At 35.2% G+C, this 144,179-nt stretch overlaps 1 protein-coding gene across 2 annotated transcripts; it reads right to left on the bottom strand.

The window, feature by feature from the left end:
* Window positions 1–21,724: 21,724 nt before the first annotated feature.
* Window positions 21,725–93,462, bottom strand: LOC149530502 (putative membrane protein At4g09580). Of its 2 annotated transcripts, none has more exons than XM_089811903.1 (5): window positions 93,252–93,462; window positions 91,620–92,326; window positions 23,802–24,072; window positions 23,260–23,430; window positions 21,725–22,125 (listed from the first exon to the last, which is right to left on the bottom strand). In XM_089811903.1, exons 2-5 carry the CDS (start codon window positions 91,880–91,882, stop codon window positions 21,994–21,996), a joined length of 837 nt encoding a protein of 278 aa, XP_089668029.1. In that variant the 5' UTR covers window positions 91,883–92,326; window positions 93,252–93,462; the 3' UTR covers window positions 21,725–21,993. The 2 variants fall into 2 exon arrangements, with proteins under 2 accessions (XP_089668029.1, XP_089668030.1); XM_089811904.1 differs by lacking the exon at window positions 93,252–93,462 and adding an exon at window positions 92,601–92,721.
* Between the last annotated feature and the right edge of the window lie 50,717 nt (window positions 93,463–144,179).

The raw sequence follows: 144,179 nt of genomic DNA on the forward strand, positions 1-144,179 counted from the left end.
TGTTAGGCTCATGATTAGGGTTTAGATTCAATAGTAGAGTTAGGGTTAAAATTTATGATTGGGAAAAGTCTTACATCTAGTAGTTGGGTTATGTATTGGTTTAGCATTAAACTTATGATTAAAAGTAGGGCTAGAATTAGGGTTATGGTCAAACTTAGGATAAGTAAAGGTTTAAGCATAGGATTATGGTTAGGACCATGATTAGTCATAAGAATTGGGATTAGATTCATAGTTACTATTAGGTGCACACTTATGATACGGTAAGTGATAGGATTATAATTAGGTTTTTAGTTAGGAGTAGAGTTAGGGTTAGGGTTTTAGAGTAGATTTATAGCTATAGTTGGGTGCCTTATAAGAGTTTGATATGTTTTGACGATTATGGATAAGGTTAGGGATAGGAGTACGACTATGGTTAGAGCTAGAGGTAAGGTTACAAAAAGGCTTTTAGATAGGGTTAGGGTTAGGTTTAGAGTTACAAACCTCTTGCAAGGTTCAAACCTCTCTCTCTCTCTCTCTCTCTCTCTCTCTCTCTCTCTCTCTCTCTCTCTCTCTCTCTCTCTCTCTCTCTGTTGTGTGTGTGTGTGTGTGTTGAGATAGGGTTCAAAGTGGTTTTGTGTTACAGTTCATATTTGATTTGATTAAGGGTGGTGTTTGAGACTAGGGCTAGTGATTAGAGTTAGGATTTATAGTGGGTTTAATAATTTTTGTTATTTTTTGTTGTGGTTAAGGTTAAAAAAATAATTAGGAATATTATTAGCATTAGGGTTTATATCTTGGTTAGCATTATTTTTGGTGTTAGGGTTTTGATTAAGGATTTATGATATATTATTATCACTATCTTTACAATTTACATTATCATTAGTATAATGACTCAAGTAATATGGCATTAGATTTAAGGTTTGAGGTTAGGCTAAGGATTAAGTTTTAATAGTATGATTATATTAAAGCTTATGTTTAAGTCTAGAGTCTACATCACAAATAGTATTATTCTTAAAATTATAATTTAGGGTTAAGATCAACATAGGGGGTTTACAATTAGACCATGGCTATTATTATGGTTAGATTTGATGTTAACATTGTGGTTATAGTTTTAGTTATAATTTGAGTTTAGGGAGAAATTTATATTATAATAACATGCATAACTATGTTTTCTTTCATAGTTTCTCTCTCTCTCTCTACATATTAGAAACAAACCATGAGAATATATCTCTATCTTTCTCTTGCTCCCCCTCCCTACCCCACCTCCCTCTCTCTTTTGTTATCCCTTCTTTCTCTCTAATTATGCCTCCTAATAACCCTCCCTCACTTTTCCCCCTTACTTTTCTATTATCTCTCTCTCTAGATATGCTACCTATATCTCCCTCTAATCACCCCCTCACTCTCCCTTTCCTAATCTAACCATTATATCCCTCTCTCTATCCTAGTCTCTAAGATCTCTCTAATGAAAGCATCTTTAGATATTAAAAATTTAACATTTCCGTTTTTCTTCCCTCCATTAAAAACATTATTTAATTTTATTTACAATTAGACCGTGGCTACTATTATGGTTAGATTAGATTTTAACATCTTGGTTAAAATTGTAGTTACAATTTGAGTTTAGGTGGAGACATTTCTATCATAATAAGATGCATAACTATGTTTCCTTTCATACATATTTTATTATCATTTTTTCTTATATTAAATTTCAAATAATTTTTAAATAAAATAAAGATATTTTAGTGCATTTTATTATTATAGTATACAATCATATACATTGAAAGAGAATTCAAAAAAAAAAAAGATGTATAATAGCTTTTATTTTAGTGGTAGATCATATCTATCAAATCATATACATTAGGCATAATAATAATAGCCATAGTCTAATTGTAAAAAGACTCGTATAATGTTTTTGATGGAGGGAAGATAGAGGGGCACCTAGTTAAACGGAGGGAGGGGGGAGAGAGGGGCCAATATCTTTTTTTTTTAAATAAAATGAAGACATTTTATTATTATATTATACAATTATATATAATGAAAGAGATTTCAAAACAAAACAATTGTATAATAGTTTTTATTTTAGTGGTAATTAAGAAATGAAAATAACAACCTACACAAATATTAATCATTTAAAAGTTAAAAATTGAAGACATAAATGACTATATTTGATCTTATTATATCTTTGATTTAGTTATATCTTATGAAAGAAATTAGAAACTTCATTTAAAAATCTTATTTTATTTAAATAAATCATATATTGATTTAGAAACCTTTTTTTTTTGTAAGTTTTCTTTATTTTGTTGAAAAATGAATAGATAACATAATTAAAATAGATGTGAACTTATGTATATATTAATAAGTTTCTAAATTAAATTTGATTTGCTTAAACTTAAAAATTACTAAATTGTATTAAGGATGAAAAAATATAGGGTAATGAATTTTTGAATAAATTAATACGATAATGAAAAAGATTTTGATTTTAAATTTTGATATTTTATATTATATTTTTGAAATTTTATTTCTTTTCTTTCTAATCATAATTAACAATTTAATGAACCTCCACAAAATCAAATGCATCCCTATGTAGTTGGAATTACAAATAAAATTGATTCTAAGATGATTTGTTTCTAAACACATGCATGATTTAATGCAACTTTCCCAAATTAAAATAAAATAGAACCACATTCAAGATCCAATTTTGAGTTGATTACTCAAACAAGTTCATTAAAAAGCCATACCCATGTATTGCATGGAAGCTTTCTGCGAGTAATTTCAATAACCTCTCACCATTATCAAACAATGGATACTTACGCAACCTAATAACTATCTCCTGATCATGAGCAACATCCTCCAATTGTTGGAGACGAGAAAGAGTGATCTGATTTTCCAGCTTCACAATATCACATTTGATGCTCGCCTTTCCAGGAATCTCAATGTTTTTTTGAAGGCCCTGTTGTTGCCCTGATCCACACTGGAATCATCAAAAGCCAGCTGATTTAAGAAAGTAGGAGAGAAAGAGGGCATCGACCATCATCATCCACACAAAGTTTTGAATATCATTCTGCTCTATACGCCAGTTGTAAAACTGCTCGAATTCGGCGATCGCATCGGACTGCCTCGCTCTTTCGAACATTCTTTTGATGAGCTCTGGATCTGAGCTTGTAAACTTCCATCTGAGAGAGATGAGTGAGGCATTTATGGAATGGCGCCACGGATTCGTCTTTGAGAGAGGAGTGCTGATAAGGACTGAGGGACACCATATGAGGAACGTAGACCTATTTGAATCGATAACTGAACTAAATCACCCTCAAAAAAGCATACATTTAAATCAGTTACATTATTAATTATTGTTATTAAATGATGAGGCGCTGGTTAGTATCCTTGTACATAAGAGCCGGGCATTTATATTTCAAAGGCTTCTTGATATCCATCTGTTATTCTCGACTTTCTATTTGTAACTATAGGAATTTGAATCAATTCTTCCAAGCTACTAATGAATTTTAAATTGTCAATAATTTTATATTATATTTAAGCCGATACGCTTATTGCCACTGGAATGTTATGACTTTCCGATAGCGTCCGACGCCGTAAAATTAAACTTCCTTCGCATTGTCTTACGTCGAAAAGCTACAGACATTCATGTTTGATATATTCTGGTAATAGCAGATGTAATGTGGCTATGACCTACTACAGATCAATGCAAACAGTTGATGGAATTAATTCGAACATTAGAAAGTTGACCAGACTTTTTCTTTCACCATTGTCGATGATCATTGCTTTGGAGAATTTGGAACCTTAGTCTGTGAGATTCCAACTCTTGTTGGTTTAACAAAATCTCTTCTACTGAGGTATATTGTTTGACGCTTAACTATAAATATGATTATGGGTATGGCGGAATCTTAAATATCTATTATGATAAAAGGTGTTTCAAGTTTTTATTTTTAATATTTGTCTTAAATAATTTTGCATATCTTCATTATTATTTTTCTTATATTTTAACTCAATGTTGGGCTACACTATAAAGATGCTCCAATTTCTGGTCTTTGGGTAAGTTTCTCTAGGTATCATCAATTGTCATTTGAAAGCAGCTGGGATAGTGAAGTCCGTTCAAGACAACAAAAGTGCTTGAGAGAAGTCTGGAAAAAATATATGGTAGCTCTGTTGGCTAGAATTACTGGTAGCTCTGCAAACTAGATTTCTAGATTTCCTGATTCTATTGATGTTCATATATTATGAAGCATTAACAAATTTTTAAACATACTTCAAAATAAGAGATGAAGAACATAAAACCACTCTCCCTAGGCAAGAAAGGTAACTGATAAAAATCACTTGATAAACTTTAAAGATAAAATGATTCTCATCTGTTATTCTTTCTATAGATATATTTGGCCGTATGTGGTATACTTTACTTGTAGAATTTTTAATTCATTACTTCAAATGAAATTAGTGGTACATATTGGTATACAAATGGAATTATGGTTTTTGGAACTCTAATTGATTACATTTTTATTTCAAGTTCTAAATATTTAATAAAAAATTAATAGAATATTATAAACATGTCTTCATAAGTATAATCATTTATATATATTGATAAAATATTAGCTATTGTATTTGAATAAGTTGATGTCATTTAAAAAGGTTGATACAACATTATGTGATAAATATTGACACAAGTTCTTATAAGAATTTAGAGGTAAGTTTCTTATCATAATTTCAAGTGAGCTTTATTTTTTATTTATTTAGACAAAAAAATCATTTTTATATTGTATTTATTTTTCTATCCAACATCAACCTTTATAAATATTTTCATATCCTGTAACACATAGTCTATGCTGTTGAAATTTTATTGTCAATCATTTTTTTTATTGAGTGTTTGTAAGGCACATAATCTACATTAACAAAATATAATACAAAAACAATATTGTATAATGCATAATACTAAGTAAGTTTGTCTTCAAGGTTGCATATATAACTCTTATTAGCAAATAGCTCAAAAAAAACTTTGGTATATTAGGTACAGTTCCTTAAATTATATAATGTTTTCCAAAGTATAGATTGTCCATTTCATATAAGAAACAATAGTTAGAGATGTAGGGATAAAGGGAGAGAGGTAAGGGGAAGCGAGTAAAATGAATAATAAGTAGAAAAAAGAAAAGATAGATAAGTGGAAAAATTGATAGTAATAAAAAATAGGGAGTGAGTGTATATGAGGGAGATAAATGTGAAGGGAAAAGAAAATAAGAAAGAAGCAGGAGGGAGAGATATAGGAAGAGAAGAGAGGAGAGCCGGGAGATGAAGAGATAGAATGATTTAAACATATTTTAGGTGATGAATAATATATAGATAGATACATATATAGAGTATATCAAAGATAAATTTTAAAAAAAATAAAATATAGATGGTGAGATGTGAATAGTAAAGAAATCAGTAAGATAAGATAGAGATAGGGAGGGAGAAAGGAGTATATATGTATGTAAGAAAGATATATAGGAGAGAGGGAGGGAGGGAGGGAGAGAGAGGGGGGGGGGGGGTGGATTGAATTATTGATTTGAAATAGCTAGGTTATCCATTTCATATAGGAAATAATGATAAGTGGGATAGATAATTATAATAAAAGATAGTGGAAAGGAGAGAAATGGGAAGATGAGAAGAGGGACATAAACAAGGAGAATGATAAGGACGTATGAGGTGATAGGTGGATAGTGGATAAATAAATAGATAGATAGAGTAGATCAAAGAGAAATAGAGAAATCATAATATATCTATATAGAGGAGAAAAAGTTAATGAGGAGTAAGATAGGATAAAGACAAGGAGGAAGAAAGGAGTGTTTATGTGCATGAATACGAAAAATATAAAGATAGAGTAAGGAAGTAGATAGAGAGATTTTATGAAGATATGTTCAAGAGCACCACCAAAAATATACAAATACTATCGGCTTAATTCTTGCACCCTTCAAAGGTGCAAGTGCTAGTTTTAATCAATTGTAACTGTTAGCATATGAAGAGTTCTTTTTGTTTATATGACATATTCTTACTGGAATTTGTTGCTACCATTGCATATATCTCTCGACATAATAAAGAACTTGTAATTTTTGATAGGGAAACAAGTCTTTTGCATAAGATTATGGAAATTAATGATTTATGCATAAACCATGAAGTCATCAATTTTTACATTTATGACTATTAATGTTCTGCAGATTCAATGCAAAATGTTGTCCACAGGGGGGTTATTACAAAGGCCAAACAATTATGTTTATAATTTCAAAGGGGCACCTTAGATGATGCGGTCTACCAACAAATCCTTCACAATCACATCATAGAAAATCCCAAAGTTTGTTATGTGTAGGGAAATTTACTATACCAAACATCTAAAAAAGTTAACTATCTCTAAGGCAATGGCATGTAGAATTGTAAAAAGAAAATACTTAATAAATCATGGGAAGACAAATTCAATCATCATAAATATTTTTGTTAAAAAAACATAATCAAGAAGTAAATATAGTTAATCATCAAAGCCTAGAAAACGTAGAGACAAAAAAAGAAAGAATCTTGCTTTGTGCTTTGTTGTCAAATTATCTTTCCTTTAAAAGGGCCAAAATAGCCTGCTTTACTTTGTAAACAATAAACAACAACACGTCAGAAAGTGTAGATGAAATTGTTTCTAGGTTAATGTTTTGCTTTTTGTGGTGCCAGATTATTTTCCCATATGAGACATCAATAATAGCCTATCCAGTAAATATGGAGAAATAATGATTTGGGGAAGTTTAAATAGATTTCGATATATAATACATCAAAACAAATACATGATTGTCTTAGAAATTTCAAGATTGTATCATGCCATGTTTTAACAAATACACTCAAGGATAAAAGAGTGAAGGGCCTTAATATTAAATGTTAAAATAAGTAGTAGAAATGAACAAACAAAGGACAATCAATAAGTTTCAAAATAATGATTTGCAATACCCAAACAATGACTATTGTGAAGAAGATTCTTAAGTGAGAATACCTAAGATAATAGGAGCATTGTTAATGTGTCGAAATAGATAATAACTTCAAGCAAAGATGTAAACAATAAATAATTGAGGACAAGAAGTAAATTGGTAATAATGCAAATAAGGGAAGTGATGTCAACAAGGGACCAAAGGTAAGTGACAAAATATCATGATTTCAATTGTATAGTATTTCATAGCTTTAAAATAGGAAGTGTAAAGGTAAACAATAGTTGGACATAAAATTAAGACCCCACATGGGTTAAGCATTTATCAAGTGGAGTCTTGAGACTCTAATCAAAGTCTTCACTTGAATTTGACTCCTTTAGTGGGAGGTTTTCGCTTTTGTACAACAAAAAGAAGAGTTTGTGCATCTTGGAGGAGGAATCAAATTTGAAGGTCCGTATAATGAATATTTTAAGGAAATACATTTAATTAGATCCCACTCCTTTTGTTCTTGTCTTGGTCTTCTAAAGACCTATTTCTATAAGGCTTTTGTTATCTCTCTTTTTCCTTAATTATTTTTTCTAATTTTAAATCAGCAAGAGCAAATTGTATTGAACTCAATTTCAAATATAATCAAATTGTAATGTTTCTTCTTTTAGGGTCAATAAAAGGAGAAATATTTCCCTCTCATATCTATCTATTGTTCAATATTTCTTTTAAGATTGATATTTTTTATAGATTTTTCCTTTTGATAAATCTTGAATATGTTACTTTATGGATTAGTAACACTAAGAATTTTGTATGGATATTGTGACAAGTTGTGTTATTTTGATGAAAGTAGCTTAAATTTTTGAAATTTAGGTTTCCTTCTTAAAAATATTAAATGAAAAAATCTTCTTGTGCAACATTTTTGTATTTCACAATGGTTAAAGTTATGAATCTTCAAGCTTCTCTCGTTGAGTCTAGTTGTAAAGTTTAGGATAGAAAGCAATAGCTTCAAATTTGGTGCATCACTTGTTAGGCAAATTGAGATTCATTTAAGAGCACATCCTTCTAGCCCTTTTCTCATAAAAGAAATTAGTTTTAGGTGATTAGAAGGGAAACAAACCTATAATTTGGATATTGGTCTTCAAAATAGGCAGCCCATAGGCCTGAAGATCATTCCATGTTTCACAAGATTGTTGTACTCCTAGCGTAGCATCTAATGCAATCCTTCATGAAAAATAGTTTTTGGCACACTTAACGAAACTTTGAACTAATTCTTAACATAGAAAGCTTCATTTGTATTTGTATTTTATTAAGGACAATGTTTCCATCCTTTAGGGGTAGAACAACTTGTGTGGTGAATCTATATCTTCGGTTTCAAAATCTAGTGACAATAGCATATAAGAAAAAATCAATCTAGACAAAGTAAAGAGAAATTTGAGTATTATGAGCTTTAATCACCAAAAAGAGGAGGTAGGGAAGAAAGAAGACCTTCTAATATACCAAACATTTTAGGGAGGCGATATTATCTAATCTTAGCTCTTCAACTATAGCTCTTAGGAATCCATTAGTAGCAACAAATCCAATAGTCCAATATTGCAAATCCAATGGTATTGCTTATAAATCAAGTTGTTGTTCCTTTTAATTAGGGAATACAATTGAATTTGAATCGGTTGGATAATGCATTGGTTACCTAGAAAAGCATTCATTTTTTAAATGAGACATTCATACTACACCCATTGAACATATCATAAATCCAGCTTCATTGTAGGGACTGCATCACATCACTGGATAAAAAAATTCAGTCATATTACTTGCAACATCATCAAGGATTTGTCTAGTTCAGAGGTTGGCATGTGAATTCCATAACAACTTGGGATCATTTGGGTGTTTTTTGTGTTCGCATTGTGAAGACAAGTCAAATCATTTATCTTTCATTGAACATTTGACCTCCATAAAAGGAGCTCCTTTAAGTAGATGGGATTTCAACTACTATATTTAAAAGACATGGGATAGAATTCCACCTATGGTAAGGCCATATGCTGGAAGGCCATAGGCATTTGACAGTGATATATAAGTCATGACAATGCTTCTAGGTGGGTAAACTTTGCTAGTAGCCTATGAGATTTCTATAAGGGTAGAAAAATATCTAATTCAAGAAGGTAAGATATTTTTGAGTCCTCGAATGCCATTTTTATCCCTAAGGTACAATCAATTGTCTCCATAATACCATCTGATATAGTTGTTGCCCCTTATTTTCCAATATTAGATCGCCAAGCTTTATCCCAAAAAGTGTTGTCCCAAACCAATTCCAAGAGTATTATTGAGAAAAATGAAAGCATAGAAAAGACTTTTGCAAACTTTTGGCAATGAAAACATAAAAAAGTCATATTAATAAGTTAAGATGTTAAAATAGATGCAAAATAAGAGACATAATATAAACATTTTTATTTTTTATTTCATAAATTAAAGTGTTAAAATAAATACAAAATAAAATTATTAAATAGCTAAATATACACTAATAAAAAAGACAACTAGAGAAAGACATTCATTTCAGAAAGAAGTCACAAAACAAAAAATAATCATAACCATCAAAACTTGCCTAATGAAAAACATAAGAGTTTTTCCAAGTTCAAATGCCACGCAAGGGTATAATAAATGACTAAGATGAGCAAAAACTCAAACATAAGTTTTATGATTTTATTCTAAGTAGATCTACACCCCCAAAAAAAACATATAAATAGGTTTCCGTTGGTGTCTAATCAATATGGCATTCAAGTTCAAAATAAAAATTGGACTTTTGATCTCATTGGTGTAGTTGAGTGACTCGGACTCATGGTCACCTATTGTTGCCACTCTCTTTTTGTTTTTGTTTTTTTTATCGGTAAAAGGCCAAAGCCCTAATAATTTAATAAATAACAAGATTTACAACATGTCCTTAATAAGGTATCATCTTCATTTTTTGAAGGATTCATTTCCTTCTAAGAAATTGCAATAAATGTTGCATGATGAGAACCTTCCTAGTTAATTGATTTCCAACTTCTATTCTTACTATGAATTCTGTGCTTTCGAGTTGTCGTTCTTTTTATATTGATTCGTCCGCTATGTCCTGCAAAAAAATCAGATGCTTGGCCAAGATCATTGTTAAATTATACAAATATCGGCATGTTTCAGTGAATAAAACTTTAAGACAAATACAAACTTTCTTGGATCATAAAGCCCTTAGAATTTCATTTGAATTATCATCTTCTGGCATGCTTTCAGATTCCTCTAATTGAGTCATGTTTGTATCCCACTCCCATACTTCTATTTGGTCTTCTGTAATGAATACTTCAATCCAGTTTGGACATGGAGGGAGTCAAACATGGAGAAAATGAAACAAGAAAGCCAAATTTCTTCGAATAGTGGGCATCCATTCAATAAAACTATCAATATCTTTGATTGGCAATATGGGATATAAAGTAGCATTCATGTTACCTATCATCCTTTGAAGATAAAATCCAGGTTTGGGAATGGTCAAATATTCCATGATCTTTGAAATGACTAAAGAAAGATTTTGAATGTAAAATGTTTTAAAAACTCTTCTACATAATAGACCTAATGTTGCTACTCTTGTTGCTTAATGGCTTTTATGTTTGTTTTTTATTTTCAAGCTGATCTCATATAACTCTCAAGGTGTTATCTCATAATCTACCTATCTTTTCTTAATGAGTAATATTTTTTTTTTTAAATAACTTTGGAGTATTTGATTAGCCAGAGAGTTTGTCTTATGCATGCACCCAATCTTGAAGATACAACACCTCAACATTAATGATAACCATTTTTTTAAAAGTAACCAATTTCAATAGATTTAAAAGTTGGGAGTAATTACAAGTAAAATTGTTCTTAATCATGTAAATAGATAAGAGGCAAGAGCCTACAACAGAATGGTAACTTGTGAGCCTCTCATGTGGAAGGTCTTGGGTTTGAACTTGCTTAACAAATAAAAATAATTAATTACAATAAATAACAATAATTAATCTAGGCTTCAGTTGTTTACCGATCCAAAAAAAATCTTGTAAATAGATAAGATGGTCATTAGTATTAAGACTTTAAAATTAGGAGAGATTTAGATATAAAATAATATTATTTGGTAATTAAAATTAGTGATAAGAAGTGTAGTTTTATTAAGATCTATAATTTCATGGATTGAGATGATAATATATTCTTTAATTATCATTTAATTCAACTTTTCTTTGAGTTCAATAAATGAGATTAAGATAGTGTCTGTCATGGGTGTCGTGGGTCCATTTCTATCATTTTTGCACATTTCGCTGGGGTTGTGGGTCCTCCTTCGTGATAGTCTGCTCGTTGGAGTTGGTCTCTATCATTTTCGCACATTCCACTAGTGCCATGGGTTCTCGTTCATCTTGGGTGTTGTGTCATGGGTCCTCCTAGTGTCGTCATTGTCGTGACCTCTCTACCGGTTCCATGAAACCTCTATGCTGGTGTTGTGATTCCTCTCTACTGATATTGTGTCGTGGATTAAGTGGAGCAACTTCATTAGTTTCTTCCCTCCTAGTGAAGTGGACCCTTCTTTGTGGTGTGTCATGTCTGCTTGTGCCATGGGTTCTCTATAAAATACCTGACTTGCACTAAAGTTAGGAATTCGACAACATCCAACTATTTAAAAGAATACCTCTAAGGCGAGCCTTTGTAACAAGGGTCAGTTGTCAGCAAACTGTTTGATAGAATACTTGAACTGTATTAACATTGGGAGTCTCTAGTAGCTAACTTCTTCTAGTTAGTAGTGCACCTCCTTGTGTGTCATGGACCCCCAAGCTAACCCTATCACTCTCCAACATCTCATTGACTGCTTGACAAAAGTGGAGTCTAAGAATATAGTCCTAAAAGATGCAGTTCTATTGTCATCCTCACTCTCTAAGAAAATGCTTCATCAGCTGTCTATATTGGAAGCTGAGAATCATACTCTCCGAGACAATCCCTAGTCACTAAAAATGTAGGCCTTAGATCAGATCTAGACTCTGTTATTGAGAAGCTCTAGGAATTGAACACTATCAAACAAATACAATATGAGGTTGTAGAGAGGCATTCCTCTCTATTGATGGAAACTGAAGCCAAGGTAAATAATTGGGCCTCTTTGTGCAACTCTGTTGTTGAACCACTTTCAAATGTCAAGAAGTTGGTTCAAGGGAAGATGGATGATGAGCGTGTGAGGTGGACTCATGAATTAAACCTACGAGTTCGTGGTCTCCCCTCCAGTGTAGACCCCTTAGCAGTTGGGTACTCCTTCCTCATGGACTAGCTTGGCATCTCAGACATCACACTTAACAGGTGTTGGTTAGGCCTAGATGGCACTCTATTTATCTGGTTTCTCTCCCTCCTCGACAAGTTGTGTGCACTTAGGGCAAAGAGGAAGTTATTCCCTCTTTCCACTAAGATTTACTTAGACGAGGATCACAAAATCCCAGATGGTAGAGCTAAAGCATTCTAGGAGCCTTGTGGCTAAGACGAGGCACTATGGTGAGTGGATACAACCTCAAGGCAATTATTTAGGATTCTCCTCCTAGCGATTGGGAATCGAGACAGGCTCCCAAGGCCGTATGATGCTTTCAAAAGCAATTGGTCAAGGATGGACATCCTCTGACTCTCTTCTTATCAACTACTGGAACGGTAATGGCTCTTTGTGGTCCCTACTGGGTATCCTCCATGATGTTGGTTTCGTAGATATCTTGGTAGTCACCAAGACACATGACAGTCTTGTACATCCTCCTCCAAGTTACGTTGGTTATCAGTGCCTTTCAGTTTGTAGAGAGGAGGTTCGTTCTTTTGGGGGTGTACGTGGCTCTGGTGGCATTGCATGTTTGATTAGAGATTATATGTTCAGTGCTATGTCGGTGGTTCATTCTGACAATTATGCTAGATTTATGTGGATCTGCATTGGTCACACCAGCTATTGTCAACAAGATATCTTCATTGTTGCTTGTTACTTTCCGTTGGTGTCCTCACCTTACGCATTATACAATATTGAGGATGGGGACCCTTTTACTAATTTATATGACTACATCTCCAAGTTTGGGGCTATAGATGATGTCATCATCTTAGGGGACTTCAACGCGGGGACTAGAGATATTCAGACTCCTCAGCACACTTGTGGTTCTGACTTGACTTGTACTTCATAGAGTGATCTTACCAGTATGGGGCTCTAGTGCTTATCTGAGGATCACAGTGGGCCTCCTTTCGACTACGGTCACCACCTTCTCCATCTTTGTGAGTCCTCTAACCTGGTGATCCTAAACGGCCTCTCTTGTCTCTCGGGCTCTTAGACTTTTACCTATTGGCCTCATAGTGGGGGTGCAAGCGTGGTTGACTACATCCTTAGTTTTGCTTCCTTCATCCCCCTCATCCATAGCCTTACCATTTCCCGCCTCCCCTTGATCGATCATGCTCTCCTCAGCTTTACGGTGCATGTATCTTCTTCTTCCTGTTGGAAATATAGGAGTAACTGAGAGGGGGGATAAATCAGTTACCACTAAAATAAATCTCAGATCCCTTAGATGTCAACAATAAAATTTAGACTGAGAAAACTAATTGTTGATGATGCTGGGTAAACAAACAAAAATTGTTGTAACTCGATAAATGCAAAGTGAATGACTTTTAGCAGATCTTAAAAACATTACCAGTAATTAACTTGCAAGCATAAGAGAAATAACATGAACACATGAGACACCAGGATTTAACATGGAAATCCAATTTGGGAAAAACCACCAATGTAACTAATTACTATTTTTCACTCTTTTGAAGTGAGCCTTGTTAGGAGCCAACCCTGATAAAAGTTACAAAACACACTGTTAGGTGTGACCCTATTAGAGGATTTAATCACCCTGCTAGGAGTGGCCTTGCAAGAGGTCTTAAAACAATTCAATGGAATTGCCACCTTGTTAGAGGATTTACAACTGGCTGTTAAACCAACTCTATTAAGAGATTTTAGATAATTGTTACAATGGTTAGAGAGAAACAATGAAATGACCTGATTGTGATGCAACTAAATTATTGAATCCAAATCTCTTTCTGCTTAAACTTGATCCTTCTTGATCGAATATTACTTTTCTGCTCCAGAAGGATACATGCTTATCTTTCAAGTTCACTCCCTCTCTTTTCTTTTCAATTCAATTAACACACTTGCACACACTAGAAATCTCAACTTGACCTTTTATTTATACCTTCCAGATTGTCATGTCGGCCCAAATTCAAATTACAATAACCAATATTCATCATCATAGTCGGCTAGAATCAATACATAAAGTAATTAAGCTTCATATGCCAAAATAAGAAAAATCCTTTGTAAGCCAACCCTGTTCGATAGAAACCAACTTTGGAACGATTTCCTATGTTAACCAACAAAAGCTCGATTAACACTATAAACTTGCAGAAATACTTTGGCAACCGAGTGAACTCTATGAATACTAACTTTGTCCAACTTTCCCTTCGTTAACTAAGTGAGCTCGGTTAACACTCTTTTCTGCCTAAATTCCTTCGACGCTCGAGTGAGCTTAGTAGACACTGTCCTCTGTTCAGAGTAAACTTGTGAACGCTCTGTAGACAAGGAAAACTATCTTCACTGACTAAGTGAGCTTGGTAAGCATTGTATGTCAATTGATATGACATTTGTGTAACATCAAAGACAACACACAATTAATCAAATGTATCCAACACTTCCCACCCTCTACCTCCTTTCTCTCACCCCTCTTGTGCTTTGCTCTACCCCCCTACTCATGTTTGCTTCTATGAGAGAGACCAAGACTATTTCATCCTCCATCTGAGAAGATTGTTATGCTCTAATAGCTTTACTGATCACAACCAGGTGTCCAACATGTTCCACCTGCTTGCCTCGGCAATATGGGAATCTGCTCTCCTCTCTATCCCCCACCGCCTCTCTCCCTGCACCCCCAAATCTACACAACGAAATACTTGTCCCATGAACCAATGGTATAATGACACCTGTAAAACTTTCCACCGCTCCTTGCGCTCAACCTTTGATACCCATTACCCTGCTTTCATGGACTTAGGATTCTCCTACTATCATTTTCTTCACCCTAAGAAGCGGTTATTCATTGCCTCGTAGTGTAGGTGCCTCAGCGACATGCTTACTCATTGTCCCAAGTTGTTTTGGCGCATCATGTTCCCCCGTCGCTCCCAACTCCTATCCACCCCGGACCTTCACTCCCTCGCCTCCCACGTTTCCATGCTTTATGACATCTCTGGTCAGCTTGCTCCCCATCCCATCCCACCTCCCCATTGTCACTTGTTCTCCACCTCCAACATTTATGAGGCCATCAAACTTATGAGATGCAACAGGACGGATGATGAGGAGGGTTTTCAAGCTGAGCTCTTCAAGCTAAGTACCTCGATCCTGGGTCCTTTCCTCTCTACACTTTTTAATAGAGTAGTTTGTATTGGGTTTCCAGACTCTTGGCTGATGCACACTATCCACCCGATCCATAAGTCTTGGTTGGTTTCAGACCCCGACAACTACTAGACAATCATGATCGAGCATACCTTTGCCAAACTCTATGCCACAACTTTGAATACCGTTTTATCTAGAGAACTTGACATGAGAGGGTGCAGGGCCAAGGGTCAAGCAAGTTTTCAGGCAGACTACCAGACCAAGGACCATATTTTCACACGGTAAGCTCTTATCGAGGAGGCCTACCACCACAAGATGAAAGTTTACTGTTGTTTCGTGGACTTTCGTAAGGCTTTCGACTCCATCCCCTGTGCGGCCCTTTTTCAGAGGCTTAGAGATATTGGTATTTATGAGATCTTACTGATAGCAATCATAAGGTTATACGAGAAGGTGGTTGATAGACTCAAGACCCCCGAGGGCCTCTCTGATCCTATCTAGAGCACAATTGGGGTGAAGCAGGGTTGCTCACTCTTGGCCACCTTGTTCGAGATCTACATTGACGAGCTCGTGACCTTTCTCAGTGACTCCTCTTTCTCGGGTGACAACTGTCATCTACACCAGGTACTAATCTTCGTCCTCCTTTTTGTTGATGATGTGGCTCTTTTACCTTCTTCTCCTGAGGGGCTTCAAAGGTTCCTTGATAGACTTGCATCTTTTTGTGACTTGAGACAATTGTGAACCTTGAGAAGACTTGTGTTATGGTCTTCATCGGTTTGAAGACCTCATATCTCCATTTCTACTTCTAGGGTCGAGAAGTTCAAATTGGTTCATCTTACACATAACTTGGGGTTAAGTTTTTTAGGGCCCGTTTCAGCTTGTGACCAATCATTCATCCTCGAATTTGCAAAGCATTGGGTTCCTTTGCCATGCTTGAGAGATAGTGTTTTACACATCACTTCCAGGACACCTTGACTAAGTTATCCCTCCTGGATTCCTTAGCCAAACCTACAGTACTCTATGGTTCGTTGATATGGGGGCCTTCCCTTTGAGACTTAGATTAGGCCTTGATCGAGCGTATCTAGATTTTGCTCCTCCATTGAATTATCAGATACCAGAGATTCACCCCCCCCACAGTACTATTTGGCTAATTGTGGTGCCCACCCTTTCAGACTAGCGAACATCTTTGACCTGATCTGGTTCCTCCACTGCCTTCGTGGCTTTGCAAACTTGGCTGAAGGCCGACACAGATACCCTCAATTGGCATACTACTCTTTAGTTGCTATTACAAACTCTAATCCAACCTTTAGGACCCATTGTCTGTACACTCAGGCTACTATCCTACTGAGATCGATCAGGATAGACATCAATCGTCCCCATCCCTACCAATTTTCACTAGACGCTCTGGCTCATCTCCTCCCCTCTCGACGGGAGATGAACATATATGTCAGACTAGACATCTACAAACAGTATATTATTCGAACCTGGGTTGATCCTTCGGGGGGTTTACGCTCGAGGATGGCATTCTATGTCGAACACTTCTTGGATATTCGAGACGAGATCATTTGGTGCCCGAACTACTTACATAGACAATGGACCCATGCCCTACGTATCTCCCTTGGCTCCTTCAGGGTGGGCTCTCACCGACTCTGGATTCAGATCGACCACCATATAGATAGAGAGGATTGGGTTTGTGGACATTGTACCATGGCGGAGGCAGAATTTGAGACCTATTTCCTTTTCAGATGCCCTATATACTACGAGATCAAAGGGAGATTCTATTGTTTGTTTAGAGAGTGCAGATCCCTCTCAGACTTCAAGTACACAGATCAATGTTGCCTTGCACTCTATCTTTGTGAACCCGTATAGCTTCGCGACCACATTTTGCAGCTATCTTTCCCCAAGTGTCAAACCCAAGTACAACTTATCCTGACCTTCTTCTTGTCCTTATCTCATGCCTGTGGTACCATGCAAAAACGTATAGTTTCCCTGACACCAACCACTCCAGATCAGTGAAACCTTGTAGTGTTCCTCTTCACCTGCAACACTCGGCGACAAAACAGAGCCCTGGTCACCCTCGTCCATCTCATTCATTATTGTCCTTCCCTTTGAGGATCCCTAAACCCTAATCATGTTCAAGGTGACTTGCTCTCTTCTTCATCTTCTATTTTAAGTTTGTGCTTTTTTTTTTATCACCACTTTTTGGTGTTCCGTTTGAGGCTATCTTCTTGGTTGTAAGCTCCCAATTCCATAGACCCATGTTTTGATTAAGTAAAAATAGGTTTTGAAAGGACCCAAAACCTTATAAAAAAAGGACAAAAAAGATATAACAATGAAGGATATTAAAACAATTGTGGAACACCACTTGACAAATTAGAGGGACACACCAAAGTTCCCAACAAGAGGGTAAACAGCCCAAAAAGCCACTGACCATCAAGATTTACATTTTGGTCTAGTCTTTTGAGAACATAAAGACATATCAAATGAAGGTTTGGAGGATTTGACTTTTTTTCCTTTAACAGATGTCCAACCATCCTCCACCTTCTCAACAGCCTTCTGTCAATCCCCAAGGCAAGGGGTAGCCCCACTACTAACCCCCAAAACTCTCGCAAGAGGAGATAAAACAGTTGAATCAGTACCGGCAACAATGTTTTGGACAAAGTCAACAGCAAAAGAAGGGACAACAGCAACATTCTGAATTAAAGCCACCAAAGGGACAACATTCAAATCATCAAATTCAACAGCAACATTCTGAGTCAAAAACGCCATAGGGACAGCATTTGAATCATCAGAGATAGCAACAGAATCCTCAGCCAAAGAAAGATCAATCTGAGAAGAGATATCCAACCCATCCACATCCGTGGATACTTTCTGAACTGTTTAGTGATCTTCTGAAACCCCCAACCACCAAGAAAGTTTTTTCTTCGACCAAACCTTGTCAGAGGAGCATCGTGCAACGAGATGGCTATTCTTATGACATTTCCTGCATCTAAAGGAAATATCATCATAATAAAGAAGTTGAATCCAAGAACCATTTGGAGAAGCCAATTTAATCTTTTCAAGGGGGCGGGGGGTGCCTTGGAGACATCAATCTCCACAAGAATGGAAGCATACATCGTCCTATACCAATTGGAAGAATCTAAATCAACCAACAAGAAGTCCCCATGGGCATCCCCCACAGCCTCCAAGATTGAATCCAACCAAAAGTGAAAGGGGAGATTCGACAACCTTACCCAAAAACAAATCTTATAAAAGGATTCAGTAGTCGAATCAGAATCTTGATACCAAGGTTTGGCCATCAAGGGGAACCTCTCCTCCCAAGAGAAACCACAACATAAGATGGAATTTCTATCTTTAACATTTGCAAATTTCACAATTAAAAAACCCCTTGCCACAAGGTAAATCTACACTAAATCTGAATTGATTGGTTCCCAATATTTGGAAATCCAAGCATGCAAATCCAAAAGAGAGGGCCAAAAACCCCTAAAACAGAAAATAGCAACAGTAGAAGAGTAATTCTTCGCATATGTGGAAATATCATCAACAATTTTTGCATCTAAATGAAGCACAAGCGGGTTACTTACAGAAACAGGGATAGTCGAACGAAGCCCCTTCATAATAGGACCACCAATACCTGCCTCAAAAGTTGCCACATCTGCATAAAAAATTACAAATTTCTACACAACAACTCGAGACCCAAGGTAAGCATCAAGAGAACAAAGAGCATCTGCAGTAGGAACAACTAGAGCAGGACCAACAACGATGATCCGAGCCACAACAAGAGGGTGGAAAGCTTCCACAACCGCAACCTGAAACGACATTTTGAACCCCAACGTGTGCAATGTGGGCATAAGCAAGAGCAGCGTAGGCAAGAGCAAGAGCAGGGCCTTCACGGGAGCATGTTGTAGTCTCTTGTTGCACATTAATATTATCTTATCTTATCTATGACATCAATAGAGTGGACCTCAACTTGAACTCTTGTATCTTATAGTAGATTGTAAAATTGATAAATTCAACATAAAACCCTCCTATCAGAACAACAATAATGATAGTAATTTAAAATAGAAAGCCAATAATAAAATGGAATAATTAAACAAATGGAAACCATGCATAGATCCTTCTCCCACTACCCACCTCCAAAATATCATTGGTTATTTTTATTAATCATATTTTATTTCTATTAAGTCTACAACACAATTAAGTGACACCTACAACAACCTAAATCGAATTATTCTCCTTGCACTTCTCACACTTTAGTGGAGGATTGCAAACATTAGAACTTGATGTAGAAATTTTTTTTGATTCAATAGAATAAATGTTTCATATTCATTAGTTCAAAAAAGTGTTGCAAGTCAAGAACAACTCACAGGGCGTTTACATGCTATATGAAAGATGTCATTTTCATCTTCCTCCCATTTATGGCGAGTTATTCCAAGTATTGCATTTGCTTGTTTTCTTTCATTTTATGGACAGATTAGTAATTTATTGTACTTATATCACTTGTTTTCTTATGTGTTCAAAATGTAACATTTCTTTTGCTTTAGGAATCAAAGAGACTCCTTTATGAAAAAAAGTTATTAAAAAAAACCTATTTGAGTGTCGAGTTTGCAATGCCATTGTGAAAAGCATTTCATAGACCATTATACGGACAATATAAAAGTTTCAAATTAACTAGAACATAAAAGCAGGTCCATTCTAAGTTTCAACGTCTAACATTGAAAGGGACTACACGTTTTGGGGGGTCAAAACAATAAGCACACACTACAACCCTGTGGGGGCCCTACCAAATGGATGCAACGCCCATCAACGTTAAGAGCCAAGAGTCAAATTCTCTATTGCTGTGAAAACAAAAGGTTGCTTTTATCAACATTAAATGTGACATTGCACCCTCAAAGTGAGCAACAATTCACACAAATATGACTAATTCAAAAACCGTTAAAAACACTATTGCATGAAGAATTATGTACCAACTTATCCACCTCAAACTCTTTCTTAAATTTTAAGCCCCACTTATGATCTCAAAAAGTTTTCTTTTGGACTTTAAAGGTACCTTCAATTTTATGGACGAGCTTAATCATGGGAGGTGTTATGGCAATAGCCGGTTGAGGGTGTTTTATGCTCTCTTATGCACGCTCTAGTATAGCAGTCAATAGATGCACATAGGAATCCATTTTATCTTGTGGTGAATTTGAGGTGTTTATAATCATTGGTGGCAGCTTCTTATAGGGTGGATACTCGGCACCCTCTGTGTTTTGCACTTTGATTGGGTGGTTGGCTATTTGGCACTATGAGGAGATAAAATTCTCACAAATTGAAGACCTTAAGAGCAACGGTTAAGTCACTAATTATTAGTTGCTACCTATTTTTTTATTGCAGGAACTCAATATTGTTAGGGTTTGTAAAGTTTGTTCTTTGGTGGTGAATGGTTAGGGGATGAGGTGTCTATCACACTCCAAACCCCCTATCAAAAACTTAAATCTCTAAACTAGCAATGATTGTTCCTGAGATGGGTCAAAAGATTTGACTGCTTCATCTTTTGATTGTCAAGATATTATGTTGACACAGATAATAAGGGAGAATTCTACTAAGGAAAGCTCTCAACCAAACAAAAATAGCTCCTTGTAGGTAGAGGATGTGGCAAGAATTACTAGCACTTACGACTTACTATATTGGTATCAATAAGGTATTGGCTGGTATCATGGTGACTCAAAAAGATTCATCTTAAAGTTTCCAATGACCGAAGCACCCCCGTTTTGTAAACATACATCTAAGCAAGAAGAGGCCTCTCTCTCTCTCTCTCACACACACACACATGCATGCATGGAGGACCCCATGAAAACACCTGCTACTTAAAAAGAGAATGATCCCTTATCAATCTGGAATGCTACTCACCCCACTCTCTCTCTCTCTCTCTCTCTCACACACACACACACACATGCATGGAGGACCCCATGAAAACCCCCGGAACTTAATCTTAAAAAGAAAATGATCCCTTATCAATCTGGAATGCTATTAATACACCATCACAGATTGGTTGTTGTACCTAAACTACTATTATATAAGAGATCTTTTTTTAATTTTCTGTTTCCACTCAAATTTCCGTGGGAGTTGCAAATTCTCAGCAATGTTGTCTCATACCAAAATGGAAACTTGCCTATACAGCAGCAATGTATCTACAGCGACCTAGAAAGTCACTGCCCTGAGACATGAATAAAAATTGAAATATCTTAAAGCTTAATGTAAACCATATTGGCATATGACAGTAGCTTATGTCATTAACCAGTCAAACAACCTAAAGTCTGCACTATTTTAATCTGTTGGTCTCGTGTCTCTGCATACAATCAACTTCAAAAAACAACATATGTCTGAAACAATTATTATCATCCAAGGCCAGAGAACAAATATCACAAGTAGCAATAAGAAATTGAAGGATGTGATATGAAAATTATTATACAAACAAGTTCTGATTTCGAATTGGATCATGTTAAAATCTGCTGATGAGATTCATATCAAAATAAATGAATGAATAGTTTGCAAAATCTCATGTATAATGTAACGACAAGTAAATGCTATACAAGCTACCTTAGCTCATTGATAAATTTTCCAATGACTAAGCTTATGGCAGTAAACAAAATCAGGACACCAAATTAGTGGCCACAATTCCAACCAGGAAATTTCAAAATATATTCGGTTTCATTCATGTGTCTGTTTCCTACTCACAATGGTTGGAGCAATTGATACGAGGCCTATAAGGAACAATACTGCCATTGTCTTTACATCATACAAGTCTCTTACAGATCTCAACTCCCCAAGTGTGAGACCAGCCTGCATAAAATATCAGTTGACGTTATTCTTCCAACCAGCTTGTAGATAACAAATTTCTTTCAAAATGGCATCAAATATACAAAAAAGGAAATAGAAAAAATAATACAATTATAATGCATGTCCATCCTCCCACATATATACTATTGGTGACATTAACATATCTCCTGAACTAAACAATAATGATACTACAAAATATACCCTTTTCAACCTGTGGGCTTTAATTTGAATTAGTAAGACCCGTTTATATACCAAATAGGTAAAATCAATAGGCAAACATGAAATTGACAATCTAATACAGTGCTTTTTTTCCAAGAAACTATACCATCAAACAATAACATAACATTGAGTGCACTTCCAAGGTAATATTTATGCACAAACAAGCTGCCACTCATGAGAGGAAAATGGAATGAAAAATTGTCAAAAACAATATCGTTCCATGGACTCCTTGTTGGTAAATAGAAGAATATGAATCCTGATGGACAAACTGAAAAGTTCGAATGCAAAAAGACTTTCAGAATATAATTAACTGCTCTACAAAGAAACAAAGCTACAAGATCAGGGAAAGAAAACTAAGAAGATAACTTTCTAGTAAAGCATTTTATATTAGCCATAGTATCCCAAGTTGCTACTGATTCTTTCAAATCCAAAGAATCACAGGATCATTAGTCTTCAAGCTTTGCACATTAATCAACAGAAAATAAAACAATCATCTGTCAAGAAGCATATCAACCTACTGCCAATATGATTGTCCCACATCCTTTTGGGTTGTATAGAAATTAATATACTTTCACCTTGCTTATCATACTGAGAATCGGGGTAGAATGATATGGTCACGGATTCATTAATAAAAATGTCAAAGCACGTTTAAAACATTCATGGCAAACACATTAATCAAGCATATGTCAACCACTTCCACCTTACCTATCATACTGTAAACACTGAAAATCGAGTAGAAGAATATGGCCCACAGATTCATTAAGCCTAAATTTACAGAATTCAGAATTTAGAAGGATGTGATTGACACATGTCATTGTGAACAATAAATTGAAATTTTAATATTCCAAAGGGAAAAGGATAATGTGTTTTGCCCTACCAAAACATGCAACAACAATTTATAAAGAAAAAACTACTTACTCGTACTGTAATGAAAGCTGCCGGGATAAGACCAATCAAAGTTGCAAATAAGAAAATGTGGTAAGGCACATCCACAATTGGTGATGCCAGGTTAATGAAAGTGTTTGGTAAGGTTGGTGTGATCCTTAAAAATAGCATGTAATTCAACAATCTCTCTCTGCGCTTAGCTACCTGCAATATAAAACAAAGCATGGTCAAAACTTGGGTGAAACTCAAAGATTCAAGTTCTATAGCTAGATAATTACCACTATTTATAGAAAAAAATGTATGTTATATATTAAATTTGAAAATAAGTGTGTGAGAGCGCATGCAAAACAAGTGTAAAATAGTCAGAGAGCTTGAGTATTAACAAAATCTACTCATTGGGGGGGAAGATTTGTAGAGAATGCCAATTTAGTTTTAATTATTTTAAGCTTTCTCCTAGAAATATAAATATCCTAATAAGATTTGAAAAAGCTACTCCAGTGCCAGCAATGTTATGCTATAAAGAAAATCCATATCAGTATAATATAGATATGTCTGCAAATGAGAGAAAAGGTTACCTGTGCCCGAAAAAATCTCAATCTCTCAGGCCACAACCAAAAAGCAATAGGCCTCCCAATCAACTTTGACAAAAAATAGCAGGATGAAGCACCAGCAGTTGCAGTCAGGACAACTAATAAAAGGCCTTTGATAACTCCAAAGAGTGCCCCTGCTAGCAAGGACATGAATATGGTCCCAGGAATCATGAAAGTCTGCATGAAAATATATGTGGCACAATACCCCAGAATAAACTGAGCTGTATAATTTTCTGAATAGTTTGCAATATTGTCTCTGCAAATACAAAAATTGACAGCTTAACTGAGTAAGTTTAACAATAAAGATTCTCTCCTTCTAAATTACAAGCAAATGAACTAAGCAAATTGAGACATTATTGCACTACAAGGAATGCAAAGACATACAGAACACTACAGAACATTTATTCAATTTCAATCTTGATGGGTTTTAATTTCTCTTATCGAGCATTATATTTTATATTCCAACATTTTCTCATTTTGAGCACATTCTGATTGAACTAATGCATTTTATGGAGCATTGAAGATATGATTGAAGATTTTAATCTTTGAAAAAAAATTCCCTGGTCTCATATATGTGTTATAGTATAAAGTGCCCTTGCCCGCAATAAATTTTAGCCTATGACCACATTTGATCGCATACAATCTAACAATCTAATGCTCTTTACCCAAACAATATAATGCCATGGAACGTTTAAGGTATGATTGAAGATTTTAATCTTTGAAAAGAAATTTCCTGGTCTCATATGTGTCGGAACATTATAAAGTACATGTGGAGCAACATTAAGGATTTTTAAACTTTACATATACTCTTTACCCAAACAATCTAATGCTATCGAGCTTTAAGGTATGATTGAAGATTTTAATCTTTGCAAAGAAGTTCTCTGGTCTCATATATGTGCCATAGCGTTATAAAGCACATGTGAAGCAACATGAAGGATTTTTAAACTTTATAAAGTGCACTTACCCACAATAAATTTTAGCCTATGAGTGCATTTGATCACATACAAAGGATTTTATTATAGTCAAAATTTCCCCCACACTTGTGTTTTTGTGCTCATGACACATTACCAAAGTAGGTTCCTTCCTTTGATAAAAATTTCTTGACCTTTACCAATTCCCACTGAGTGCATTTGGAGTCATTGGACGAATTTTTCAACTTCTTAATGTTTCCTTGAGCACACAATATTCACGCCCAAAGAGCATCTTGGGGTTCTCTACAGACTTTTCACCTTCTTATTGCATTCCACAACCAAGTGGTTTTCGTGCTCTAAGTGCATGTGGGGCATATTGTGGATTCTTTGTTTTGAGAGTCATTCCATGTGTGTAGAAGAATAGCGCATTGGAGTACAAGAAGGATTAATCCATGTGGAGTGAGCAATATGTAGTGATTCATCTATAAGCAGCTGTTTTAAATGCAGTTGGGATGGACGACAAAGAATAAATAAATTCAAAGGTAACGATTCCTTGTGTATATCGGCAATAATCAAAGGAGAGATTCATGTTAAATTAATGTCAGCAATATTAATGGTAGACAATGATTATAAAATAAGAGGTGGTAATTATTAAAACAATAAGTTAGGATTTTAATACACATTTTAAAGGTAGTGCTTATGATTAAAAGGGAGCTAATTGGATTTTATGTTTATTAAAAGCGGGCCTCCTTTGGATAAGGATATTTCCTTTGGCAGGAGTTTGCACCTTTCATGGAGGGGTATATGGAGGGTATAAAAAGAGGTGAACAGGAAACAAAAAATAGAAGAAAGGGAATGAATGTATTGGGCAGAGATACAAACAAATATCAATCAACTCTGTTTTGGGATTGAATAAGAAGTCTGATTCTGAGTTTAATTCAGAAACATGCGGCAATCTACAAAATATTATTTATTTGTTTATTTATAAGTTTGTTTAGAAGTTTAATTAATTTATTGCATTAATTAGTCAATCCTTAAAGAATTACTATTAAACATTAATTGATTTCAGCATACCAGGATCTGTGTATTCTGCGTGATAGGATGACGCAGCAGTACCAGCTCTCCCAATTAAGTAGACCACCCAGCTTGCTTGTGGGCTATAGGATCAAATTGACTTGGAAGGTTGTTCCATGCTCTTGGGCTTAATTAAGGAGGATTGTCTTCCAGAATCCTATCACAGTTTCCCATCAAATCCTTAATATGGTTGGCTGTTGAAACAGATCCTGTATATTTTAAATACTTTGTTTTCAATAGGGATTGTTTATTATGACAATGCTTAATGTTAAATAATTATAATTTGCTCTAAGTTCACTTGTCGTCGTGTAATTTATTTATAGAATACTCATTTGCAAACAAGTTGTACTGTAGGGATTATTATTTATGGGCAAAAATCATGTACATACTAAATGTGGACATTACAGGATTTAGACAATCCTAAAGTGATCATCTTGTAGATGTTAATTTGCTCAATAATTGTTCTAGATAGTGAAAGAACCGGTTTACAGTATTGGCTTCTATTGATGTGAGTTTTGTCACCACCCTACCCCTAGGATAAAAACTAGGTATTCAATCCTCCCTTGAATAAGGAAATCTCAAATGCTAAAATATGTCAATGATTGTGGGATCAAGTAAAGTGACCCCAAGGTTGACAATATGTTCTAGCATCTTTATATTGGATACAACTAAGTTTTATAAAGTGATTTGCTAGTGATTGTAATGTCCCCTTTTTGGGACATTAGAAATATTAAAGGTATATTATATATAATATTAAAATTGAGTTGGAGAGAGTGAACTCAAAATATTAAATGTCAATTTAATGTTAGAAAGTGGGCAAAAAGGACAAGGAGAGATAAGATGAAAAGACAAGAGGGAAGTCGAAGAGTCACAGCTATGTGAATAAAAGGAGATGAGACTCTTTTATTTGGCATGCTTGATTTATTATTTCAGATTTCAATTTTTCTCTTGCGAGAGTATTTGGAAAGCTTCATCTTTTAGCTAGTATGAGGACATAGCCCCTTGTGCCAGCAAACAATGGACACAAACCTATTGTCCTTGGAGACGTCACATCAAGTGTCTCGCATGTGCTTACAAGTTATTTTCTTAAGTTTTCCAATCTAATTATAAAGTTGTGTTTAAGATTTGATCTTGAGTACTAGTTACTATATTGCTGTTGTATAATGCAATAACACGTTTTTGAGGAATTTTATGAGAGTTTTACTGATTTTATACTGTTGGTTGTAATGCATCTTCATATGCTTGAATCTAGAGTATTATTTTGAAAAATTGAGTTAATATCTATTGCATTTTCAACTGGTTTTTATTGTGTCTGCATATGTTTAGTTCTGAATATATTTTAAAGGAAAAAAACGAGTAAATATCCGGTTTGAGATATTTCAGCAATCAAAAAGGGATGTAAGTTATTCTACTATGGAGGATATATCAACTTTCTTTAATGCAAATGATTTGGCAGTTGGAGTGCTTCAACTACTTCTAACAATTATTGGAAAGAAAAAAGTGCAAATGGTATATAGTTTAGGAATCTAAGCTACTTCTAATCCTAGCAATGCAAGACATTATTGCTGATGTGGTAAAACTAAACCAATCCTTGCTTTGCCAACTTAAAAAACTACGCAAGAGAAGGTGTTATCTTCTAAGGGTGCATAGATAATTTTCAAATTGTTAATGCGCACCAAAACCATAAGACATACAAATCAATGCGCGTGAAACAATTGAAGTCAAGTGCTTTGCAATAAAGTTCAGTTTAACCTTGCATGGTTAGTTGCTAAGTCACAAGGTTCGAGTTCAAGTTCAACAACAATGAAGTTTAGATTAAGTTCGGCAAGGTCCAAAAAAAACTAAAATTCAAAATTAAATTTGCTTATATAATTTTCTAAAAAACATAAATATATGATCCTTGCTATAGGAAGGTTTGCCATGATTCAATGACTAGGCATAGGATTTCTCATTCTGTTCATGGTGAATATTTATGCACAGTAGTGGGTTAGTTTCCATACTTCAAATTTTGATCTTTCTGAACCATTCAATTACAACCTACATTATGCAAATGAAAATTGAAGTCATTCAACATTTGAAAATATATATATATATATATTTTTAGTTTTTTAATCTAAATGCAATATAAAAATAAATACTAAATTTTATTTAATTAAATAAAAATAAAAAATAAAATATATTAAAAGTATATTATAATCTTTGAAAATTAAACTAGTCCCAATATTAAACTATGGAACTATCAATATAAAATCATAAAATACTATAACAAAACTATATCTTTTAAAACATAAAAATAAATATATTTATTTATTTATTTATTTATTTATTTTTTGCAATACAAACTAAAATTAATTTAAAAATACTTTAATTTACTTATTTAAACATTAATCAATAAATTATATTAATAATAAATAAAATAAACTATTTACAATATAAATCTATCGTATTTAGATTAACCATATATTAAAATAATACTAAATATTCGATATTAAAATAAATAAAATGTTCATATACACTTTTAACTTCTAAAATAATAAGTAAAATTTTAAAAGTTTAATATTAATAAATTAACAAATTAAAACTATTTTAAAATTATAAACATCACTAACTCTAAAATACAAAATAAAGAAAAATAAAATAGAAAAATCTAAAATAAAATGTAAAGTTTTACATAAATGGAAAAATTCAGAAATTTAAAACACCCCAACTCTATAAAGTCGTTGGTCTTTAGCAAGCTTTGGCAAACAACAAACGAGCAACCAACGCAGCATAGGAGTTTCCTACAATTACAAGCCACGGATTTCCAGCAGCCAGAAGTGACAAATCCCAGTATTGTTTTAATGTATTTTTGAAAGGCGTCTGAGCCACTATTTTTGCTGTACAAATTTGATGCAAACTTTTTCAAATCTTATTATTTTTTTATACATTTGCCAAATTTCGAACTTCATGCCAAAAATTCGGCAAACCTTGTGACATAGGTTAGTTGCAATCAACAAGTACCAAAAAATAGGAACTTGAGGGTTCACCATGAATCAACAGCAATATTATCTACTTAAACAACTTTAACTAAGTGAGGGATGTGGAAACCATGCAAAAATCTGAAACTTCATGAAACAACAACAAATTAGGAATTATTTTGGCAATGCTTTGGCAACATTTTTTTTTTAAATCCCCACTTTAATGATGATTTGAGCAAGCCATATATAAAGGCCTCAAGTACAATGAATGGCTCAAATTGATTCAAGATCAATGGCTCAAATTATTTACAACCCTAATTAGGGTTAGTGAGAGCCAATGCTTTCAAATATTAAATGTTGATCAATGAGAAAATTGCATTGCATTGAGATTCATATCCATTTGAGGATGGACCAATGTGAAAACTCATTGTTAAAAAACATTGAACACCCTCCACATGTACACTTGGAACAACTTGATTGAATGATCTTAGACATGTCAAAGTGGAATCTTTTGACTGGTTGGAGATGAGTGGGTGTCGCCTCAGCATGGTTGTCTTGTGACCTTTCTTCATGACTTTGAACTTGTTTTGCATCTTACACTTATTCCATGAGATACATAGTTTGATCATCAGCTTGGTTGAGATTTCTGACAAATTTGGATATACAACATTGATCATCTTATTAGTGATACCATCTTTATGGGACATTGAATCATTTTGCATGGCAAGATGTAAGCAAGGCATCTCATAATCCTTTTCATTGCATTTGCGCTTTTCATTTTTCTTTCCAACTTTAAACTTCTTTGCTAGCTTGATGAATGACCTGTAAATGCCTTATTGATGCTCCCATGTCAAACCTCGATGTTCGAATCATCCTTACACATGAAGAGGCTCAACCTTGAACATCCTCTTTTGACTCAAGGAAGGTTCTGAATAGCTGGGGCCAGAGGCACACCTAACTATCCAAACACCTTGCTAAGTAAACACAATGGAAGCAAACACACAAAGATTAACACCAAGGGGGGAGAGAGAGAGAGAGAGAGAGAGAGAGAGTAAACAATTTTATTGATTCATCCAGTTATCAGCATACGTGCCTAGCTGTAAGGCTTTCTAGGTTATGGCTAGATACAAAATACAACTTCAAGATCCAAGATCCAGCTTCAAATTTGCTTTTCCAAAAACATTTGCTCTGAACTCATTGAGTCTTTTTTTAACCTAAACCTAAACATCCTTATTTATACTTGCCAAAATGGCTTACAGAAGATTCTAGATCATTACATAATAGAAAGATCGACTTTAAAACGGTTTGCACACATCCTAAGACAATAACCTATCATTAAATTCACAATCCAAATTAAATACATAAGTCAACTCAAACTAAGAACCAATCATAGAGAGACTCAATCAAAAAAGGAACCGAGCATCAGCAAATATCAAGTTCACTCAGCACATGAAGGAACAATCGGCCAATACTGGACATCTCGATATTCTATAACTATATTGTTAACGTAGATGTTAAAATTCTTCTATTTGTTTTATATTCAGAATTAGATTTACTCAATTCAAAAGCGAACAAAAAGTTATAAACAAAATTGTTTTCTTGTAAATATCTATAAAATAATATATTTGAGATTCTAATGCATTGAATATAATAAACACAAAAGAGTGTTTCATTCAAAGCAAATCCATTGGAGAAACTAAACATTGGAATTTGGTCAACACTAGAACTCGGCAGTAACTGGAAAAATGAACCAAAGGCACAGGATAGCAAGGCAACCCAAGATGCTCCTGCATCATCTTGATGTTGAAAGTCCTCTTTTGCTTGAACTTCCTCATCCATGTATCCTTGATGTTGAAATCAATCCTCCTTGTCGTCAAACTCTCCTTGCAAAACAAGAAAACACTTGTGTTAAGTTGGTTAAATGGTAAATTTAAACAAAAAAAGATATTCTTATGATATAACATCACATGATTTCAACTTGGCATTGATGTTCAATTTGTATGAAGGGATTTCTCTTGTTCACAATCTTGACCTTATCCATGCATTGACATTAAACGATTCCTAATTCTGATTTGAATTCTGATTTCCTAAGTCTTAAGTCTGCATGCATTCGCACTTACCAGCTTAAAGCTGCAAGAGCTTCTTGATATTCAGTTTCTGATCCTTCCAGCAAGATCAACTTTCTTGAATGCTAACAAATGTTTGATCTTCAATTTCCTCTCTGATTTTTGCTTGATCTTCCATCCTCTAACATCCCCAACATCATTAAATAAATTAATATAATTAAATTTTGTATATGTGGCCCCGATAATTAATTTATTTATCTCATGGGCCCATTTTTATTATATTTCTTGTAGTGTGTTAGCCAATCAGCTCCTTTTGTAATCCTTCGGGAAGCTTCCCTGAAGCCTTTATAAGGTCAGTTTTCAGGTTCTTATAACTTGTAAACATGTGATTAAGATTATTTTATTTGTATTGTGAATCCCTGTTGGAAATCTGCATATCTTGCCATTTCAGCAATGCAAGATCTTCCCTACTTTTTTCTTGCGGTTTTGGTGGGATTCAACCCTCACCCTATTTCGTTCCATTTTGTTCTTTGTAGTACTTGTTCTAGATCTGGCACATCTAGAGCATCATCTTTGTAATTTTTGGATTAAATTACAAGTACCTATGTTGGCATCAATCTGTGTGTTTGGCAAATATCTTGTTTTGATATCGAACACTCTCTAGTGGCGTTTGTTTTGGCATCATGGAAATTACATCGTGCATCATTTTGTCACCTTCTGTGTACACATACCTTCCCTAAATGTCTTAAAAATCATTCTCTCCCTACCAACTCCGCGCACATGTGCCTCCTTTCGTTTGTCAAATTACCTCCACATGTACCCCTTTGTCAAGATTGTTCTCACCGTACGCTCCATATTTTGCACATACTTTGACCACCATACGGACCCTACATTGTACGCTCCATACGAACCATATCATCCTTCGAAAATAGTTTTTTTGTCCCGCTCTACACCACAACCGTCGTGTGGGAACATTACAGTAGTATCAGAGCTGGTGATCTTACCAACCACTGGATGTTGACAAGATCTTGACTAGTAGGCAAGATGGGTGAATCAAGCACTGAGATGATGACACTTCTAAGGAAGCCAAAAAGAGGACAACAACAACTAAGTGAAACTTTGTTGAATGGACAACCACTTGGTGAGACCTCGGTGAAAGAGCAAGAACAAATTGGCAAGACCCTTCGACTTTTGGCAGAAGGAAGGACAAATGGAGGACACAATGGGCACAGTGATAATTCTATCAATAAGAGGTTTCACACAGAGTGCTCCCACACACAACCAATGATGTCGACATTTCCACAACGGTTAGAATAGAGCGGGGAACAAGAACCTACCTTCCTCAAAATTCAAGACCAGTCCCGATAAGACTAGTTCGATGTCGAATCTGGAGCAGAAATATCCTTTAAGGATTATGTAGATTTGTGGATGAGATATTCTAGGAGAAAAAGCAATTACAATGATGACATTAAAAGAGAGATTGGCAAAATAAACTTTTCATCCTTTACAGGGTCTGCACATACATCAATAAGAGCGTGGGTTCAAAAGGCTGATACCTACTTCCAGCTCAACCCAATGCCTGAAGAAGAGGCAATCAAGTTCATAGCACTTCACCTTGAAGAAATTGCTCATGAATGGCAGCACCATGGGATGGTCACCCTTGGTCACGATCAAGTTACATCATATACCGACTTCACAAAGAGACTTAGTGACGCTTTACCAAAACGGATCTGGAGGTCAACTTCAAGGAGTTGAAACAACTAAAGCAAACCGGATGTCAAATCAAAGATTCAAATTGAGGAGTTCAAGTATATGCAGTGGGATACGGTTATGTGCAATTATGCTACATAAGATGAAATACATTTAAAGTAACTATACAACAGCTAGAAAGTGAGGGAGATGTTGACCTCACATAAGAAGAACATATAAATATAAATATTAAACATTAGAATATGCAGAAAATTGTATATAGAAAAAATGGATACCAATCTTACAATACAAAGACATTCAAAATTAGTAAGTGTTCAATCAGTGATGTAGACATTGTGGTTTTAGACCAAGTATTACCAAACCACAATATGGAATACAAATGAATGAATAAGCAATTGATGTGTCATAGACTCCAGCAGCAATCAAACAGTTTGAACATGTGATATATACAGAACGGGCTGATAGGTAACAAATAAGTTTAATGACAGCAACACAAATCAACTATTTCCAAAGAAGAGATGACCAGTCAAAAAAAAAGAGCAAGAGTTTTTATTTTTCAAAGTACTTGAAGGAAGAGTCAACATCCACATCAGCAAGAAAGCATGATACTTTGCAATCTTGTTCTTTTTTTAAAAAGCAATGCATATTATCAGCAATGGCTTACCTGAATGGTTCTAATACTCCACAAACAAACAACAACACAACCATATACAAGGATAGTTACCGTCACAATAATGCTAGAGTCAGAATAAAACATATGAACAACAGTACTTTTGATACCATGTATATGTATAAGTCTGCTGCGTTGTGAATTTCTGGAAGCGATATCTTCAATGATATAGAAACATCAACAGATCTTAAATCCCCTTGCGACTTGGAAAGTAAAGAAAGACATTCAAAAGAAAAGACAGAATACTGTTTGCGAAGGATCCCAAGTCTATTCCGAATGCTCTCCAATCATTCATTATCGAGGCTCCTCTTGGTCTGCCCGATGAAACACTTCCATAGAAAGGAATTTCTCAGTTTGAAGCTATTTGAAATCACAAGAAACCTTCAGACCAATACCACTGACAAAGCAAAAAGGAGATATTCGAAGGCAAATATTAAGAAGACGAGTGATGACGTGAAGGTCAAGCACAAGGAGACTCTGTGTCAGAAGCGAATATATGCACCCAGTGATTTTTAGTTAACGGGGAGCGATACCATCCATATCATTTTAGCGATCAAGTCATAGCCCAGTGACGTCCTCTGATCACACAGCAATAATAATAAACAAATTGAAGATATGGAGGAACAGCACGCATAGGAAATTGTCTAATATACAGACAGCAACGTGTATATATATTATCAAACGGGCTATGATTAAATATCGATAATTTCCCCCAAAATTTATAATATGCTTCAGAAAACTATCAAAAGTAAGGAGTTAAACATATTTGTGAATTTGAGAAGCGCCCAACAATATTGGTAAAAGAAAAATAGAAGTGATCAAAAAAAAAATGATACATGGATTATCATTGAAAAAAATATGCAACATATATACTATATATCTCTCCACACACTGCTGGAACACCTGGAGATGATGGGATGGTATTTGCCGGCAAACACAAAAAAATTAATTGAAAATTAAAGGCTCCAGTCTTGTCTTAACTAAGGAGAACTTATTTTGAAAAGGTGTGATTTATTTTTAAGTCATTCTTTTAGGTATTAAGATATAAATAATAATTAAAGAGAAACAAGACATATTGGACATTCAAAAAGACATTTGACAAAAGAAGTATTTATAAGAAGAAAAAATATTTTATTTCCATTCATAAGGAGGAATAAGGAGCAAAAACATGGCTTTGTATATGAATACAAATATTGTATTTTAATAATAAAATAAAAGGCCTTTTGTTTATTTTTATGAAAAGCATGGAGATTTAAACTCTGGTTGATTTGTCCTTTATGATCGTCTTTAAATTTTGTAAACAGTTTAAATATAAGATAAGTGAAATATCAAATTGTTTCCATATCTGTGTCCAGTTTGTCTCCCTACCAAAGTAGTTAAAAGTTCAATTTGGACTAATCTAAGATTGCATATATATTTGATCTGTCACATCTTGATTATTAATTTGTTCACAGTATATGTGCATAGAATTTTATGTTGTTGAACGTGAAAATCTTCATTGTAGTTGACTCTGTTGCCCGAACAAGTGAAGGCATTGCTCTATTAAATCATTGAAGTATTATTGGATTTATATTTGAAGTCAAAAATTCTATATCTTCCTTCTTGCAACCATCAAACCAATTGTTAAGAACCATATACAAAACATTCAATCAATTCAAACATTCAACTTATAATCGATAGAGTTCAAGGACTTTGCCAATCAAAGAACTCACCAAAGCTTAAATTTGTTATAGAAAAGCCTTGAACCAGGTAGTCAATGTTTGAGGTGAAGATCTACCCGCCTGGGTGTAGCAGAGCCTGAAGTATATGGGAATCAAGGTTTTGGGAACCAACAGATTGGCAACTCTGTTGCAGAGAGTCGATAACAATATATATTGTGAAGTTATCCAAAATTTCGAATTTCGCAAATCAAAATCAGAAAGCAGTTGTATCAGTTTGTTTGGACGCATACTCTACTGGAAGCAAGAACTTGGAAGATCAACACAATCAATACATTCCTCAAAAGAGGTGGCAACTCTTTGCAACAAAATTTCAATTGGTAGCTTTGTTGAGGGAGAAGACTTAGAAGAAAATGATTTGATCATTCACAACACATTTGTTTACAAGGATGATAAATATTTTTGGGGAAGTATCTCAGACACCATGCCTCCATGCATGGAAATCCTAAGAAAATTTCATGAGTTGGGAATCTTGCTAGATGACTCGGATTTGAAGCTTCTCTTTCAAATATTAGAAGAAGAGGATGAAAGTTCAAGTTATATATCTCCTTTGGTTGCATTTTTGAAATTTAAAAAACAAGAGGATGTTTAATGCCTATATAGAAATACCTTCGGAATGCAAACCTCCATCCTTTGATCTTCTCAACAGAATGTGAGAACTAGGTCTCTTATATGATCATCAGTTTCTTATCTTTCTCAAACTTATGGATAATGAACTAGTTGCAGAGGAGAACGAATGCAGGACTGAAGTAACATATGAGTCAAATGATGTTTTGGACTTGAATGGAGAAGAAATTGGTTGACAGTCTGAGGAGGAATCCGATTATGATGATACTTGTATGACAGCAAATATTAGTGAATGTGAAAAAGAGGAAAAAGATTCTCTTAGCGTGGGAGAAATTTCAACCTTGTTAGATTTGGAATATCATAAACATGTTGAAAGAAATTGTACAATTCTTCATGAGGATGTTTAATGCCTATATAGAAATACCTTCGGAATGCAAACCTCCAGCCTTTGATCTTCTCAACAGAATGTGAGAACTAGGTCTCTTATATGATCATCAATTTCTTATCTTTCTCAAACTTATGGATAATGAACTGGTTGCAGAGGAGAATAAATGCAGGACTGAAGTAACATATGAGTCAAATAATATTTTAGACTTGAATGGAGAAGAAATTGGTTGACAGTCTGAGGAGGAATCCGATTATGATGATACTTGTATGACAGCAAATATCAGTGAATGTGAAAAAGAGGAAAAAGATTCTCTCAGTGTGGGAGAAATTTCAACCTTGTTAGATTTGGAATATCGTAAACATGTTGAAAGAAATTGTCCAAATTTTTTCTCAATTAACCATGGTGAGCAAGTTGATGGATCAGTGCATTCTTAAGGGGTGTTGGATGAAGGAGATGGTAATTCACAGGAATCATATAGTGAAGATAAAAATAGAAAAGCATACAACATATGAACAAGTGTAAGTTCCAGATGAAAGTTCCCGATGAAGGTATGTCTGGAGTCTCTATAATCTTGAATCCATTGTTTAACGATGAAGCGGATGAAGATATGTCTGATTTCTCTCTATTCTTGAATCCATTGTTTGAAGAAGAATGCTTATGTAATCAAGTCCATCAGCATCATAGCGGGCCTAATCTTGACGTTGATGAAACTAATAATATACATTCAAAGGACGAGGCATCTTTCAGTCCATCCTAGGAGCAGGAAGTACATCAAACATGTGAAGGTGAGGTGGAATCAGCTTGGCATGATGAGGAGAATGTGTTGAAGAATAGTTATGAAAATTTTCCAAATGTTTTATTTGATCAAATTCTTGATAAGAGGGAGGTTATATCTTATGAATGTGAGTTATCTTCAAAATCTTCTTGTAAGTGAAACATTGTCTTCAGTATGAAGATGGAGTAGATTATGTGCAGGAGGATGATCAAGCAAAGAAAACTTATTTTGATGGTTGCATAACCATTCCATTGTATAACTCTAGACATCTTCCATTCAGCAAAGACTACTTTCATGAAGCAAAAGAAATAAGTGTTGTCCATAGGAATGATGCATATAATTTAGCAAGGTTCGAAGTGTTACATGATCAGAATAAAGTGTTCGATAGAGGAAAGAATCAGTGTTCACTTTTGGGGGGCCTAAGGCCACCCAATTTTACCATGCATCATGTTAAGCATGGATGCTCGGTCTGCTCCTCCAGAGATAGCTGGAATCTCATTATGCTCACACGGGGCATATGTCCCCAACAAGAGCCAGTGATGGAGCCCAATTTTTATGGTCTCCATTTGAGAAATAATGTTGGAGATTCATGATGGAAATATAAGCATTGATGTCAAATCAAAGATTCAAGTTATGAGAGGTTCAAGTACATGCAATGGGATATGGTTATGTGCAATTATGCTACATATGATGAAATATATTTAAAGTAACTATACAACAGCTAGAAAGCGAGGGAGATGTTGACCTCACATAAGAAGAAGCAATATTAAATATAAATGATAAACATTAATATATGCAACAAATTGTATATAGAAGAAATGGATACCAATCTTACAATACAAAGACATTCAAAGTTAGAAAGTGTTCAATCAGTGATGAAGACATTGTGGTTTTAGACCAAGTATTACCAAATCACAATATGGAATACAAATGAATGAATAAGCAATTGATGTGTCATTGACTCCAGCAGCAATCAAACAGTTTGGACATTGATGTATACAGAACAGGCTGATAGGTAACAAATAAGTCTAATGACAGCAACACAAATCAACAGTTTCCAAAGAAGAGATGACCAGTCAAAAAAAAAGAGCACGAGTTTTTATTTTTCAAAGTACTTGAAGGAAGAGTCAACATCCACATCAGCATGATACTTTGCAATCTTATACAGAGGCAGTGTTCTTTCTTTTAAAAGCAATGGATATTATCAGCAATGACTTACCTGAATGGTTCTAATACTCCACAAACAAACAAGGGCACAACCATATACAAGGATAACTACCGTTGCAATAATGCTACAGTCAGAATAAAACATATGAACGACAGTACTTGTGATACCATGTATATGTGTAAGTCTGCTGCGTTGTGAATTTCTGGAAGTGATATCTTCAATGATATAGAAACATCAACACATCTTAAATCCCCTTTGGACTTGGAAAGTAAACAAAGACATTCAAAAGAAAACACAGAATACTGTTTGCGAAGGATCCCAAGTCTATTCCGAATGCTCTCCAATCATTCATTATCGAAGCTCCTCTTGGTGTGCCCGAAGAAAAAATTCCATTGAAAGGAGTTTTTCAGTTTGCAGCTTTTTGAAATCACAAGAAACCTTCAGACCAATACCATTGACGGCATCCAAACAGAACAGGGAGCAAAAAGGAGATATTCGAAGGCAAATATTAAGAAGACGAGTGATGACGTGAAGGTCAAGCACAAAGAGACTGCACGTCAGAAGCAAATATATGCACCCAGTGATTTTTAGTTAACAGGGAGTGATACCATCCATATCATTTTGGCGATGAAGTCATAGCCCAGTGATGTCCTCTGATCAGACAGCAGTAATAATAAACAAATTGAAGATATGGAGCAACAGTCTGCATAGGAAATTGTCTAATATACAGATGGCAACGTGTACATATATTATCAAATGGGCTATGATTAAATATCATAAATTTCCCCCAACATTGCATTGGCTGCCTCCCATGACTCTCAAATCTGCATGGATTCTTTGGATTGTGTAATTATTATAGAAGATTTGTGAAGGGATCTTTGGATTGTGCAATTATTATAGAAGATTTGTGAAGGGATTCTCACATCTTAGTGCACCTTTGATAGTCTTGACAAAAAAGGGATCTTTCCATTGGGATGAGAAGGTGCAACACATCTTCGACAAGTTGAAGGAAGTTATGAGCTCATGTTCGGTTCTGTCCCTACCCAACTTCAATCAACCCTTCATCTTGGAGTGTGATGCATCAAAAGAAGGCATTAGGGCAGTGTTAATGCAAGATCGCCACCCTATTGCATTTGAGAGTTAGAAGCTCTCAAGAGCAGAGCAATTGTACTCCATCTATGATAAATAGATGCTCCCCATCATGCACACACTGACAAAAATCTGAATATATCTTATCGGAGCAAAATTCATCGTGCGAACAAATCACAACAGCTTGAGATATTTCTTAGAGAACAGAGTTGATTGAACAACAACAAATGTAGGTGAACAAAATCCAAGCATTTCACTTTGACATTGAGTATGTAAGGGAAAGAATAATGTAGTGGCAGATGCTCTGTTAAGAAGGCCTGCAATATGCTCTTTGTCTCAGATTTCAGTGAATTGGAAGAAGCATTTGTTGGGTGAATACTCTAGGAAACCATTCACACATCAATTGGTTGAAGGTCAAGTGCAAGACGATAGGTTGAGTACAAGGCAGGAGAATCCCCAAAGGAGATGTCCTAGCCCCCAACAAATAACCACACAATAGAAGAATAACAATAACATAGAGATTTAGATCCAAAATAATGTCAATTCTCATAATATATTCATAAGATTTAGGTCCAACATGCCCGGCTGTAAGGCCTTCCGGGTTACGCCAAATACATAAAAAAATACAGCAACCGCTCTACAAGATCTAGCAAGATCTAAACCCTAGCTATTCCAGATCCGCAATCTGGTAGAAAACCCCAAGAAGAATCTAAACTTGTGCACGCAAGCCACCAAGCAACCTTATTTTTCCAAGCCGCAACTGCTAGCTCTGCTAACAAACTTCGCTCTTCTCGGCTACTCCTCTATAGCTGACTTCCTCCATGTTGGATCCCATTCCGAATGAATAATAACAGGAAAAGACTCTCTACTTATACCAAACCAAGCCACAAGTCGGCCTAGCAAGTTGCATTAAATAAACCCTCAAGCCACAAGTTGGCTTTAGCAGCAAGCATTAAATACATGAAATAATGCCACTGTTTCTTAACAAAATTAAATACTGTCCCATTTTATTTTGTGATGCAAGATGCTCCTACATCATAGGTATAAGGTGGTAGACAACATCATCTACTACAAAGGAAGGATTTATTTTGTCCTCGAATCCAAGATGAAGTACAAATTTTTGAAGGAGATGCACAACTCACCTTTAGCTAGACACCTAGGATATTTGAAGACCTGTAGGCAATTATAAGAACAATTTGCATGGAAGGGCCTCAAGAATGATGTCTTGTAGTATGTACGAGAATGCATAGTTGGAAAACTCATCAAAGCCAAAAACTCGCCAAGGTCTGAAAAATAAATTTGGGGAAAACTCGGACAGTTTTCAGCAAAAATTCAACAACTTAAAATTTTGCCTAAATTTAATTAAAAATGCATTTTTTTGCAAAATTCAATGAGTCAATAAATGAGAACACAAAACAAACAAGCTTAGCCTAGATATATTTAAACACAAAGTGGGTACAAAATCGCATTCTCGTGGTAATTAATTTATGTAAAACTAAAAGTAGATAAATCATTCCAATTACATCTTCCTCTTCTCGGTTCTAATAAAAACTAAGGGGGAGGTAGACCTAGAGGGTCTTATCTTAGAAGTCTGTCTAGCCATGATTGCCTTCTTGCTTGATATGTCTAAATCAATTTGTGGCTTGTCCTCAGTCCTAGATATAGCTTTGTCTCTAGCTTCTCTTGGCACTAGCAATGACTACTCATTCAACTCAATGTCATCTAGCATAAAACCAAATCCACCCCCTCCTCCATAGCCTGCCTCTTCAAATAATTGATGTCATCCTCTTCAACAAATGTGCTTCAAACCTATTGCTAATGTGCTTCAAACCCGCCTCAAGTCCACTTCAAATCGATTGAAATCAATTTGCAAGTGTTTGGAAGACTTTTCCCTTCTCAGGAAAATACAAGTGAAGAAAGGAGAAACGAAACTAATTTGGGTCATTTTTTGCCTTTAAATGTTGTTATAAAACTACGACCAAATTTTTAACAAAAACTCCAAGTACTCGACAAGTTCTTGCCAAAAAATTCTACAAGTTTTTAGCCAAGCCAAAAAACTCGGCCATTTTTTGCAACTCGGAGAGCACTCTGCCAGTAGTCAATCTATGCGAGAATGTTCTACCTTCCAACAAAATAAATCCGAGCACACTTTACCAACACGGCTTCTTCAACCATTGTCAATCCCTAACCAGAAGTGGGAAAGCATCTCGATGGATTTCATCACTAGGCTACCCAAAGTACAAGGTAAGATTGTATTTTTGTCATGGTTGATTGTTTGACCAAGTATGCCCATTTCTTTGCCATCTCCACTGGATACCATGCATGTCAAGTGGTCGAGTTAATCTTTCGTGAGGTTTTCTACTTGCATGGTCTTCTTTAGAATATACTGACAGAGATAGTTGTTTTCTTAGTACTTTTCTGGATAGAGTTAGTTTGGTTGGCAGGGACAGAGTTGTCGCCAAGTATGAGCTACCATCTACAATCAAATGGATTTATGGAGATTTGTGAACAGATGGTTGGAGGGATATCTGAGGAACTATGTTGCAGCACAATGTAAGGCGTGGGTTCGTTGGCTACATTTGGGTGAGCACTATTACAATATTATCACATGTTGATAGGCATAGCACCCTTCACAGCATTGTAGGTTACAAACCTTCGTCATTCATCAATCTAGCAATGGGCGACAGTCGTGCACCAAGGGCTAAAAGACTAGCTACACAAGAGTTTAGATATCAGGAGATCTCTCAAGGAAAATTTACAGAGGTCTCAAAACCAACAGAAGATGTAGACAACCCCCCCCCCCCCCCCCCCCAAAGTCGTGTATAAGGAGAAGTTGAGACTGCACTTCTACGAACCATACAGAGTGGTTCACAGGGTAGGTGAAGTTGCCTACCAATTGAAGACAGGAAGCTCGATTCACAATGTTTTTCAAGTGTCATGTTTGAAGAAGGTCATTGGACAACATGTCATGGTGTCGAAGGAACTGCCTCCCATTGAGGAAGAGGGAAAATTGATTCTAGAGCCAGCTAAGATCATAGATGTTTGGGAGAAGAGCTTAGGTCCCACACCATTAAGGAGTTTCTCGTGCAATGGAAGGATCTTCCAATTAAGGATGCCACCTAGGAGGGCAAGCATATTCTGGAGCATCTAAGTCAGCAATTGCTTGAAGGCAAGCAATTTTCAAGCTAGGAGTGTGATGTCCCCAACATCATTAAATAAATTATAATAATAAAAAATTGCATGTGGCCCCAACAATTTATTTATTTATCTCACGGGCTCACTTTTATTTTATTTCTTGTAGCACGTTGGCCAGTTGGCTCCTTTTGTAATCCTTCAAGAAGCTTCCTCAAAGCCCTTTATAAGGCCAGTTTGTAGGTTGTTGTAAACATACAATTTGGATTATTTTATTTGTATTGTGAATTCCTTTTGGAGTTTTGCTTATCTTGCCAATTTGGAAGCACAAGATCTTCCCTACTTGATTCTTGCAATTTCGATAGGATTCAAACCTCTACACCATTCCATTTTGCTCTCTATATTACTTGTTCCAAATCTGACACATCTGGAGCGCCACCTTTGTTTGCAATTATATACTTTTTGGATTAAATTACAAGTACCTATGTTGGCATCAATCTGTGCATTTGGTGACCATCTTGTTTTGATATCTAACACTCTCTAGTGACATTTGTTTTGACATCATGGAAATTACACCTTGCATTATTAGTTTGTCACCTTCCGCATATGCACACCTTCCCTGAACGACTTACAAATCATTCTCTCCCTACCAACTCACACCCACCCGTGTCTCCTTCTGTATGCAGAATTACCTCCACATCTATCCCTTCGGCAAAGTTGTGCTCATCATACACTCCATACTTTGCCCATACTTTGACCATCTTACAGACCCTACACAATATGCTCCATTCTTCCCTTTCATACATACCATATCATGCTTAGGCAACAATTTTGTTACCCCGCCCTGCACCAAGACCGTTGTGTGGGAACATTGAATTACCTAGTCTTATTTCACGTTGAAATCAAATTTAGACACCCATTATTGCTGGAAATCACCTTGATTTGCTTGAGTCTTTGGTTGTAATTCGCCTTTGATGTTGTTTGCAATTCTGACTTTCACTCTCCTTTAGATCTGCAGCCCTCCCAAGTGTCATGTTTATTGAGGAATTCATGAGGGCCGACCAATTCTTTGATTGTAGTTATCTTCAACATCCTCAAAGAAATTCAATTTCATATGACTAATATTACTTGGCCAACTCAGCTCAAAATTCACTTATTTTTCAATTCATCTAACTTCTTTTATGACTGTCTTCACCCCATAATTTAAATTTTATTCAAAATGCTGATTGATTTAGGCTTTGAATTTAATTCATTTACAACTTACTAGTCTCTTTTCATGGCCGACTTGGCTTTAAGCTTTGAATTTTCATCTTAAGGTCATCAAATTTCTCCCTTGCGTGACCAACTTAGTTGCAGCAGGATTCATTTTGTCAGACTCAAGAACCCAGCAAACCTAGGATAATTTAAAACAAATAAATATATTCATTAACATGGCCAATCTCAGAAAAACTAGGGAGTGCTCGTCAAACTTGGCTAAGTGAGTTACTGTTATTTACTTGGCTGTAAAATGACTTGCGAGCACTTGGCAAGCTTTGAAACCATGCAAATCTACCCATAAGAGCCATCTCTTCTTCCAGTGAGGGCATTCTATAACATTCCCAGTTTTGGCTGCAATCATCCCTTCTCTACATTATATTGCCCTCTCTCCAAGCAATACGGATAGATATTATTTATCTCCACTACTGGATTGTGGCACATGATGTTTCATATTTCTTTGGGCTTTGTGCATGCACTTTTATGAAGACCATTTCCTCTCTACCTGGTTAGCACTAATGTGCCAAGGCACTAGAGAATCTAAAAAGGGTTAGAGACATAATTGATAATGTTTCTCTCAATGACTATCCCACCCACTGCTAGCTTACAAGGAAAGTTGTATTTGTTCTTGCTAGTTCAGTCAATAAAAAATATAATTAAATGGGGTTTATATTCACAAATGTAGAAATGTGTTTGCACACATGTAAAGGAGAGTTATTATTCTACTATCTTGAAGTCATACGATCCTCCAGTGTTGAGCAAAAAAATTCAATTTAAGGCTCAGAAATGTGCGAGTTCACAGAGTCGAATCACTCCAACACTGTGTCATAAAACTTTATATGACTATTTTAACTCACAAAGGCACAACAAAACTGGCACAAATTTATGAAAACTTAGCTTGGCTTGCCCAAAATCATTACAACTTGATGAGGCTTGGCAAAATACAACTTACTAAAAATATATACAATATTTAACTACCATAAGTTTATCCAGGTTTGCCCATTGATTTCTCAAAAAAGCCAAATTGACTCTAGAACTTCAATTGCCAAGCCAACAGAGACTATAGGTGGTATCACTAAGAGGTAAAAGTTGTAAAACATGTGCATTTTGGTTCAAAAGAATTCAATTTTTTAAATGGCATCAAACTTACTAGAAAATTCCCAATAGGTTTGCAATTGTTTCCCTGCAGGACTCAGATAGTTATGTGACTTTCCTATAAGTCCTTGACAAGCATTGAGTTCTTGCTCACACTAGCTGAGAGTCAGTTTGTCATGCTTCCACCTCAACATAGGTTCCTAACAGGAACAAAAAGAATTGCAAGTAAAAGACAGTGGTTAAGAGTGAATATCTTTAAGGTGGTAATTTTGATGATTAGCTAGCAATCAACAGTGATCAAGATATTAAAAAAACAGCATTATGAGATAATCAAAACTTGTTAACAAAACATAAAAGGCGTGATCAAGAAGAAGAAACAAATAGTTAGTCAAGAGCCACATCTCTCCCAAAAGTTGCCTCTTCTCAAGGAACGACAGGATATATATAACGAGGACTGTGAAGGAAAAGATAGAAATTAAACAGAAGGAAGAAAGAATTCTGACCAATAAGTGAAGGAATATCATATCAAAACAGGAAGAGAAGAAAACATACAAGCAATTCCATATACAATTAAAGGCAGCGAGCCCATGTCAAAAGCAGCGATGGGCATTATCAGGGAGCAGCAATTATTGCTAGAGTATCAATGTTGAATGTCTATGGAACATGATTATATTTAAGGGTGATGATTACATTTAAAGATAGTGATTTAAGTTAAACAAAGCAGTCATGTTTATAAAGGCAGCTCTTAGGAGAAAGTTAACCAACAGTTATGTTTTCTTGAACAGCCATCTCTTTTCTAAGGGTTTATAAGGGATACTTCCCTCCATGAAGAAATATAGAAAGACATAAATAATATAGAGAAGAGAGAGAAAATAGAAAAAGGGTGGAACATTATTAAGTCTATATTTTATTAACCAAATCTATAACAGATCATCAGAAAGAATATACAATTCATTCAGCAGTCCATTGTGTCAATCAAAAAACAATACATCATCTCGTATCAATCTCAATGATCAGGAATCAATCCAGTATATCTTCAGCTCTTATAGTATCAGGCATGGTAGTTAGCAAACACGTCTTCACAAGATACAAGCATCAGACAGCATCTACAAAAAATGTAAGTGTTGGATCTTCAGATTAGCAACCTGTTGACATGAGTTCTATTCCACTACAATATGCAAAATCAAGTACTTGGTATTCCAAGATGAAATACCAAATCTCCAACTCTCTCTTGACTTAGGAAGCTCATATGCTAAACAATGTATCTGGATTGTGAGATCAAATGAAACAACCTCAAGGTTCCTTCTCAATCGTGGAATTTCACTCAATTTTTATGATATGATATGAGGGCTATCACAAAGGGACTTACATTATTCATTCAATGGATACCAACAACTTCAACTTCTTCCAACAACAAACTGCTAAGAGATAAAGGGTTTAGAGAATTATTCTATTCTTAGAATACAAGAAATTGTGAATGCCTTTGTGACTCTGCTTGACTTAGTTTAGCCATCGACATCAACCAAGCTAATGCAATCTCCTAAGGTAGATGTAAGACGTACAAACTATTACTATTTTGTTAACATCGTCTATTGATGCATATCAAAGTGTAAACTATAATTGAAGAAAGGCTCATTGAACTTCTAGTTGACCATGCAAGGCAAACTTATAATCACCAAATAGATAGTGGTATGAATTAGGCGAGTTCCACAAATATCGATTCACAATCACTTTCATTCAACTAAACACTACTTCTAAACAACGTGAAATGACAATCAACAATGAATTAAGAATAATTTGGGAGTATCATAGCAACAACTTCAACAAGTCCTCTTTCACAAATGAGAGGGGTGGGGTTTATATAGGAACCACAATTGCAATGAATGGCCAAGATTGATTTGAGATCAATGGCCCAAATTAATCCATTATAAACCCCAATTAGGGAAACAAAAAATAGCCAACAGAATTGCACCACAAAATTAGCCAAAAATTCAAAGGCTTGAGGACCAATAGGAAGCAAGAAAGCCATCTAGTCATCATACAACTCATCATTATGAACATGTAGGCCCCTTTTCTCTAGCAATCTTTATCTTAATTCCACTTCCTTATCCTTAGGAATTCTTCATCGTTCTTGGACTTCTTTCTCTTGGAAGCCTTGACTTTGTAATATGTAAACCCTTCGTATTTCCACCTTCATTGTTTGGGATTCTTCTTTGTCTTCTTCATCCTCGGTCTTGATCATTAGGGCAATTCCTTTAACACGTTAAAATCTCCCTTGGCATATTAATCTTCTTCAATCCATTTCCTTGTATGACTCGATCATCATCATAACTACACCCTTGATGGGAATCTTGTCCTTGAATTCTTTCTTGCTCTCAACTTCAGACGTGTCCTTAAGTCCTTGTTCCTATTCTAATTTTGGTGTTAGAATCATCCTCGAACATTCCTTGGTATACTTGTTTGATCCCCATGTAAAATTGATGTGAATAGAGACAAGTTGGTCTCATTGTAAGATAGTCTTTATTCTTCAAGCATTTAATCAAGTGAAAGTTGTCTCGCATAGCGGCAAATGAATGTCCATTTCCTCTTTGATGAGGGTTTGGTCTTTGGATAATTCCTTGAGTTAGATCCTTGAAATTTCTTTCCTTTGTTCCAGCTTTGACATGCATTATCTTAAAGTGTTGTCTTCCTTTGAACTCAATCACTTTATACTAGGCCTCTCTATTGCTATCCTTGGCCTTGAGCTTGAACTTGTCTCCCACCTTCCTTTATTCAATTCCTTGCAATTATCCTTGCCTTCGATCCGGATATGATTCCTGGTACAAAGCCTGAAGGTAGTATGGTATTTAAAGAACTTAATCATAATATTAGATTTTAAGACCTCAAATTTTAATTCCATGCCCTAACTTAATGATTTTATCCTTTGAGACTTGTAACTAAGAAGATACTTGGATCAAAATCCTAAGACAGTAGCAATTTATCAATACTTAGCCACAAATATGACAAATTGGTCTATTAAAGTCTAATTTAATTAGGACAACTTGGACAAATCTGAAAATTGACCATGGATTTAGTCCCAACATCTTATGAAACTTACCACTCACCAAGTCCATGGATCCATATGTGAATTATGAATTAACCTGATAACTTCATTTAGCATCAAGATCACATTTTCTCACCAATATCATGTCTAAAGACATACCTGCAACTGTACCGATTTGGATAAGTTGGAGTGGCAAACTTAGTGATTTATCCATCCAAGGACACTATGAAGTCTCAGCAATATCAAGTTTGCCACTTGGTGAAGTTGAGAATTTATGGGGATTTTTCAAAGAAAATAACCCTGCTACTAGATGTCTGCAGACTTAGGTCTGCAACTTAGGATTTTCAAACTTGCTATTGCTTAAGATGAGTCTCAAAACACTGCCAAGAGATCTGCAAAAAGCTTTAAAAATCAGACTTGTTATCATCAAGAAGACTCCAAATTACGTGCATGAATCAATTTTCATATGTAGTTTTCAGACTTTCGCTCATAACTCGCTTACTCCAGCCCCTGGATGCCTCAAATTGGTTGCAAAAGATGTGTTTTTGGACAGGGATCAATCTGCAAATAAGCCTTGGTGGATGTCATGTCTCCTTTTCTAGGCCAGTAAATTTCGATGTGCCGTTAGCCTGTTTTGCCTTGGTCCGATGGGCTAACCAAGAATTCTCAGGGATCAGATCAAGTCTTGTCCTATACAATTCCAGTTGTCGGCCAATTGGGGTTGTTTCAGTGGGTTTCCAGATACTTACTATTTTTTATAAGTCAACGAGCTCAGCATTCTTGACGTTTCCATGTTGGACTAGGAGTGTCTCATCGAGACCTTTCCAGCCAGCTATCACACATGCTTATCCAAGCCCCCATCTGATCGGTGTTTTTAACACAAAGATTTAAATAGTTTATAGAGTGACTTAACATAATTTCATATTATCAAATGTCACTTTATTATTATATGAACACTTTATTTTCTTTAGTGGGAAAAAGGTTATTTTAAAGGAAATAAAGAAACACAGAAAGGAATGTGAAGAGTTACCGGGTTGAGCTCAAAAGAAGAAAGGGGGCTCATTTGCAGCATAATAGGTGTTATGATTTTTTATTTCATTTTCTCTCATGAAGAATTTTGGAAAGCGTCAGCTTTCAGCGGGTGAGAGGACAGAAACCCTCAGAGTTGCAGATAGTGGATGGAAACCCATTGTCGGTCGGAGACATCGAATAGGTGTTTCACATAGTGCTTCAGTTCCATATTTTTGATATCCAATATTGCTGAAATTTTTGTAACTATAATTGGATTTTGCAATTGCTTTGCTGAAAAGATTCGATGCAACTTTATTTCTAACACCTCATTTCTGCTGTGGAATTTTGAAAACAACATTGTTTCAGAATTTTTATTTCTGCTGGGCATTTAATATTGTTCTGGTATTTTACTGATTAAAACAGAAATCTGTTGCATGCACATATTGTTTAAAATTTCTGTGTTACATTTGAGGAATTTTGGGGCAAGCATCTGGTTGGGATATTAGTAATTACAATGGCATCAGAGTTGTGTATCCTGCAGCATGAGGGGTAAAAAATGCAGAAATAATATATTTATAAGCTAAGTCACAAGGTTCGAATTCGAGTTCGAGTCCAACAACAATAAAATTCGGATAAAGTTCGACAAGGCTAAAAAGTTCGGGAAAAAATTCGACAATAAATTCGCCTTAAGTAAATATTTAAAAATAATAATATATCTAATAATTTATCAAATTAGTTTATCTATTATTTTCGAAAGAGAAAAGATGTTAAATTAATTATAATTCACAATTTTAAAAAAATTAATATGTAAATTTTTATCAAAACATTTAGACTTTTAATAAATATATTTAATTTTAAAACACATTTTAAAAATCCACTTAATTTTTTTTATAGAATTTGTTTTAAAAACAAATTAATATTTAAACTTTTTATTAACATTTTAGGAAATATCTTATTTAAAAACACATTTTAAAAACATATTTTTACTTTTTTATAGAATTAGAAATAATGTAAAGCAAGATCATTTTATGTTTTCCGTCGAATATCAAGAGTCCACTTTTATTCCGCGGCATTGTATTTCCCAGTTTGAATAGAGTTTTGACGACTTTCAGGAGTTCACATCGTTGCATGAAATCCATTAACGTGGGGCCACGTTTTTGGGTGGTGATTAAATCCCTTAGCCAAGTGATAGGTGATATATCGCAGCGTTTTTCAACAAGCCCTAGCCGGACATTGCATTTTCATTGATGACTAAATCCAATAAAAGTGCCCGTGGATTTTTTTTAGAAATATCAACACGCTTTTTGAACACGAATTTAATAGCGAATTTGATCGAACTTTTTCTAAACATTGAATATTCGACAAATTTCGAACTTCATGTTTGATGTTCGCCGAACCCTGTGACATAGTTTATAAGTATTCAATAGCTTGAATAAATCCTAGAAATTGCCATGAAGTTGCTAAAGAAATAAAGTCAGTGTTCTAAGCTTTTGCCATTTATATAATTTTTGAATGGGATTAAATTTTGGCAGTCCATTCCAATGCTACGAGTGTTAGGTTTGTCGTGAATTTCCTATTGTGAAGAGAACTTAATCAAACATTTGATTTGGGCAACTTTATACATTTAGCGCTAAGAGTAAATATTGCCACACAGATTTTGCCTGGCCATCAATATTATTTGCAATGTCGTGAATGTTTTGTGTCGAATGAATATCGCAGGAAAACAATATTTTATTTGTCATTGTCATGAATACAAAGGAATATAATCTGTGGTTATAAAGCTTTGTATAGCTAATTACCAATTCATATTTTTATAGTGTTGGATGCATATACTAAGAGTATATATGCAGAAAATATTTGGTGAAATATATTGTGCGGGTGAAAATAATATTCGACTATTGCATATTGTATTTCAAATAAATATTATAAATTTCGAAGTTATATGTGGGGCTATTAGATATGGGCATGAGGTGAATAATAATATTGAGCATCTGGTTAAAAATAGTTGTCGTGAATAATCATTTGTCAAGCTTATATTCGAAGGTTCAAATGACCGAAAGCTTTGGGATGGAATGATTTAATTCTTCATCGCCATTCACTGAGCATCGTAAAGAGGTAAATCGAATTATCTGCACAAGTCTGGAAGCGCCATTAAGACTATAATAGCCCTTTTCATCTTTCCCTTCATCGTTAGCTAGCATACAGGCGCCATTGTCAAAGACTTCTACAAGCCAGAATTTCATCAGCTCTGTTAATTTCAGGAGGTAGTACATGCATGGTTCTTCAACTAGTATTTCCCGTGAAGTGCATGTGTCGTGTGTCTCTTTCAGCATAAATTCTTATTCTACAGATTAATTATTTCCAAAGGAATTGGAAACTGTATTCTATATGAAGATTCTTAGTGTAGGGCATTGAACGAGCAATATCAGGATGGAGACATCTAAGTATTAATAGTAGCTGAGGCAACCGTATCATTCAGTGGTATCAGTTGTTATCAATTCATACCAATCTATTACATCCCAAATTTTGACCTAATTTTGAATTTGCTCATAGTCGTTACATTGAACGGATTTTTCTTTCATAATCATGTGAAGTAGGTAATTATTTATACCCGTTGTATTAAATGTTTAGTGAAGATGGTCGTTATCCATTATTTGTCATGTGATGTTTACCAATTGCTTGATTTTGGAATTATGGTTAATAATTAAATTTTTTTAAATGTTAATATGAAAATTATTATGGAACTTGTTATTATTGTGGAAATGTTGCACGGGTGATTGCAAGAGAAGATGAAGGGGGGAAGCATTGCTAAATGGGATCAACGGAAGGGAGTACTAGCTTAGTCCAATCATTAGGATGATAGGTATGACCTTAAATTGCCTTGGTAAGGACCTAGCGACTTGAACTTCAAGATACAATTGAAGGACCTGCATGAACTATTAAGCAAACATTTTAAAACATAAAATAATTTAATTAAAATATAATACGTACCTCAAAAAAATTTGATTATACTTTCCATCACATAATTATAATAAATACCTATGTACATACACATAGATATAAGAATAAAATGACACCATAATATTATTATTTCTTTTATAATAGTATGATGTCACCCCATAATTATATCTACGTGCATGTAGATAGCTATAAACTATAATTATTTTCGATTTATAACCTTCAAATCTTTTTCCATCTTTTTTATTTTATTTTCTTACTTGAAACCGATTGTAACACTTGGCATATTTATTTGGCGTTGAAGAGCCAAGACATTCCTTTTATGTTACGGCTTCTTGGAAGCCAAGGAGACACATTACCTTTTTATTTAATAAGTCGAGAGAGAGGCAGAAGACATTTTTTCAAGCACCCCACTTATATTTTTCTAGGCACTTGACTTCTATATTTTCCAAGCATCCAACTTCCATCTACCACCTGATATCTCTGCAATACCATCTGATATATCTCTACGTCTATTGCCAATCTCTTTTCTGCCTTGTAATAATCTTCCTACTGAAAACGTGACATATTTTGTATTGGTCTTTGCCTCTGAAGATCATTTCAAGGAAGAGTCGAATCACAGCAACCAATTAGACTCCTATCTTCTAGATTATATCAGGTTATGTGGTCAATCATGTTCCAAGCATTGCTAAATATTTCTTTATCAGATGTTACTGAAATCCGATTACCATAATAGTATATTGTAGTTATACTCATCACAAGTATTATAGGTTAGTTCCTCTTAGGAAAGAGTTATCTATGATGTAATGAAATCATGACTTAAATATACCATTTGGAAGTCAAAATCAATGATATTTCTGCAAGTCTTAAAGAACATATTCTATCAAGTCACAAATTGTGATAAGCTGGAAACATATAATATTCATGAATCAGTTGAGAATCAATGAATAGAGCTGATTGCTCTAAATTTCCGAGCACCTAGGACTCACCGGTTGTATAGCCATGGAAAAGGTGAAGAGGTGAGATGAAATTTGCAATGACATGGAAATCAAGTCAGACATGATACAATAATCCTAAATTAATTTTATTTAATAGTTCATGCTTGTCCATAATATTGTTTCCCTGTTGTCAAGTTGAGCGATGGTGATCGGATCATTAAACCCATCAGAAAAACCTTGGCCAAGTTCGTTTAAAGGCATGTCTGTCATCTATGATCACTTGATGTCAGTGGTGTTAGTTATTCAAACATGTCCGTCTATAACTGTGCGGACATTCTAAACACTGAAATGCTTAGCTAGCTGCACTAAAAGTATCCCAAGCCTGATCCCGAGGTAGGGAGGGCCTTTCTAATTTAATAGATTGTGTGGGATAAATATAGTCCGAGATTGAGAGGTTAAGCCTACGTCAATGCTTCTCCTCTTACCGAAAGTCAAGGCTTATACAACCAACTAAAGACTCACCGGATATTACTTGTATGTTTTTTTTTTCTTCCTTTTCATGTTAAGCATTTACTTTACTTGTATGTAGAAAAAGATAGTTAATAGATATTCCAATTATTGCAGTTGATCAGTGATATAGTTAATTCATTTAATCATTATTTTAGTTATTTCAGTTGATCCTTAATATAGTTATTTCAGTTGATCATTGATATAGTTATTTTCAGTTAATCGTTATTATAGTTATTACATGGTTATTTCAGTTAATCGTTGGTAGTTAAAAGCATTTATTGTCCCATGAAAAGGAATTCAGTTATTTGTTCAACAATTTGTTGAGAAAAACTCTCTATAGATCATCTTTGTTTTGTTATGAAAAACCGTTTGTTACACAATCACTCAACGTGGCTTCCCTGTTACAGTGGAGCTGAACTCTTTGTGTATAAGACAGTATTTGGAATGGCCTCTGTTTAGCATGAGCCAGCAACGGTAGATTGGAGTAGTCTGTGTTGAACATGTTGTGTGTTTGGGCTCTATACAGGTTGATGCCAAGTTTTATCTTGGGCAGGAAGCATTGATCAGTGATGCAGTGATACTAATAGCTATTCACTGGAACTGGATTATGTGAATTGTTTTTGTGCACAAGCTCGAGAGACTCTGGCTAGAGATATTTCTGTTTTGCCACTATCTGTAAGTCCATAATCATCTATAACTTCATGGACAGACTGCTGCAAAAACAAGGTTAGCAAATATCATTATTTGTTTCCAGTAAGTCGTTTCGTGTTTCTTATCATTCAAGGTTGCAATTAAAATATTTTCAGAACCAAACCATAATCATACTCTGGCAAACAGCATGATAACTGTTTGATATAATTACATTTGGAAAACTATTTGATTAAGTGTCAAATCAGAGTGATGGTAGTGAAATTTGGTCTAGAGTTATTACAATGTTTGTTCCTGAATATAATTGTCACTGGAACTCAGATTAGCAGAGGTTTTTAAAATATGCAAACTGAAACCCAAAAACAGAATTACTTGAAATCTGCTGAATGCATGCAAACTGTTTGACATAATGACTGCATATTCTGTGAAGAAATTCTCTGAAGACAAATAACAGAATCTGAATATTTTTTTGACTGAATCTCCATGTGATGTTTATGTGAGTGGTAAGGCTTGAAAAATTGGGACTCAAACATAAAGAATTTAGTCAAATTCAGAGCATGATGGATGGACTTATAGCTGGTGTTGTTGTCATTGTTGGACTGCCAGATAAAAAAGTAATTTTGGAAGGCATACTTTACATCTTGTGGGCATTCTCAGATGTTCAACTAATTCAGTCCAGCAACTGAATCTTACATATTCCAGTGTTCAACCATTTGTTTGCGAAAATTCTTGAAAAGAAAGGTGAGAAACAGAGCGATCTTTTGTCAGTGGTATCATGGGAAAATTGTCAAGTAGAGGAAAGATCATGAAGGTTCTTGGTCAAGTACAGCAACAGTCAACCCAAAATTTAAGCAGGATAAAAGGGAAGAAGCGCTCAGCATGCTAGATGAATATGATACTCTTCCTACATATGTTAAAAATGGTTTACCCTTCATTGATTATGTGGACATTTATCTAAGACTACAAGACAAGAATATTGTGGCAAAGGAACAATACCATAAGATAGCTCAAGAGCTACTTGCACAAGGAATTTGCAAAAAGTAGTATGAGGCGTTTTCAGCAGTCAACAATCTGCCCTCACATGGTCAATATTTCAAACAAAACATGGAAAGCAAGACTAATAAGGAGACATCAAATGAAGCAAAATCTACTACACAAGTTTCATGTTATCAATAGAAAGAAGAACCACCAACTAACAGTGATTTGTAGTCTTCAGGTGATCATGGGAAATATTCAAACATGTTAATGATTGCACAGGTTTATTAATAGGAAGCTTGGAGGTGGAGGTATCCTACGAGGCTGCCTATGCCAGTGCACTTGATGGGCATGTTGATAGGCCACATGAAGAAGTGTTCCAATCAGCCAATGATGACAACTCCACACCTTATGTGACGATTGATGCTTATTTTGATCCAAGTTTAGTGGTCTCTATTGGCTCCTAATTTGACAAGATTTCAGCTACCTTTTGAAGTTGCACAGAGTACCTAGGCAATAGCCAAAAACCATTACAAGTAATCTAAAGGCAAATCAAAAGGGCCAACTATTAAGACTATTTTAGTCTTCTTCCCTTCGAATTTTGCAGGATTCAGGCGGGTGTACCTTGGAATTCATAAGTCTTCCACATATTAACCAACTCTTGGTATGAATTCCACAATAACAAATGAATGCCTGTGATTCTTCTAATTTAAGAACTGAAAAAGGGATGCAAGATGGCAAACTTCTCAAACCCTACTCCTTAAATCAAGTGCAGGCTATACTTCCAAACTTATAAACAACGAAATTTAAAGATTTGATTGATTAATTTTGCACTATATAGTCCATCCAAATTTTACCAATTCTAAATATGATCAATGACTTATCCATTGGGCTATTACTCACAAAACTTTGACACATAAAACCAGATCTATCCTATCACTTTGTGAATAGGGGAACAATACTCAATCTAAAATCTCATTCTTATCGCGATCTTCTTATGACAACTTTCAATTCTCCCAAACTCACGTCAAGCATTTACATAATCCATTAGATTATTAGCAGAACATGAACTAAGATATAATCCAACGTGAATCATAGCTGAAATTCAATAGACATTATCATCAAGTTCCAGAAAATTAAAAGCAACGCAAGAAGAGACAAGATCTAGATTGAGTAACCAGCCATTAAATGTTTTTGTATTATCTTCCTTGGAAATATACAATTATGTGTCAATTTTAGGGAGAAAAACCAGACAGATTCAGCAGTATAACTCTGTATTTCCATTAATGACATTTCTGGAACCAATATGATTATACAGCAATGGACCGACTCCAAAACATGAAAATATACATTCTTTCACAATAAAAAATGGGACCCTCTCTAACCTTAGGAACTCACTTATATATGGTGAGTTGCAACAAGCTTCAGGCCTAGAGGAAAAGGACTTGTCCTTTAACAAAACATGGTTACACTTGGGAATAAAAAATTATTATCAACAACCCACGGGAAAGCTGATCTAAGTACATCTGGCATAATCTACATGTTTTGAAAGTAGTTTCATGATTCATTACGTAGGTATACCCACAGCGGATGAACCACAAAGATAAGGTATCCTATCAAAATAACTATTTTCTTCCTTTTTGATAACCATTTGCTACCGTGTATTAGTTGTCAATGCTCTCTGGTGGGGCAGGGGCCTTTTCAATTTTTTCTTTTTCAGGCTCAGCAACAACCTCTTGTATGTTTTCATTCTTTGTTTCTTCTATGGGTTGTGGGGCCACCTCGTCATCCTCCTTTTCTCCTTGATCTTGTCTCTCTACTTTTGCTTCTTCAGTTGTTAATTGGATGTCCTCCTCTTGCTGAACACTTTTTTCAACTGGTTGTTGTTCCTTCTCAATTGTGTCCAGGTCTTGTGGCTTATCCTCTACCGCCACCTGCAAAGAATCTATTGTTGAAGAATATTTCGTCACCCATTCACCATAAACTGAATCATCTGGCCAATCAAAATTGAGGATCTCCTTCTCTTTAATCATGATATTCTTCCCCATTTTCTTTAGCTCTTCAAACTCAAGCTCAAAAGAATCAAAAAATATTTGGACATTTACAATTTCTTCAACTATCCTTGCAAACCAAATATTATCTTCTTTATTTATAATATCATTCATTCTTAAGCTCACAATTTCTTTCAATTCATCTCCACATGCTTCCTTTGATCTAATATCAGTTGGGTTACTTAGCACATATAGGAAAAGATCAAAACTTTTATTAACATATCTAGAGAAGCATGTTTTCATCTTCCTCTGCAGTATCTCTCTCCTTCTATCAATATCCAGCAATTCAATAGTCTAATCATATGTTCTTTCAATCCACGTGCTAGTATCAGTTTTATCAATAATATTTACACATAGATTAGATACCTCTTGTTCTCTAGTGATCCACTTGTCCAAAATTTGTCTCAAAATAACTTCATTCCTTTTTAACTCATTCCACATGCTCACCAGCTTAAAATTTTCATAATAAAACAAAGGCCAATTAACACGATCAACCAAAAATAGGATTGTAACCCTAATTTTATCCTCATATCTTTGTGATGCTTCTACTTGTACAGCCCTGAGTTTGGCCTTTTCTTCTTCCAACTCCTCGTTAGTATGTATTCTCGATGATGAGGAGTTTCAACAATGGGCCCAGTAGGAGGAGGTGGAGCAAGGGATGTTGCAATCATTGCTTGAGTTGGTCCTTCTACCATTTTTCTCTTCCCTTGTTGCTTCCTAGATGTGGCAATGATCTTTTTCCATTTCACTAATTTTTCTTCCCCTCTCATCATAGGCTTCCAAAACCTTTTCAAACCTAGTATTTAAATCAATAAATTTTTGTTTATCTTTCTTGGACACATATACATTAAAATCGGCCACTTCTTTATTGAATAGGGTTAATTGCTCATTGTTAGTCTCTGACACCTTATAGATCATCAAGCTTCCTGTATGTTTTGCATCTGAAACCTCTTGAAGTCTATATTCTCCTTTTCTACAATGACCACATTACTAATGCTTGGTGGTCTCCACTGTATTTCACCCCTTTACGGGCCTCCTTGGCTTCCTCCTCTGTTCTGAACTTTGTCTCTTTTTCCTTACTGATGGCATCAAAAACTATAGCATTTGCAATGTCCCATTCAAGAAGTACCAAAACACCAGCATCTTTCGGTAATTGTCTTCCTGCTTCAAGGGTTTATTTTATCAAAATTTTGCATTAATTCTTCTTTCTCCTCCTCTTCTATCACAAGGTCCTCCTTGCCAGGTTGTTCTGCCTTCAACTTATTGCATTTTGCTTCGAAAATTGAAATATTTGTTCTCCACAAAAAATGAATGAATTCTCGTGACTTGACAAAATCATCATCTGAAATAAATTTCATGGAAGCTTGTTCAATAACAGGATCCATTTCTCTCCCCTTAAAATTCTCAACTATGAGGTCCAGAACTGGCATTGGGGGCTCTTGTAGCATTCCTTCTTCTAATTCTGATGTTGTTATCAAAACATCATTGTGGCCTCCCATCTACTTCAATTGTTCCCTCATTGTTTATTCAATATCAAAATGCATGGGAGTTTGGGAAGGTGAGCATTCCTCATTGATGAAGTCCCTGCTTCTAATTTTTGTTTCTTTGCAGATGGCTCTGAAGGAGGGCTTTCAAAGTATTGCATCTGGTACATTGGAATAGGATGTGCATCTATATTCCTAGCCATAATATATCTAGTTTTTCTTTGGAGGGTGTATTGTCTTGGATTAATGACAAATTTGCTTGCAAGCTTCTTCATTACCTCCTTTTCCTTTCTTGGATATATATTTGTCATGACTTCCTTCCTTTCATTCAAAACTTGCATGATCTTAGCAAATATGACATTAATTTACCAATTTTGTCACCCCAAAACTTTGCATCCTTTAATGGGTCATAATCTTTACCTAGCGCATGTATAAAATCCATAACCTTACTGAAAACACACTATTTTTCTTTCTTCACCTCTTGCTCCCGCAAAGAGAATTCATTCCTCATGACATCCTCAGAGTAATAGAAAATATGACTATAATTCTTGGCTCTAGTCCTTTCTCTGAACATTTTATAGAAACCCTCAAGATCTACAAACCTAGGGTGGCACTGGGCCATTTGATACTTATCCAAAAAAATTCCTAGGTGCTTCCATCACCCTTTGTTATAATGGATTGGTGGGCCACAGTGAAGCTAGGAAAGATTGTTCCTCTTTATCTCTCAACCAATTATCTTTCCTCTAGTCCTCCAACTTGCCATAAAAACTCAGCAACACCTACCTTGAGAGGAACTCGGTAGGGTAACACATGAGGTTTTCCTTGAAAACCATAAACTCTAAAAACTATATATACAGGGTAAGGGATGATGTCTCCCCAATTATGGCTCACCTTCAACCCTGTGGCATACTCCTTAGGTTTGATCAATTCCAACAGAGGCTTGGGGATTTGAGGGTTGTCCTCTACTAACAGTGACCTGATCTTTGATACAAAGTATCTGTCAAACCTAACAAAACTAGCATATGTCACTTCCCATGACATATCAGCACTCCACAACTGCACAAGCATCTTCTCGCCTTCACGTTCTTTTTCCAATTTCATTTCTTTCTCAAAAAGAGAAACTCCTTTGAAGAGACACATTACGTAAGCATGGAATAGCATCCAAAGGGTTTATCAACTTTACCTTTGCTTATTCCAATCAGTCCATTATGGGTCTCCTTAGCCAGATAGGAAGCAAAATCAAAAATTGAATACATTCCATATTTGAAGGATCTAGGCTATCATATACATCAAAGACATTGGGACATATTCTTGCTCGTCCAAACCAAAAATTTTACACAGGGAAACATACAATGCTTGAGCCCCAGGGTTAAAATATTTTTTCAACAAAGACTTTGGGGTAGATGATGTAACCAATGTTAAATTTCCCACTTTGGCGAAATGCACCTCAGGTAGACTCTCTGAGCATCATATTTCACTTGCAATATCCCAATATTAATCTCCTCATGTAGGGCAGTGTTAGGGTTCAACGTGAAAACTTCTCTAATTGTATCTACAGTAACTTTGAAGAGACCATCTCCAAAGTGGTCTCTCACCAATTGTAAAACAGGGTCATATCTCTTAGCAAGCATGGTCAACAAATCTACATCCATGAAAACTCCTAGTACAATAAGTTTAACAACATCAAATGCCCATACATTATTGTGAGGAGTGTCTTGTTTTTTTAACCATACAATTCTAAACCACCCATGGATGTTTGTGCATCTCTCAGCAAGTTTCCCTTATCATATAAGCCTTCATCAACCTTTAATCAAGGGGCTTTGGGGATCAATTCCTTACCCTTGTCCGAATCATTTGTCAAGGCATTCAATTGTTCAAGAAAGCCATCATGAACATTCCTCTGTTGATAATCTACTTTTCCAAAAAAATCTCGTCTGGGAGGCAAATTCACAAAATATGAAAAATTTTGCACAAGCAAATTTCTTTACCAAAAGAGGGGCAAGAACTTACTAAAATATTTGCATTATTTCCTTGTTGCAGCAATTCACAATCTTCTAGCACTGAAATCCTAGCTCTTCTCGTTCTACTCTGCTATTCAATCACTCTTTTACAAAATAAAATGTGATGCGTACAATATATTTTCGTATTATACTCACACGGGGATACTTAATTCACCATTAATGTGTTGCAAAGAACGGGTATGCTTCTTTTGCGAATAATTTTGAAAATAGACCATTGATTAATAACATATCTGACAGCCGCAATTTAATTCCATCGTTGAATCATCGTTATGCATGTTAATGTGGTAGTCAGACCAATCCTATCTTGCCAACTGGAATACACTTTGTTTTTATGAGTCCTCATTGTGCTTGCTTAAGAACCCAAGGACACGTGGCACGATGTCGCTTTGACGCTATGGTTAAAAACCTTGCATATTTCAATAGCAGCAAAGCGATATTCGTAGATCTGTTTTGCATCAGATAGCACAGAACAACCCTGTTTCTTTTAATGTTTTTCATCGTGGCTAGCCTAGCCACAACACGTGGCATCACGTCACATAGTCACATTGATTAAAAACCTTGTATCTTTCCTTAGTGACATAGTGACGTTCGTTGATCTCCCTCTGATCCAACGATTGGGATATTTGTTCATGCAACATACAACTAGGCCCATAAGGACACGCGTCATACTATCACATTGTCACAATGCTTAAACATCGTGCACTTTCCCTCAACGACAATGCGATGACCCTCGATTTGCTTTTGATTTAACGACTAGAAGAATTCACATTTGCTTTTCCATTTATGGCCCACCAGGACACGTGGCATCCAGTCGCATTGTCACATTGTTTAAACACCTTGCTACTTGCTTTAGCGACAATGCGACATCCATAGATCTTCATCCACATCAACGGCCTAAGGTTTATCTAGAATACTACATAGCTGGCCCACCACGACACGTGGCAAGCTATCACATTGTCGTATTGTTTAGACATTGAGCACTTTGCCATAGCGACAACACAACAGTCATTGATCTTCAACAAAATCAATAGCTTTAAACAAACCTTTAAAACAATCTTACTCCTGGCCATGATCAAATCAGATTTTGACAAGTGTCCATCATTAGTGACGTCTTCTATCTGAAATCCATCAGCATCAAGGCCCCACTACATACACGTGTCATACTGTTGCTTTGTCACATTTCTTAAAAACCTTGCATGTTTCAATGGCGACAATACGACAACCCTTGACCTGACTTTGATTCAACAGTCCATAATAATAACTTTTAACTACTACATTCCTTGGCCCCACTGGACATGTGTTAGAAGGTCGCTTTCTCGCAATGGTCAAAAACTCTTGCACATCTCAATAGCGATAAAGCGACGATTGTTGATTCAACCCAAATGTGACGGTTGCAAAACAATCCATAGCATGGGTCCACCATAGGTAAAAGTATAGCGAGAATTTATATTTCGAAGGATCTGACACAACTAATTTTTTACGACAAAGGATAAAACACGAAGTACTTTAGGATATAACATTTTAATAAACCCTTCCCTTTATCAAAATAAACCCCTGGAATAAAAGGCTTTAAAATTAAAACAAGGGCAAAATTCCTCTTTCTCGCTTGGCATTTTTAATAGCAAATTCCCACTCTAAGATTTATTTATTAATTTTTTTTGAAAATGAGAACGTTGTAAACGAATTTTTTAAAACCATACTTGAAGAAAGACCACCTCCTAAAAAGGGGCTAACAGTTCTTACATCTGGAATGGAACCTTCTTGTGATAGATTGGGTTTTGAACATGAATGTGTCCCTAATTCCTATTCACAATTGGGCACAAAAGATGACATTGATATGTGTGACAATATGTGCATCATATGCAGCCGAATACTCTTGTACACCTACTAGTTTACCTTATTTGGAGTGTTAAATGAAAGTAACTAAAGATAAAATTGGTGCAGCTCTATCGCATTTTGATAACACTTAAGAGATGGCTGAAAAGCATTTTTGGAGGGAACAATTAGAGAGGGCAAAAAGGACTCAAAGATGAGTTCTCACATTTGCACATGATTAAAAAAGGGGTGAAAATAGTGAAATCAGATTATCTACATCTTCTTTCAGATCGTGATCATCTTCTTAGTCTCGCAAAGATATATTCTGAGGCTTTATAAAGGGAGGAAGAAGTAGATACCCTTACTTGCAAACTTTCATATACTAAGGACACCCTAGAGGCACCTTTACTTGCGAACTTTCATATACTAAGGACACCATGGAGGCCACCTCAGCAACATTTCATGAAGCAAGAAATCAGATTGTCGACCTTAATCAAAAATTAAATTTGGTACGCTCTACTTTAACTTAACATTCATGTGATAGTTGAGAAGGTTGTCAGTATTCATAGCACAAGAGTTGATTAGAATGAGCATGATTCATCCACGTTCAATGGGCAGATTGTAATTAGTGATGAACCAGTGACTAAGGTTGGAGTTCTTTATAGTGACTATATAATGAGGAGTGCTCATCATTTTTATTTTGATCCACACGTGGACTTGATGAGGCGCAAGCACACACATGGATTGGCTTAGAGATTGTATCATCCATTGTGGGATGGAATTTTCCTTCTTTAGAAGATGGGACTATAGACTGCAAGTACTCGACCCAAGTGATTATAGGAGATTGCTTGCAAGGACACCAATCAATTTTTCATTATACTAATATGTATCCAAGGGAGTTAGCCACTTCTATATCACAGAAGTCTCATGTAGATACAGGGTTACATGGTGATTATGGTGTTAGTTGTTGCAAGTTGGATTACTTCCGGAGTCAACACATCTGTAGGGATCTAGCAGAGGTTGGATGTAATTTTGGGGTTGCAAATTCCTTTAGCATTTGCATCTCCTTATAGCCAATGGATGTAAGAGCAGTTTGCTTTCGGACCCGAGTATTAACACAATTAGAACTATAGTTTGGTTGGGTTCCACTGATTGGATTCACCACTTTTGGTATGGTAAAGATGAGGTTAGATTTAAGCAGTAGGAGCCTAATAATCTTCTTGGACATATTTTTATTTTGATGGATTACTCTTGTAGATGAGATGAGGATTGTTGGTATGATGTATATCCTTGCGCAATAGAGGGAAGTGAGACACGCCTTTTCGAGTGGCTCTCCTCACAATGTTCACTCCTACAACACCTAGTGTTGGGTTACTCCATCATTTCCAACATGGTGGCTTGGTCATTATCTTAGTTTGGTAGGTATAATCATCTTTGCCAATGTAGGTACTATAGGAGTGAGTTGGTAATATCAGGGACATCACATAGGTTTTCACTTGGGGTCCAAGTGGAACACTCCTATGGGTCGTTATGTATCAGGGAGCTGCATGAAGAATTTTGTTTCATACTATTCTCTTTAGAGGTTGGCATATTGTTGAACTCCCACCACAACTTCACATTAAAGGTGCTTGTGGTTACAACTAGAGTGAGGCACTCAGTTGGACAGGGAGAATTTTCTCTTGTGATAGCACATATGGCAGGTTGTCCTAACTAAGCATGCACATGAGATGATTTGGGATACTGGCATTCAGTTGATTGGTGTTTTGGTTCATGTCGATTTGCTTCACAACTCTGGGGTTGGACAAGTTTATGCTAATGTAGCTCAACAAATGCGCAAAGCATCAGTCATAAGGCAGATCTGAGATCCAATCATTTGATTTCAATAGAGAGATTCAGATTGCTTGAGGGCAAGCACTCTCTGAGAAGGGAGGATTGTCATGTCCTCGTTTCTAGGCCAGTAAATTTTGATGCATCGATAGTCCATTTTCCCTTGGTCTTGTGAGCTAACTGGGATTTCTCAACGATTAGATCAAGTTTTGGCTTAGACAGTTCCATTTGTTGGCCAAATAGGGTTGTTTGGTGGGTTTCCAAATACTTACTATTTTTAGTAAGTCATCAAGCTCAACAATCTTGGCATTTCAGTGTTGGACTAGGAGTGTCCCATCAAGACCTTTCCATTAAGCTATCACACATGCTTATCTTAGTCCATTTGACCAATGATTTTAATGCATGAGGATTAAATGATTAATTAATAAAGAGACTTAATATAGGTTCATATTTGTTAATGTTTTGTAGTTTTAGTTGGATAAATCTATGAAAAATTATATATGAGATATAATGTGATCATTATATATAAAATTATTATTATTATATGTTATTAAATTAGTTATGTAATTAATGAAGCAACATGTCCCTTCATGCCTCTTCATAGCCTTATTCCCAATATAAATGCAAGAGAGATTGTTGCATTTGAAAGATACAGAAATAACAGATAGTATGATTTCATTTGCAGCAATCCTCAGATTTTAACATGGTACCAGAGTAGTGTTGCTATCGAAATCTAGTACAAGAGCAACTGGAATAAGAAGTTGAAAGGTTGTAACACTAGTAATATTTGTTTTTTAAGAGTCAGCTTGAATGTGGAGTTCATGAAGATTCTTTTGATGGCAATCTATTGTGCAACTACATGAGAACGAATAGACATAGAAGAGATCATCTTTCCAAAATTTTCCAACAAATCTACAAAGACTGCATGGGAGTGTTTCAAGAATCTAAAGCAATCTTTCAAAAGATTTGGCTATTTGTCAATTCCAGATGGACAAAACAAGACAAAAGAATTCGATGAGATGATGGCGTCGACCGTCCAAAAAAACTTCGTCTTGAACATTATGGGAAACTTAGATCAACATACAGTGTACCAACTAACAAAACCTTGGTGCAAACATGAGGACATCATCAACGGAACATCCATCATGTAGAGAAGCAAAGGAAGAAAGAAAACAATGGATTTCATCCATGGAACAAAATATTTCATCTACTTTCAAAGAATCCGCGGTGGTTTGTCAACATACAGAATCTCACATACAGCTTCAACCTTGACCTTAATATCATTGTGAAGCTATAACATTAAGAGGTTGTGATTATCTGTCACGATACTTGTATCATGTGTTCTAGGGAAATTGCATGGTACTTCTCATGCAACAAACCATCATTTCATTCTATTGTCATTTGGTCATAAAGACTTCATCATTACAAGTCAATATTTTTGCTCAACTCCGGGTCGCAATTTATTAAATGCAAAACAGTGGCAAGACCTATTCCTATAATCTAATATCAACAAGCATCGCCTCACATCCCTATCATCATTCTACGCTTCGCTCACATAGCAGCATCATCTGTCATGGAAATATGAAACATTTAAATTGAAACTAGGAGTTACATTCTAAAACAATGACCATGGGATATTTGTAGAGATTGGTGATAACAGTGATTAAAAACCATAGAGGATAGAACCAATAATCACTAGCATTGTCTTTGCAACTAGTAATGGATGAGATTTCTGATGGACACCACAATGTGTAATGTAGAGCCTTTCGACACAGGACCTGACATAATATAGCCTTTTAAGAACAATAAGATCACACACTACAATAGACGTCGTATAATCCTTTGTTTTCTATGAAACAGCTAGCATGTGGAAAAGAAAATCTTGGGAATCTTCGAAGTTGACCGCATAGAGAACAAGCTTGTATTAAGCATATTCAAGCTATCGGCACTATTGGCAACTTTTCCTGTCCACGGGGGAGCTACCTCTAAAAGGAATACAAATAGCCATTGTTAGCAATAACAAAGAACCAAATGATTTGAGAAATTTCTAAATTCTATTTTGCTGGATTATTTAGAGGTCACTAAAGAATTCTTGAAACTATTGAGACATGTAATCAGTTCTTGGTGATTATTTAAATAGTGTGACCATATGTATATTATCAAGCAAACATTTTAGTTCACATGAAGAACTATCACGACAATAATTTTTGTATTCATGTGCCAAGGAATATCAACCTAGTCTAGGATCTGAAATTGGAAATCAAGAATCAAAATTTTCTTTGTGTCAAGTCAAAAAAATAAATAAATAACTGCAACACCAAACAAGATGAGATGAATACTTTGTAAAGTCTGACAAAAATGCTCATCTTTTTTAATAAACTTCCAAAATATCAAGGTGTATCCTCAACACTAAGGAAAACTCTTGTTTAATTTGACTATCAACTAAAGAAAGAGTTTAGGATGTGGGGTAGTATAGAGTATGTTTAGTGATTTTAAGAGAAAGAATGTGCTAGACATAATGCTTGTTGTTGCTCTATCTCCAAAACACATTATTCTGAGAACTTAACAATGATTGCATGGTGAGAACTCCTAATAAGTTATGATTTAGCAAGGTGGAGACACTTTGTGGTGGTTGTTCATGTTGGGATGCATCCTCTTTGTAAGGCAAAGCGTTGTAGTCTACTACCTCTGAGTTATATCCCAAGCTACCATAGCTATCAAACATGATGATCATTAATACTAGTATCAAATTGTCCCTCCTTGGTAACTTGGAGAAGAGAGAAGGTTTTACATTTAAAACAAAGATTGTCTGAGTGATGGTCAATAACATGGCCTATGGAGACCTCATAATCTATCATATAAAAGGATGAACTAAGAAGTATAAGAGATTGCATTTAACGAAGAAAGATCTTGATGTGTGTAGTCATGGGATTAAATGGTGAAAAATGGAGTAAGTGGGAATTTTATATTCTGGGGGAGAATAATTACCAATGTTCTATTCCCATTTGAATCATCCTTGGAGGGGAGATGTCTCTCAAACAATCTGAGAAGGCGTTTTTTGATCTGATGTACATGGACCTTCATTGGAGAAACTTCTATCAAAGATGTGCAAATAAGTATTCATTAGCTTTAAATATTACTGATCTCTATATTATCTCTCTTAATTGTATTTCCATATGTACTATATGAGTTACTTGCCTTGACCTTTATCCCTTGTCTTTGAGGATGTTCTTGCAGGAAAAAGAATGGTACATTAGGCATGCTACCTAATATAAGTACCCTTCTATAGTGAGAAGGAGTTTGGCACATCCGTCAGAGAGGGAGCAGATAGATGATATGTTTCAATTTGCTTCCAAGAATCTTGGTCATATTGGTTCAGAAGAAGTAGACTATGCTGGGATGGTTTCTCTACTAATCAAAAAATTATAGCAATTAATGGGACTATGATTCATGGGATGAAGATCCATGTGAACCAAGGATGTCTAAACTATAACATTCCTAGATAGATGGATACTTGTTAAACCAAGGAGCATGACAATTCATTAGAGGCAACTTTGGACAAAGAGAGGGATCTGATAGAGCATATGTTTCAAATTCAGAGGAAATCTTGACGTCTTATTGGAAATAACCTTGACAAGGAGGTCAAAAGGTTAGCCTTTCTTCATGAAGAAAAAGTTCCAAGTGAAATCCCTCGTAATACATTATTCTCTATGAGAGATAAGTTTGAGGTGAAAACCTTATTCTCTGATATGATCCATGGTGGATGTCATGACAACACCACATGATAGTATCCATGGTGACTTCATGTGTATGGGCCAGCCTCTTGTATACACCATGAGGAAGTAACGACTTCCAAATGACTATCACTTGTACTTGCAAAAGTTATTGGAAGGCGACAACCCTACAATAACTTATATCATGATATATATTTTATGTAAATGTTAAAATAGACCATGAAAGACCACATCTTGTAAACCAACAACTAAGTGTTAGATGTCATTCAATTGACAGTCTATGAGTTGTTTGTATAGATATATCATAGGTATTTGGTGTATATCACACCTTGATATTTTGTTAGGTCATTATCTTATTGAACAATTGGTGAATACATTTAATTGATGTTCTGATAGGCCATTACTCAGAATAATTGGTGAATATCATGTGTTGATATTTTTATAGGCTAATACTCATAATATCAGATGTGATATCAAACCTTATTGAGTACTCGATGAATATCATGTGTTGATATTCTGATAGGCCAATACTCATGATATCAAATGTGATATCAAAATGGTGGATATCTTCTAATCAAAAATATCCTTAAAATTTGTCATTCCTAATATTACCAATGGTGTAATATTTATCCTAGGTTCATCCTCCCTAACTCAGGAGTGTCAATGTTTTGCAGCTTTAGTCGGATAAATCTATAAATAATTACATATGAGATATAATGTGTTCAAAAATATATATATATATATATATAAAATTAGTTATGTAATTAATGAATAGACATGTCCCTCAATTAGTTATGTAATTAATGAATAGACATGTCCCTTTGAAGGGACATGACTCTTCATTAATTACATAACTAATTATATATGTATATATAATGAACACATTATATCTCATATGTAATTATTCATAGATTTATCCCCAATATAAATGCGAGAGAGATTGTGACTCTTCATAGCCTTATCCCCAATATAAATGCAAGCGAGATTGTTGCATTTGAAAGATACAGAAATAACAGGTAGTATAATTTCATTTGCAGCAATCCTATGATTTTAACAATATTAACAAATGTTACTTTATTATTTTATGAGCACTTCATTTTCTTGAGTGGAAAAAGGCTATTTTAAAGGAAATAAAGAAACAGAGAAAGGAATGTAAAGAGTCACTAGGTTGTGCTCAGATGAAGAAAGAGGGCTCATTTGCAGCATACTAGGTTTTATCTTTTTTATTCATTTTCTCCCATGGAGAGTTTTGGAAAGCTTCAGCTTTCAGCAGGTGAGAGGACGGAAACCCTCGAAACAGAAACAACTTATCAGTGAGTAACGTCACGCAGGTGTTTCACATGGTGCTTCAGGTTCAAGTTTCTAAAATACAATTTTGTTGTAATTTCTGTAACTGTGATTGGATTTTGTGATTGTTTTGATAAAGAGATTCAAAGCAACATTATTTCTGAAAACTCATTTCTGCTAGGATTTTGAATACAACGTTATTTCAGAATTTATATTTCTGTTGGGTTTTGCTGGTTAAAACGGAAATCTGTTGCATGCACGTATTGTTTAAAAAATTTGTGTTACATTTGAGGAATTTTGGGACATATATCCAGTTGGGGATATTATAGCCAGTTGGGGATATTATAGTGGATTTGGACACTAAATGAATTTATATGATTTTTTCAAAAAATTGGCCCTGTTCTAGAAATCCTTAGAATTTATTCTGAAAATGGACATTTTCAGCCTCTTTTGGACTACAGATTGGTCCTGGAACGTTCAACAAGCACTCTTCTTTAATCTGCAATCAGCTATGGATAGTTTTCGAGGTTGGAAAAAATATATGGCAATTTTGGTAAAAAATGATCTTCATGGGGGGGCTTCCAAATTTGATCTGCATACTAATGTCCTCACAACTAACCTCAAGCCTTCAACTTTCAGCCACTTGCTACGTCAGATCCATGAGTATGATTGATGTCTTCTTCCTTCTTCAATTTTCAGCCTTCCTAGGCTTGATCGACCTCTTCCTCGACCCCTTGCTTCTTGCCTCGGTTACTTTGTCTTGGATCTTTTGTAAACCTTTATGTTTTTACATTGCAGCTGCCAGCTCTCTTAAAGGAATTTTGGCTTGGCATTCACCTCCCCCACATGCAATGTGGAACAAAACATCTCCCCCTTCTAGAAGCTTCCCAACTTTATTTCATCATTTTTCCATTATTTAATTTATTAAATTATTTGTCTATTAAAAAAATTAAAGGGGAAAATCACCCTAGGTGTGGATTCAAAAAAATTGGCCATGTCCCTTCATTATTCAAGATAAAGTGTCCATGGATTCAAAAGGGGATATCCACACTTTGCCTCCTTTCATTACAAGTAGCTTATGCAAAGATAATCCTCATTTTCTACACTTACAACCTTTTACCTTTGTTTTCTCGGTAATGGTTACTTCAACCCATTTAGAAGTAAAGCCAATTCCCATACAAAAATTTCACATCCTTAATCATCTCCAAGGGGAAAAACAACTTGTCGCTGGACAAACCACACATTTAAGGAGCAATCTACACTTTGCATACAAAGACAATCCAGACTTTCATCCCAAAATTTGACGAAGCATAAAACCAAAAGGCAAATTTGCCTTGCACCTAGACTCTTTATTCACACCTTATATCTTTGAATTCCAAATGGGGAAAACAATTGATGACTACATGAAGTTCCAACACTCGGAAAAGTTTCAAGAAAATGACATTTAAAGTGTGGAATTTCATGCTATGTCTAGATTTTGTTCAATTTAAGTGGAAAGTTCATGGTGTGTATGTTAGCATGAATGCTGATGGTATTCTTTTGGGGGAGTATCCTAAACATTGGAGAGACTATTTACGATTGACATGTTGCATTCATGACTATGTTTGTCATTGATGTCAACATAGTATTGTTTCTATAAAGACTAGCACAATAGCAGAAAGAGAACGAGGTTGTATGGACTATGTTTTGATAATCAGGTCAAGCATAGTTAAGAACGTATTCTACACTCTATCCTGATGACATGGGTAAGTGCACATACAGAAAGTTGAAGACATGTGGAAGATATTCTTCATTTACAGAAGACAGCATGCAGACATAGTGCCTGATAAGTGGTTTTTGATGATTGACTTGTATCTCTTAACTGGGACAGAATAGTGATGAGCGCAGATAGACAGTGACAATAGGCAGTCTAATGATGACGTTAGCAAGTGCACAAGCTCAGAGGTCGCACGTGTGAAAAGTTGCAAAGACTGTGAGCTGACAGTGTTGTGTAATTGTGAAATAATAGTAATATCTTAATGAGGTCAAATTATAATTAATTGGAAAAGCCTCAAGGCCGACTCAAGGAATTATTTTGAGGATATGGTATAAAGGAAGGTTATTTTCCTTGTGGAGATGTATGTGATTTATGTAAGAAGTGTGAATTGTGCAAGCGATATGTGAAGTTGGTAAATGCGTGTAAGCGATCCAAGGGATTATTTGGATGCAAGATTGGTGATCTGGTATTGAGATCAGAAGAGGATAAGACCAGTCAAGAGGACAAAGAAGCTGAAGCTATTTCATTTCTATTATTCTACAAGGAATAATACAGAGACCAGTTGGACAGTGAGTTCGGTGGTCTTGCCCCTAAAGCTATTTGGACAGTTGGACCTTCTGCCCTCTACAACTCCTAACAGGGATTCAAAGTCTCCTAGCAAGGACTAATATGTATTGAATGTATTTCATTGGCTCCTAACAAGAGTCCATCCTCTTACAAGGAACTTTTATATTAGTACATCATTTTGTGGGTACCATCCCCATTAGGGTTTTCCTAGTTAACATATCTGGTATTATCGTGTATGTATATCTTATTATGGTTGCTGATTATAGTGTTCACATGCTTAAGGATTAATAAGGTTGATAAGTGTTTTAATAGTTGGTTGATTGATCACCCCCCCACACCCCCCCCCCCCCCCGGCATGATCTTGGTGGACTTTATTTTCTAACAATTGATATCAGAGCATCAGGTCCTTGAAGAAAAAGCTTAACAATTTTGGGAGATCAATGTCACATACTTCAGAAAAGAAAGTCTTAAATTTGATGGAGTCAACTATGACAGCTGAAAAGAAAAGATGAAGACTCATTCTCTATGTATGGGTCCAGGATATTGGCTAATACCAAAGAATGGAAAGAAGATTGTGGAAGAAAGCAAACTTGAAGATTGCAATGAAGCTGAAAGAGATTTGTTTATATGCAATATGCTTGCCAAAGAAGCATTATTGTCAGCTCTTCCCAAGAATGAATATAGTTGGGTAAAGTCCTTAAAAAACATCCCATGCAAATTGGAAAAGATTTAGAAACAACATTTGAAGGGGATGCACATGCTAAAAGAATCAAATTACATTATTGGATATGTTTGTTTCAAGATGCTAGAATGATGGAATATGAATCTATAAGAAGCTATATTGGTAGAATATCATAAATTGTTGCAGGTATTAAGTCTTGCAATGGATCCAAAACAGCAGATGAGGTTATCTGGAGGATCTTGAAAACTTTGACACCACCATTCAAGCAAACATAGCAGATGATTGAGTTAATGATACCCTGCTCTAAGAAGTTTACCACAGAGACATTACTTGGAAGATTGGAAGAAACAGAAGCAAGCTTAAAGCAATCTGGAGATTTTCCTGGAGTGGAGACAACCTTTAGTATAGTAAGTGTTAGCCCTTCTTTATCTAGAAGTGCAAGCACTGGCAGAGACTACTAGTAATAGCAGATCCAAATCTAAGGAGGATAGAAGAATTGAAGAAAGAATTGCCAGGCTTGTAAGAAGAGAACCAAATGGTGAGAGAGTTTTTAAATGTTGGACTTGCAATGAATTTGGTCATAACACTTCTAAATGTCCTAGAAGAGAGAAAAAGTATAGGAAGAATTTCAAATCTAGAAGACCTAGAGATTGTTTGTATGCAAATGAAGATAATGAGTCTGAAGAAAGAGTTCAGAGTGAAAGTGATGATGAATTAGGATTTATGGCTATAAAAGAAGAAAATCCAGGAAAAGAAATTAGAGAAGAAAAATCCCTAGTTTCACAAGTTAAAAAGAAATCTGATTAGAGTATAGACAATGGGTGTTCATATCATATGACTAGAGACATGAATAAGTTTGTTAAATTTAAAAATCATGATGGAGGAATTGTTAGAGTTGGAAACAATGCAGCTTATCATATCAAGGGAATAGGATCTATTACTCTTGATGGAAAGACTATAACTGATGATGTCTATTTTGTTGATGGATTAAAGCATAACCTATTCAGTGTTGAACAGTTGGTTGATAAAAGTTATTAATTGTAATTCACAGAGAAAACATGCATTATCAAGGATAAAGATGGTAAGTTGATTGGAACTGGTACAAGATCTAGAGGTAATGTGTTTCAGTTGAACCCTACATAGATGACTTGTTTAGTTGCAAAGGTGGATAATAGTTGGTTATGGCATAGAAGATTTTGTCATATAAACTTTGATAACATTGTTAAGGCTAGTAGTACATTTGTTGTCCGAGATCTACCTAGAATTATGAAACCTACTAATGTTGTTTGCAAAGAATGTGTTGTGGCTAAGCAAAAGAAAGTTTCTTTTCCTAGCATAAAGTTCACTACCACAACGAAATTGGAGATTGTTCATACGGATTTGAGTGGTCCTACCAAAACAAGAGGATTCTATAGTGAAAGGTACTTTATGATTTTTGTTAATGATTTCACTAGGATGATGTGGGTAGCATTTCTTAAAGAAAGATTTGAGGCATTTGAAAAGATTTAAGTTGTTCAAGAACAGAGTTGAGAATGAATCTAGTGTAAAGATAAGATGTTTGAGATTAGATAGAGAAGGAGAGTTTACTTCAAGAGAGTTTAACATCTTTTGTGAAAAAAAAAATGGTATTAAAAGACAACTATCAACACCTAAAACTCCTGAGCAAAATGGGATTGCTGAAAGAAGAAATAGGTTTGTAACAAAAGCAACAAAAGCAATGATGTTTGAAAATGATGTATCCAAGACATTTTGGAGAAAAGCAATCAACACAGTAGTATACACCATAAACACAGTGCAAATCAAAAAAAGTACAAACAAGACTCCCTATTAATTATGGTTTGGATATACCTTCAATAAAATATCTCAAGAATTTTGGAAGTAAGTGTTTTGACGCAAGAAGCGATGAAGGTATGTTCCTTTGTTATTCATTGAAAAGCAAAGCCTATAGATGTTTTAATCAGAGAACTAAAACAATTGTTGAGTGTGCAAATGTGAAAGTGGATGAAAAGTTTGGAGATAAAGAAAGAATGTTGGATTATAATTCTAATATAGAAGATAATCTCAAACCTGTTATAGAAAATGTTGAAGTTTTCTTTGAGACTAACAATGATTTGTAGAATGATGTTCAAATTGTTGAATAGAGAGAAGAACCAAGATCTGAACCTAAAGAAGAAGTAAGAATTGAAACAGTGATGCCTACACCCAACAGAAATTTGAAAAGAATCACCCTACTAATCAAATTATTGGAAGCAAAGACAAAGGAGTTGTGACAAGAAACAAAGTACATGAGGAATTATGTTTGATTTCTCAAGTTGAACCAACAAGTGCAGATGAGGCATGCAAGGATGATCATTGGATTCAAGCAATGAAGGAAGAACTAGATTAGATTGTGAAGAATGAGACATGAAAATTGTTTCCTAGACCTAAAGACAAGAATGTTATAGGAACTAAATGGGTATTCAGGAATAAGATGAATGAACAAGGTGAACTTGTGAGGAATAAAGCAAGATTGGCATGCAAAGGATATTCACAACAAGAAGGCATAGACTATGAGGAAACATTTACCCCTGTTGTCAAACTTGAAACAATAAGAATGTTCTTGGCCTATGTAGCAAGTAAAAGTTCAAAGTGTATTTGATGGATGTAAAGCCAGCATTTTTGAATGGAGAGCTTGAAGAAAAAGTCTACATTGAGCAATCTGAAGGATTTCCATTGATAGAAGAAAAGGACATGGTATGCAAATTAAATAAATCATTGTATGATCTAAAGCATAGTTGGAAAACTCTCACTCGGCAACAACTCACCAAGCCCTTAAAAGTTTATTAAGGAAAAAATCGGCCATTTTTTCAAAAACTCGAGAACTTAAAAAAATTGCTAAAATTTAATTAAAAATACATTTTTATTTGCAAATTTCAACGAGAAGATGCATTTAATGAGTTGATTAGAGAGAACACAAAAGAAACAAGTAGAGTTTAGATATATAGAAATGCATAGTGGGTACAAAATCGCATTCTCATGCAGAATGTCAAATGCTTGCATTGAAATTTTTAAGCTCACATTTACTCCAGTCAAAATCCAATTAGTCATATCACCGAGTTTTTTCCAAATACTCGGTGATTAAACAAGTTTTTTTGAAAAAAACAGCAATTTTTTTCTGCAAGTAAAACCACCAAAAAACTCGCCACTGAGAAAAATCCAATGATTAGTAGCAAATCACCAAGTATTTGGTGATTATGCCAACTATGGTCTAAAGCAAGCACCTAGAACCTGGTATGCAAGATTGGACAAATATTTGGCAGAACTGGGATTTACCAAAGCTATGACAAAAAGTAATTTGCACTTGAAAGAAATTGAGAAAGGATTGTTGATCATTGTAATATTTGTTGATGACATAATCTTTGGAAGTAATAATAAAGCAAGTGATAAATTTGCTGATGAAATGAAGAATGAGTTTGAGATGAGTATGATTGGTGAGATGAAATTTTTATTGGGTCTACAGACTATACAAAATATTAACAGTATTTTCTTATCACAAGCTAAGTATTTGAAAGACTTGTTGATAAAATTTGGCTTCAAAAGTTGTAAGCTTGTTGATACACCTATGATAATTGGTCACAAGTTATCTAGCAAAGATGAGACACTTACAGTTGAGCAAAAGAAGTATAGATCTATGATTAGAGGTTTGCAATATCTGACTCACACTAGACCAAATATAGCTAATGCAGTTGGGATAGTAGCAAGATTTCAAGCTGATCCTAAGGAAGCACATTATGCAGCAGTAAAGAGAATATTCAAATATCTGAAGGGTACACTTGATTTTGGTTTATGGTATGACAAATCAAGTGATTTCACTTTGTGTGCATATACTGATGCAGATTGGGCAAGCAGTATGGATAACAGAAAGAGCACTATTGGTGGAGCATTTTTCCTTGGAGGAAGATTGGTTTCTTGGCTAAGCAAGAAAAAAGATTATATTTCACAGAGTACAATAGAAGCAGAGTATGTAGCGGCAGCAAACAATTGTAATCAAATCATGTGGATGAAAAAAATGTTGAAGGACATTAAGATAGAGTTTTCAGAACTTCTTATCATACATTGTGATAACACAAGTACAGTATGTCTAAGAATCCTGTGTTGCATTCTAAGACTAAGCATAAATTTGTTAAGTATCATGTTTTGAGAGAGAAAATTGGGGACAAAAGAGATCAGATTAGAGCACGTGAGTACAGAATAGCAGATTGCAAATATCTTTACAAGGCCATTGCCTAAAGATACATTTGAGTATTTGCGAGGTATGCTTGGGGTTATGCCCCTACCTACTTCTGAGTAAATGATGCAGAAAGTGCATCAGTCCAATGGTACAGAGCTCTATTGTTTATCTGGACTGAATGCTGATGCATCCTGTATGGGGGAGTATCTGAGATGAATAGAGTCATCAAGGACTCTTGGTAGTTGTTTTAGAACAATGTCTCTGGACACTTGAGCTAGTTAAAGACTTGGAGCAGATGATTGACATAATGAAGTCTTTGTCATTGATGTCAATGGGGGGCATGATCACATGAAAAACATCTTTTGGTAGTATGTGGGAGATGTATGTATGGGGGAGAATTGTTCATATATTTATTGATGTCAATGGGGGAGAAGTAGTTGTGAACAATTGATTTCCATCCATGTAAGAATAAGGAAGAAGACAGAGCAGTGTTCATGTGAGTTTCAGGTTTGATTGATGCAAAGGATTTGAAAAGAAGAGAGCAGCAGCAGCAACAAAGTTTGATTTCGTATTCTTGGAACTTGGATGTTTTTCATCTATGTTGCCATCAATGCCAAAGGGGGAGATTGTTAGCATTAATGTTGACAGTATTCCTTTGGGGGAGTATCCTAAGCATTGGAGAGACTGTTTATGACTAACATGTTGCATTCATAATGGTGTTTGTCTCCGGCAAAGTAGCAGACAGAGAACAAGGTCGTAAGCACTATGTTTTGATAATCAGGTCAAGCCCAGTTAAGGATGTATTCTATATTGTATCCTGATGATGTGGATAAGTGCACATACAGAAAGTCGAAGACATGCGGAAGATATTCTTGATTTACAAAAGACATTAAGCAGACAGAGTACCTAATAAGTGGTTTCTGATGATTGATTTGTATCTCTTAACTGGGATAGAATAGTGATGAGCGCAATTAGACAGTGACAGTAGACAGCATGATGATGACGTCAATGAGTGCACAAGATCAAAGGTCGCACGTGTGGAAAGTTGCAAAGACTACGAGCCAACAATGTTGTGTAATTGTAAAATAATTGTAATATCTTAATGAGATCCTATTATAATTATTTGGGAAAGCCCCAAGGCCGACTAAAGGAATTATTTTGAGGATATGGTTTAAATGAAGGTTATTTTCCTTATGGAGATGTATGTGATTTATGTAAGAAGTGTGAATTTTGAAAGTGATATGTGAAGCTAGTAAATGCGTGTAAGCAATCCAAGGGATTATTTGGATGTGAGATTGGTGATCTAGTATTGAGATCAGAAGAGAATAAGTCTGGTCCAAAGGACAAAGGAGCTGAAGTTATTACATTTATGTTATTATGCAAGGAATAATACAGAGACTAGTTAGACAATGAGTTCGGCAGTCTTGCCCCTGAAGCTATTTGGTCAGTGGGTCCTTCTGCCTTCTAGAACTCCTAACAGGGTTGGCACAACTCCTAACAGGGATTCAAAGTCTCCTAACAGGGACTAATATGTACTGAATGTATTTCATTGGCTCCTAACTGTCATGTCCCCTTTTTCGCACTAGTTCTTTTGGCACCTAGTTAATCTATCTCCACATCTGGATAGATTAATGGCATTACCAGTAAGGATGTCTACTAATCACAAGAGAAGTTTTTGTCTTAAGTTCATCATTTAATGTATTAAAGTACTTTAATAAAGTTACTTTATGTTTTAATAAGGCATTCACTTTATAAAGTGACTTGAGTGACTAGAAAACGAAATTGGTGCTTTATCCCACATCTCTTATTCCAACACTTTTCCCTCACTTCGAGGTTATAAAGATGAGACTCCATCTTGGGAAAGAACACAAGATTTTATGAAATCAATATATTGAAAGTTTTGGTTATTTTAATGTGACTAGTAAACTCAGAGGACAAAACACCTTGAGTTGTTTGAGGAAGTTGGATGTCACCCCAATCCCTCTTTTGGATTAAAACATAGTTCAGGCAGAAATTGGCAAGAGGGAAGTGATATCAATTTCGACAGTTAGAACTTTATGTTTCCAAGTTGATTAAGATCTTTAAGTACTGGGAAAGCAGTGACAAGGAGTGATTCTGGTATTGGAAGACCATTAAGAAGTACATGAACAGGTCAGTATGGATGTTTAAGTTTGAAGGATAAAAAAGAAATAACAGTCACTTCTGAATAGTGATATAATTCCCCACGTGAGGACCTCCCATTCCAGTCGGCAGTGATTGCACTATTTAGCATCAGACCTCTGGGTTTAACGTATAGTGGTTAAGGGAATGAGACAAGGAGTCGGGTTGATCCAGAATAGCGTCCAACACCGAGTATCATCCACCAGAAGGGCGGTCGGGCTTCAGACAGTAACAGTTCAGGTGGAGTTATCCACAGCAGTGTTCATATACTATATTGTCAGAGTGCGGGTGCAAGGACTCAGCTCAGGAAGATAACGTCGTCATTCCTCAAGAAAATACATTGGGCACTTAAGATACTATGGAAGTGATAGGGAAAATGGCACATTACTATCATTCGGGTGGGCGTATCATAGTCGGTAATGCAATAACTATTGCAAACATCTAAACATGAGCACAGGAAGGACGTTTCAGCACTTGCAGTCATCCTCAACAGCGCCCAAACTGTTAACGGGTCTATATATTTGCCATCAATTTGTAGCTCAAACACTGTGAAAACTTTAATGTCTACATTCAGAAACTTACCATTCACATGTGTATAAATGGTGCCAGTTCATTAGTCTGGTCTTAGACTATTACTGCAATATAGTGTTTTCCTTCAAAATATCATTCTGAACTTGACTTCATAAGTTTAAACTTGTTATTTCATATTATTTATGTGAGAAATCAATTCAATAGCTTGGCAAAGGTAATATTACTTTAAGAATTTGGTTACTGGACAATTGTTTGACAAAATGTCTATAGTTCAAATGTAACATTTCTAGTCAATCCCGACAAAGGACATTACACTATCAAAGTTCATCCTCTTACAAGGAGCTTTTATATTCATCATTTTGTGGGTATCGTCTTGTAACAAACGGTTTTTCATATCGAAAACAAAGACGGTTTAAATAAAGATTTTCCAACATTCATTGATAAATAACTGAAATCCTTTTCATATGACTTTAATTGTTTTAACAATTAACTGTAATAACCATAATCATATCCATGATCATCTGAAAATAACTAATTTAACGATTAACTGAGATAACTATATTTATGATCAATTGAAATAACTAGATTAATGATCAACTGAAAATAACCGAATTATCATTTAACTATCATTTCTAAATACAAGTAATTGCTTATCAAGAAAAAAAGAAAAGAAACATACAAGTATCTTTCGGAGGGTCTTTAGCTAGTTGTGCAAGCCTTGGCTTTGGTAAGAGGAGAAGCATTGACATAGGCTTAACCTCTCAACATCGGACCATACTTATCCCCACACAATCTATTGAATTAAAAAGGCCCTCCCTACCTCAGGATCAGGCTTGGATGTTCTTAGTCCAACCACCTGAGCATCCTGGTGTTTAGAATGTCCACACAGTTATGAAATAGACATGCTTGCATAACTAGCGCCATTAACATCAAGTGATCATTAGATGGCAACCATGCCTTAAACTACCTTGGCCAAGGACTTCAGATGGATTCATCGACACAATCACCACCGCTCGACTTGACAACAGGTTTCATTACAGGGATGAGCATGAGCTATTAAGCGTGTTTAATTTAATTTATTTAATCATGTCTGATTTCTCTTCTGCTTTCTTGCAGATTCATTCCACCTCTTCACCATTCAGGGCTACACAGCCAGTGAGTCCTAGGTGTTTTTGGAATATTATGAGCAATCTACTCGTTCCACCTCTTCACTAATCATGGCTACACTGTCGGTGAATCCCAAGTGTTTTTGGATAATTATGAGCAAGCTACTCTTGGCATAGTTTCTAAAAAGATTCATCAATTTCTACATCTTATCATTAACTGTGACAAAATAAAAATATGTTCTTGAGACCAATATCATTCATTCAAGTTTTGTTGCACTTAGAAACTCTTCCTTAAGAGATACTATTCGACTCTTTTTATGATGATTTTGGAAACTATGAGAGTTAAGAAGAAAATCATTATCAATATGGATTATCCAGCAAGCTTATAACGTGATCATGGATAAGAAGTAAGTTTCTAAACCTAGCCGACTGCTATAGAAATTGAAATGAAACATTGGAAAATCAAAATCTGAAATGATAACTCATGACCTGATAAGAATTCGGAGCTGTCTGAGAACTTGCAAATTGATTTAAAATCAGTTTACCTCCAGTTGCTTGAAGACGTCACCACAGCAAAAATACTTGTACGGCAGGGTATATAAATGGGCTGCTTGATCAAAGCTTAAAGGAAAATGATATTGCAAGAAATCTTCACAAGAAGAAGTAAGAAAACAGGTGTGTGGAAGGGCAGAAAAAAATACTGGAAAGATATAAGTCGCAGCAGACAAGAAGTCGGGTGTGAATATATGCATTATCTACCTTCTACACATGGCATAAATAAGAAGAATGGTTGTGACTTCTTGGCTTCCGCAAACTTAAAAGATTATTTGTCAATTTAATTTTGCCAAGTGTTAAATCGGTTAAAAAGAAAGGAAAAATAAAAAGGATGGAAGAAAGAGTTGGAAAAATTATAATTCAATTATTGTTATAATATATATTTACATATGTTCATGTAAATATATCAATGGGGTGACATCATTTTATTAAGTTATTATAATATAATGGTGCCATTTCATTTTTATATCTATATGTACGTATATACATATGTATTATAATAATATGATGAAAAATCCTTTGAGGTACATTTTATATTTTAATTAAATTATTTTATGTTTTCTTAGATTATTTATTTAATAGCTCATGCAGGTCCCACAAATGTATCCTGTGTTCAAGTCGTTGGGTCCTTACCAAAAAAGTTTAAGGTCATACCTGTCAATCCTAATGACTGAACTAAGTGAGCATCACATTCCGATGATCACATTTAGCAATGCTTCCTCCCTTCATCTTCTCCTGCAATCACCCATGAAAACACTTCCACCATAATAACAATTCTATAATAATTTTCATATAAACATTTAATCATAATTCCAAAATCAAGCAACTGTTAACATTATATAACATTTAATGGTTAACGACCATCTTCAATAACAGTTAATACAACAGATATAAATAACTACCTACTTCACATGATCATGAAAGAAAAATCCGTTAAATCCAACGGTTATGAGCAAGTTTAAAATTAGGTCAAAAATTTGGGATGTAACACATCCCCACCGGGGTTTTCCCTCTGATCAACAGTTTCCCTAGTTTACATATCTAGTGTTATTGTGGATGTATATCTTATTATGGTTGCTGATTATATTGTTCGCATGCTTAAGGATTAATAAGGTTAACAAATCTAGTGTTATTGTGGATGTATATCTTATTATGGTTGCTAATTATATTGTTCACATGCTGATTATAATGCTCACAATTACTAGTGGAATGTCCTTTACATTCAATATCTACGACATACAAAGTGCTCTTTTTCATCATTGATATCATATGTAAAACAGCCAGTGCGCACGATAATCATCAAGAAAATGCTCTACAAGCAATGATGGATACAAAACATCAACCAGTCATTGACTGCCCTTGAACCAAAATAGACACAAACAAAACACCTAATAATCTCGCAAAGAAAATTCACCAAGAATGTTTGTAGAGATACATAAACAATCACCACCCTTACTTTGAATCATAATCAATCTTGAAAGGACGTTAAACGCATAATCTCAAATCATGTTACACTAGTGAATCAACCAGCTCCTAGGAATACCAAGAGAGCAAACAATAGAAGACAAACATAACTAAAAATATTTCATGACAATCCTCCAAAAAGATGTTATAGGATTGCGAACCAAGCAGCAATTACAAAACATAAAGGCCACAAACACACATGACACTAGACATAAGGTTGGTGACTAGAGCGGTGACTTTAAGAGCTCTCAACAATGAACTCAACAATTAACCCATGCTTGAAAGTAGATTATCACACCGAAGAATCAATAGTAGTAAATTTGTGTGTCGTTTCAAATTTCTTCATTATACACGAATCAATGTCAATACCAAAACAAATATCTCAAGTCGCATAAAGGTAATTCAGTGACTCAAAGGCCACACAAGAAGACTCTTTGACGCCCAACTTTATAAAGATGATCCTTCATCTTTAGAAATTGGAAAACACTTCAGTCTTTAATTGATCGCCACACAAGGATACACGAAGAGTCATCATTTCAGACACGTGGAAGATGAGCTAGAGCATCGACTCTTCAAAGGTAGCACTGAAAAATTGTTCAAAGAATAAGACTCTTCATAGCCTTACATCACACAACCATAAGGATTAGACATCACAAGCAAAAATGTATCACATACATGTGTTGAACTAGTCATCACAAGTGACGAAAAAATGCCTACTGCAGCTACAAACTTTAACACTCCCTCTTAGCAAATGAGAGATATTTTTCTAGATTCACCTGTCATGGAGTCTCTCAACATGACAGTCACAATGGCTACACCCATTGAGAAGAAAATCAAAACGTTTTCATGATGTCTCTCAACATGATTGCATCATGAAGTCACTCAACATGATGTTCACTAGGGCTACTCCCATGTGTGAAATAAACACAAGCTCTCATCATGGATTCACTCAACATGATGTTGTTATGGAGTCTCTCAACATGACATCCACTATGGCTACTCCCATAAGTGGAAAGAGCGACAAGGGCTTCCACCTCAAATCTCTCCATCTTAGGAAAAAATGCATTACAAGGGCTTTCACCTCAAATTTCAACCTCTCAAAGAAAAATGCATTCCAAGGGCTTTCACCTCAAATTTCTCCCTCTAAATCTTCAAGCACTTGCATCAACCACCTGACCTCCTCGTTCCAAATTGCCTGCAATGCTTGCCTTTAGGAGCTGTTTTCAATATGCACCTCTAAAACTTCTGTCATACTAAAGTCTTGGACTGTCCTTCTTGACCTTATCCCAGATCACCTTATTCTGAATAAATTTGCAGACCTACCAATGTCAAATACAAGTTGGCAGTGCAATTCAGTTCAATGCAGCTGAAGAATTTTACCAAGGACTTACACATCTGGTCTTGCAATATTGCAACCCACTTAGCTGACATTTTCACTTTTTTACAGAACTCTCTCTTGATCCTTGCCTAAGGGATTGCAAGCAAATCCTTTATAGATCTTAGAATCTTAGTGCTCTCAGCTCAAGCCTTGGATACTTGGAATTTAACTCCCTTTGGATGTCATTTCCTCTATTAGAAGAAACAGATCACAATGATAGGTTCTTTGTAGTTTAGTGTCTTCATCTTTCTCAATTTCCTTGTTGATGCAGACTTTCCACCCAAGGCTGACCCAATCTTGTTACATGACATCAGCTTAGACTCATAACTGCAAGCTAAGTCTTCATGTATTTTCATTTCTCCAGTTGTCATGACTTCCTCATTGGATGTCTTAAGCTCTTCCTTGAATGCAATCTCTCATCATCCTTATGCTCCTCAATCCATCCTAGAAGCATTTTCTAGAGATTAATAATAGCTCATAGAATCAACCTTTACTAAAAGAGAATACCAATGCTAGAAGCATACATGATTCCTTATTCAATGTATGAAATAATTACATAAAAGATTAATAAACATTATTCAGTGGTACAAAATACTTATCTCTGGATTGTCTAATCTTCCTCACAATCCAACAATTGTTCTTTCCTGATCTTTGCAGCTAAAGATTCAGACCTTCAGATATGCTAAACTTTGTCCAGCAAGAGACCCAATATACTGGAGCAGAATTTGATACAGCCCTGTCAGACTTCACATCAATAAGTCTGACAATGTTGCCCCAAACACGTATAGAGAGTTGCTTGATTAAATCAGAGATAGCAACAACTATAAAATATTCAAAATTGGAGTTGAAGATTGGACTGCAAATTTCCTCCACTCAAGACTGACTGTCACTTTTGTCTACTCCAACTAACTTATTTTCAGTCCCCACAAATTGTAATAGGATACCCCTGTTGTACCAATTTTTTCATCTTCCCTTCCTGAAGATGATTAATAGTCATTTACACCAACAGTTTGAGCAACCTTGAAGTTTTGTTTGTAATATCCAAATATGCATTTCCAAGTTAGTTCACTGCTGGCAGAAATCAGATTACACAATCGAGAGCCAAATGCTAAGTCACATTAACAGATCAGAAAATGTCTCAACAGTGTACATCAACAATGCTCAGAACAAGGAGACTTGGTTTTCACCGGTAAGTTTGATAAACATGATAACTGAAAACAGACTCAACATATTTTGAAACTCAGAGAAACAGTAAGCAGGGCAGACCTATAGTTAGAAGTAGGAGCCATTCACAGCTTCCCCTTATCACTCAATGCCACCAACAGATAGCTAGATGAACCTTCTATGCTTGCACAGAAATCTTCATAGCACTTTAATTACAGAATTTCCTGTGCTCAGAAATGTAAAAATGATCAGCGAATATAATAAGTACTTCAAAAAAAAACTTGATTTCGATCAGACTTTATCCTGAAAGCCCTAGACTTTCCTAAACCCACAATTTTAATACCTAACACAAGGTTATAATAATATGGCATCTATTTTCAAAGGGAAAAGGAAAGTCTTCAGAGTAAAAATCTTTCTGAATCGACACTAGATTCTTTATGAGGTGAAGCATCATCAACATCTGCAGCAGCATCTTGATGTTTTGATCTTGATAAACAATCTCTAGCAAAATGTCCATACTTGTCACATCTGAAACATTAAATTCTACAAAGGTCCTTCTATTTCTTTGGTTCTGAAGCTGAATTTGAATCCCTGTCCCCGTTTCTCTTAAAATTTCCTTTTATATATATGAGCAGCAAGAACGTGATCTTCTTCCTGATGAGATTTTTGAGCATTTCCTCCTGCATCTAATCTGAATTCCTCTTCAATACAATCAGCTCTCAGACAATCAAATTTGGATAATTCATCTCTTCCACTAATTCCTTGAATAAAAGATTCCCAAGAACAAGGGTGGGCATTCATAGCCAACATGACAAGGTCTTTGTCCTCAATTAAATCTCCAATAGCATTTAGCTGATCTTTCAATTCTGCAATCTTCATGAAGAAGACAATTGATTCTCCCCTGCCCATTTTTTTATGGAGTTGACGCCACAAGGCCGAAGCTCTGCTAATATTGTTGAATTCATACAAACTTTGAAGACTGTCAAACATTTCTTAGCTAAATTCAACATGAATATAATAGGCACAAGAATCAATCAGAATCTTTCTTGCCATGATATTATTCCTCCTTCATTGATCTCTCTCAGTGCCATCAGATGGTTCAGGCACATCAGACTTCACAAAGTTGAGAAGATCATTTTCTTCTAGAGCAATGAGGAATTCGAATTTCCATGACGTAAAATTGGATGCACCATCAAACCTCAAACCTGTCTTCAACTTTGAGTTCATTCACCATAGTTTCAATCTAATAGAAAACAATCTAGAAGAAAAGAAAAGAATATTTCAAAGTTTGAAAAAGTCTACTTCCGGATCTTTTATTAGACCCACTCTAATACCATGTTATATTTTATGAACCAGAATAATATTAAAGCAACTTACAGAAATATAAAAGAATAAAAACAGATGAACACAAGAAATTTTATCCTGGGAAAACCCTCCAAGCTAAGGGGAAAAACCCAGCCACACTCAAAATAGATCCTTTATTGAATAGTCAAAAGATTCGATACAAAGCTCACAAGCTTAATCAAAAAAATGACTTCTTCATCAAGACTGTTATCACATAACAGTTACTAGTAGAATGTCCTTTTAACATTTGGCATCTACAGTATACAGAGTGCCTTTTTAAATAACTGATATCATATGCAAAACGGCCAAAGCACACGATAATCGATGCTCTACAAGCAACGATGGCTGGAAAATATCAACTGATTTTTCACTGTCTTCAGAACACAATAAACACACAAAAACAAAACATTCGATAAACTCACAGAGAATGTTCACCAAAATTGCTTGCCAAAAAACATAAACAATCACCACCATTACTTCAAACCAAAATCAACACTACAATGACGATAGAAACATAAGCTCAAATCATGATATGCTAGTGAATCAACTAACTCCCAAGAATACCAAGAGAGAAACCAATAGAAGATAAATGTAACAAAAATACTTCACGGCAATCCTCCAAAAAGATGTTATAGGATTGTAAACCAAGCAACGGTTATGATCCACTTCATTAATGTTTTGAAATGCAAAAGACACGAACACATTTGGAACTAGAGATAAGGTCAGTTACTAGAGCAGTGACTCTTGGAATTCCCAGCATGCCACCATGCTTGAAAGGAGATTGTTGTAAACAAGAATCAATAGCAGTAAATGAATGTGTTGTTTCAATTTCTTCACTATACATGACTCGATGCCAATACCAAAAACAAATATCTCGAGCCACATAAATGTAATTCGGTGACTCAAAGGCCATGCAAGAAGACACTTTGATAACCAGCCGAATATGATCTTTCATCTTTAGAAACTGGAACACTCTTCAGTCTTCAACTGATCACCACACAAGGATACACAGAGAGTCATCATCTTGGACGCGTGGAAGATAAGCTGGAGCACTGACTCTTCAAAGGTAGCAATGAAAAATTGTTTGAGGAATAAGACTCTTTGTAGCCTTGCATCACCCGACCACAAGGAGGATTAGACATCACAGGCTAAAATACATTGCCTATATAGCTGAAGAAGTCATCTCAGGTAAGGAAAAAATGTCTCTTGCAGCTACAAACTTTAACAAGTTTAACGCATGCCTCTATGATAGAGAATAGATATACTGTCCGAAATCCACCTTGCAAGAGAGAGGACCTGAAGTGTAGCGAGCAAGCATATAACTAGGCCAAACTACAAGGACCAGTATAGCCTAGGACAGAGAGGACAGTTACAGAGTCAAGTAAGCCCTTACAACCTCCACCTGACTCCACAAGATGGCAACTATTTTTTTTTAGACAAGATGTGGTTGGGGAAAGCAGGTAGAAGTTGTCAAGCAAAAGGGCCATGGCAGACGTACGCTTAGGCTTGGTGTAGAAATGGCTTCGGACGGACCAATCATATCTCTTCTCCTAGGGTGTTTATACACTATGAATACCATGTAGACTAACTAACCCTAACGATTAACTATTTGTGTGTGTATCTTTGCAATGTCCCCTTCCTAGTTTGCCCTAGAATTCATCCTAAAATCACAATTGGAATTAAACTTAGGGTTTTTAAGTCACCAAATAAAGCTCTCAGCAATATTGCAATCTTGAGATTCAATCCTACAAAACAACATGAACAAAAACATGTGCATTCATGTATCTAATCATTTACTCAAACTATATTAGAAAACATATTGGGATAGAGACATGATGAGTCCAACCAAAGCCATTTCTAAACTAAGCCTAAGAGGGATGTATCCCACAACCCCCTTGCTTGGCAGCTTGTATCTACTTTGCCCAATCATTTCTCATCTCCCTACAAACAGTTGCTACCTTGTGGAATTAGGCGGAGGTTGTAAGAGGTGACTTGACTTCGTGAGTGTCTTCTTGTCCTAGGCCACAACAGTCCACTATCGTGATCTTACACCTCAGGCCCTTTCTCTTGGAAGGTGGGTTTTAAGTAGTCAAACACTTGACATCATTGCCGTCATAAAAAATACAATTATCAGCAATAACATATGACAGTCAACATGGGCTTTATCCTTATTCAATAAATGTTTACCTAATAGTAAAATGTTAAGAGAATAAATATATAAATGAATTTATAATAGGTTTGTATGGGCTTTGTACTACTGTAAGATCTCCTTATTGACTGCAGTATTAGTTCACCAACTCCTTTCGATTGTGGGCTCCTTGATCGGTATCCTTTCTCAATATGCACTTCTGTTAATCACTATTGTGTGTACTCAGATTGATATGGATATATCTGCTGTTGTATTATCTTTCTGCTTCTTGTTCAAAGATCTTTCCACCTCTTTAATGTTGTAATATATTATTTTAGATTTTAGCAAGGTAATCTCCAAATAAGCATTTAAACTGTTTATCATTATTTATTTATATCTGCTGAAATCACAGTCTATATTTAGACTGATTGCTGATTGATTTTATGGTTTCAAGAGTGGTGATTCATATGTGATCCTTCAATGATTGGGATTAATTTTTTATACTTCATTCGTGAAAGGGTCACCACCTTTCATAAGAATTGAGTCACCACCCTCCTTGCTGCCCTTTCAGAGTAAAAGATTTATTTTCCAAATGACGTCCCTGCAGTCTTCTCCTCTAATGAACCTTCTTCCCTTTATATCCTCCAAGACGTAACATCTTTTCATTATTTCTGTACTCTGAAAGAGTACAACTTTCACAAGTAGCACCCTTTGGAAGCATACAACCCTACATAATTTCTGCCATTTTTTAATAGTCTCTTCCTTATTACTTCCCACTCCTTTATTAATCCTTCCTTGATTCATATCCTTGTTTCTTTATTCCCTGCTTCATCCATTAAAATCTTTATAATTCACATCTCCAAACTATGTCTTTTCTTAATACTTCCTTGACTCTGCATATACTTTCGTTCTCAATTTGCATCACCATATTCTTTTATATCTGCATATATTCCCTTAGTTACCAGGTTCTGCTGTTTAGGCCTCGGTCCTGGTACTGGTACAGTTTTGGTACTGGTTCTTCCTGGGTAGTTCCTGGGTTCTTTGTGGATCCTTCTATGAAGGATTTAGAGTGAACCTGGGCACCCAGGATGTACCCCAAGGCGGTAGGTCAGTTATGTATGTATTTCTGATTTGTTCGTTAGCATGTTCTTTCTATCTACTCTCTTGCAACAGCTTGGTAATATTATTCAATCTAAAATTGTTTTTATGCAATGCCCTTAGTTTATGACAGTAGTGAACAGCAACCTACTTTGATTCATTTCAAGGTCAGGGTTTGACTTTATTTTACTTGTAGATCTAAGGACATGATTGTTGATAGATTTGTAAAAGCCAGCCAATAGTTATGTTTGTTGATCATGGTCAGATTGATGTCAATTGCTAATGCATTTAATTTGAAACTATATCAGTGATACAATTATTTTATTTATAACTTTGTTGGCCATTATTGATTTATGAGTACCACTTTTCTTTTACATTTGTAACTTTGATGTTCTAGCATACATGCATGCATATATATACAGACGAACCCGAACCCACAAGAGGAAAAAAATTGCCGTACCCACGTACCTGAACCCCGTACCCGTACCCGAACCAGAACCCGTATCGGCAACTTAGTTAATATTCCTCTTGTATATCTTCATATACTCTCCTTACAATTCTATTATAAACTCATCTTACGGTTATGTCTTCAACCTTTCTTTGATAATCTTCCCTTCTATCTTCTCATTTACAGATTTGCAAATATAAGTCTGATAAAAACTCTTGTTCCCCTGAAATGCACTCTATAGCTTCTTAATGTATCTTCCCAAGAGTGGTGTCTCTTCCAGTATCTTGATCTCTTCTTAACTAATTTTAATTGCTCTTACTTATTTTAAATTCATGTCTATTTATGAATTACTCTCCAATTCCAACCTGATTATTCCATATTGTATTTCCCAGTTTCCTCTCTCCATCCCTGTCCGCTTTCAACAGAACTCTTCTCCCTTTTATATCTTATGTTAAGGAACTCACAACTTTTTATTCAATGCCTCTCAACCTTTCATTAAACTTAATTAACTTGTAATTATGCATTTTATTTATTTATTTATTATATTTTAATTTTTGGGAAAGATTTATTCCATAAGATGTAACGGTAACCCTGATTTGTTGCAATTGTGATTTTAGGGCAAGTTCTAGGGCAATTTGAGAAGGGGACATTAAACAATTTGCCATGTGTTGCAAGGTACACTTCTGGCCCCTACTTCCCAAGTTCAACACTAGAAGTCAGTTTATGCTATACATCCATTAACTGGAATTGACAACTTAATTGCATTGTCCAATCATTTTGTTCTAACCCTCAATATAGTGCTACTTGTTGAGTCTCTCATTACAAATATGAAATAAAGGTAAACTCTGCTAGCTCTAATGATGTCATTGCAAACTAATATGAAACAACATGGCATTGCAAATTTATAAAGCATGCATACCTTGGTTATCATTTCAGCAATATTTAATGCTAAAACGCACACTGCCACTGTCAACTGGATGGCAATTAATCAAATCAAAGTACTTTCTCTTCTGTAAAAGCATAACATGTTATACTCAAAAAAGGCATATCTTAATAATAGTCTTTCAATACTATCAAAGCTTTCATAACCCTATTCAAAGATAGTACCACACTCATTTGAAAAATTAGCACTAGTGTGCAACGGAATCATGGATATTTCCACAAGCGTCTCCTGTCTCACTATCTCAACCAAAATCTCGGTTAAACAAGAAATTTCTCTGTTCAAAAGGTTTGTAAAGATCAACCTGTTCAATCTTAAGCTAAAAGATGTATGCTTACAAGAATGACATTTCAATCCAAGCAATTTGAGTTTTTATAGAACTTCATGAGGATAAACCAAAGTAACAAGAATCAGAATCGGAATTGGATTGGCAAGGCTGAATCGAATCGTGAATCAGCCATGAATCGGAATCGGAATCGAATTGGCCACGAATCGACAAATTTAAAAAACCCTTGAAATTTAGTAACTTATTCCATAAACCCTTTATCGCTGATTTGATTCACCGATTCACAAAAAATCGTTTGGCTTAAACTGAATCGCCACGATTCTTGGAACTATGGGATAAACACATTATATGGTATCATACAAAACTCTAAAATGAAGGCCGACACTTTCTTTAATGACATTGTACAGTTATCTCTGAATATAAGACAAGAATACACTCTAATTCTAGTTAGAATACCAAAGTACATATTTCTAGGCATTATGATCAGATTTTCAGCAAGAGACTGTAACAATACAAACAATGACTTTCCATAGTTTAAATGATTTTAAGTAAAACAAAACATCATGTCTCTCTGTTTAATGCATTCAAGATCAAAGAGAGCTAAAACAAGGTAAGATTTGAAACCTTGAGGAATGAAAACAAAAAAAATATGTTTTCCCTCTAGCATTAACTTGATAATTTTTGTTTCGGATGTAATAAATATTTGGCAAGCCTCATTAACATACACAAAAAACACTCTAAAGTAATTACCAGGCAACCCTCTGAGGAACCACTGCCATTAACTGAAGCTTGTATGTATATTGGATGTTGTCAAAGGCACTGTTTGAAAGAATTTTTTCCCATTCATAAGGTCAACATTACCAGATTTAGTTTTCTCAAAGGCATTAACATCCTGGGATTAAGAATTCTAAAGAAAGATGTTATAAAGATGCAAGGATTAAGAAATGGAAAAAATTGAAGAACGTTGTAGAAATATTTGCTAATGTTGCCACTGGAAACATAAATAAAAATCAATGAGAGCAATATATTTTGAATCACATTTGAATCTATTCCTAGAAACAAAATACAATTTGTGTGAACAAGATGACGAAAGCAGCACATTAGACTTACTTGAGTAATCGAAGGTCTGCAATACTGTGGGGAATCTTAAGGAATTCATAATCCGCTGAAGGCATGGTCAAATATATGCTCAAAAGACCAATTGAAAATAATGTAAAGATACTGAGTGCAGCTACAAACTCCCAGCGTGTCAAAGGAAACTTCCCTTTAGGTTTTCCTTCGTGTGATTTTTCATCTCTTGGGGATGTAATCTGTGCACTTTCTTCATCCCGTTGCCTTGCATTGTCAAAAGTTAGGACCCTAGGTGCCGGCATTGTTAGAAGAGAAGGAATATATGAGAAACGAGATACTTCATCATGCGATTAGACCACAGTCAGATATGGTTGAAATCCTACGGGAAGCGTCCTCGTCCATTCCAAATCAAGAGTAACAAGGTGTTCAGAGTCTTCCAGCTCTACTCAAGAAATGCTACTTCTTATATATCTTGTTTCAGATTTATGATTAAATAACTGATGAAAATGTTATGGTATAAAAGCTACTCCTTCCTCGCGGTCCGAAAACTATATAAAACTTCAAAAATGTATCCACTCTACTGCGCAATGGAATTAGAACCAGGACTCACGCACAGCAATTCATAAGAAGAATATCAATGTCTACATGATTTACAGTGCCTCTGTGGACTTCTGTGTAACAAGAAAAAAAACCCCACAATAAAAACTGAATCTCCTATTCAAACCACTGCTGTTGGAGTGACTCCACTGCGGCAAAACGGAAGGAGGAGTTAGATCCAGAGAAAAGCGAAGCACAATTCAAAAGATATACAACTCACAAATATTTAAATATTTATTTGTACTGAATTGAATTTACAAGTGCTTCAACAATAGTGGACATCAGTGAATGTGTATCTCTAAGTAATATGCAAACGAAAGCCTACAACATCTCTAAGCAAATTCAATCTTGTGCCGACTCTTATCAGTAGCAAATCACTCAATAAGTTTCGTTAAACTCTAAATACTGCTAAACCTAATTTACCAAATCTATCCTCCCCCATGACAGAAAAGGAAACTTTGTGTCAAGGACAGCTTCAAGCTCAACATATGTACAGTTCCGTCAATCTGCTAATCCAAACAACAATTAAAAACAATAAATATCACGGTTTCATTAAATGTATAAGCATCATCCAAGCCCTAAAGTCTTCCACTGCGACTGCACAGCGTAAAGGCGGTAAGTCGTTAAGTGTAAATCACAAACACTCTCAGCTAAACCTAGAAAAACCCCAACAAATCAATGGATCCACAGAAACACCTCAGTCCACCGACACAAATTATTCAAGATAAAAATTCCGCCAAAAACAGCCAAACTCAAAAATAATAGATATAGCACGAAATTCAGCCACTCGTAGCACACTAACAATCTGACACCCCGATCCGCCCAAAATGAACCCAAAAATTAAAAACTTATACTGCATTTGACTTCAATTAACACCTGACTGCAAATTTAAGTAAATTATATACAACCACAAAAATCGGCAAACTATTTTCTGTAGTGACGTGTTTAAAACATAGGAAATGATGCGGAAAACGAGTCCAGACATGTTTTCATTACAATTTGTGCAATTATAACAACAATTGTAGTAAAATACAAAAGTAGAGAAGAGTTGAGGAAGGACGTGATGAAACTTGCCGAGTAACTTTGAGATAAAACTCGTGAAACGAGAGATCTGAAACTGGTGCTTTGAGATGCCCGATCTGACAGTTTAAACCCTGTTTTCAATATTTGAGCCCCACTTGAAGCTCCAAATTCGTTTTAAAAACGCACAAATTTTGCACTTTTTAGGGAGCTTAGCCGCTTCTCAGCGTAAGCTTTGCATTTGTTTGACGGCGCCTGAAACGATGAACCATCGGTACCATGGCTTTACTCTTTCAAACCACCTCATTTGGACGGAAGGGCTCAAACTGCTACCTATTGAATAAATTTGACTGCCGAACTTGACCGCCAAATCTTAAAATCCCTCCTATATTTTCCCCGTCAAATAAAAATAGCTTGATTTGAACTTCCTACGATAAGCTATAGAAATGGCGGGTCGCACGCGGAAAGATGTCAACGCAATCGGGGACATACCACGTCACCATAGAAATTCGTACTTTTCTCCCCTAATGATTGTTCCTCTTGAAAACTAAACCCTCTCATTTGTCTAAGCTTTGTGACTTAGGAATTTGGGTTAGGTTGTGTATTTTTTTGGGGTTTTTTAAGTTTAAGGTTCAAAATTTCTTTGGTTAAGGTCAAGGATAGGAGGGTATCAATTTTACTATAATTTATTTGGGACATCTTGGACAATTCTTTATGATGTTAGAACTTATGTATTTAAACATCATTTTAGTGAATTATTTTTAATGGAGGGTTTTATATTAATGCTATGTAATTTTTACAGTTTATAATATTAGATTAATATTTTTTTAATTTGAATTTTCTAAGAATTTTTATCATAATATTTTTGTCATACTATATGATCTATTATTTAAGATGAAGCGATAGAAAAAGGGTTAGAAAAGATATGATAGTTGTAGACTAACAAGCTTAAATAGAAACAAGGTGATAGGGAAAGGATAAAAGAAAATAATAAATACAAAAATAAAACAAGAGTAAAAGGCATTTAGAAGCAAATAATACCCAAGTTTCGTAAATAATTAAAAATTAAAGAATTAATGGCTAATATTGGTTATGTGAGAAATTAAATTGGCAAAATGCATTCCAGATAACCTTTTTTAAAATAAAAAAAAGCTGGTCGAAACATGATTGTTCTAAGGTTTATAGCAATTTATGGAAAATATCTCTTTTCATACTCTTCTGAGAATCATGGAAAGAAAGGAATAGAAGAATTTTTTGTAATGAAAAGTTGGATCTAACATCCTTTTTTAATAAATTGGAGGCTTGTATTATTGTGGTAGGTAACAATAATCTTATAAAGCTTCCTTTTTCAGACTGGGATGCAGATATGCATAAAAATTGGTTTAAACTAATTAATCCACCAATGATATACATAAATTCCAACAAGATTGTTAGGAAAGAAGGTAAATGGGAACCTCCTTCTGCAAGATGGTCAAAGTTAAATTTTGATGGGGTCTCTATAGGTAATCCAGGACCAGCAGGTTTAGGATGTATTATTTATTCAAATAACGGATCATGCCTAACTAAATGTGTCAAAGCTTTAGCAGTAATGTCTAATAACAGAGTTGGATTAGGGGCGTTGATAGAAGGCTTAACTCTAAGTAAAGAGACAGGTATTAACAATTTAGTTATCAAAGGAGACTTTTGAATTATCCTAAATGCGTTAAGAAAAAGAGAAACCCCAAATTGGATACTTATATCAAAACTTGACTATGCCCTAGCCATCATTGAACAATTTGAAGAAACAATTATAAGCATATTTATAGGAAAGGTAATAAAGAAGCTAAAAATCTTACCAGAAGAAAAGGAGCATGTGGAGAATAGAATCTAATAAGAAAAGCTAATGTGGTAGATATAAGTTAGACACTTGTTCTTGGAGCAAAATTGGCTTAGAACTTTTCCTATCAAAATAAATATGTTAATTTCTTTTGATAGGTTATGTATGTCTATGTGCAAGCTGTATGATTGACCAATTAGCTGATATCATGGAAGTTTAATGTTAATAAGAGATATATTTTAGGTTATTCAATTTTTTTCCTCATATACTATTTGATTTTAAAATTAAAGTTAAAAAGAGATAAGTTTCTTTTTTTTATTATGAAGCATACTTCATTTTGTTCTAACAACTTGATTACTTAGCCAAATTTAATTTTCATGTTGTTTTTACAAGGAATTATCAAGAGAAAAGCCATAAATTTGGAAATAAAAAACAAGTGCTAAAATTAGTTAAATTACTCTAAGATATTTGTGTAAGGGCTACACAAGGATACCTATACATCTCTGATCTTTGGTGCCCGATTGAGATGGTTTTTAATCTTAACACAATCTTGGGTCTCATGGGCTCTTACCTATCAAAAAAAAAATTGAAGAATAAAAAAAACTAATGGAAATAAAAGTATGATATTTGTATGCTCACATACACATGCATGTGTGTAGATATATGCATATACACATAGACATATGCACACACACACACACACACACACACACACACACACACACACACACACACACACACACACACACACACACACACACAGACATATGCATATATACATATGTATACATATCTACGTATGTAAAAGGCAAGAGTAAACCAAAATAAGGAGACAAACACAAGGAATGACAAAAAAAGGTCTATCTATATATAAATACAAAAAGATATGCATACTTGTTGTGAATGTGGTATTATTGGAGTTGGCATTAATGTCAACATGCCTTGGTTGATTAGATGAGATTATATTTTGATGCTTTAGTGATCTAAATAGTCGCACTTTGGATGTTGTGTTGTAATGATCAATTTTTGGAGGTGTTTATCTTGGTCCCAATCATATTGTAACATGATGTGATACACTCTTTTAGCCATGTTCCAATTTTAAAGTTAGTTGACATGCTTCAGAAACATAGTGTGCACTGCAACATGTAAATTCTATTATCTGCAACTTGATATTATGATAAATGGGTAGTGTATTATTTCAAGTGAAGAGTTAATGTGTGATCCACGTTTCAGTCATTTCCATCATAGGAATATTTTGTGGTGGCCTAATTCAAATTGTGTTTAGTTCACTTCAAAGATCATGAAGGCAAAAAATGGTACGAGTAAAAGATGATTATGTTAAATGATCATATGTGTATAGAAGGGTACAAATCTAAAAGGAAAAATCTAGATATTGCTAAGTATGTGAAAGTGTGTGATTGAAGGCCACAAAGCATAAGGTTCTTATGGTGTTATTGGTGATAGTTATTTTAGTGGTTGGCTCCCTTTAATTATTCTTCTTGTGGTAGTAAGCCTTTTTTCTATTGGTTGTGATAGTCGAGCGCATTTGCAGTGAGCAACTTGGTAGTGAGCCACTCTTTGCAAAAATCATCTTTATCATTGTTTTATTATTAATAATTAATATTTTCCATAGTTTTTCATATCTTGGGACTTTTACATAAAAATATGGTGTTCATATATGTTTTATTTATCTAATTCAATTAAGGTTGCTTCAAATCAATTAAGATTAAGAAAAATATTTTATGGTACTTGATTCACCCCTCTCTCAATTATATGGGTTAATTAGGTAATGTCACACTTTTATAAAGTAAATTGTTAATGTGTATAGAAGGGTACAAATCTAAAAGGAAAAATCTAGATATTGCTAAGTATGTGAAAGTGTGTGATTGAAGGCCACAAAGCATAAGGTTCTTATGGTGTTATTGGTGATAGTTATTTTAGTGGTTGGCTCCCTTTAATTATTCTTCTTGTGGTATTAAGCCTTTTTTCTATTGGTTGTGATAGTCGAGCGCATTTGCAGTGAGCAACTTGGTAGTGAGCCGCTCTTTGCAAAAATCATCTTTATCATTGTTTTATTATTAATAATTAATATTTTCCATAGTTTTTCATATCTTGGGACTTTTACATAAAAATATGGTGTTCATATATGTTTTATTTATCTAATTCAATTAAGGTTGCTTCAAATCAATTAAGATTAAGAAAAATATTTTATGGTACTTGATTCACCCCTCTCTCAATTATATGGGTTAATTAGGTAATGTCACACTTTTATAAAGTAAATTGTTAACAACACCAAAATTGTTCAACTTCAACAATATAAAACCCTCAGGTAAGTCCTCTTTCCCGCCTGTCAAAACTCTACCTGATTTTGAGAAAGGCTCTTGTGCCATTGCCATCCCAGACGAGATTGTGGATCATAACATTCGATCCATGGCCTGAACTCTGATTGGGAAATTTTTGGGGCCTAGACCAAACATTGATGATGTCAGGACTTACATCAAGAAGCATTGGGCCCTCAAAGGCCAAGTCTCGATCATGGCTATGGTGAAGGGTTTCATGTCATTCGATTTCACATGTTTGGAAGATTTGGCCAATATTCTATGTGAAGGACAATGGGCTTTTGGTCAATCCACTCTAGTGTTGTAGAAGTGGTCCTCCAAACTAAATTTGAGCGACTCATTTTTTGTTCAAGCCCCTGTTTGGGTTAGATTACCCGAGTTGCCTTTAGAATTTTGGAATGAGGATGTTTTTGTGGGGTTTGCGAGGGTGTTTGGTGAACTCCTCTCAACAGATCCGATCACAACTTCCAAGCATCGTCTCAACTATGCACACATCTGCATAGGTGTTAGAGAAGGCACATACATGCCTGAGACTATGGCCTTTCATTCCAAACTAGGAGTGCACATCCAGAAACTGATATATGAAATTGTTCCTTTTGCCTGCTTTCTTTACATGAAGGCTGGTCACAAGGCTCATCAGTGCCCCAAGGCAGAAGAACAAAAGACCAAGGAGTTAACCACCTCAAACAAAGCTAAGAAGAAATCTATCCCTACTCGCTCTTCCGCCAAAGGAAAGAAGAAGCTGATCTGGAGGCGCAAACCCTCCAAGCCTTTAGAGTCGCGGGAGAGCAAGGAAGAAAAGCAGAAGGCATCTAGGCATATCATTGTTAACATGGGTGATCTAACTCAAATGGTGTCAGCTAATGCAGCCCCCCCAAGGAAGTTGCGGCTGAAGAGAGAGGTATATCACTAAAAGAGCTTGCGCAACACGACAAGAGGCAGGAACCACCCCTCTCTAATGAGAGAGAAGCTCTGAGGATGGAAAGCCCCTGCTCCAATGACAGGTAGGTATCTCCTTAGAAGATTTCCCTCAAGCCTTTGGCTTCCCTGACCTATCCCTCCAGAACAGATTCCAGTCAGGAGATTGCCCCATCTGTTCCCAAGGGCTTGGAGGAAAAACTCCTTCAACTCATCAACAACGCATCTCCTGACTAGATCTCTCATTGGGAAGAATGGATTGATAGTTGCTCTCCTAACAGCCTTAATAGCTGGTGCATGACAAAAAAGAAAAAGAAGAACCAACTTCGTGACCACCCCCCTTTATCCCCAGCAACAACCAGAAGCAAGGTTAAGGCTAATGTTGGGAAAACCCCCAAGCAACAAGGAAGGAAGAAACCCAATCAACTATTGCAAGAGGAAACCAAAAGGGACCTAGCAAACAGGAGCCAGAGAACCATCAAGGAATTCTCAGGAAGTAAGAAATGAAGGTCATTTCTTGGAACATAAGGGGCCTTAATGGGGCTCATAAACAGGAACTAGTTAGAAATTTGATTAGAGATCAAAGACCCAATTTTTTGTTGATCCAGGAGACCAAGATGAAAAGGGAGTTGGTTAAAAAGATTTCTTTTAGCAAACACATGAACTGTGAGGCCACTGACTCGGTCGGTGCCTCAGGAGGGGTGATGATTCTTTTTAACAACAGGGTGTTCAAGTTGATCCCCATCTTCAATGATGATAATGCTCTCCTATGCAAGGTGTCTCATATCCATAGTGACAACTCTTGGTTTATCTTGAACTTGTATGCCCCCAACTCTAAAAGGGAAAGGAAAGCCTACTGGGATAAGATCTTTGCTGTCATCACCAACAATGACGTCAACAAAGGGATCATCATGGGGGACTTTAACTCTCTTCTCACTGATGAGGAAAAATGTGTTGGTCTTGCCCCAGATCAGGATAGCGAGCTTGACCTCTCCAACTTCATCCTCAACCTGGCTTTCATGGATGTGGACCTCCAGGGAGGAAGATTCACTTGGTCTAACTGAAGAGTTGGCGGTGAATGTATCTAGGTTCATCTTGACAAAGCCCTCATCTCTCTTGGGCAGCTACAGACACACTCCTATAAACTTTCCCTTCTCCCTAGAATAGGCTCAAACCATTCTCTTATTTCTCTCTCTGTCTCTCCTTTTGTTGTCAAAAGGACATTGCCTTTTAGGTTTGAGAAAATGTGGATTACCCATCCGACTCTAGAATCCAAGATCTCTTCATGGTGGAATATTGAGGTTGAAGGCACTGCTATGTACAGAGTTGCCCAGAAATTGAAAAATGTCAAGACAAACATTAAGATCTGGAATAAGTCAGACTTTGGCCACATTTTCTAGGATAAAGATAAGAAGACCGACTAGCTCTGCATCATCCAGGAAGAAATTTAGCATTTTAGATATAATGACCAGAACAGGATGGAAGAGAGGGCCATCCTCTCTGACCTCCACAACATTATTTCAAAGGAAGAACATTTTTGGAAACAAAGATCTAAAGTCAACTGGTTGAGAGAGGGTGACCAAAACTCAAGATTCTTCCACTTGATCACTCTTAAATATAGGGCAAACAATAGGATCTCTAACATTAAGAAGGGCCAGGCTCAATTAAACAAGGACAACAAGATTGGGGAGGAAGCTGTTCAGTTCTTCTTATCCCTCCTCTCCAAGGACCCTTCTCTCTCGGCACCTGATCAAGCAAACATTTTGTCTGCTATTCCTTCCTTGTTGCAAGTGCATCACAATTCAATACTGAAAGTTATTCCCTCCCCAGAGGAAATCTTCTAGGCTCTCAAATCTCTTTTGAGGGACAAAGCTCTTGGCCCGGACGGTTTCTCAGACAATTTCTCGACCTTCTTTTTCTGGGTCTATTGGGAGGTGGTCAATAGGGATGTGATTAAGGCTGTTCAAGAATTCTTTGGAGCCAAAAACCTTTTGAAAGAACTCAACGCCATGTTCCTGGTTCTCATTCCCAAGATTTTGGGAGCTGACTCAATGGACAAGTTCAAGCCCATTAGCCTTTGCAATTCTTTCTACAAAAACATATCTAAGGTCCTTACTTCCAGGCTCCTCAGCATTCTTCACTTGATCATTTCTCCTCAACAGACTGGCTTTGCCCCTGGGAGGCAAATTCTTGACTCCATTGTTACGGTCCACAAGGTCATCCACTCTCTTGAGGCTTGTAAGAAGGAAAGTTTTCTACTCAAACTACATATGTCTAAAGCCTATGACAGGGTGGACTGGAATTTCCTTATGGTTGTCCTTCAGGCTTTTGGGTTTGATGCTCAGGTTTGTAAGCTCATCTTTGAACTTGTTACTTCTCCTTCTTTATCTGTTTTGGTTAATGGCTCCCCCTCTCTTTTCTTCTTCCCTTTGAGAGGACTGAGGCAGGGTGATCCATTATCCCTTGTCCTCTTTATCATCCTAGCTGAATGCTTGGGAAGACTAATCCAAAGGAAAAGTCAGGACAGGAGTTTACAAGGGCTCAAGCTCTGTTCGGCTCCCTATTCCTTCACTCATCAGCAATTTGTGGATGACTCTATCTTGGGAGGATAAGCCTTTGTTAAAGAGGCTAGAGTTTTTAAGGATCTCGTTAACACCTATACCAGGGGCTCAGGCTAGGCTATCAATTAGGAGAAGAGCTCGGTTTACTTTATCAATACCCCTTTGGAGAGATAGAGGAAAATTGCTCACATCCTACGAAGTGGCATTGGGTCCCTACCAGCTAGCTATCTTGGCTTGCTTCTGGGCACTAGACCCTCGTATTCATTATGGAATAGCATCATTGATAGATTCAACAGGAAGCTCGCTAGCTAGAAAGGGGCCACCCTAAGTCAGGCTAGCAAGTGTACTCTAGTCAAATCCATATTCTAGAACCTCCCTACCTATGCCTTAAGCCTATTTGGTATCCCGGCCAAACATGCAGACATAATGGAGAAGATTCAAAGAGACTTCCTTTGGTCTGGGTCTGAAGATCACAAGAGATACCACCTTCTTGCTTGGGACCTCGTCTGCCTTCCAAAATGCCATGGGGGGCTAGGTATCAAAAAAACTAGACATCTTAATAATGCCCTTTTAGCTAAATAGCTATGGCGCATTTTTCAAAGCATAGGTGTTTGGAGGGATATCTTGTTTGAGAAATATCTGAGAAGACAATCCATCACTTTCCTGATTTATGAGACTGAGGTTCCCCAAGGGTCCTACGTTTGGAATGGGATCTTGAAGGCCAAACCCCTAACCAAATCCAAGGCCAAATGAAAAGTAGGCAAAGGTGACAAAATTTTATTTTGGTAAGACAACTAGACATGTCAGAGTCCACTAATCAACCACCCCAGCTATGGAAGATGGGCAGAGCAATGCATAGAAAGGTTTGGCATGAAAGTTAGTGAGTACAGATTTGAGAATGGCTAGCACAACCTATTTGTGATATCCCTGGACCTTAACCCCTTAATGGTTTTACTGAATGCCACCTTCATTAACAATGATAGGGACTCCATTATTTGGGGAGACACCTCGAACAGACTTTATTCCATTGCTTCTAGCTATTTCTCTTTATGGGACAGGATGGAGAAACCTATTTGGGCCAAAGCCTGGATTTCTGGTCTCACAACTAAAATCAACATTTTCTTCTGGCTCCTCCCACAAGACAAAATTCTCACCTTGGATAATTTAGCCAAGAGAGGCCAAATTATCACCAAGAGATGTTGCCTTTGTAAGCATGAACTGGAAATGGGCAATCATTTATTCATCCACTATCCTTACTCTTCCAAGGTGTGGAACTTCCTTACCAAGGATATTGGATTAAGTTGGTGCCCCTGGCCAGTATCCTAGATTTCTTCTGCCAGTGGAGAAGCCATCACTCTGGTTTGAACTTTTAGTTAATGAGTTCCTAGACTCTCCCACACTTTTGTTGGGGAATCTGGAAAGAGTGTAACAATAGAATATTTAGAGAAAGAGAGTCTCCAGAGTTCATAATCGCTAAGAAAATCGAAGGTCTCATTCTAGAGAACTTTGCAATAATGAAAGGAGGAAATATCAAGGAAGGTGGGATCAGAAAAGCCAGTAAGAAAGACAGGTCCATGAGAAGACAGGAAGCAAGATGGTCTTTTCCCCCTAAGGAATGGCACAAAGCCAACTTTGACTAGGCGACAAAGGGGAACCCCAATTTGGCCGAAAGCGAAGGCATAATTAGAAATAGTTTGGGTAGAGGAATCATGGCCATTCTGTTCCCTCTTGGTCACCAGAAAAACCACTTTGCAAAAGCCAGTGTGGCCAGACATATTGTTAAGCTAGCCTTGGCCTTTGAGATCGAGCACATGTGGCTTGATGGTGACTCCCTAGACATCATCAATTGCATCAAAGGTCAATCTGCACCTTCCTGGACAATTGCCAACATCATAGAGGACATCAAATCTAACTTGGGCAAGTTCAAAAAGACTCACGTCAACCACACTTACCGAGAAGCCAACTCGGTTGCTAACTGGTTTACTAATGATGTCGTCACCGGAAACTTGGTGATGATGTGGATGAACGAAGACGAAATCCTAGTTATGATAATTGAGTTGATCCAGCAAGATAGAATCTAGGGTACAAATAAAATCCCATTTTAATAATGAAAGGATTTGCTAAATCGCACATCGGAGGGGGAGTTATTAGAAATCAGACGGAGCCCTTTTCAAGTCATGATTATGCATACAAAAGGCATGCTTCGAGGGATGGCAAGTACAGAACCACTAAATATCATAAAAATGTTTTCATTTTAAGGGCCCAAAGGAAGTTTGAGCACTGTAAAATAGCTAGTGGTATAGGGTTTGTAGAGCCGAAGGCAAACATGGTTGGAGAGAGGATCAAAAGAGAGCCCTGAGGGGAGTCAGAGAGTTGGAAGGAGAAGAAGAAGGTGTGGCACAAACTCAAAAAAGGCGGCATCACCAGGTTCATGGAAAAGCTCCACAGCTTCGATGTTGGGGTGACCAAGATCATGGTGGAAACATGGATCAATGAGAGAGTCAAAATTGATGGTGTCACCCATCAAATTTTTGAGGGTTTGATCGTGGAGGTGACGGACATTCCCCAGGAAGGCATGAATTTCCACAAGGACAAAAAGATGTCGACCAATCCAATTAGCATTTTTGTCAAGGACGAAATGGAGAAAGATAATCTTGTCAAGATTGACACCTACTACGACATAGAATCCATCAAAAAAATTTGGAGGTATGTTCTCAGGATCCTCATTGAGTATATCACTCTCGACCCCAGGTTTAATAGGATAAGAATGCACCATTTTATGTTGTTAAACCACTTTAGGCATCATGTTAAAATTTCTCTTCCCTTTTATCTTTACACTTCCATGTCCAAGAGTATTGAAGGTTTCAAGAAAAAACCTGTTACCAACCTTGTCCTCCACGAAGGCCCTCCTCTCCTAGTTTACAAGTTTTTGAAAACTCAAACCAGAGGAAAATCCCTTGGTGACCCGGGTTGTGCTTCAGAGGACACTACCAACTCTGATTCTGAGGATGTTCAGGTAGTGAAAACTGAGAATGAGGAAAATGCCACCAATGCCATCTCTGCCCACAATCCCCGCATTCCCAGTAGAAAATGCCCTAGATGCCTCCCTCCCCCTCTCCCCAAGTCTGAGCCTCAAGAGGCAGATGGCGAGGAAGATGAGGAGACTGACACAAACTCTAAGGATGAGGATAAGGAGCTGGGGAAGGATAATTTTATAGAAGAGGAGAAGGGGAGAGAAAGCCACAAGGAGGAGGAGGCTCTTGATGCCCCCCCCGAGAAACCCCAGGAAAAGAAAAGCCAACCAAGCCCTACCCCAAGCAAACCTGAAAGCCCAGAGTGCTAAGACCCCTGGCCCTATCCCACCTACATCACCACCTAAGGAAATGATTGAAATTATGGTAAAAAAAAGTGAGGAGGTGATTAGGAAGAACATGAGGAGGGTTTGTACTTAATGAGTTTTGCAACTCATTTTTCTGGAGCTCTGATTTTATGAGAGAGTTTTGTAACTACTTTTCTGAGTCCTAAAATTTGTTGAAGAATCTGTAATTCATTTTCTAGAGATACAATACAAGTGACAATAGTGTGATTATGCTATTTTGTGTTCACTGTTAAGCCTTCTTTCTTTCTGCAAGTTCTGTGTGTATATTTAAGTGGTTTGATAGAATAACTCGAGAATTTTCATTATTCCTTGTCATTCTGTCTCATTCCAACACCTGTTTGTAGGAAAGTAAGTTTATTTGCAGACTATAATATGTCTATTTAAAAGTGAAATTGATTAAAGTGAGGTGTCTATGTTCCTCCTTTTATTGTTTCATTTTTAAAACCTTATTATAAATTATTTGTGCAAATCTTTACAGGAAGATGTGCTTTGCTTGCATTTCAAATAGTTATGTAGTCCTCTCTATCAAGTGTATTTGAGTTTCCATAATCACTTTTGGTGTATCACCTCTTTCTTAATTTAGGCTATAGGTCTTAGGTTTACTTTCAGCAATTTATCTCCTTTTCCCTGCAAGTTTAAATTAAGTATGTTAGGGATTTCACTGAAATATCAAATAGGAGTTGACCTAGAACTCGGAGGTCTCATTTCATTTGCACGTCCCACATAGTGAAGTGATTCCCATGTTAAGTCAGGATTGTTGAACTCTTTTAGTTCAGTACTAGGTGAAAATTCTGAAACTTAACAGTTTTGGCACACCCAGTGGGACAAGAGGTCATAGTTTTCATAGCTCTTGCTAGTTTTGATATGCGTTCAATAGGCTACAAACCTTTGAGAGGTCATTATTTTGCATATCTGGCGACTCAGAGATCATAACTACTGGTTTTAAGTAGATTCAACACTTAAAATGGATTACCATCCTCCATTCTCTAAATTTCAGTCATCTCAAAATGGTTGTATCGCTAGTTTCATGTTAGAATTCAAAGAACAACATTCATCTTATGCTCACCACCCACCCACCCCTATTGAAGGATTTTGGAAGCATCAACATGCGTACCAACAGCCTCATGAAGAGATGCATCAACATAGATTTGATATGTAGCAATAAGAGCCTAGTTTTCAAGCTCATACCCAACAACAAGAGATGTTGGTTATTTAGGGGCAACATCATAGAGAGGTGGAAGAGCAAAGAAAATACTATGAAGTGCAGACACAAGTAAAGGAGCAATTTGATGCTAGATGGAAGCAGTATGAAGAGGTCATTATAGGATAGCAACAAAGTCAGGCAACCCTTACAATCTCGCAACATTGCAGAAATTTTATGACGAAGAAATGATAAAGGTTACTACTGTTGTAGCTACAAAAGAAGAAGATTTTCAAAGAACATTAAGAGTTCATGAAGAATTTCATGATAAAAGCCAGAGGAGTATAGTGAGAAAATGGAACTCCTAATGAATGAATTCATGAAGAACAAAGAGGCTCAGGCTCATCATGAAGAAGTACTTGCTTAGCAAATTCGAGAGAAGGAGGAGCAAACAAGATTGCTACTTACACAAGTACAAGAGCTAGAGGCTCAATCAACAGTCCATTTTCCTATTCATCTTGTGAGTGAAGAAGTACCTAACTCTATGATTCCAAGTTTTAAGGTAGAAACTTCTTTTCAATCTCCAACTCAGCTTTTGAAGCCAAAGGTTCCATTTTCCAAGGCTCATAGTTCAGCTAATCCAATACAGTATTCCCTGAAAGAACCCTTGAGTGATCATAGATAGCCAAGCCATCTTGTTGTTTCCCCTATTCACTCATGTCAAGAACCTGTTAGTAATCAAATTGTTTAGCAAACATGTTAGTTTTCATGGACCATGTATCTTGGTTATGAAATGCCAAATCTTGTCAAGAATACCCCATGTGAGCCAATCCAAAGTCAAGAAATTTAAAATGAGGTCATTACAGATCATTTAGAACTACGGAATAAAGAAATAACTATGGAAGTCTAGTTGGAATAGCAAGTTTTTGAACAACATGATGAAGAAGTTCTATTAGTTGCAGGAAAAGACATGGGTAAAGAAACTATTATGTGTTTCTTTGATGAGTTACCCTTATTTATGGAGCAAGAGGAGAATATTGATGTTCAAAACATATCCATCCAAGCTTTGCAACAGGACATAAATGATGAATTTATACTTGACAAAGTATTCGCTCAAGACATGAAAGATAATGAGGTTCTAGGAGAGGAGTGTTTTGATAGCATTATCAAAGATTTCTGTGAAAATCTTGGTGTTGAAATTTCAAGTTGTGAGCCTATTTATGATAGCCCTATATTGGAAAACACTCTTCTTGAAAATTTTCTACCTAAGTTCGAGTTTGAACCTACAGGTTGATAGCTTAGAAAAGCTATTGAATGTTTTGACAGAAGATGGTGAGCCTCTAACTCAGGAGGAGGAGATGAAATGGCAAGCAATTATGTAGGGGAGTCATGATGAACTGCAACAAGGAGCCAATAGGATGAGTGCAAAGTTTTTTAATCTCCAGAAGCTGCCCTATCAGGCACTTAGCAAGAATGGAGGCCAAAAATGAAGGATTAATCGAACAAGACATTGAACATGATCCTCCATTAAAAGATGAAATTGAGGACACATTTGCAGCTAAGTTGGACCGGTTTCAATTCATTCTTACATTCATGAGTAGTCATACAATAGATCAATTAAAAGAGGTGAGTGCATTTGCATCTATCATTCTATACATAGTGCACAAACCACTTTGTTATCTGTATGTCTTTCATGTATTCTCTACTACCTTTGAGTGTGGATTTTATTGCACATTGAGAAGGAAAGGCAGATATTTTTTAGAACCTGTGACTCGATTTGTTTGACCAAGCCTCTATGTTGGTTAAACTAGGGTAGTTTAGTTTTGTTTTTCCCTAAGTGTTGTCCAAGCATATGTTTAGTTTTGTTTTCTATTTTAGGTTAGTTTCATGTTTTGTCTGGTAGTCTAGGGTAGTCAAGTTGCTGGTTTATGGTGTTAAGCAGTCATTTCCACTCATTTCATTCATGCTGCATAAATGTATGTGATTGAACACATACACATATCCAATGCACACATACATACACATATACATATCGCTACAAATACATATATCTGGTTGTCAGCCATACATACATGCATATCCATGCATCCACTGCATACGTGCATCCATTCAAGCTCATACATTCACCCATACATAAACCAAATGGTCAACTATGACAGTTTTGACTCTTAAAGTTGATACTTGAGTTTTGACCTTGCATACTCGTCAGTCTAATAAGAGTTTCAGGTCTTACTAAACTCACATGCATGCATCCAAAACTAAACCAACAACTTTAGAATTCACTTTTTGTTAGGTCTAGGTGCTAGGAATGTATAATTCAGACTCTATGCCCAATGAACATAGCAAACTGGTCAAATGTCAAGCAGGCAAACATACAACAGAGGTCACCAAATATGTTACTAAAATTTTGCACGTGTGTAAAATTTAAGTATGCATATGATAAAAGTACATAAATGCCATTCATTTCACAAAAAAAATAGAAATGTCCTTGTACTATTCATTTTTTTAAATATGCAATCGATGTTTTAAAAAATGAAATGAATTGATATGTTGAAAGGAAAAGATCTCACACAAGCTATGAGTATAGCTTACTTTAGCTAACCTTCTTTCATAAAGGAACATACAAATAGATAAAATATGTTGAAAAGAAAGAAATGAGGATAGAGATAACCAGTCATTGCCTTTTGCTTTAACTGGTTATGAATTCCCTGGTGTGCTCATCATCTAGCTCCAAGCTTTGCATTCTTCAGCAACTATAAAAAATGAAAGAGAAAATGGTATTAGATCCCGAAGGATCTAAGCAATGACTAGATGTCTCTACTACTATACATACTCTATCTGTTAATGTATTTCATTACAAAAGAAAGTAAGCTATATTTAATGCAATGTTGAAAGATATTTTGCAGTAAGCCTTTCAAAGAAACATAAATTAAAGTTATTTATGGGTGTCATGAGCCTATGCTCGAACCTCATAGATGATATGCTACAGGATGCAAAAGGATTCTAGCCAGGGAATATTAGTGACAAGGAAATGAAGGAGAGAAGGTGTTATTATAACATACAAATGGAGGAAAAGTTTGTATTTGTCAATAGAGAAAGAAGGATACAAGTGCAAGATGATTTGATTTCGTTTAAAAAAATGTTGATACTCTTACCATAATGGAGTCAAAAATAGAAATAGATTCTAAATGCCAAATTAAACAGGAAGTAAATTCTTACATCATTTATGAGGTTAGAGAGACTTGATCTCTGAGCTATATAAAATCACATAAACGATTGCTATAATGTTCTGTTTTTCTGGATATGCAATCTTTGCACAATGCCAAAAATTTCCAAAGATGTTGCAAATATTCAATCAAACACACCCTCAAGGGGTAGTGTTGAGCAATATCAGTCTCTTACTGCATCTCCACAACTTGGGAAAAAATGATTAATTACAGATCTTGACAGTAACAATGAGGCCAAAGCAGTTGTTGATTGTGTCTCCTAGAATATGATCAATATAATATGGACAGAAAACTGGACTAATTGGTTTCAAATATTTAGAGTGAGGAAACCCCAAAGACCAGTGGAAAATATTACATATACGATTGCATAATTTGCTACAAAAAAGGGATATTTTTGTAAACTATTACATGTATCATGGTGGAACTAAATTTGGGCATTCTGGAGAACCATTTGTCACCCCAAGCTATGATTATAACGCATCCATTGATGAATACGACATCATTAGGCAACCTAAATGGGGTCATCTTAGAGAAACTTTGTAGTGTTGCTATTCTCTATTGGGAATCCCATGATAACATAAAGTTAGGTCCTTCACAAGAGGCCCATGTATTTAGAAGCAGAGGAGGAGAATGTGCAGCATTTCTTTCAAACATGGATCCGAAAAAATGCTGACCAAGATGAGTTATTTTAAGAGAGAAATAAACTTCCTATTGTCAGCATTAAATATCAAGATCATGATGTGTTGGTTTTCATCAATAATCTTCTTGCTAGAAGGGCCCATGGAAATATAACAAGGGTCGCCAAAAAAGCATATAATCTCAGCTCGTGCCAGGAATAATTGAGCTTTATCAAAGAAGTTTCATCAAATATTCATGATGGCTTGAATTTAAAGAATGAAACCCTCCTAAGCCATTGGATTGCAGAGAAGGTCTTGCTACATATTTGTCTTACACAACCAATGGAGTTACAACAAGAAAATAAAAGAGTATATCAACAAAGCTTTTCCTGGCAACATTTTCAAATATCAAACAACATAAAAGTTCCCGCTATAAACTTTTCATGGTGGCATCAAATAGAGAGCAATTACAACGAATAATATGCATATAAAAAACCAAAAGTTCCAGCAAAACCCAGGGTGGCCAACAAAGTAAAGAACCCAGAAGTAATAAAACTAAAATGACAAAGATTTTCAAATATCTTCTATGCTCTATGGCGACAAGCAGCAAACCCTGTTTGGGTTTCTAATAAGAGTAGCTAAGAATTATTTCTTTATGATATATGTAGCATTGATGCTAAAAAGTTTATTCATAGCAGCTGGAACTATTCAGATATCAAAATGAAAGAAAGGAAAAGAACAACAACATAGTTTCATAATGGCACCATACCTCCAATAGCAAGCTCAGTAACAGAAAATAAAATGAGTGCCCCAACAAGCAATTAGAGGAAGCCATGGATACTAAAAAGTGTGCCCAGCATAAAAGAAAAGCTCGTATGCTCATAGATTTTGTTGGAAAAAGGGAGAAATTTGAACTTTATCTTTAGTTCTAGCAAATACAAGAATGGAAACCAAAGCAACAATAAAACCTTTCATTCAAACATGGCATACCTTTCATGTTATGAAACAATGGTGGCTATCATTTTAAACTAGAAGATCTCCTTCACAAAGATGGAAAGAACTAGTAAAACCCTTCAAGAAATAGTGTCAAGTAACAATGGAAACCACAGAAACCCTAGTCGTGGCTATCTTCATCATTCAAAGCTTCCACAATGCAAGAAATGAAACATTCTAGGGTATTCAAGCTTTTTTTGTGCCCTTTTCATTTTTCAATAAAGTTTGGAGTCTGCAAGCTTTTTAGAGGGGATTTTAATCTCTTTTAAAACTTTTGTTTTTATTGTGAGGGAGGGTTTATATTTATATCTTAGGCTTGTTTTTGTGATTAAGGTGTTATGTTATGTTTTTTGAATAAATGTTGTATTGTAAAAGAAATAATATTAAAATGATATATAATCATTTAATATTATCTTCTCAATATAAAATGCAAAAAGTAAGGGGGGTATATGAGTCTTATGTTTTTGTATAGATGTTGCATTGTCAAAGAAAAAATATTTAAATGATATCCTTATAAGTCATTTAATGTTTTTCTATTTTGTCATGTAAAAGGAGAAATAAGTCATTATATCCCTATGTTATGGTTTTTAAGTCAGAAATCAGTTGGGAACATTTAGAGGGAATATAGGCTTTTTGGGTCAAATTTGTTTTTACCTTGTCAGTTTAAAGATATTTGTGATCAATTGGAGTGTTTGGGGGTAATTTTCGATGAGTCATAGGCCTCATTATGGGTTAGAAAAGTCTTAGGAGTTACGAGACTTCATTTTTGGAAGTTTCTAAGCCCTGATTTTGAGGTTTTATTCTGCATTCGACCCAAGTGTTGGGTTTGTACTTAATGAGTTTTGCAACTCATTTTTGAGGAGTTCTGATTTTATGAGAGAGGTTTGTGACTACTTTTCTAAGTCCTAAACTTTGTTGCAGAATCTATAATTCATTTTCTGGAGATACAATACAAGTGACATCAGTGTGATTATGCTATTTTGTGTTCACTATTAAGCCTTCTTTCTTTCTACAAGTTCTCTGTGTGTATTTGAGTGGTTTGATAGAATAACTTGAGAATTTTCATTATTCCTTGTCATTTTGTCTCATTCCAACACTTGTTTGTAGGAAAGTAAGTTTATTTGTAGGTTATAATATGTGTATTTAAAAGTGAAATTGATTAAAGTGAGGTGTCTATGTTCCTCCTTTTATTGTTTCATTCTTAAAACCTTATTATAAATTATTTGTGCAAATCTTTATAGGAAGATGTGCTTTGCTTGCATTTCAAATAGCTATGTAGTCCTCTCTATCAAGTATATTTGAGTTTCCATAATCACTTTTGGTGTATCACCTCTTTCTTAATTTAGGCTATAGGTCTTAGGTTTACTTTCAGTAGTTTCTCTCCTTTTCCTTGCAAGTTTAAATTAAGTATGTTAGGGATTTCATTGAAATATCAAATAGGAGCCAGCCTAGAACCCGAAGGTCTCATTTCATTTGCACGTCCCACATAGTGAAGCGATTCCCATGTTAAGTCAGGATTGTTGAACTCTTTCAATTTAATACTGGGTGCAAATTTTGAAACTTAACAGTTCCACGAACCACATTATGCCGAGAAAACTTGAGAGAATAGGGTGGCACACAAAATGAGGTAAAATCCCCAATTTTTAGAAATTTTTTGAAATTAAAACCCATTTGGTCTTTGGCTGCAAAAACCCCAAAATTCCTAAAATAAATGAAATTGGGCACCGTATGCAAAAAAGGCCAGCATTATGGCTCAAAAACCCAAACCCCTATCCCGAAAATAGGAAAAATGTTCATACTCGATCAACCGGGTAGAACCAACAAACAAAAATGGAGGGCAACACTAATTCTCAACCTCCTAACATACTACTACAAGAAATGGAAGCTGAAATGGAGCAAAAGCAATAAAACAGAAAGGCCCTACCTGATAGCAAAAGGGGCAAAATTCATAAACAACCTGATAAAATAAATAACCTGCTGAAACTGCCGAAAGTGGTGGCAAAGCAAGGTCTCCTCGAGCCAGATCCAACAAGACTGACCTTGTGAAAATCCCATACTCACAGCTCTCGAAATGAACAGAAAATGAATCCTTTAGAAGAGGATTTCCAAAATAGCTCTCAAATTTCTATTTCTAAAAAGTGAGAAGTGAATAATGAATTCACTTTTCCAATACTTATTCACTTTTTGAGTGAATAGTTGATTATGGAAAATAGCCAGTTGGAGTAGCTAAACTCTGAATTGACCCAAATGAAAATAGTTTATTATCCATAACTAAAATTCACCTAAGGCAAAGTTGTTAGAAATTAAATCTAAAAAGATTTAAAGCTCGAAAATCCAAAAACACAAAAAATCACTTAACACTTTCGCAACAGAGCAAACCTCTAAATGCACAGACATGCTCACTGGTCTAATCACATAATGCAAATGAGTTCATATTTACTAATCATTGAAAGGTTTAGATTTAAACAACTTAAAATAAGGATACATCAACCATATAGGGATGACATTGGTAAAATATGAATAGTTGAATCACTAATTCCATAGGCCACTACTAGGGATATAATTCTTGCACACGATCAAGTGCAATTGCATATAATATAATAGCTGAAGCAATTAATGCATTAAATAACTAATTAACCCATTTACACCACTCATGTTCGCAGAAAGCATAAAGGTACATGAATAAAGTAAATCACCATAGCATAAAATCCATCACATAACATAATCAACAAATATGTCCAATAAACCATAAAACCAGATATCATCATAGATCTACTATCATCTCAAAATAGCATCAACATGCAAATATGATAAGCTGAACAACATAGCAATATAGCATCTATGGTACTGAAGCAATTTATCACATCTGACCCTCTGGTCATCTCAAAGTACATAACAATAAGAGTATCAAGTATCTCTTGAATCAAAATAAACAAGGTACAGACTACAAACACGAGAGGCACTACATGTTTGGAAGAGCACAATTATCTGTCAAGTTACTGAGGAAAAGAGAAATTACTCTTATTTTGGAGTTGTTGGGTGTTGATAACAAGAAAAACTTAGTGTGTAGTGTAAATAGAATAATATTTGAAAATTTGCAAGATGCATTGAATCACAATAATAACACAAGACAAGGAGTTAATTTTAGTGTTTCACATAGAGCTTTGATGACTAAGATCACTAGTAGGAGGTTGACATGGAGAAAAAAAGTACAAGCAATTTATAACTTATCGAAAGTATCTAGAAGAATTGTCCAAAGATATATTAGGGATGAGAAATATGTTAGATAAAAATATTGAAAAATAATAATAAATATTTGTAGACTGCCTTGAAAAGATCATTTCTAAAGATGTGAAAGGACAGATTATTGAATATTGGAACGCTAACTATCATGTTTCTTCCTATAGAAGGCATTGTTTAGCAGGAAAAGGGAGACACTTTGATAGGATAGTAAGTCTCCACTCTTTTGGGCCACTAAGCCATTCAAATATGTATGTGAGGGAAAGAAAGGAATTTCCAAAAATAATTCCACTTATAATCCAAATTAGGTTAGCTAGAACCCAAAGGAAGAAGGGCACCAATACCAAATTCAAATTATAAATGGGAATGCAATATAAGGAAATACACCCTCTGGCCCTTATAGGATAATGCATATGTAAAATTGAACCAGTTACTTTAAATCATGTAGATCTAGATGCTATGTGTATACAATCAACCCAAATAAGATATAAAATTAAGAAAAAGATATGAAAATAAATGAAACATAAAAGACTCACCTTGAAATACGTAGAGGAAGATGTATTTTAGCTCCAAAAGTTGTAGATCTGAGCCTGATTCTAAATATCTGACTAGAGATTCCCGGATGAATCAACGAAAGGAACAAAATACAAAAAATATTTGGCAAGAAGGTAGAAAGGACTAGGTCGACCTAGAGGAAAGATGTCTTTCCACATAGTTGATGTAGTCTAGTGAAGTTGATATAGTTTGACAAAACTATAACAAAATTGAACCAACTTCTCTAGAAATCTTTTGAAGAGTTATTTCTATCTTGCTCCTACACACAAAAAATGAAGGGTTTTTGTTGTTGGATTGGATAAGGGCTTGTCTTGGTCAATCACTAGATTAAGGAATTAACTATAAATTAAAATATAATTGATAAAGGAAATGCTTGCATGTAGTAGATCTGAATAATATCAAACGAAAGATACAATTACCTTTGAAGGTGCAATTGACTTTGATAAATGATCAAGTATGTAAGTGTAATAGCCTTGACTTAAATAAACCACAAAGACATTAAAGAATCCAAAAAATTATGTATGGAAATGTATGTGACATGCCATGGATGAATAATAGAAGAACTTGAATGGATTGGAATGATAGATCTTCTCATTAGAGTCAAACTCCACTACCACCTTGAAATAAGAAGCTTGGTGCAAGAAGGAGATTTTTAGACTTGAATTCTTGAAGATGCTTGCTTGAAGAAGAACGCATTGATTATGTTTTTTCTTCTGGATGTCTTGTGAATGCATGATACAAAAACTAAGCCCCCAATCCTCCTTATAAACTAGTTTTCGAGCAGGAAAATAAATTAGGCTAATCGAGGAGTTAATTAAATCAAGTGGTAAACTTGAGGAATTTTGAGCCCTAAAACCACTAGGCCTTGGGGAGGGACAAGTAGGCCTTAGAAAGGTCTAGAAGGAGGTGTAGGTGAAACTGGAAGATAATACGTTGATTAAGAGCTATGATCAAAAGGGTAGAAAAGTGACACCTAGAAGATTGTGTCAGAAAGCAAGAGATGATGAAGAAGCGTGAAATAGAAAGTGAGAAGAGAAAAAGAGACTAAAAATACATTATGAGGGCTAAAAGGTTTCAAAATGAAGTGTGTCTATTTTAAGATGGTGCATTTAGACTCCGCTTCAATGGGAGTATAGGGCAAGTCATATTCTGAATAAAGGAAGGAGAGAAGAAAGACAATGTCACATCAAGGTTGAACATCACTAAGATTAAGGACATAAGCCTCCAAACCTAGGATCCTAACTCTATTCCCATGCATAAAAGCATGAAAACAAAACAAAGGAAAACAAAAGGGGAAAAATAGATAAAACAAAACCAAAAGAATAAAACCCAAATCAACTAGTAAAGGAGACCTCAGCTGAAGAAATGCCTCATCCACTAATATCATATTCAAAAGGCTATTTAAAAATGTAAGAGACTATATAGGAAAGGTAAGAACACCACAAAGGACTAAGTCCCTCATGATTTTGTCCCACCAACATGAAAGCATTGAGAGAAGAGAAACATAGTGGCTATCTTGCCCAGTAAGGTTTGTGTCCCTTAACGTGAATCACAAAGAGGAAGGATTAAATGGCTTAACAAGTTTGTGTGCTTGATATTCAATCCCAAAAACCAAGATAAAATGGTCTAGCAAGTTTGTTTGCCTAGTAGTCAATCATGTGTACCCATCGTTGGCTTATGCATGCACGTGTATGTGTGTATGTGTCCACTTGTAGATCAATTTCTTAGTATCACAACAATGTGTAAATGTGTGTATGTTTCCTTGGGATGGAGAAGTATTACTAATACCTGTAGAGGATTTAGCAAATGTGGATGCGTTACCCATTGTTAGTTTGATTATTTTTTAGAGTCACCGTGTGTTTGGTTTTCAATTTAATTTTGAACCAGTGGCTTTGACTCTCCCTCAATGTGAAATCATCCAAGTGTATATCCCACAAAGTTGCCCTAAGTTAGTCCTAGCCCTTAGCCAATTCTTGGTCGAGAAAAGCCTAATATCAAGTCTTGAACATCTATACCTTGGAACCTATTTGAACTTTTGAACCTTTTTCAAATCGTCTAAACCACTTTGAACTTGGTTCAAACTGGCTCAAACTAGTTCAACATTGCGAAAGTAGTTCCTATAGGAAATGTGGTGGGACCCAATAGGAGGACACGGTGTTAACATTTGAAGTTGGACATGGAAAACACCAAGGTGAGATCTTGACATGTCATCTGATGACATAAGCAACTAAAAGGAGATATGGAAATAATGAATAAGGTAATAATGAGAAAGTCTGACTTGTACAAAATCATTAAATGTTAAGTATGTGTAGACAAGTATGTGACATAATGTACACAAATCTAAGGAAGATAACCATGTGTAAGAAAATTTATGATTAAGGGATAGCAAGTGAAAAGATGTCTATTTATTGAAATTACCTTGAGTATTATTTTCCTACGGTAGTTTCAAGAAAGAAAATATTGTTAGAAAATTTAGAATAATTGAGAGGGGCGTTGAATCAGTTATCCTTAGGTCTAGATCTACCAATTCATGTATTTAACAACTTCAAACATCTTATTCATACTCATTAATCCACTCAGCCAATATAGCAACTCATCAACAAATTAACTTCTTCATTCATCACTAGTTCTTTGTTTAGTATATGTTGAATAATAGAAATAAATAACAGTAAGTAACATGCAACATGAAAACAACATTCGCACAAATTTGACACTGGGATTTAGCGTAGAAATTTGATGAGACCATTATTGGTCTCAATATTAACCCAATAAAATCATATATTTCTTCTTAATATATTGATGTTAAAATGGATTTTAGTAGTAATGAAAAATTATTTAGTTGTTTAAGGTATAATGTAAAGTAGATATTTGATTTATTTTTATTAAATAAATATGATGTATTATATCTAATATGTCTCTATGAGTTTGCAAGATACTACAAATGTGGCCTTTATGAGTTATTAATTAACTCATGACAAGATGAATTTTTCAAAAGCATTGTCTACAAAGAGCTCCAAACAACACCATCAAAAACTCTAGACACATTGAAGGCTTTGAGGTAATCATAAAATGAATAAGAAGACTCTTTATATCAAGAAAAGCATTCCAATATTCATGGACAATTAGTCATTTCCTAAATCAGTGGGCAAAATATTGTTTTGTTCAAGTTGAAGTTGCACATTACATTGTGTTATCTTTCTTCAACAAAGATAAGTCAAGTTGGAAATTATTTAAATATTGTTTCATGATTTTAATATAATATGGATGATCAAAATAGTTGATCTGGTAGGACTATTTGATGAGAAGTTCCTTGATTTACATTGAGAACTTGGAGAGTTCCTAAAATCAAGAGCTCATAAATTGTCAAAAAGGAAATTCCACTAAAATAGCCATATCTCACTCATCTCTTAATGAAATGCAGATCCGTAAGATATTTTAGAAAATGGACTTGAAGATATACAAATCATCTTTCTTCTAGTTGGTGTTATTATCAATAGAAAAGTTATAGTTCATGGTTGAAGATGACTGATTTAGATGTGTAGTAATAAATGACAACAGTTCAATTAAAACCCTAGTCTCAGTAAAAAAAACTGTATCTTTCTCATTTCTTAATGAAATTGAGAAATTGAAAAAGATTTGGAAACTAGATAATATGGACCACAAAAACTCTAAGGGTTTGGATTGAATCAGAAAAATCAGGGAGCGACAAATGTGTGAATCTAGCTAAACGAGAAGTGACAAACTATGATCCCATAAAAATAGGATCTTGGATTGGTTGGGTAATTATAGAATATGTATTCTATAAATACTTACTAATTATTTGATTAGAGAGATGGTGATGAAGGGGGGTAGATTAGGAAAGCTTTTTAGTCTTAGGAAATATGATAGTTTATTTTTATTTTCAGCAGTAATGTAATTTGAAATTCCTACAGTAAATCCAATTCAAGTAATTTCATTTCTAGAAAGTGTTCTTGAGTTTATCCTTTTAAATTCCTACAAGTTTATTCCTTTTCATCGAAGCTCTCTAGAATATAGTTGATTTCATGCAAGTGTAGTATAGAATGAACTGTCAAGAAAGTTTTCTCAATTCTTCTTTGCATATAGCCTTGGACACCACCCTGGATTGATAAATTAAATGATGTGGATTGAATTTAAATGATGTAAGGCGATAATGCAATGATCTTGCACATCATTTTTGGCACTGTGGTTGGGGAAAGGTGTCACTGGGGAATTAGGAAAATTTGTTTGCCAGCGTTTTTGATTTAGAAGTTCATCAAGACAAATTTGTGTCTCAAACACCCCCCCCCCCCCCCCCCCCAAAGTATAAAATCTACAAGACCCCACAATAATTTTTCTTAAGATATTATTAGTTGGAGATCCACCACTCCAAGTCTAAGCAAAGGATATTTCTTCAAGGAATATATTCATGGCTTATTACCAATGAGGATTTATTATCTTCAATACAAATATTTACAAAGGAAAGACTCATATGGAGACCTTTAAAGCCCCAGAAAGGTTTCCCAATCAGATTTTTGAAGTCAAAAGAGGGTTGCCCAATCAGATATTTGAAGAACAAGGCACTGTTTCCAATCATGCATGTATCAAGTCAAAATGAAGGATTGAAAGATCTCTTAAATTAGTCCATGTACTTGCTAGAATTAGAAATCATGGAGAAGGTTTCTACAACAAAGGAAGGTGAAGCATTGAATTTCAAATTGTATGCCATCTTCTTTCCATTATCTTCTCTCAAGAATTTGAATGCATGGAAACATATTGTAAGAAAGGGAAGATATTTTGTAACACCAGTTAATGGTTATCCATAACCTCTCTATATCATTGATTAGAGTAGGTTAGGATAGGTTTTGTTTTTTGCAAATAAGTGCTTGTGCACATGCTATTTTCTCTTTTATAAGGCTATAAGCGTGCACTTTCTTATACATTTTGCTGCTCTCAAGAACTGGACGACATATTTTGATATTATGGATGTCTTGGTGGAACTTTGAAGTCTACTTCATGCACTAAAACTTAAATAACATGGAAAAAAGAATATGGGGAGAAAATCTTATTTTTATTCACTATAGAAGATCAAGATGAAGAAACTTCTTGCATACATCATGGGGAAAGTGAGCTACAAATGTTGTATAGTGGATGAATGGAAACTAAGATAAATTTAGGAATTTGCTTTATTATTTTACTCTTACTCAACTTAAAGTTCTTTCACTTTTCTCAATCCACTCATAAAGAAGAAGAAAAAGTGCCGAACAGAATATAATAAGGCTTATAGAGAAATCTAAAGCTAATCTAGAGCTATCCGGATTTGTCCGAAGCCATAAGAAAATTGAAAAAAGAAGATATTTTATGAACCTTGAGGATCATCATGAGTTGCATAAGGACTTGTGACATGTTAGGTGTGGGGGAAATGATGAGACCATTACTGGTCTCAATATTAACCCAATAGAATAATATATTTATTCTTAATATATTGATGTTAAAGTGAATTTGAGTAATAATGGAGAATTATTTAGTTGTGTAAGGTAGAATATAAAGTAGATATTTGATTTATTTTTAGTAAATAAATATAATGCAAATTATATCTAAAATGTCTCTATGAGTTTTCAAGATACTACAAATGTGGCCTTTATGAGTTATTATTAATTAACTCATGACAAGATGAATTTTTCAAAAGTATTGTCTAGAAAGAGCTTCGGACAACAACATTGGAGAACTCCAGACACATTGAAGGCTTTGAGGAAATCATAAAATGAATAAGGACTCTTTAATTAATAAAAAAATTCCAATATTCATGGACAATCATAGACAATCATTCATTTCCTAAATTAGTGGGCAAAATATTTATTTTGTGCAAGTTGAAGTTGTACATTACATTTTGTTATCTTTCTTCAACAAAGATAACTCAAGTTGGAAATTATTTAAATGATGTTTCATAATTGTAATCTAATATTGATTATCAAAATAGTTGATCTAGTCGAACTATTTGATGAGAAGTTCCTTGATTTACGTTGAGAACTTGGAGAGTTCCTAAAATCAAGCGCCCAAAAATTGTCAAAAAGGAAATTCCATTAAAATAGCCATATCTCACTCATTTCTTAATGAAATGGAGATCTGTAAGATATTATGGAAACTAGACTTGAAGATATACAAATTATATTTCTTCCAATTGGCATTATTCTCAATGAAAAAGTCACAGTTCGTGATTGAAGATGATTGATTCAGATGTGCAATAATAAATGATAGTAGTTCAATTAAAAACCTAGTCAATAAAATGACCATATCTCTCTCATTTCTTGATGAAATTGAGAAATTCAAAAAGATCTAGAAACTAGATAATGCAGACCACAAAACCTCTGAGGGTTTCGATCAAATCAAAAAAATAAGGGAGCAAAAAATGTGTGAATCTAGATGAATGAGAAGTGGAAAAATACGATCCCATAAAAATATGATTGGATTGGTTGGTTAATTATATAATATGTATTCTATAAGTACTTTTTAATTATCTGATCAGAGATATGGTGATAAAGGGGGGTAGATTAGGAAATCTTTTTAGTCTTAGGAAGTATGATAGTTTACTTTCATTTTCAACATCAATGTAATTTGAAATTCCTAGAGTAAATTCAATTCAAGTAATTTCATTTCTAGAAAGCGTTCTTGAGTTTATCCTTTTCAATTCCTACAAGTTTACTCCTTTTCATCAAAGCTCTCTAGAATATATTTGATTTCATGCAAGTGTAGTATATAATGAATTGTCAAGAAATTTTTCTCAATTCTTCTTTGCATATAGCCTTGGACACTGCCCTAGATTGATAAATTAAATCATGTGGATTGAAATTAAATGATGCAAGGTGACAATGCAACGATCTTGCACATCAAAATCCAATTTAGGAAAAACCACCAAGTAATATGCTACCACTTATCACTCTTTTGAAGTGAGCTTGGTTAAGAGCCAACCTTATTAAAGGTTACAAAATACACTGTTAGGTGTGACCCTGTTAAAGGATTTAATCAGCTTGTTAGGAGTGGCCTTGTTAGAGGACCTTGGATCATTCCATTAGAATGTCACCTTGATTAAAGGACTTACAATATGACTATTAGGTCAACCTTGATTAAAGAATTTTAATGCCACAATGGTTAGAAAGTAACAACTAGGTTTGATCTATTAAAATACAACTCGCTTTGCAAATTCAAATCTCCATTCAGCTCATTTTTGGTTCATTGACTAGACTTCATCATAAACTTCAACTCTAATCTTCTTGGCAACCCTTCAAGCAATCACTCTTCACCAACTTCTTACCTCTCCTCTACTATTATGTTCTTCATAAGTTCATCAATCAACCAACCAACATAAACATCTCTTGTCCCTCCTTAAATAGGTAGCTTTGATCTTTTTATTCTTAGACATCACCCTAGATCTTTGGGTTTGGTCATATTCAATGAATCTATCCATTATTTTGTCCTTCTTCTTCATTCCTTGAAACTTCTAGAAAATTCTCATTAAATCCTTACCTTAGATCGCTTAACAAACTCAATTCATGCATTAAATATGCCAACTCATCAATCCTTATCTTTTATATGTTTTGACCAATTCATAAATTCAACTATGTCAGCTTCAAATCTATAATCTTTCACAAACTGTTATTTTGTTGACACTTAGTCATCACTATGTTCTTTCACTTAGTCATCATTGTGTTCTTTCTCTCAATCATCACTGGGTAGCTCAGTCTCTACTGTTCTATCTTGCTCAAATTATACTGGCTCGCTCAGTCTTCACTATAGTTTATCACTTCTTTAGTTTCCTTATATATATTTCTTGGCCATAACTAACACTCAACTAATATTATTTTCTCAGCCAACTCTTAAGTTCCTTAATCTTCTCCTTCATTGATATAGTAAAACTATTACGTAGTCAACCTTAGTGTTTTACCCAACTTTTTGTCTTTCATCACCCATCTCTTCTAGAATGTAATTCTATTTTCTTATTTTCTTAATACAATGATTAAACAACACATTATCTTGTCAAAGACTTACATACCAAGTACCCATTGTAACTCTATCATACTTAACTCTTTTCTCAACAACTCTACTAGCTCACCTTGCTATCTTTTCTTTTTAAATTCTCTTCATCAATCAACTAATATGGCACTCTACACTATTAGTAAATGTATTACAAGTAAGTTTTGACATTAATGACAACATAACAATTGTTCCAAAAAATCTTTCCAAATCCTACCCTCATAATTTATTAATGAGATTTGGTATTTTAAAAGCTTTCTCTTAAAATCACAAGTTTGTTCTTGATGTAAGTGTTAGATGTGGAGAGTGCAAAGTGGGAGGTTCAATAAGGTTTGTTACTAAAAATTCAAGGTAAAATTTTGATAATCCCTTCATTTAGTTTTCAATTATCTGCAGTTTCTCCGTGAGCTTAGTCTAAAGTTGTGATTTCTTTTGGAATTGGAAAGTGTGAGGTCTTCTCTTTATTGTTTTTGGAAATAACATCAATATAAATTATACAAGTACCCTATTAACTGATACTGACTTAAAGGGGCTTGAAATAGATTATCAACATGATGACATAGTACATTATTAACTCTTTGGGTGGTTGTGGCACTCTACCCCTGGTTCAAGCTCGTCAAAACTTTGACCCCACTTCAGCAAACAACAAGAAGTTGTTGAACCAACTTCAGCATGGCAAGGTTTGCGGTAGTCATGGATGAATGGGTGGATAGTGAAACTAAGAAAGGAAAATAATTCCTCCAATAGTGTGCTACAATTTTTAATGATTCTGATGCTATATTAAGCGAGGTTCAAACACAACTCTTAGCTTGGGAAGCATAAGAGTGCAAATGGTTTCTTGTTGTTACACAAATCTTAGACGTGGAGCAATATTATGTAGAAAAGTTCTTGTCAGAAATTCCCCTTAAAGAAATAGACATTAGCATGTTATACTTGGTCAAACGGAACATGAGATGGAGGTGTTGGGTTTATAGGTCAACTATTAATAAAGTGTAAAGCATTGAAACATATATCAAGGGAATGTACAATGGTTTTATCAAAGACGTGCAAATCATCAGCTCTAATAGTGTAGCCCAGTGTGATAAAGGGAACATTGACATTGAATCCCTGGTAAAATATTTTTAAGGGGACTTTAAAGAAATTGAGTACGCAATTAGCCCTAAGGTCGCAGATCTCACAAAGGTGGCACATATCAAATCTATGTTGATACTTTGCATGGAGCACCTACCAAATTACACAGAGAAAGCCACTAGGATGAAATGATTCAGAGACATGTGGAAAATGTGATTTCTAAGCTTAAGGAACCCAAGTTTGAATGTTGTGTAGGAGTTCATATGTGCTTATTGTGGTTGGAAGTTCGCACGTGGAACAGTTGGTGATGAGGAACACACTGAAGACGAAGGTCATAGTTCACCCATTTATTGAATCTTCCTTTGTTTTATCTATATTAATTTGAACTCAAAGGATACATATTTTACTTTAACTCGCTTAGTTGAAATAACTATTACTGATAACTATTAGAGGGTCAGGTTTTCAAGGAGACCCTTTTGACAATCTAACATTATAAGTATGAAACTTTTAGATGGAATTGGGGTTAGAGAAAAAGGGCAAAAAATAAGAATTAGTAAGTTTTTGATGATATCAAAATTGATTACTTTTTGGATGGATGTTACTGATATGGTTTTTGTCTTGAACTTTGGATGAAGTCAATAATAATGAGTTTATCGAAAAAATATAAATATGTATCGTTTGGATGTTGGAAAGAAGGATTTCTTTGCAAATGCTTTTTTCTTTTCATGTGTTGTATAACTATCTTAGAGTATTTAGTTATGGTGAGTTTTCAAATGTTACTTTTTGGATGGATGTTACTGATATGGTTTTTGTCTTGAACTTTGGATGAAGTCAATAATAATGAGTTTATCGAAAAAATATAAATATGTATCGTTTGGATGTTGGAAAGAAGGATTTCTTTGCAAATGCTTTTTTTCTTTTCATGTGTTGTATAACTATCTTAGAGTATTTAGTTATGGTGATCTTATTTCTTGTTGTGTAAGTTTTTGTTGATTTTTATTCATAAGGATGTGAAGAGCTTTAATATTTTCCTATTCTAGTGATACTCGTGATATTTAATCTATTTTAGCTCCTTATCCAAGAGTGAGATGTGCAACCTTTATGATTTTAGGTTAAATGAAATTGAATATATTAGGTTAGTTGATTCATTGAAAATCAATAGAGGGAGTTGTACCTCATAATGATTTAGAGGGAGATGAACCATTGAACCTATCCAATTCTTCTAAACCTATTTTGTCTTCAAACATATGGTGATAGAGTTTGCTAATAAAATATTATTAAGAAGACAATTTTTTTCACCAACACCCATATATATGAGTTTTAGCATATGTTCTTATGTGTTAAAAGAGACATGAAACCACAATACATAGATTTGAGGATGATCTAGAAATCATACCAAGTGAACAAGGCTAAAGTACTCCAAATCATACTCGAAATATGTATTTTCTACCTCATGGAACTATGTACAGAGAGGGTGCATATATGCCCCCCTCGTTAGGATGACTATGTAGCCATAAACATCACAAGGAAGAGAATCAAGGATAACTACTTATATCAACAAGGATATATCCTTCATCAACAATGTATACCATGAACTTAACAAAGAACATTAACTCTTATAAGCTAGGTAAATAGATAAATTATGAAAGGATATGTTGCAAATGTTAAGAGACCCTTTAAAGGAAGAGATATTGTGTACAAGACATCTACCTTCAAGAGGAGTGTCATGAACAAAGATATAGTTTCAAGACAAAGAGGGGAATAAGAACAAGAATGAACCTATTTAGCCTCATGTGTACATGTGGAATAGGAATCTTTATAAGAAGGATGACAAACTTTAGAGCACATACTAAGGAAAAATAGTTATAATGAATAGAGTTTTGCAAATAAAGAGGAGGTGATGATGAAGGACATGAACCTCTTGTATAAGAGAGAGTCATGATCAAGACATAATTCCTTATAGGAAAGGAATGTCACATAATAAGAAAAAATCATTGTACTAAGGAAAGTCAATCCTTAGATAAATAATGTACAAAGGAACATTTCCCCCAAGCATGAGACAAGAAAGAATATCTATGGTAGGATTACATAACAAAATCTCATAAGTTGTAAAGGTGAATCATATGATAGCATGAATGCTAATGATATTCCTATGGGGGAGTATCCTAGCATTGTTGGAGCATTTGGGAGAGCATTGACATGTCTACATGTTGCATTCATGGTAGTATTTGTCATTGATGTCAACATACCAATTATTTGTTAGAATATATAGTCCACCATTATAACTGAGAGGGGTGGGGGGTGAATTAGTTATCCAACTATTATCACAATTATCAACCATAAACAAACTTAACCATATGAGAAATATAATCAGAAACCATAACAAGATACTCATACACAATAACACCAGATATGTTAACTAGGGAAACCCTTGATCAGAGGGAAAACCCCGGTGGGAATGGTACTCACAAGATGATATATTAATATAAATATTCCTTATTAGAGGATGGACCCTGTTAGGAGTCTATAACAAATTTAGTACATATCAGTCCCTATTAGGAGACTTTGAATCTTTGTTCAGAGATTCCAACCCTATTAGGAGTTGTGCCAACCCTATTAGGAGTTTTGGAAGACAACTGGACCCACTATCCAAACAACTTCAAGGGCATGACCAATGAACCCATCGTCCAAATGATCTATGTATTGTTCCTTATAGAATAATAGAAATGAATAGTACTTCCTTCCCCTATCCTGTCAATTGGACCTCTCCTCCTTTTGATTTTGTAATCAGATCACAAAACTCACATCCAATAATCCCTTGGATTGCTTACTCACATTCAGTAAACAATCTTCTCCTTTTTGCACTTTTCACTTCATACAATACTGGATACACCTTTACAAATAAAGAGAACATCTTTCCTTTATACCATATCTTCAAAATAATTCTTTAAGTCATCCTTGGGGCTTTCCCAATTAATTATAATAAGATAATTAACTAATTACAATAATAATAATTACAATTACAATAGCACTACCGGCTCACAATCTATACAAAACTTCACATGTATGGTACTAGGGCTTGTGCATCCACTGATGTCATCATCTGACTATCCTCTATCATTGTCTAACTATGCATCCCTTTATTACATCTCAGATAAAAGATATAATGCAAACATCAAAAACTGCTTTCCAAGCACTTTGTCTCTATATCGCTCTTAGTAAATTGAGTACAACTTTCGTACATCTTTGACTTATGTGCTATGTATTGAACCTCATCATTAGGACATTGTACTAAACATGTCCATGACCACATGTCACTAGAAAAGAAAAACCTTGTCTGTACAACTAAAATCTCTCTTTGCTATTCTGCTAGTCTTCACATACTTACTGCTATATTGACATCAATGACAAACACATTCATGAATGCAACATGTCAATATTATCCAATCCTTACAATACTCCCCCAATGTAGTATAATCAATATTCATGCTAAAAATCGCCCCCTTTGGCATTGATGGTAGCATAGATGAAAAATATCTAAGTTCCACAAATACCAAAACAATACTTTGTTGTTGTTGCTATTGTACTCATCTTCTCAAATCTCCTTCATCAATCAAATCTGAAATCCCCTAGAACACTGCTCTATTCTTCTTCTTCTTTAGGATTGGCAATAGTTGTTCATAGTAAAAAACTCACAATACATATCTCCCCCATAGAGATATACCTCCTTCTTTCTTACATGAATCTTTCTAATCTCCCTAATAAAGTAAAGATTTCCATGCACTCCCGCCATACATACTTAGGAGATGTTTTTCATGCATATTCTCTCCCCCATTGACATCAATGAAAAAGTCCTCATTATGTCAATTTATTGCTCCAAGTATTCAATCAACTCGAGTGTCTAAAGACACTATTCAAGACCAAATACCAAGAGTCCTCAATGACTCAACTCATCATAGATACTCCCCCATATGAAAAGCATCAACATTTAGTCCAATCTAACAATAGTGCTATGTACCACTGGACTAATGCATTTACTGCATCAGCTACTCAAAAGTAGGTAGGGGTATAACCCCAAGCATACCTCTCAATTACAAAAATGTATCTTTAGATAAAGGTTTCATAAAGATATCTACAATATGATCTTTAGTACTCACATATTCTAATCTAATTTCCTTTTTGGCTGCCTTCTCTCTCAACACATGATACTTAATAGATATATGCTTAGTCTTGGAATGTAATACAATATTCTTAGGCATACTCACTGTACTTGTGTTATTATAGTAAATGATAATAGTTTCTGCAAACTCAATTCTGATATCCGTCAGCATTTGTTTCATCCACATCACTCGACTACAATTATTTGCTATTGTAACATACTCTGCCTCAGATGTACTCTGAGAAATACAATCTTGTTCCTTTCTTAGCCAAGAAACCAATCTTCCTCCAAGAAAGAAAGCTCCACACCTAGTGCTTTTCTATCATCCATATTGCTTGCCCAATTCGCATCAGTATATGCACATAGAGTGAAATCACTCGATTTATCATACCAAATTCCATAGTAAAATGTTCCTTTCAAGTATCTGAATATCCTCTTTAGTGTTGCATAATGATACTCCTTAGGATTATCTTGAAATCTATCTATAATCCCAATTGCATTTTCTATATCTAGTTTGGTGTGAGTCAAATATTGCAAACCTCCAATCATGGATCTATACTTCTTCTACTCAACTGTAGGTGTCTCATCTTTTCTAGATAACTTGTGACTAGTTATCATAGGTTTACCAATAGGCTTAAAACTTTCCAATCCAAAACTTTTCAACAAATCTTTCACGTACTTAGCTTGTGAAATTAAAATACCATCACTATTCTGCACAATTTGCAATCCTAGGAAAAACTTCATTTCTCCTATCATGCTCATCTCAAACTCATTCTTCATCTCTTTAGAAAATATATCACTTGCTTCATGATTTCTTCCAAATATGATGTCATCAACAAATATTACTATTATTAACAATCCATTCTCAATTTCTTTCAAATACAAGTTACTATCTATCACACCTTTAACAAATCCAAGTTTTGCCAAATAGTTGTCCAACCTTGCATACTAGGTTCTACGTGCTTTCTTCAGACCATATAGAGATTTCTTTAGTCTGCATACCATATCTTTTTCTTCTGTTAGAGAAAAACCTTCAGATTTCTCAATATATACCTCTTCTTCAAGTTCTCCATTTAGCAAGGTTGATTTAACATCCATATGATATACTTTGAACTTCTTATTTGTTGCATAGTCAAAGAACATTCTTACTACTTCCTTTTTGGCTATAGGGGCATATTTCTCCTCATAGTCTATGCCTTCTTGCTACAAGTAACCTTTGCATACAAGTCTAGCCTTGTTTCTCACAACTTCGCCTTGTCCATTTATCATGTTTGATATATTTTTGCTAGGAGTTGTCAACTCAACTCTTTCTTCTACTCTAGGCTTAGATCTCTACTCTTCAAACTGATTCCCATTTTGCAAATCATTATTAATCTCAATGATAACTTTCACATTTTCATAGTTAGCCTTTGGATCAACAATAGTAACCAAAGATATCTCTTATACTTCCTCTTCATTAACCAATTCATGCTCCTTATCTTCAACATCAAAGTTATTCAAGAATCTTTCCTTACTTGCTTTAAATTCTTCATCTCCATTAGAAAGTGAACTCTTTCTAAATTTTCTTACTGTATTAGGACATCTAGATGAAAAATGACCAAACTCTTTACATGTCCAACAAACAAAAATTTCCATACCTTCTGGCTCTCTTTCCATAAGCTGATTAATACCTTCCTTGATTTTCTTGTCTTCTTCGAATATGAATCTATCTTTACTTGTGCCTCTATTCTTTTGTATGCTACAAAAGGATTCTGGATCTAGAAACTCAATGCTTAGTTCTTTACTCATTTATGATGTCTCACCAAGAAGCTCCATCTTCTAGGTGTCAAAATTTCCTCTATTAGACTTAGGATTATCTTTTCTGAAATGACTCACCATTGATCTCCCAAAGCTATATAGCTTTCTCTTCAAGGACCTGAATTTGTGATACCAATTTTTAGAATATATAGTCCACCAACATAACTAAAAGGGGGGTGGAGGTGAATTAGTTATCCAACTATTATCACAATTATCAACCTTAAACAAACTTAACCATATGAGCAATATAATTAGAAACCACAACAAGATACTCGTAAATAATAACACCAGATATGTTAACTAGGGAAACTCTTGGTAAGAGGGAAAACCCCAGTGGGAATGGTACCCACAAGATGATGTACTAATACAAATATTCCTTGTTAGAGGATGGACCCTATTATGAGTCTATAACAACATTCAATGCATATTAGTCCTTGTTAGGAGACTTTGAATCCCTGTTAGGAGATTCCATCCCTATTAGGAGTTGTGCCAACCCTATTAGGATTTGTGGAAGACAATTGGATCCACTTCCCAAATAGCTTCAAGGGAAAGACCAATGAACCCACTATCCAAATGATCTCTATATTATTCCTTGTAGAACAATATAAATGAATATTACTTTCTTCCTTTTTCCTATTAACCAAATCTCTGCTCCTAATCTTGTAACCAGATCACAAAACTCACATCCAATAATCCCTTGGATCACTTGCTTTTAGTAAACACTCTACTCCTTTTCACACTTTGCACTTCATGCAATATAGGTACACTTTTTCAAATAAGGAAAACATCTTTCTATATCATATCTTCAAAATAATTCCTTGAGTCAACTTTAAGGCTTTCCTAATTAATTATAATAAGGTTATTAATTAATTACAATTAGTATAACACTATTGGCTCATAGTCTATACAAAACTTTACACGTGTGATACTAGAGCTTGCGCATCCACTACCATCATCATCTAACTATCCTTTGTCACTGTCTAACTGCACATCTCTTTATTACTTCTCAGATGAAAGATATAATACAAACATCAGAAATCGCTTTCCAAGTGCTCTGTCTCTATACTACTCTTAGTAAATAAAGTACAACTTCTGTGTATCTTTGAATTACATGCTACACATTGAACCTCATCATTAGGACACTATATTGAACATGTCCATGACCATGCATCACCAAACAAGCAAAACCTTGTCCATACAACTAAGATCTCTCTCTACTATTTTGCCAGTCTTCATAGACTTCCTGCTATGTTGACATCAATGACAAACACAATCATGAATGCAACATGTCAATACTCTCCAATGCTTAGGATACTCCCCTAATGTAGTATCATCAACATTCATGCTAACATTGTTGTGTGAAGATAGACATAACAACATATAGAGTTTGAGATTGTGAGGTTCAAGGATTGAAGATGAGGTCAAGCATAGTTGAGGATATGTTCTACAGATTATCTTGATGATGTGGCTATGAGCGCATGCATAAAGTCAAAGAATGGTGACATTTATTCGAGATTTACTAAAGACACTATACAAATAGAGTTCTTGAGAAGTAGTTTCCAAAAATTGGATTATATCTCCTAACAAGGATATAATATTATTTAATCACACTTAGATAGAGGTAGAAGGCATCATGATGATGATGTGAGTGAGTGCACAAAGTTCAAGGTTGTAACTATCAAGATTTTTGATGACTGTAAGCTGACAATGTTATGTAATCATGAAATGATGTAATGTAACATGTATTGCTTTATCTTAATGAGGTGCTATTGTAATTGTAAATTGAGAAAGCCTCAAGGTCGACTCAATAAATTAATTTGAGGACTTGGTATGAAGGAAATATGTTTTCCTTGTGATTAATTATGAACATGATATTGAAGTGAATTTTAAGTGTGAATTTCATATGAGTAAGCGATCTAAGGCATTTGTGTGATGCGAGTTTGCAAATCTGGTATTTAGATCTGAGAAGTGTTTGGTGTAGCAAAGGCACACCAAATGAGAAAGTGATTATATTTTGAAGAGAGTGCTAGTTGTTAATTGTTTGGTAATGTTTTGAAAGGAATAATACTAAGGCCAGTTGAACAGTGAGTTTAGTGGTCTTGCCACTAAAGCTATTTAAACAATGGGTCCTTCTTTCCACAACTCCTAGCAGGGTTGGAATCTCCTCATAGGGATTCAAAGCCTTATAACAAGGACTAATATGTACTGAATTTATTTTATTGACTCCTAATAGGGTTCATTCTCTTGCAAGGAATTTATATATCAGTACATCATTTTGTGGGTACCATCCCCATCGGGGTTCTACCTCTGATCAAGGGTTTCCCTAGTTAAGAAATCTAGTGTTATTGCATGTGGTTATCTTCTTGTGGTTATTACAATTGTTGATTACATGTTTCATATATAATAAGGTTAATAAAAGTTATTTTGATTAGGTAGCTAATTCACACAACCCTCCCACCCCCCCCACCCCTCCCACAAGTTATCTTGGTGGAATTTACTTTCTAACATTGTAAGAAACAACTAACAGTTGTACACAAAATAAAAACATGCCATATTCAACAAGAAGTGTTATATAATAATGCAACACCATAGATAATTAAAGAAAGAAATATCATAGGATACCCAACTCTAAAAAAAAAAATATTAGAAAAGATATCACTTATGAAGGAAACTTAGATGATTACTAAATTAGAAACATTACTATCCAAGGTATAAAAAGATATTTGCTAGGCAATAAATAGACATGATCCTCCGTGTAACAAAGCTTTTCATAGCCAAAGATAAGAATGTACCATAAAATAATGTAATCTATAGAGAAATGAAGGAGGAAGATGAAAGGATACCATATTATGCATGATCACAAAAAAAACAACAAAGGGATAATAGATCCTTGAGAGAAAAATCCAATATATGCCTTAAATGAGAGATTAAATTTTAATGAAGATGCGCCTACAAGCCTAAGATTGCACCCAGGATGATAATCCAGTGTAACACAATAAATGCATGAAAGAGAAAACATCAAATTATAAGAGAATGCAAGTTCATATTGGGTATTGGAAAAAAAGAAGAGAAGAAGAATCACATTATACCTCCCTAGGCATTTTCAATTTATACTAGACATGTGGTTTCAAGCAAATATAAGTAAACAAAATAAATGAACACAAGAAAACATGTTATCATATAAAAGGAAAACAAGACACCAAAGGGAGAGAAATAAATCCAATGATATAGATAGAAAGAGGAAATAGGGCCTTGCCCTCAAGTGAGGAGATAAGGGAAATTACTATATGTTACTCACAAAGTAGGACAAAGATATCCATAAAAATATGATAACAATGTATCATAGCTAGTAGAAACATAATAGGGATGTAGATGTATCAAGTAAAATGATCATGAAAAAGATATTGTTCAACATTGCAAATCATATGAAACATAATATAAGTAATTAATTGAAAAGAAGGATGAAGCATAGATAAAGAGGGTCACTTAGGTTCAATTATATGCAATGTTATAGAGAAACATTTAATATGAATATATTCATCAAATAAAGGTGTTGGATGCACAAAGCCAAGAATGGATAATGTTAGTGTAGAATCTGGGGTTTTCCAATCTTGAAGAGGTGAGAATCCACTTATACAATCAATGTGAGTAGGATCCTTAGGATCTAAGTTGGCATTGGTAAAAGCAAGGTCATGAGAATCATATTTTTCAACAAGACCTAAATGGAAGTAAGATATTTTATGAGAAACATCAAATGTGTGGTTCTATTTCTAAGGCACTTTTAGGATTAGGATAAACAAAACTCATAAAGGGCTCACGTATAGAAGGAATGTTAATAGGATGCATAGAAAGAGGTTGATCATTAATAGAAAAAAATATGTCATCATCCAAATGTGTCTTATGAGGAAGAGAATAATACATGTCCTTATCTAAGGGTTCATCCCAAATAGGAAAATCATCCAAGGAGGGAGGAAAGCACACATTAGACGAAAAATCTTCATGAGGAAGAGAGCAGTCAATTTTCCTATTCAAAGGCTCATCCCAAATAGTAGCACTATCATGAATTGCTAAAGTTTGATCAACATTGCCTTTAGGAAGGTGAGCTTCAATAAAAGAACAAATTGAAGCATCACCATATACATAAAATGGAATGTCTTTAAGATCATGAAAATAACTTGAAAATAAAGATAATAATCCCATTGAAAAGGATGAATTAGATGTAATTTTTTTGTATTTTCAAAATGAAAATATATGAAATGAAATCTATATTAAAACAATATTAATGAAAAAGGAGATCTAAATATGATCAATACAAACAATATCATATAGAGTAGATCTAGATATATCAAAATCTAACATACAAAGATAGATAATGCAATCTAACTCCAATAAGAAAAGATGGTAATTAAATGGATTCACCAAAAAAAGGCAAGAACCCAATGAGGTGAAAAGGAGTGATCTACAACCACAAAAGAAAGAGTTGACAGAGTTGGGTTAACCTAAAGAAGGTAAAAATCTCAAATAATCTAACTTGAAGAAGAAGGGGGGACTTGTCAAGTTCACAAAAAGAAGGTAAACACCTCAAACAATCTAACTCTAAGTAGAAGGGGGGATTTGTCGGGTTCACCAAAAGAAGGTAAAAATCTAATAAAATGAAAAGGAGTTATCTAACACCACAAAAAAAGAGTTGACAAAATTGGGTTCACCAAAATGTTTAGGGGGAAAAGGGAGACACTTTAATAGGATTGTAGGTCTGCACTTTTTTGGGCCACTAAGCCATTCAAATATGTATGTGAGGGAAAGAGGGGAATTTCTAAAATGATTCCACTTATAATTTAAATTAGATTAGCTAGAACACAAAGTAAGAAGGATGCCAATACATAATTCAAATTATAAAGGGGAATGCAATATAAAGAAACACAATCTTTGGCCCTTATAGGACAATGTGTATGTGAAATTGAACCAATTGCTTCAAATAATGTAGATCTAGATGGTATGTGTATACAATAAACCCAATTAAGATATATATCTAAGATAAATATACGAAAGGAAATAAGACATAAAAGGCTCACCTTGAAATACATAGAGGAAGATGTATTTTATGTCTGAAAATCATGAATCTAAGCATGTTTATGAATATCTGAATATGGATTCCCCATTGAATCAACAAAATGAACAAACCCTAGAAATCATTTGGCAAGAAAGCAAAAAGGACTAGGTCAACATGGAGGAAGGACATATTTCCATGGAGTTGACATAGTTTGGAAAAATTTATGTAGTTCGATGACACTGTAATAAAATCGAACCAACTTCTCTAGAAATCTTTTGAAGAGTTATTTTCATATATGCATGCAAAATCTTGCTATCCTACTCCTACACATACAAAATGAAGGGTTTTTGTTTTTGGGTTGGATGAAGGCTTTCCTTGGTCAAGTCTTAGGTTAAGGAAATAACTATAAATTAAAATATAGTTGATAAAGGAAATGCTTGCATATAGTGGATCTGAATAATATCAAATGAAAGATACAATTACCTTCAAAGATGCAATTGACTTTGATATGTGATCAAGTATGTAAGTGTAATAGCCTTGACTGAAACAAACCATAAAGACATCAAAGAAGCCAAATCCTCATGTACAAAAATGTATATGGCATACCATGGATGAATAATAGAAGAAATTGAATGGATTGGAATGATAGATCTTCTCCTTAGAGACAAACTCCACGACCACCTTGAAGGAATAAGCTTGATGCAAGAAGGAGATGCTTAGACTTAAATAATTGAAAATGATTGATTGAAGAAGAACACCTTGATTACTTGTTTTCTTGTGGATGTCTTGTGAATGCATGATATGAAAATGAACCCCGCAAGCCTCCTTATATACTAGTTTTTAGGCAAGAAAACAACTAGGTCGATTAGGGAATTAATTAAATCAAGTGGTAAACTCAATGATTTTTGGGCCCCAAATCCCAAAACTACTAGGGACTAGGTCGACTTGGTCAATCTAGTCCTAGGTGAGGGGATAGGTAGGCCTCAAAAAGGTCTAGAAGGAGGTGCAGGTGAAACTGGAAGATAACAAACTAATTAGGAGATATGGTCAAAAGGGTAGCAAAGCAATACCTAGAAGAGCATGTCGAAAAGTGAGAGATGATGAAGAAGCATGAAATGGAAAGGGAGAAGAGGAAAAAAGACCAAAACTATACTAAGGAGGACTAAAAGGTCTCAAAATAAAGTGCGTCCATTTTAAGATGGTATAAGGATACTATATAGATGAAAGATAAAGGGACCATTATGAAAATTACACATCCAAAATAATTTATAGATACAACACAAAATGAAATATTTGAAGCATTCATTTAACGATTTTTAAATTCTAACACATTTCAAATAATATTTGAGAGGTTACACTCTTGCTTTGTACAGATAAATAAAGTATGTGAAACTGGTTGTCAAAATCATGTTGAAACTACCCTATACTTGCAATCATATAAAAAAGTTGCGGTGATACTTAATCCAAATATGGTTATCCTTGGAAGTAAGACATAATTTTTGAACTCTATTTTATGTGATAATGAAAAGATTTAGATGAGTTCAATATATAATATGTAAAAGTTCTTGCAATAATTATGGAGATTTGCATAAATTTCTATTGCAAATTGAGAATATTGATATTTCAATGCCACTTTTTTGGAAGATATTTGAATATGAGACATACTAAGCTAAGACATGAGATGAATCCTAAAAGCAATACATTAGAGGAAAGTGAATTCTCCTACATTAAGTTTATGACCAATTTTTTTACTATCTTTTATCCATATATCTAACATTTCTATGGTGCATGATGATGAGCTAAATATTTTTGCTATTCTAAAAAATGTTTTCCATCTAGTTGTTTTCTTTCAATTGCAGACTCTCTAAGAGCTATATATTTTCTCCTTAATTAGAGTTTCAAGCTCAATATTATCATTCCAATCAAGTTTTAATATTTGTGTGAGTGACCTATATGTTGGCATATTTTTTTCACCTGATAAAAATCTTTCAAAATTTTGTTGTGAAAAAATCTAGTTAGCCTTTTGTGATTAGGGTTTTTGTGCCTCTTGATTAATTATGCCCTAAAAAATCCCTAATTACTATGTCCTAGTATAATTTGTGCGCTAGGTTCTTAAAATTGAGAAATGTTGTTCACATTTTGAAATGTGCATGGGAAGATTTTAAATAAAACCCTAAAAACCCTTCAAAAATCTTCTTATTATTTGGTCTTCATGCAACCTTTGAAATTTTTTGTGAATCCCTATTTTACCCTAGTGTGTAACTCTATTTTAACCCAAGGTCATTTTCTGGTTAGCTCATGTGTTGTTTTTCCTTGTTCAAAGACTTTTGGGCAAGTTATTTTCCTAACTGTTGATCTCATCCTAGATCTACAATTGATTGGTTTCTCACAAAATCAAGATGCAAAGTTTTTAACTAAAGTGAGAAAGTGATGAGGTGACACTTGTCCAATAGGGCCCAAGAAGCATGAAGGTTTGTTGTTTCATGATAACTATTGATATCCTTTCAAATTTATGACGGTCGCATCCTTGCAAAGTAGAGCTGCTCATTGATTAAAAAGTGTGAAGATGCGACATTTTGATGTGTGTCCTGGCGAGGGCCATAGAGTATCATTTTGAAATATCTGTCGAAGTGTGCCAGCTGTCATATCCACATTGGTTCTAAAGAAAAATGTATTATTTTTCTGATCATTGATCTACTTGTAATCAAGTGCTGTCGTATAGTCGCATGATGGAGTTGTTCACTAAGTAAAAATTGTGAAAATACGATAGATCGACACCTATCCTTGTGGGTCCCTAAAGTATGTAGTAAGAAGAGTTTTTTACCAACCATTAATTGAAATATAGATCAAGGGTTCTTGTATTTTCATAGATTCAAGATGCAAGATGATTAAAAAGTGCAAAGATGGATGTATTGACAAGTGTCAAGGTGGGCCCATATAATGCTCCAAATAAGCAAGAAGAAAATGCATCTTTATAACAGTAGATCTTCAGAAGATCAATGACTATTGCATCTTCAAAAAATAGAAGTGCTTGAGCTTTAACCAAAGCAAGATTTCAATATGTTGACATGTGGATATGGTAGGGCTAGCCCATATTCTAAGTTGCAAAAGGAGGCTGGCAACGCATAGTTCTAAGTGGCGTATTCTGATTTGCTATGAATACTGAGTATGATAAAAGGTACTGATTTCTCATAGCTGTTAGATCATCAAGTGATTGATGGTCATCACATTCTCACATTTTAAAGTTGCTTGATGTTTATCCAAAGCAAGAATGTGATCACTCGCCACATTGCCATGTTGGCCACACAATACATACAACATCAAGCAAAGATCTTAATCGTCTGTATGATGAGGATTGACGGATGTCACTTTCTTGCATTTTGAAGATGCATGATGTTTAGCCAAAGCAAGAAAGTGATATGTTGACATGTGTCTCAATGGGCCCATATTTTAAAATAAATACAGTGACAACCAAGATCTTTGTGATCATTGATCAAATAAAGATCAATGATCATGGCTTTCTCGCATCTTGAAGGTGCTCAAACTTTAACCAAAGTGAGAAAGTGACATGGTGACATGTGTCCAACTTCCCAAAAGGTAATGTAGTAATGTTAACTTTAAAACAACACTATCCGATCATGTCCAGATCAACAATCATATTCACATTTTTGGTGCAACCTACAATTTGGCTGTTAGAGCATTAATGGTGTATCAATGCGAGTTTGTGTGAAGAAAAATAGGCATAAAACTTGAAATTCAATTCATAATCAATTACCAAGCAAAATAAATTTGAAGCATAAAGAACTAGAGCTCATAGTTTCATTTCCTTACATAATGAATTATTATGGACAATCAATTTTCAGTGAAGTAAGCAGATTTGTGGGTAAGTTCTTAAAACTCTTTGCTACTTGAGATTTTTCCAATATCAATTGCAATAAAATTCTACGATGCCTCTACAAAGAGATTTCATGGGGAAAGTGGATTACTAACAAAGAAATGTGCATGATAACTTTCTACATCAATTGCCCCTTTCCACTAATGAAGCAACTAAGGGAAAAAAAATAGTCCTCAAACACCCTAGATTGCTAGTTAGCGAGGGTTTTTATGATAAAGAAAATTGGTTGAGGGATGCCCAAACATTTGTTGGTGGTTTGGAGTTGTTTGGAAAATAGTTTTTTTTAGAGGAAGCATGATACTCCTTTGAGCAATGTTTGGCAATTCAACATTGGAAAAATAATTGTTCCTGGTGTCTTGTTTGACAATGATTTTTTTGCAATGATAGTAAAGAGGTATGCTCCAATGCTAAGGGGAGTGAAAAACCATGCAGGAGACAACCTCTTTAGGGTCACACCTGAGGTAATTAGCAAGGTCTTCATGCTAAACCCTAACCATGTATTGCATGAAAAGATAGACCTAGATGATTTATAGGCATGATATAATGCTCGTAGGGTATACCTGAGGAGAGGTCCACTACAAGAGCACTTTGTGAAGATAGGGCATTTTCCATTAGTAACAACCAATACCCCTAAGCCATTATTGAAGAAATATTTTAACCCAAGGGCATAGGCCCTCTATTTCTCCCTCTGAATTTTTTTTGGGATGGATGAATAGGATCATGTTCAAGGATCTTTAGTTTTTATCATTACCCAGACACTAAAATATAGCATGAGCTCCATTTTTTTTCACCACATATCTTGTAGAAGAAATCCATAATGGATTTATTGGCATCAATAAGGCCAAAGTTGAGACTATTGGTATTCAATGTTAATGTACACATGTCTATACAAAGGGGATTTTTCTTTCTGTAAGGAGAAGAAGCTAGAGTTGGAGAAGGATGGAGAAAACTTACCAAGCCAATTGTAGAGTGCTGACATGACCTTGGAGGTCATCGATGCCAGTTTTGTTAGGTTTGATCAATATTTTGCCTCAAAGCTGAAGATTTTTCTAATAGGAGATAATCCTGAAATATCTCATCCCTTATTAGAATTGATTAGACCTAAAGATCATGCCAAAGTATTGAAGGTGAGCCATAACTGGGGGGACATCATCCCATACTCTATTTCTACTATCTTTAGAGTGTATGGCTTCCAAGGGAAGCTCCATGTCCTGCCATATCAAGTGCCACTCAAGATTGGAATTACAAAATTCTTATGGCAGATAGGAGGACTAGAAGAAAAGGAGCCGGTGGGTAGATCTCGAGGTACAATAATTTTGTAATTACCAAAGGAGGATGGAGGCATTTAGGTGAATTTTTGGAAAGATATCATATGGCCCAATGCCACCCACGTTTCATTGATCCTAAAGGCTTTTATGACATGTTTAAGGATAGAACTAAGACTAGGTCTTATGAACATTTTATTTACTTTCCTAAGGGTATAATTAGGAATGAGTTTTCATAACAAGAATAGGAAGTAAGAAAAGGAAAATGGAAAGTGTATAGTAAAATTCTTGATTTTATTAATGTATTAGATCAGAAGTATGACCCCCTAGTTGATATAAAATATTGGGGAGATAAAATTAATAAACTTATGAACAATTTTATTGGGTTCATGCAAACCCTAAATGAGAAAAAAGCAAATTTGGTACAAGCCTACCTAGACCAAGCCATAAAAGTGGAAAAGAGGCTAGCAAGCAAATCCATCATAAGCCCAGGTCAATATACATTGCAGAGGAAGGCAAGCTATGTTGTGGCAAAAAGTGTAAATATACAACATATTCCTCTTTATAAGAGACAACTTTTAGGTGAATTTTTGGAAAGATATCATATGGCCCAATGCCACCCACGTTTCATTGATCCTAAAGGATTTTATGACATGTTTAAGGATAGAACTAAGACTAGGTCTTATGAACATTTTATTTACTTTCCTAAGGGTATAATTAGGAATGAGTTTTCATTACAAGAATAGGAAGTAAGAAAAGGAAAATGGAAAGTGCATAGTAAAATTCTTGATTTTATTAATGTATTAGATCAGAAGTATGATCCCCTAGTTGATATAAAATATTGGGGAGATAAAATTAATAAACTTATGAACAATTTTATTGGGTTAATGCAAACCCTAAATGAGAAAAAGGCAAATTTGGTACAAGCCTACCTAGACCAAGCCATAGAAGTGGAAAAGAGGCTAGCAAGAAAATCCACCATAAGCTTAGGTCAATATACATTGCAAAGGAAGGCAAGTTATGTTGTGGCAAAAAGTGTAAATATACAACATATTCCTCTTTATAAGAGACAACTTTTAGGTGAATTTTTGGAAAGATATCATATGGCCCAATGCCACCCACATTTCATTGACCCTAAAGGATTTTATGACATGTTTAAGGATAGAACTAAGACTAGGTCTTATGAACATTTTATTTACTTTCCTAAGGGTATAATTAGGAATGAGTTTTCATTACAAGAATAGGAAGTAAGAAAAGGAAAATGGAAAGTGTATAGTAAAATTCTTGATTTTATTAATGTATTAGATTAGAACTATGACCCCCTATTTGATATAAAATATTGGGGAGATAAAATTAAGAAACTTATGAACAATTTTATTGGGTTCATGAAAACCCTAAATGAGAAAAAGACAAATTTGGTACAAGCCTACCTAGACCAAGCCATAGAAGTGGAAAAGAGGCTAGCAAGCAAATCCATCATAAGTCCAGGTCAATATACATTATAGAGGAAGGCAAGTTATGTTGTGGAAAAAAGTGTAAATATACAACATATTCCTCTTTATAAGAGACAACTTTTAGAGAGTCCTCCTTTAGCACCTACTGCTAAAAGAAAGAAGTTAGAACAGGGCTCTTCATCTAAAGCTAAGGAGTACTCCCCCTCACAAGCACCCATCCACATTGATGATGAAGACTCCTTGAGAGAGAAGCTGAAACAAATGGGAGGTTAGAGTGACATTGTAGTAATTATAATAGATGTGGAGGAAGGAGCACCTAAAGAACCCCCTATGCCACTCCTAGCTCTCACAGTAGAGGATTTCAGAGGGAAGGAGATTGACCCTATTATAGAGTAGACATCAAAGAAATTTTTGCATGATGAAAGTTTTGTCAAATCCAGGGCATTCATTCAATTTTTATGGAGAAATAACATTGAAGTTTTTGAGGCTAACTACAAGAAAATCAAAGCTAAGAAATCTTCTAAACATGACTCATATATTAAAGAGGAAGTTAAAGATGACCTCACGAAAGAGTTTAATCAAATAACCCCTATAGGGGGAAGGTAGTTATTGAAAGACTCAGGAGTCCTGATACTACCAGAATGAGACATTGCTAATCTAATGGTTTTGATGTAGTAAGGAATGAAAAAGAGACTAAATTCAGGACTGAAGAAGAAGTAGTACAAGCCCATAAAGGGGTAAAATAAAGTGATGACCATAAAGCCTTGGTTATGTGGTCTATCAAGAAGAGAGAGAAAGCTAGAATCCAAGAGGTCTTAGATTCTAAGCATATAGGTAGCCTCATGGTTTATAGAGTAGATGAGGTAGATAGTGAGCAAGTAGCTCAAATGAATAAAGAGATAGCAAATTTTGGGTAGTGATGATTGCAAATGATAAAAATAAATTCATTGAATTAAATGAAAATTTTGAAAAGGCACTCGAGGCCTATGATGAAAGGGGCAGGACAATCTACAAATTTGCAAAAAGAAAGAGGGGTAGGCAGTTTGGCTAGCTCAGAATTGCAATTGCTCCTATTCCATTGCCACCTTTTGGTCCTAGTCCTATTGTGGAGATTCCAAGCACACCCCAACAACCTAATTTTTACATAGCTAATGAACTTGAGGAAGAGAATGCCAAATTATGGTCATTACATGTTGAGCTGGGCATCCAACATGAGGACAAAATTGGAGACATAATTTTGTATTTAGTGGGGAGAGTAGGTTTCTTAGTGTAGTTTTTTATTTTTCCTATTTTGCTAGGTTTTTTCTACACTTTTAATAATCTTGCTTAGGTTAATAAAGCATGTCTTATTAGGTGAATGGTTGTGAGGTGTCACCTTCTTACATGTGAGCATTCATTAGCTATCTTGGGAAGATACTTTGCTATCTTTAGTCCGATAGATGGTTGCTCCTCATTGGTTGGTGTTGCCACCTCCTCCCTCTTCCTAGCCTATATAAGCATGCTACTTGGCTTGTGTTTTCATCTCTTGTTTTTGCATCCTCTTAATGCTATTTTGCTTCCAGCATTTGCATTACTCTCTTGGAGACTACCTCTATGATGCTATTTTGATTTTGTATCATTTGCATTCATAGTTTAGATATTTATTCTTTGCACTAATTTTTTGGGTTATTAATCTTATCAGATTCTAACATGGTATCAAAGCTTTTCTATGTGCAAGAGTAGATTTTAGTTTCCTTATTTGAGAGATTCGGGGGGGGGGGGGGGGGGGCTAATAAACTTTATTGTAGTTTTTTGAAAAATGAAGTATGCTCTTCTCTTGCATCTTTGGATGATCTTGAGAATCAGAAAAGTCTTGACAAAAACAGTTTTTCTCTGGGGTTTCAATCTCAAATCTGACAACCAACTTGCATATTTGGAGTTTTCAATTAGTATTGCAGGTTCCAGCATACGATTGATGGACTTAGGAAGCTGATCCAGCATTTGCATGTCATATTTTGGTTGCTGGGGTCAGTTTTTGATTTTTGGAGCCATTTTTTACTGTTAAAGGCGTCTAATTTACACTACAACAACATCTTTTGTACATTAACAAGAAAAATGCTTTCTGAGTTTTGTTCGTAGCCCCGAAAAACCATTTGGGTATCTTTTAGATTTTGCATGCAAGCTGTATATTTTGCAGAATTGAGCATGAAAGGCTACAGCCCCTCTCCGTTGGCAGTCGCAGATTTGAATGCAGTTTTCAAATGTCTCATTCTTGCTCATACAGACTCCGATTTTGATGATTCTTGCTATGAACTTGGCTATTTTTTTTGTGCTCTATCCACTAGTGGAGTTTTTTTTTGATTTTCATGGATGAATTCTTTAGAAATTGCAGATTCTCAGTCGTGACTGTGCATAGTTCTCATTTTGAAAACTTTGGAGGATCATAACTTTCTCATACGACCTCGTATCAAGGTGATTCTTTTTTTGAAAGTGTATGATTTTTCGAGTAGATCGCAGTGGTGCTATTTGTTTCCATGATTATTGTGTCCAAATTTCACTTTTAGCATATGCTCTTCATGAGGGTTTGTAATGCATTGAAATCAAGACCATTAAGTATTTCTTTTTAGTGGTAGTTGTAAACGCACTAAAATAAAGTGCCAAATCATATTTCTTTGGGTGGGGGGGGGGGGGGGGGTGTTCTTTGATTGAGTAAAAGGGGGGGGGGGGGCATTGTCGTGGTTGGGTTCTCTTCTTTTTAGCATTTCTTTGCATTTCTTCATCATGGATCAAACAAATATGCCCATCCTAACTCCATACAATTACTTTGAGTGGAAATCACGCATGATAATTCACTTAAGAAAAGCTGGATTAAATAGGATAACTATGGGACTTGAAACTGAACTTGCTAAAGATGAAGACAAGCCTAAGTGGTTTAACAAATGTGATGAGGCATATGGAACATTGTGTTTGTCTGTTTCTCCTGACTTGCTATTTCACATTGAGTCTTTGGATACACCAAATGAAGTATGGACAAAGCTAGAAACACTATTTGGCACACAAGATTCAATGAGGGGTCATATGTTGGAAAATGAACTAATTAGTTTGAGTCCAGGCAATTTCAACACAATTCAAGATTTCTTCACCAAATTGGAATCACTAAGGCTGCAATTAAAACAATGTGGAATTGAAAAGAAAGATGAACAACTGATTCTTAGTATTCTCTCTAAGCTAAGTTCAGAATATTCTGTGTTTGCCTCTACCTTCTATGCTACTAAGGGTGCACTTGGTACTCAATTCACCATGCCATTTCTAGATGATTTTGCGGTCAATCTCACTTGAGAACAGGACAAGCTAATCCAGATGGGTGCTCTTAAGTCCTCTAAGTCACATGCCTTAGCAACCAACCAAGGCACAAAAGAACAACAAGGACAAAGTAGTAACAACAATTGTAAGGACAAGAAACAAAAGAATAGCGAGGAGAAGAAGTATCAAATATCG

Source organism: Cupressus sempervirens, chromosome 11 (genome assembly GCF_028749045.1).
Source record: "Cupressus sempervirens isolate cs-2001-9-10 chromosome 11, ASM2874904v1, whole genome shotgun sequence".
Lineage (NCBI taxonomy): Eukaryota > Viridiplantae > Streptophyta > Pinopsida > Cupressales > Cupressaceae > Cupressus > Cupressus sempervirens.

Bases quoted from the DNA above. Each gene is read 5' to 3' on its own strand.
- LOC149530502 (XM_089811903.1), bottom strand. From the start codon at position 91,882: ATGCCGGCACCTAGGGTCCTAACTTTTGACAATGCAAGGCAACGGGAT. The intron at 24,073-91,619 runs GTAAGTCTAATG...TTGTATTTGCAG, and splicing joins GCAGACCTTCGATTACTCAA to AGACAATATTGCAAACTATT. The intron at 23,431-23,801 runs GTAACCTTTTCT...TTTATATTGCAG, and splicing joins TGAGATTTTTTCGGGCACAG to GTAGCTAAGCGCAGAGAGAG.